The sequence below is a fragment of the Daucus carota genome, chromosome 9 (assembly GCF_001625215.2).
Source record: "Daucus carota subsp. sativus chromosome 9, DH1 v3.0, whole genome shotgun sequence".
In the NCBI taxonomy this organism is placed as follows: Eukaryota; Viridiplantae; Streptophyta; class Magnoliopsida; order Apiales; family Apiaceae; genus Daucus; species Daucus carota.
The window spans coordinates 5,601,909-5,712,357 of record NC_030389.2 but is presented as its reverse complement, the minus strand read 5'-3'; the positions used below and the strand labels follow the sequence as shown (position 1 = coordinate 5,712,357).

The following is a 110,449-nucleotide window of genomic DNA, read 5'->3' as shown; positions in this document are numbered from 1 at the left end:
GCATTGGAATAGTATGTGGCTGAGGTGGTGAAGAAATAGACATATCTGCAGTTGTCTCAGGTTCTATTCTCCTTTCTTGACTAGGAGACAGAGCTGCAGTTTCAGAAACAATCTCCTTATGTGGTGCACTTAAGGCACTTTCTCCCTCTCTCTCAGAAATATGAAGTGGTTGGCTGAGGGGTTGAGAAGTTTCTGCTACAATTGTTTGTGAAGGGGTGCCTTGGTTATGAATTTGGGGGATTTCAAATTCAATGGCACTTGTGATAGTAGGTGAAAGCTGATTGGAATCCAAAAGATTCTGAACCCAATCAGGTGCATCGAAGGACAAGTTGTCAGAGTCAGAAGGAATACCTGACTGTAGCAGTGGATTGTAAGTGTTAGAGAAAAGTTCATCAACGTCCACCATTACATCAGCTGCAGTGGTTTGAACAGGAGTATTCACTTCATCTTCAGAATCTGTGGAGTTGTCTTGCAGTGAATCCTCTCCTTCAGATTGAGCATTGTCATCTGAGGATGTCTGTGCATCTTCCACTATCACCTCTTCTTCCATTTGTGAAGTTTGAGTCTCAGGGATATCAGCTTGATGAGATGACTCAGGGACTTCAGTACTTTGAGTTGCAGGGGCCTCCACTTCCTGAACCACTGGATCAGCAATATTTTGAATGTGGGGTGGAGGCACATTTGGATTGTTCAGGAATTCTAGCATTGCCTCCGGAAGAACCACATCTTCATTGTTGGTGTAGTTCTGATGGTTTTCCAGCATAGAGATGACCCGGGTAGTCATGAAAGAGCAGATAACATTGTCTATATTGGGATAGACAGCTCTTTCAGCAGGAGTCAGTAGTTGATTCAGCACAATCTGGAAAAACCTAGGATAGAGGAGTATGTTTCTGTTTTTCCTTAGGGAGTCCTGAAAAGCTCCCATGATCATGTGTCCCAGATTTATCCTTGTATTCTGAGCTATTGCAATTCCAATCTCCTGGTTGAAGGTTGTGATGCCATGGAACCCTCCAGTCTTTGGTGCAAATACATGAGAAATGGAATTAAAGAAGAAATTCCATTCTCGAGGTAAATGCTTGACGTACATTTTGCTTGGAAGATCACCATTCTCCCTCTGGCAATGAATAGCAAAGAAGAAATTTGTTCGTTCAGCCTTGTCTGGAACAGCCTCAAAGTTGTCAGTTGGCAATTGGAGTACAGTGTTCAGGGTTTGTTCAGTAATCATCAGTGTTCGTCCCTGAATGACACACTTGAGTCCAAATACCTGTCCTTCATTTACAACAGAAATAGAAGACAGAAAATCTCGAAGTAGAGATTTGTTGAGATAAACTGATTCTGTCATAGCAAATCTAGCAAATGAAAATTCTGACATGTAACGAACCCAGCGTCGATAATTCGCTTGCGTAATTAAATTATTATTTTCAACAATAGTGAAATTTGTTTTCGGAATATCAAAATTTGCAGCCATTTTTAATTAAAATTAAAAATGATTATAAATTTCGTTTCACGAATAAACACGAACAAATATTCACTTTATGTCACGAAAATAATTAATTAATAACTCTCCGAAAAACCCTAAATTCAAGAATTTCAGATTTTGATGAAATTACAGTATGTTATACTCCTTGAAATTCTAAGAATAATGGTATCGGTTTCGAAAATTATCGATGCTAAACTCACGTAAAAATCTGTCCTTGAAGATGAAAGGTCTCGAAAAACCCTTGCGAAAAACGGTTATGGATCGCAAAAAGGTTCGGTTCAAATCAAAGCTCTTGTCAATGGGATCACAAAACTGGTTTCAGAACTACAAATGGGCAAAGATTTGATAGAGTTTTGTGGCTTTGAAGGTGTTCGAGTTCGAGAGTTTTTAGAACAGAGAGGAGGTTTGTTTGCGTGTAAGTATGTGTGTATATCGACTGGAGATAATAAAAGAAAAAAGCACAAGTCGAGTACATATACCACAGGCAAAATCGAGGCGCAACTTGGTTAATTACCAAGTTGCCCTCCATACTACAGACAGTAAGGTGCGCTAGGCGCAACTAATGAAATGACTAATTTAACCCTTATACTGTAAGAACACAAAGGCTGTTGGCGCAACGTTTGACTAAAAAGTCAAATGTTGCGCCGAGTTCCTGACTTGGTGGAGAAAAATGCATATATATACATTCCTGAACAGAGGCGCAACGTTTGACTTGAAAAAGTCAAAAGTTGCGCTCTGTTACCACTTTGAACTTAAAGAATTTTAGAAAACAAAATTCTTTCAAATCCAAACGCCAATATATCAATTTAGTAAGTATTTTGAATAAATCAAAATGAATTAATAAATTGATAACAGAACTCACAATTTATTCAAATAACATTAAACCGAATTAACTTCAGTTAAATTATATTTAAATAATTATGCTACAATTAATTTAATTAAAATTTAATTAATGGTCAACTTGAAATAATTTGAATTGCTTCAAATCCATTAATCAAATATAATTAAAATATGAATTAAATAAACACTAATATTCATTAACTGAATATAAGCACTTTAAATAATTCAAGAAAATTAATTCTAAATATCTACCACTTTGCAATTAATCACATAATCATGCAAATCATATAAATCATGGCAAATAATTAAAACTAATTATCAGATAATTATGTAATATACTGGATGCACTTTGTAAATTCACAAGTCCTGAAAATATGTACATTTTAAAACTTGTGAACTTACGAACAAATTGCAGTTATTTCTTGTCTAATTAATTAGACATATTTAACATCCCAAGTTCACCAACCAGTCTAGAGAAAGTGGATTCGTCTAGTGGTTTAGTGAAGATGTCTGCAATTTGTTGATCAGTAGGTACGAAGTGTAACTCTACTGTTCCATTCATGACATGCTCGCGAAGGAAATGATACCTGATATCAATATGCTTTGTCCTGGAGTGTTGAACAGGATTGTTGGCAATGGCAATGGCACTCGTGTTATCACACAGAATCGGAATTTTATCCAACATGAGTCCATAATCTTGTAGTTGATTCCTCATCCACAAGATTTGAGCACAGCAACTTCCAGCAGCTATGTATTCAGCTTCCGCTGTAGACGTAGACACGGAGTGTTGCTTCTTGCTATACCATGACACCAACCTTCGTCCAAGAAACTGACAGCTTCCTGAAGTACTTTTCCTATCAATCTTACATCCTGCAAAGTCAGAATCTGTATAGCCAACCAGATTAAAACCTGTATCTTTAGGGTACCAAATCCCTAGATTGGGGGTTCCCTTAAGATACCTAAAAATACGCTTAACAGCTATAAGATGTGACTCTTTAGGATCAGCCTGGAATCTAGCACATAAACAAGTTGCGAACATGATATCTGGTCTACTAGCAGTTAAGTATAAGAGAGAGCCAATCATACCTCGATACTTCGTGATGTCAACTGACTTACCAGATTTGTCCTGATCAAGTTTGACAGCAGTTGGCATAGGGGTTTTGGCAGTAGATGCTTCTTCCATTCCATATTTCTTCAGAAGATCCTTGATGTATTTAGATTGGCAGATAAAAATACCGTCAGGCTTCTGAATGACTTGAAGTCCTAGGAAGAAGGACAATTCTCCCATCATGCTCATCTCATACTTGCTCTGCATTAACTTAGCAAATCTCTCGCACAAAAGATCATTAGTAGAACCAAATATAATGTCATCGACATATACTTGTACAAGAATTATATCATCCTTATGCTTTTTATGGAAAAGAGTTTTATCGATGATACCTCTGGTGAAACCATTTTCAAGTAAGAACTTGGAAAGAGTGTCATACCAGGTTCGAGGGGCTTGCTTCAGGCCATAGAGTGCTTTGAAGAGAAAGTATACAAAGTCTTCAAATTCTTTGTCTTCAAACCCAGGGGGTTGTTCAACATAGACTTCCTCTTCCAGATCACCATTCAGGAATGCACTTTTCACATCCATCTGATATACTTTGAAGTTGGAGTGTGCTGCAAATGCTAAGAACATCCTGATTGCTTCAAGCCTAGCAACTGGAGCGTAGGTTTCATCATAATCAATTCCTTCTTCTTGTGAATAACCCTTTGCAACCAGTCTTGCCTTATTCCTCGTAACAATACCATCTTCATCCAGTTTGTTTCTAAAAACCCATCTGGTGCCAACTATAGATTTTCCTTTAGGTCTTGGCACCAACTTCCAAACTTTCTGCCTTTCGAATTGATTGAGTTCTTCCTGCATTGCAGATACCCAATCAGGATCACTTAGAGCCTCTTCAACTTTCTTTGGTTCTATCTGAGACAAGAATCCAGCAAAGTTGCATTCATTCTGAGTTGCTCTTCTAGTCTGCACTCCTGTGTCTGGATCACCAATGATTTGTTCAACAGGATGGTCTCTACTCCATACCCTTTGTCTTGGCAGATTCAATCTTGATGATTCACCAAAATCATAGTTGTGTTGAGTGTGATGACTAGTGGATCCACTTTGACTTACTCCCCCTGAGCTGATGTAGATTCTATTTGATGATCCTCCACTTTGACCACTGTGATCATGATGATCATTTGTGTTGTTGCCAATACTTCCTCCAGATGGTTCAGGATCAGCATTTTCTTCATTTGCATTAGGATCTCTTATATCAGCTTCAGGTTCATCTTCTCCTAAGTAGATGTCTTCTAAATTCTCAAATTCCAGAGAATCAGATTCATTTTCCTTTTGAAGACTTGGGAGTCTGGTATCATCAAATCTTACATTGATGCTTTCAATCAGCTTGTCGTCATTGATCAGATAAACCCTGTAGGCCTTAGACTCCAAAGAATAGCCCAGAAAAATGCCTTCTTCAGCTTTGGCATCAAACTTTCCCAAATGCTCTTCTTTTAACACAAAGCATTTTGCACCAAACACATGAAAGTAACTCAGTGATGGTTTTCTGTTGGCCATTACTTCATAAGGAGTCTTATCCAAATCTTTGTTAATCAGGGTACGATTTTGAGTGTAGCAAGCAGTGCTTACAGCTTCAGCCCAGAAATAGATTGGAAGTCTTGATTGACTAATCATAGTCCTTGCTGCTTCAATCAAGGTTCTGTTCTTCCTTTCTACGACACCATTTTGTTGTGGAGTCCTTGGAGCTGAATACTGACGAGAGATGCCCTTATCAGTACAGAAGTCATTAAGAACAGTATTACGAAATTCTGTTCCATTATCTGATCTGATTGCCCTTACTGGCAGATCTGCTTCCTTTTCAATCTTCTTGATATGATCAATGATGACGAGTGCTGCTTCATCCTTTGAATGTAAGAATAATACCCATGTGTATTTTGAGTAGTCATCGACGATCACAAGAGCATATCTTTTTCTTGATATAGAAGGAATGTTGACTGGTCCAAACAGATCCATATGAATCAGTTGAAGGGGTGAACCAATATCAGTCATGCCTTTGCTCCTGTGTGATGCTTTCTTTGACTTCCCTTTTTCACATGCATCACAGAGTCCTTCTTGACAGAATTCTTTCTGTGGCAATCCTCTCACAAGTTCCCTTTTGACTAAAGAATTCATAGTCTTAAAGTTCAAGTGTGAGAGCTTCCGATGCCATAACCAACTATCATCAGCAGAGGCCTTGGTGTAGAAACACTTGACCTCCCCCTTACTTGCTGAGTCTATGTCGGCTATAAACAAACTTGACTTTCTTACACCACGGAGTGTAAGATCCTTGTTCTTCCGGTTCTGGATTAAGCAAACTTCCTTCTGAAAGATTACGTCGTATCCTTTGTCACAGAACTGACTGATACTTAGTAAATTATGCTTGAGTCCTTCCACTAGAGAGATGTCTTCAATTATGACATTTCCAACTTTCAGCTTACCATATCCCGTTGTAAAACCTTTGCTGTCATCTCCAAAGATTACAATTGGGCCGGTTCTCATCACCACATCTGTGAGCAGGGACTTTTCACCAGTCATGTGTCTTGAACAACCACTATCAAGGACCCACACAACTTTTCTTTTCTTTCCTGTGCCCTGCATTCACAAATGGATTAAACTTTCTTTGGTACCCAGACGTTCTTGGGTCCAGGTGATTTAGTAGAAACAGGATTATCAACAGGAATTTGTTTAACATGTGCTTGTTCAGGGGTGACTGGACTCTTCTCCTTTTTAGTCTTAGCAGAAGTGCTTTTAGACTTGGAGTTGGGAGTTTCCTTCTTCTTAGAAGGACTAGCAGTCTTTGCCACAGGGGCAACAGAAGGTGCAGGCATATTCATATTCATGGCAGATGGTGCAGAAAAAGATGCATTCAACATGGTAAAGCATGCAGACATCATATTCATAGCACATTGCATGCAACCTACTCTACCACATGGCAAATGAACAGCATTCATGTTAACAATGTTTGGCATGTTAGAAACAGAATTATCTACTTTAATCACTTTACATGCATGAGTAAGATGATTAGTAGAATTGCAGTTATTACAAACCTTTCTAGCATTCCTAGAATTGGTGTTCTTAGGATCTAACTTGCCATTCCTGTTATTCTTCTTTTTGTTGGAACTAGTACTTCCTAATCCAGTTTTATCTGAGTCATCTCTGACTTGGGAATTAGAAGGTACATCTTGTGATTCCTGTTTTACTTGAGGCTTAACAACTTCCTCATTTTTCAACTCTTCCTTGATTACAAGATCTTCTTCTATCAGAGGTTCTGTTTGTGCCATTCTAAAGATAGGGGTCTTGGTGTTCTTCAGAATTTTAGGTATATTTGTTCCTTCAGGAGCATTCTCAGTTCCTGCTGAAACAAATATGCCTTCATTTTCTTTTCTCTTCTTTCTTTTCGCTCTTTCCAAAGAACTATAGTCAAGGCCAATAGCAACCTTCTTATCAACCCTTTGACTATCCAAGATCTCTTTCTGTAGAAAGGCAGAATTCTGATAGGCCCTAAGCTTAGTTTCTAGGTCAGCAATCTGAGACCTAAGGGACTCCTCAATTTCTGCACTACACTTCTCCTTATTCTCTAGATATTCAATTCTATCTTTAAGGTTAGTGTTTATGAGTTTCTCTAAAGCTAATTCATCTACTCTTTCTTCAAGTTTAGATATCTTTAGAGAAAGACTACAGTTATCTGATTCTGAAGCTAATAAACTAGTGTGCAAGTTATACATCTCTTGACCTAGTTCATTTATAGTCTTTTTATAATCAGCAGTAGTCATGTCATCAACAGAAATTTCAGGAGATACCTGAGATGGAGATTCCTCGACAGTGTCAGCCATTAATGCAAATGCATAATTGCTCTGGACAGGTTCATCATCAGAATCTGTGTCATCCCAGCTTTTTCCCTCAGCAATGTAAGCCTTTCCTTTGTGCTTGGCCACCATTGCTTCCAACTTAGCTTTTAGCTTCTCATTCTCTTTCTTCAGATCCTCATAAGAATTCTTCTTATCATATGAGTTGCTTCTGACAGGAGCTGCTTTGGGTTTCCTGCACTCCGTTGCAAAGTGCCCTAAGTCATTGCAGTTGTAGCATCTGACCTTGCTCTTGTCATACATGTTTGGTTTGAAACTGCCAGTTGTCTTTGACCCTGAGCCTGAGTATCCTCCTTTACCCTGAAACTTGTTCCCTGAAGTTTTCTTGTACCGGGGGTTCTTCCTGAACTTGATATGCTTGAACCTTGCAGCCATATAAGCCATTGACTTATCTTCCAGCTGCTCCAGCTCTTCTTGAGTGTAGAACTCATCCTCCGGTTCTTCAGAAACTTCATCAACTTCAGCTTCTACAATCTCAGTAATGGTAGAAGGATAGTCAGCTTTGATGGATGAACAATCACTCTGAGCAACAGTGTGATCATTGATACCATATTCAACTAATTGTTGATAACCAAAGTATGGTTGATCAGCAATCAGTGCAGTGGTCTTCTGTAAGGCCATACTCTTGGATTCTGTTGATCCACCACCATATATGATCTTTCTCTGTTCAAGTTCCATCTCAAACGTCTTCAGTTTTCCAAACAGCTTTTCCAAAGTCATAGTCCTGAAGTCGCTTCTTTCCCGGATGGTCTCTGTCTTTACAACTAGATGGGGTGGCATCACAAATGAGAACTTTCTGTTAATCTCTTTCTGTGGATAAGTCTTTCCATGCAGGGTGAGTTCATTCAGTAACAACATGAACCTCTCGTAGATTTGAGAAATATTCTCTCCAGGTATTGCCTGAAATGCTTCATATCTGGCAATTAGCATATCGTATCTGTTTTCCCTGACTTCTTCAGATCCCTCCATCAATGCCTCAATAGTGTCCCACATCTGCTTTGAAGTTTTCAGACTTAGTATCAGATGTGTCATTGTCTTGGTCATTGATTCAACAATTATGAGTTGCAGATTATGATCTTGTGCAACATATTCCTTATCAGTGTCAGTGTATTCACTTTTCTCTTTAGGAACAGACTTCTGTGGAATACGAACACCATTTTCAACAGATTCAGGAATAACCTTCATAGGCACAAATGGACCATTTTCCAGAATCCCAATGAACATGGGATTAGCAACTCTGATGTACAGCAACATCTTCATCTTCCAGTTGTTGTAGTCATCCTTGTCAAATGGAGGTACTTTGATTCCTAACTTGTGTGTCGACATTGTTATCAGATAAAATTACGATTGTACGGACAGCTAGCTTTTCAGATTGGTTACGGATCTCAGATCTGTATATCGATCAGCTAAGCTCTGATACCAATTGTTAGGTCCAATCAGACGTAGAAGGGGGGGTTGAATACGTCGTACCAATTTTCTTCGATTTAATTTAATTGCGGATAATCTTTGTTTCAGTCCATGTTAAATCAATCGTAAATAAATAACTCCAGCAAGTCGGGGAATATTCTTGTATTAGAAATAATCCTCGGGTGCTACAAATTCCAACACAAGTGTCGGCTGCAGAGACTACAATCACTCTATTACAAACTCTCGATAAATACGATCTTCTAATTTAACTCTCGAGAACGTGTATAGTGTGTGCACTTACAAAGTGTGTAGTTGTTTTCAAATGAAAACATTAACCTCTATTTATAGGCTTTCCAACAACTAACCATGGTTAACGAGTTCGTCCTGGACGACTTGAGTTCGTCCTGGACGAATTCGTTTTGAAGAAATAAAACTAACTCCAAGTGAATATAGTAGATGGCGCCACTTTCATATACACATATATATATATAAGTATATGAATATGAAAGTTGCGCTCTATATTCATATTTTCTCCACTGTGGTCAAAGGTTGCGCTAGGGAGTCAAACTTGGCGCCTGTATTGAACTCCCAGTGAATGACTTAGCCATATTATGAAGTTGCGCTTGGATATGAATGAGAGTCGCAACCTTTGACTTGGTCAAAGGTTGCGCTCCACTACTGGAAACTTCACTGTAGGCAGTACTTAGAGAAATTCAGAGATGGACTTGCGCTTCCCTCAGTATCAAGTGGTGATCTCTTAGCGCAGGTTTTGACTAAGTCAAACCTTGCGCTAAGAACCCTCCTTCAGTGTTCACAGCCAAAGACACTTAGAAATAATCTAAGTGTAGAAACCAACTTGCGCCATCCATCTATGATGTCCCTTGTTATCTCTCATAAGACTGAGAGTTGACCTGGAGATGTTTTTCATATATATATATGTATATTTATAAGTTTATTAATTGATTTTATAATTACTTGAATAAATTATTTCTTCAAGTAATAATCAAATTAATATCACATATAAATATATAAATATATAATTTAGTTTTAATTCCTTTGAGCCACTTTTAGGAATAGCTCATTTGACTTGGTCAAATAATCGTTGATCGAATCCACTGAATACTTTCGTACGTCCCGACGTCCTGTGCACTGGTCTGGTTCACGAACGACTCGAACTGAAATAATTCTTTGAATCCTTTGCTTGATAATATACTTGATCAGTCAATCCGGGTTAGATGTTGCTTCGATAAATTTGATTATAAATAATCAAATTAAATATACTGGAATCTTCTGGTCTTTGATACTTGATCTTCAGGCAATCTTAATAGCAGAAACACATAGAACTTTATTCTTCACTGAGGCTTGAACATATTAATGAACTTCTTCCAGTGGACGGATGCTTGTCTCAGATATCTTGATTGTCTTTGTCTGTTCGTATCGAATCTCCAACCTGTAGATTCCTGTATTATACTTACGTATTGTTTCCTGTCTTTCGTTGTGTTGAGTTATCGTAATTACAGTTACGTTACATTATGCTTTACAATTGTCATCTCATCTAAGTGAGACGCGTGTTTCTCTTAGCGACTGAAATCATATTGAGCTGCTTGTGCATTTAATAAAATCTATATGCCACAAGTGTAGCTTCTTCTACCCCTTCATCCCTATATTCGGAGAAGTCACATGTTACTTTAATTATCATATGCTCAAAGGTGTTTCTCATTCCTTTGTTGGCCTTTTTGTCTGTATTAAACGTTTAATATGTGTTTCAACTTTAATGAATATTATGGAGACATGACTATAATTTTAACTTGTCTATTTCTCATCATTCATCAAATTATTCAAGATTAACTACACCCTATTTCACCAATTTAAGATAGTTCAACTTAATAGTTAAGGATTACTTAACAACAAAAGCTCAACTTACAATTTTATAATAACATATTGGATTTTGTTGATGGTTCCTCGCCACCTAAGATGCATGTAACACCAATTTTAATATTCTTACTAGTCACCTAAGAAGGTATTAGATCATAGAGACAAGTCTCATTTCCTACTACAACTAATATTTTGATAATTTGATATAATCACGAAAAAAAAAAAAAAAACTCTATAAATTGGCGCTCATATCCATTCCTGACACGAAAACTGGTTTTGAGTATATCCATTCCTGACACGAAAACTGGTTTTGAGTATGGGAAGTACCAAGATATAATAATTAATATCATGGTCACTTAACACATTCTCACACCATTGTCTTAATCAATCAATAGTTCTTGGAATTTAATTTCACCCAATAAAGTTAATTGGTTATGTTTTAAATAATATCACCAACCAATCATTTGACATTAGGAGTTACTTAAATAATATTTTAATCAATGTCCAAGACAGTTGGTCATGTGTGATGGAAAAGGGAAATTATGTATGACAATTATGATGGTTAATTTTAAACCATATGTTTCATATAATTTTCTTTTGGTTATATAAAAATACGGGCATTGCTCTAATAGTGGATATTATTTTTTGATAAAAATTTAAAATTACAATAAGCATTTATAATAAAAGATCTTATCATAAATTTGGTTTTTGGCCCCTTTATGTATCAATAAAATAACTATTAAATACAAAGTATAAATAAATATTTTAATAATCTAAATTAGTTCCTAAATTTAAGAAATTTCTCAATATGAAATGATAAGTTATAGGCTGTTAATTGAGAGAAGCCAGTAAATTACATAAAAAATTTGGACTAACCAACCTTAAAAAATAGCAATACTATAACCTTCCTAGCTTACTCTCACAACCTTAATTAGTGATGCTAAGAAAGTACTTACGGAGATTAAGGGGTTCTAAAATAAGACAAACATAAATCGGGGACATAGTAACGGAGTAAAATATATTCACTTTTTCTTACTCTTACATAGTTCACCTTCAATTTTCTTTTTCAGATAAAGCAAATATTTTTAAATTAAATGACAAGTTAATATGTCAAAAGATTTTGAATTATAAATATAAAGCTTTACGTATTAATATTATTAATTTTTGGATATATTTTAGTATTATAAATAAGATTTTTCTTATTAAACTTACAATATTATTTAAGATTTTAATTATAAAAATTTATGTGAAATATATATAGACAATGAAAATGATTGTCTGAATTTAAGTTTAAATTAAAAAATTAATAGATTATATAAGTCAGTTATTTTTTTTGATAATATCCTTACAAAAAAATCAATTATAAATTTTAAATAATTACAGAAGAATATCTTTTTTGATATATATATATATATATATATATATATATATTAATATATTATACTATTCATCATTTATCTGAACTATAGTAAAAGACCTCATATCCAAATTAAGAACACCTCTTGTCCCTTTAATAATCATCCTTCCTCATTTTTCCTGTAGCCTCAGCGCTTCAACAATATGAAAGTAAAGCAACAACGACCTTGTAGGTATGTTGGGCCTAGTACTCCACAACCACTGCCACCGCCACCGCAAATGAAATCTCGTCCTCCACTTCCACCTCCATCTCCACCTCCACCCCCCATCATCAATGATTTCGATTGTGCTTTAATAGCATCCAAGGTAAGAGGTCTTATATATAGTTGAGGACACTAATATTCCATTTTAGCTTTATTTTTGAGATGTTGATTTTAATTTCCCTTAGTATTTGTAAATTCTTACCAACGGTATGGCATAGGCCCTCTAATTTGTACATATTTGTCTAGAATAATGATAAGGAAGTTCTTGATTAAGGTGTTTGATCTCGTTTTATATATCCAAACATCCAATTAGTGAAATCATGGGATTAGATTGTAACCCCAAATATATTTTTGAAAATTAGAAGTTCAAATTTTTTTTTTTTGTGTAATTGTTCTGAAGAGTAATATTTTCTCTTTTGTGATAACTATCTATGGATATAGCTAGTACCGGGTTTCCCCTCTCTCTTGTCTTGAATGGGACTACTTAAATTGCCATGTTAAAGTTTAATTTCTATAAAGAATGAAACTTAGGCTTCTATAATAATGGGTTCATAAAATTTCTTTGTGATTTTAAAAAATTACAAAGTAGAAGTATGATTAGATGTTGGTTCATGTATGAATGCATGATTCTATTTTTGAAATATTTATGTTACGGTGATTAAATTTCATTCTGTAAATGGAATTACTTTATTACCATCATACCTTTAATTCATTCTTAATATATATGCTTTATGGGTAACTTCAACGACATTGAATCAATGTATCAACACACTGCATATTCTACTTTACAAATTTTCTGTTTGTTGTTGTTATTAAATCTTCAGAAGGTTGAGGTCTCTTGTCACTTCTCTTGTTCCTCCGTGGGTGGTACCACTTCCTTCATTGCTTGCAGAAATAAGAAGAAAAAGGCGGATGATACCACTATATTCAACATCCCCAGATCATTATTGCATAAGATATTTCTTGGGATACCAGCCCTGACCCTTAGGAGTATGACCAAACGCGTTTGTAAAGAATGGAATGACATAATCTCGGACTCAGTCTTCGTCGGAGATCACTCTAAACTTAATCCAAGTGGAGGGTTTCTGGTTCAAAAGTTTGTACATGGTAAAACATATCCATCACAGTCCTATTTCGCTGAGATCGGTTATGACACTAATGCCGTAACCATCCATCCAGCAAACCTAGAATTCAAAACCGTTATTGCCAGTTCTGGAGGTTTTCTATATATTGAAGAATGTGCACCAACTCCAAAATTCTCAATTTTGGAACCTGTAAGTGGGAAAAAACTGAACCTACCCCCTTCACCAAAACCAGGTGCAAGTCTTATGTTTTCAGGATTTGCACAGGATCGTAATACTGGAATATACAAGCTTGTGCATTTTTATAGTGCCCCTGCCGGTGAAGGTTGTTTTGTCCTAACTCTTGGTGTCGAACGTCAGTGGAGACCTATAGATGATCAACATTTTAGATACTACTCCAACCTAAAAAAAAAGACAATCTCTGCTGGAAGATATGTTTATTGTGCAACTTTCTTATTTTGTTACTTTGATATCTTTACCTTCGACCTTGAAACTGAGGAAATATCTTATTTCCCTACTACATATGTAGGGAATGATATTAGCTACTATTTGCTTCCCATGGAAGATTCCCTGTCATTAGTGGTTGATTGCAGAAATTACATATGGGGAGTTTGGAAATTTAATAACTTTAACCGTCCTGTTTGGGAAAGGATCTTAGAGATCGATTTATCAGCGCTGAGACTTTTGATTGAGAGAGAACTTTCTAAAGGCCATGTTTCCATTGAACCAATAGCCTGGTTGAGGAATGGTGAGTTGATCCTTTTTCGCCTTACTTATCCATCCCAGTGCTGCATTGCTTATGATGTTAGGAAAGAGGATTCCTTTTGGTTTGAGTTCCCAGATGATGTGAATACTGGAATATCAGCATACTTCAATATCAATGGGATCTTTTCTCTTAACAAGCCTTAGTCCACCCCCCAGTCTAAATGGGATCATATTATCGGTGAAAAACATTTGTGTGTTGTTGATGCTGCTGTTAGAGGCCTAGCTAGCTAGCTCTTTTTACTCAATCAATTATGATGGCAGATGGAGCTACTTTTCAAAGTGTACTCTCTGTGTAATGTCTGGACTTTTACTATTGTGTGTACCCTACTATTGTTGTGAGGTTTTAAAATTTGTATTCGATATTCTATAGGATTGACATGGGAATTCTATAGGTTTTTTCATGTTTAATTACAATCATGAGACGACATTTAGATCTTTGTTCTGGTGTATGCTAGATTTTTACTCCTAAATATGGGTGAAAATATTAATAATTTTATATATTGTAATTTGAATCAGGCGGCTCGCGAGCTGGCCCAGCTCGAACTCGTTTAATTGGGCTCGACTCGACTCGTTAAACGAGCCAAATTCAGGCAAAGGTTCCGTCTCGTTTAATTCTCGACTCGTGAAATTAAACGAGCCGAGTTTTGGTAGAGGTTTAGGCTCAATTAAGTTTAAAATTATACGAGCTGACTCGTTCGACTCGTTAAAACCGGTTCGTTTAGTTAAACGAGCCGGATCGACTCGACTCGTGAAATTACACGAGTGAGATTTAGACTTGATTAGTTAAACGAGCCGGCTCGGCTCCAGATTACTGCAATCATCAATATCCGGTGTTTTCAGTGATCTCATGGTTCTCATGGTGTGTGGAAGAGTTTCAAGGTTCTTGTTATCGGTAAATCTCAGCTTAACAAGGTTAATGAGACATCCAATCGAATCCGGTAATTTTGAAACAATAACATCATGTACATTGAGCTCTTTCAGGGATTCAATTTCCCCAATTCTACTAGCAATGCTTCCAGACCTCTTGAATGGCCAACACTAAGAACTTCCAGTTCTCTTAAGTTGCAAACGGTGCCCGGAAGAGTTTTTAGAGTTTTATGCTTCTGATGGTCCTTATGATATATGGTCATAGGCTTCCTGTGACAAGTTAATATATATCAGCTTAGCAAGCTTACTAAGACGTCCTGTCGAGTCTGGTAATTTGAAAGAGCTACATTATGTGCATCGAGCTCTTTCAGGGATTCAATGTTCCTCAATTGTTCTGGCAATGCTTCGACCCTAAAACATCCACCAATATTTAAAACTTCCAATGCTCTCAAGTTGCAAATGGTGTCCGGAAGACTTCTTAGCTTTCTACAACCCCTCAATTTCAAAAAAAAAGCCTCCCTAAACTTCCAATTGATACGTCGAGCTCCACCAAGCTGTCACAGCCCTCGAAATTTCATACTTGCAAAAAAACATACTCATAGTACCAACATTGCCTGATTCCCACATCTGCATCATTCTGCTGCAAGCTAGGCAACTCAAGTAGAACCAGTTGTGCGGGTTAAATTCAAAAGGGAAACACTTTAAGGGACAATATTCCCAACAAAGCCAAATCTATTTATAAAGTGCGCCTTCAAAGCCTCCAATGAGATTTACACCCGTGAACTGAAGTAATCTTAACTTTCTCATCCTTCTGAATGCTTCTGCAGCAAATGCATGTTCTTTTCCTACAATGAGATGGAAGATATTGATGGTGGTAAAGGGCCTAGCTAGCTAGCTCTTTGTACTTAATCAATTATGATGGCAGATCGAGCTACTTTTCATAGTGTACTCTCTATTTAGGGTCCAGGTCCCAGCATATGATTGCTGGGGAACTGGTAACCAACACACACCTTTCCCACCATTGGATGAGTTCACGAACAACGGTGATTTAAAAATTCTAAGTCTTTAGTGAGTAGGAGATTGAGGACTCAAAATGTAGTATCTTTTCTCTGTCTCCGGGCCACACTCGAGAACCGTTCTTCGTGAACTGTTCAGAAATTTTATTAAGTTATGACCGATCCGTAAAACGTATATCATTTTCATTAATTTTCCATTTTTAAATAGCTATAATTATATAATCATGCGAACTTACGACAGAAACGAAAACTATTTTGTTTTCATTTATTTTTTGGGTTTTAATTAGGTAAATATGTTAACTTACGACGGAAAAATAAAACATATCATTCTCATTTATATTCCATTTTTAAATGGCTATAATTATATAATTATGTGAACTTACAACGGCGGCGTAGTTACGATGAAACCGGAAACTATTTTATTTTCATTTATTTTTTTAATTAGAGAAATATGTAAATGTACGACGGAAAAATTAAAAAAATCATTCTCATTTATTTCAAGTTTTTAAATATCTATAATTATATAATTATGTGTACTTACGACGGCGTAGATACGACGAAAACAAAAACTATTATATTTTCATTTATTTTTCTTTTTAATTAGCTAAGTATGTTAAATTACGACAGTTTAATTATGACGGAAAAATAAAACTTATCATTCTCATTTATTTTCCGTTACGACGGCGTAGTTACGACGGAATCGAAAACCATTTTCTTTTCGTTTATTTTTTGTCTTTAATTACCTAAATATGTTAACTTACGATGGTTCTTTTCATAGGAAAAGATTTCTTATATTTTATTAGTTTGGGCTGAATTCTAGCTAATAAACAGAATACATACGACGGAAGGTGGATATGTCGTAAGTACTAACGAGAACATACGACGGATATTTACCAGAGATATAGTAATAGAAAAAAGAGATATATTCAATAACAATATTTAAGAGTGTTACAATTAAATAGAGTGGCTTCGAAATCTATATTATTATACTATTAAAGCTGAAACATTAAAAGTTTGGTCGGTCGGTACTTGGGCCGAATTACGGGCCTTTTTATATAATCAGTTATCCTTTTAACTTAATGTTTGATCGTCGGTACTTGGGCCGAGTTATGAGCCTTTTTATATAATCCATTATCTTTTTTAACTAAAATTATTATTTTATTTATATTTTCTAACTAAAAAAATTCAATTTTCTAAAAATAATATTGGACAATAAACCTTTTTATTATTAATTAAATCAAATACTTTAAACATTGGACAGTATGATCGGTGTGTATTTCAATTAAATTAAAATACAGATAATAAAATGACAAATATTATAAATGGCCCGTGCATGGCACGGGTTATAAGCTAGTATAAGTTATAAGATAAAGAGTGTTACATGTTTGAATTCTATTAGTGTGTAGTATATATTTCGAAGGTGTGATTATTAAATAATATTTACAATACAAATTAATAGATCATAAGTAAGATTATAAAATTACATAAATATTACAAGTTAATAATTCAAAAAATTTGAATTATGATTATGTTGTTTTATATATTAATATTATTCAGTTTTGAACAAATTTGGTATTTGTAAGGATATATATTATTATTAACAATATAATATTATAAAGACTATTATTAGAGAGTTTTTCGTAAAATAAATGTAGACACCAACTAATGATCTCAATTTAAATTGAAATATAAAAAATATTTAATTATGTAACCTCGTTAGTTTTATGATAATGAATTAAGCATTATCAATTTTAAAAATTAAACATGAATCTATACAAATATGCCACATTAATATGCTATTGTCACTTACCCTGAGTAGAACTTTTAGTAGGCTTCATAAAACACCCAAATCGCAATCCAAACACCTCTTGTACCTTTCACAACAAACCCAGGTTCTTCCATACATTTCTATCATCCTTCAAATTCATTGTTTGTAGATTTCAAGCCCCACAACAACATGAAATTAAAACAAGAACGACCCTCTAGGTATGTTCCGTCTAGATCACCAACTCCATCTCCATCCCCATCGCCATCTCCATCTCCATCCCCACCTCCATCCCCAGTTAGGCATCCATCTAGGGTTTGGTCTCCACCTCCAGCTCCACCTCTACCACCAATTCTCAATGATACTGACCGCGCTTTAATAGCATCCAGGGTAAGAAGTCTTCCATATATTTTAGGTCTATAATGTTCAATTTAGCTCGATCTAGTTATGAGATGTGGATTTTAATTTCCCTTTAATTCATAGATTATCACCAACTGTATGTACATATGGCTATTATTCACTCAAATTTTCCTGAGTTATTGAAAAGGAAATCCTAGATTAAGGTGTTCAATCTTGTTTTCTATACCCTAACATTTGATTACTGAAATCAAGGCCTCGGATTTGTAAGCCCAAATATAATTTTGCAAATCTGTAGTTCAAAGTTTCTTATAGTGTAAAAAATGATTCAGACTGATATTATCTTTGTTATAGTAACCATACCAGGATTTAGTACGGCCTTGTCCCTCTCTCATGCCCTGCAACAAGTAATTGGACTACTAATATTATTGCCATGTTAGGGTTTCATTCTGTAAAGAATAAATTTAGGCGTCCATAATAATGTGTTCATCAAATTTCATTGTGATTTTGTTACAATTATAAAGTAGAAGTATGATTTGCTGTTATTAAATCTTCAGATGGTTGAAGTCTCTTGTCCCTTCTCTTGTTCCTCCCTGGGTGGTACCACTTCGGTCATTGCTAGCAGAAACAGGAAGAGAAAGGCTGATGATACCACTATATGCAATATCCCCACTTCATTATTGCATAATATATTTCTTTTGATACCAGCCCTGACCCTTCGGAGTATGACCAAACTTGTCTGTAAAGAATGGAATTACATAATCTCTAACTCAAACTTTGTCAAGGATCACTCTACTCGTAATGCAAGTGGAGGGTTTCTGGTTCAAAAGTGTGTACATGGTAAAACTTCACAGTCCTATTTGGTTGAGATCCGTGATGACACTAATGCGGTAACCATCCATCCAACAAACCTAGTGTTTGAAACCGTTATTGCCACTTCTGGAGGTTTTCTATATGTGAAAGAAAGTAGAGGAACTTCAAAATTGTCAATTATGGAAGCTGTAAGTGGAAAAAAGCTGAACCTACCACCTTCACCACAACCAAGAGCATGGCTTCTGTTTTCTGGTTTCGCACAGGATCGAAGTACTGGAATATACAAGGTTGTGCGCTTATATACTGTCGCTAGTGATAATTTTTGTTTTGTCTTATCACTTGGTGTCGAACATCAGTGGAGACCTATAGATGTTCGGTCTTTTTACTGCAAATCCTTCAAGACAATGACAATCTGTGCTGGAAGATATGTTTACTGCGCAACAAGGTCAGGCTCTTGTTACTTTGACATCATTACCTTCGACGCAGAAACTGAATCAATATATTACTTCCCTACAACATATGTAAAGATTGGTTATGACTACACTTTGCTTCGGATGGAAGATTCCCTGTCATTAATGTCTTGCAACAGAAATTACAAATGGAAAGTGTGGAGATTCAATATCTCTAATCCTCATGTTTGGGAAAGGATTTATAAGATTGATTTGTCAGAGCAAAGACTTTTGATTGAGAGAGAACTTTCAAAAGGCGATGTCTTCATTAAACCAATAGCCTGGTTGAGGAATGGTGAGTTGATCCTTTTTCGCCTGACTTATCCATCCCAGTGCTGCATCGCTTATGATGTGGGGAAAGGGGATTCATTTTGGTTTGAGTTTCCAGATGATGGGGATACCGGAAAAACGGTATACTTTAATATCAGTGAAATATTTTCCCTCAACAAGCCTTAAGTCTGTCCCCCCCATCTCACTTGATAGCCTCAATGAAATCATTTTATTGGTGAAAAACATTTGTGTACTATTGATGCTGGTAGTGTCCAAGCTAGTTATTGTTCCTTAATCTCTTAATCAAGTATGATAGGAGAGCTACTTTCCAAAGTGTGATTTCTATGTAATGCCTGGAGTTTTACTTTATTGTGTGTACCAAGCTTTTCTTTTTCCATGTTTTACAAGTTATGATTAGAGCTAAAGTATTGTCGTTTTAACTTTAGCTCTAATCATTGTTCCACTTCTTATGGTGATCGATAGGTTTAGTTTTTGCTATTCCTTATTAGCTTGGGCTTTGATGAAAAGAAATCTCTTGTTCCTCCATGGGTGGTACCACTTTGTTCATTGCTTGCAGAAATAAGAAGAAAAAAGGTGATGATACCAATATGCAATATCCCCCATATCATTATAGCATAATATATTTCTTGGGATACCAGCCCTGACCCTTAGGAGTATGAACAAACGTGTTTGTAAAGAATGGAAAATGACGATCTCGGACTCGGTCTTTGTCCGGGGACACTCTACTCTGAATGCAACTGTAGGGTTTCTGGTTCAAAAGTGTGTACATGGAACTCTCTTGACTTTTCATAAGTTCTCTCCTCGTGATTAAATTATATATAATGACTTTTATATATGGCAAAAAAAATAGGGTTAGATCCTAATTGTTTTTAATCAAAGGGAAGGCCAAGACTATTTTTAAATTTACTTATGTCAGGAGCCAACCTTTATTGTGAGTGCGGTCAAGATATTACAAAAGATGTCATCTAAATCCTTACTTTAGCACGTGTCCAAGGGTACTATAACTTGAAAAGTATATGAAGGCTCTACTTGCTCACAGCTGCACATGGAGTATGAAGATCAATGGACAAAAGGGAGGTGCTCATTTCCTTTTATATAGCATTAATGTAATGGTATTTAACCGCTTCATGTTTTTAATTATATGGGTAAAATTTGTTGATTTAATAGATATTGATTTTTTTTATTTGGATGGTGGCTCCTAACAAAGATTTTAATTAAATAAAGCTCACTTTTTTTTTATATATATTGATTTTGGTTTTGTCTTGTCCAAGTTATTATATTTGCAACTGAAAATAAATATATGCTCAAATACGAAAATAATAAATTTGGATGCACCATGATTACCCAAATAATTATAAAAGTGATCAATATCTATCTCATTTCAAGAACTAGTCATATGGCAATAATAAGTTCAAATTTCAATGCTTCAAACACATACATCGATTAGAATATATAGATATGGCTAGAGGCTGGGATTCAATCAATTTTATTGAAATTCTATAAATGATTTTATCGAAATTCAATGATCCTATAAAAATAAAAAGAAAAAACTCTATTAAAATTTATTTTTCACGGTAAACTAAGTAATAGCTATAAAAATCCTCCATTTAAATTTATTTGGGTTTTATAGTTCCGTCTACATTTGCTCCTCTTAGTGATGGAACTCATATTGATCCTTGCACATTGCTTAGTGCATCATTGTCATCGGTTCTAAGTCCGACACCTAGTTGATCATGGTGATTTTTGATGATGTCTGTTATGCAATCTACTACTATACCATTAGCGGCTTATACACTAACGAAACTTATTCCTATTCAAACAAGTTATATGCTAAAGAAGCTCTTAAATGACAAAGTATACTTGTCATCGAAATAGTTTTGAATTTTATTAGTGTAGTATGAATTTGAACCGGTGACTATAAAATAATATAAATAATACAAGTTAATAGGTCATAAGTAAGATTATAAATATATATAAACATTAAATTTAATTAGTCAAAAAAATTTAGAATGATAACTATCTTGCTTTATATATTAATATTAAAAGAAATTGCCCATTTAACTTTCTTTAGGTTCTGTATCCATGACTACATCGGGTTCTCTTAGTGATTGTAATCATATTGAGCCTTGCACACCGCTTCATGCATCATTGTCATCTCATCTAAGTGAGACGCGTGTTTCTCTTAGCGACTGAAATCATATTGAGCCGCTTGTGCAATTAATAAAATCTATATGCCACAAGTGTAGCTTCTTCTACCCCTTCATCCCTATATTGGGAGAAGTCACATGTTACTTTAATTATCATATGCTCAAAGGTGTTTCTCATTCCTTTGTTGGCCTTTTTGTCTGTATTAAACGTTTAATATGTGTTTCAACTTTAATGAATATTATGGAGACATGACTATAATTTTAACTTGTCTATTTCTCATCATTCATCAAATTATTCAAGATTAACTACACCCTATTTCACCAATTTAAGATAGTTCAATTTAATAGTTAAGGATTACTTAACAACAAAAGCTCAACTTACAATTTTATAATAACATATTGGATTTTGTTGATGGTTCCTCGCCACCTAAGATGCATGTAACACCAATTTTAATATTCTTACTAGTCACCTAAGAAGGTATTAGATCATAGAGACAAGTCTCATTTCCTACTACCGCTAATATTTTGATAATTTGATATAATCACGAAAGAAAAAAAAATAAACTCTATAAATTGGCGCTCATATCCATTCCTGACACGAAAACTGGTTTTGAGTATGGGAAGTACCAAGATATAATAATTAATATCATGGTCACTTAACACATTCTCACACCATTGTCTTAATCAATCAATAGTTCTTGGAATTTAATTTCACCCAATAAAGTTAATTGGTTATGTTTTAAATAATATCACCAACCAATCATTTGACATTAGGAGTTACTTAAATAATATTTTAATCAATGTCCAAGACAGTTGGTCATGTGTGATGGAAAAGGGAAATTATGTATGACAATTATGATGGTTAATTTTAAACCATATGTTTCATATAATTTTCTTTTGGTTATATAAAAATACGGGCATTGCTCTAATAGTGGATATTATTTTTTGATAAAAATTTAAAATTACAATAAGCATTTATAATAAAAGAGCTTATCATAAATTTGGTTTTTGGCCCCTTTATGTATCAATAAAATAACTATTAAATACAAAGTATAAATAAATATTTTAATAATCTAAATTAGTTCCTAAATTTAAGAAATTTCTCAATATGAAATGATAAGTTATAGGCTGTTAAATGAGAGAAGCCAGTAAATTACATAAAAAATTTGGACTAACCAACCTTAAAAAATAGCAATACTATAACCTTCCTAGCTTACTCTCACAACTTAATTAGTGATGCTAAGAAAGTACTTACGGAGATTAAGGGGTTCTAAAATAAGACAAACATAAATCGGGGACATAGTAACGGAGTAAAATATATTCACTTTTTCTTACTCTTACATAGTTCACCTTTAATTTTCTTTTTCAGATAAAGCAAATATTTTTAAATTAAATGACAAGTTAATATGTCAAAAGATTTTGAATTATAAATATAAAGCTTTACGTATTAATATTATTAATTTTTGGATATATTTTAGTATTATAAATAAGATTTTTCTTATTAAACTTACAATATTATTTAAGATTTTAATTATAGAAATTTATGTGAAATATATATAGACAATGAAAATGATTGTCTGAATTTAAGTTTAAATTAAAAAATTAATAGATTATATAAGTCAGTTATTTTTTTTGATAATATCCTTACAAAAAAATCAATTATAAATTTTAAATAATTACAGAAGAATATCTTTTTTGATATATATATATATATATATATATATATATATATATATATATATATATATATTAATATATTATACTATTCATCATTTATCTGAACTATAGTAAAAGACCTCATATCCAAATTAAGAACACCTCTTGTCCCTTTAATAATCATCCTTCCTCATTTGTCCTGTAGCCTCAGCGCTTCAACAATATGAAAGTAAAGCAACAACGACCTTGTAGGTATGTTGGGTCTAGTACTCCACAACCACTGCCACCGCCACCGCAAATGAAATCTCGTCCTCCACTTCCACCTCCATCTCCACCTCCACCCCCCATCATCAATGATTTCGATTGTGCTTTAATAGCATCCAAGGTAAGAGGTCTTATATATAGTTGAGGACACTAATATTCCATTTTAGCTTTATTTTTGAGATGTTGATTTTAATTTCCCTTAGTATTTGTAAATTCTTACCAACGGTATGGCATAGGCCCTCTAATTTGTACATATTTGTCTAGAATAATGATAAGGAAGTTCTTGATTAAGGTGTTTGATCTCGTTTTATATATCCAAACATCCAATTAGTGAAATCATGGGATTAGATTGTAACCGCAAATATATTTTTGAAAATTAGAAGTTCAAATTTTTTTTTTTTTGTGTAATTGTTCTGAAGAGTAATATTTTCTCTTTTGTGATAACTATCTATGGATATAGCTAGTACCGGGTTTCCCCTCTCTCTTGTCTTGAATGGGACTACTTAAATTGCCATGTTAAAGTTTAATTTCTATAAAGAATGAAACTTAGGCTTCTATAATAATGGGTTCATAAAATTTCTTTGTGATTTTAAAAAATTACAAAGTAGAAGTATGATTAGATGTTGGTTCATGTATGAATGCATGATTCTATTTTTGAAATATTTATGTTACGGTGATTAAATTTCATTCTGTAAATGGAATTACTTTATTACCATCATACCTTTAATTCATTCTTAATATATATGCTTTATGGGTAACTTCAACGACATTGAATCAATGTATCAACACACTGCATATTCTACTTTACAAATTTTCTGTTTGTTGTTGTTATTAAATCTTCAGAAGGTTGAGGTCTCTTGTCACTTCTCTTGTTCCTCCGTGGGTGGTACCACTTCCTTCATTGCTTGCAGAAATAAGAAGAAAAAGGCGGATGATACCACTATATTCAACATCCCCAGATCATTATTGCATAAGATATTTCTTGGGATACCAGCCCTGACCCTTAGGAGTATGACCAAACGCGTTTGTAAAGAATGGAATGACATAATCTCGGACTCAGTCTTCGTCGGAGATCACTCTAAACTTAATCCAAGTGGAGGGTTTCTGGTTCAAAAGTTTGTACATGGTAAAACATATCCATCACAGTCCTATTTCGCTGAGATCGGTTATGACACTAATGCCGTAACCATCCATCCAGCAAACCTAGAATTCAAAACCGTTATTGCCAGTTCTGGAGGTTTTCTATATATTGAAGAATGTGCACCAACTCCAAAATTCTCAATTTTGGAACCTGTAAGTGGGAAAAAACTGAACCTACCCCCTTCACCAAAACCAGGTGCAAGTCTTATGTTTTCAGGATTTGCACAGGATCGTAATACTGGAATATACAAGCTTGTGCATTTTTATAGTGCCCCTGCCGGTGAAGGTTGTTTTGTCCTAACTCTTGGTGTCGAACGTCAGTGGAGACCTATAGATGATCAACATTTTAGATACTACTCCAACCTAAAAAAAAAGACAATCTCTGCTGGAAGATATGTTTATTGTGCAACTTTCTTATTTTGTTACTTTGATATCTTTACCTTCGACCTTGAAACTGAGGAAATATCTTATTTCCCTACTACATATGTAGGGAATGATATTAGCTACTATTTGCTTCCCATGGAAGATTCCCTGTCATTAGTGGTTGATTGCAGAAATTACATATGGGGAGTTTGGAAATTTAATAACTTTAACCGTCCTGTTTGGGAAAGGATCTTAGAGATCGATTTATCAGCGCTGAGACTTTTGATTGAGAGAGAACTTTCACTACAACAAAAACGGGTAAATATGACCGCCAATTTCCGGTCATATTTAACTAAATTTGACTACCCGCTGTCAAATTTAGCTAAATTTGACCGGAATTTGTTGGTCTTAAATAGCTTAGTGGAATTTAACATTTTCGGTCATATTTAATTAAATGTGACTGCTTAAATATGACCGGTTAAATATGACTTCTTAAATTTGACCGCCTAATTTGACTTCAGTCGGTCATTTTTAGCTCTGATTTTTCACCTCCAATTTTTTCGTCAAATTCAAATTTCCCGCTTTTATACTTAAATTTGACTAACTAATCAGTCATATTTATAAATTTGACTATTTTATCAACAGTCATATATATAAATTTGACTAATATTCAGCGGTCACATTTATAAATTTGACTGCCGTTCTATGGTCACATTTATAATTTCGACTAATTTTAGTCAAATAAAATGAGCCAAATATGACTGAATTCAGTTACTTGCATAATATTATTAAAAAAAATTGGCATGACTTTTTTGTTCTTGTCATAATCCCACCTGTAATTTTTTTATCCAATTCACCAATCACTCCGCAATACCATAATTAATCAATCCGAAAACCATAATTTCATTAAATAACATTATAACAAATATTTATACACAAGCAAAAGGCTAAAATTATACAAACACTCAACACAACAGCATTCTATACATGCTAATTTACACATCAAACATTAAGCTTTACCACTTTTTATTTATGAACCAAGTCACAGCAACTGTACACAAATAACAAATTACAAAGGTTGTACTTGACAATCAAATCAGAATGAATTAATCAATTAAACAAAGAATTTACAAATATTCAATCCATTCTATACTCAGTTGGATCTTCATACATATGTAAACAAAGGATTCGTAACAAGGAATACAAGGGTGCTAGTTTTAACCAAAATACAAATCTTATCATTTTCAACAGACAATTATCTCCAAGTTCTCTTTGATATATCTGGGACCCTTTCTTAGAAACCATCTTTGCAAGCTGCTCTGTAATTATAATCTTTACACAAAGCTAATCATTACTGGAATCTAAAGAGAATATAACTAGTCTGGAACACAAATTTAGGATATGGCAAGAGTATAAGAATAATATAAAAATACAATACATTGTTTGTTCTTATCCTTGTGGCATCACAATATACGCCACAATAGTTTTTCCAGAACCAAACACCAAGTTCCCAACATTCAAATTCTATATGTCGTTTTACTATTTAAGACAGAATAGTTTTTTCACTATCGAGGAGTATAATAAGGGTAACATGGCAACATTGCAAGACTGGAAATAACCTGTAATTACTGATGGTTAAAGATATTATACTAATTAATAACTACTTGAAACCTATTCACAAGTAACCACTCCATTCGACAATGAATCGATATAATTAACAGTATCAAGCAAAAACAATCTTCAAATAGTCTTTACAAAAAGAACTTTATCACATTACCTAAAACCAGACTGATACATTTTATGGGTTAAAAAACAACGAGAGCTAAAGGGAAATCTAAGTTTAACAAGAGCTAACAAATTATATAAGTACCCGACTTAGTACTGAATTCCTGCATTCTGGAAGAGCTAACATGCAGTTTTTTCATGTACTTGCAGGCAGACCTGAGATTTTTGCTTGATATTGGGTGATCATCATATCAGAATTATCCTGACTGATAGAGAAAGAACATCAAGTGAAGAATTCATACATTTATAAAAATATAAAATAGCAGAGCAGATAGTAAGGGTTGAGGGTTTATACAAAATCATAGAAGAGGCCTGTTTATGGAACTTCTAATCTCTTGTTTTCTGTTTCCTGCTACTCTGCTGATCAGATACAGATAAACATATATTAAAATGTTTAAGACTTTCTCAATTTTGCAAGCAGAAACAATTGAACTTAAATGTGTAAAGTTGCTCGACCAAACCATTGACATGTACAGGAGACCACATCCATAATTTACAACCAACTACTCTGTCCATCATTTGGAACCAACTACTCTATCTTTAAACAACAATATTATGCCACATTTAATACTCCATAACGATTGACAAAAGGGAGGAAAGTGAAGTCGGAGTAATAACCTAGTAGTTCTTAATATGAGCGCACATTAAAGACTAGAGGAATTAATAGAGGGAGTGCTAATCTAGGCCTATTTCACACTATACTAGCACCAGGAGCCGTTTCATTGGGGGCACAAGTTGTCACTAACCTATTCCAGAACTTGTATCAATAAACAATAATATACCGAGCCAAACTAGTACATAGCTTTCTTTGTTACCTTCATCTTCGGCGTTCCGCACTGCTGAGGACACGGGGCTTGAAACAGATACCCCTGTAACTGATTCACTCAAACCCAATGAACTGCCTTCTGCTCTTGCTAAAAGCCCTAATTTCAAGCCCCTGCCAAAAACCCCAATTGAGAGCCGTAATCACCTGTATAATAGAAAAAATAGAAATCAGTAGCTGGTAGCCCAAATTTCATTTCACCGGAAGAAATTAATGGATATATTGCAGATTGAGGTTGAGTAGTGAGAGGATTTTGTAAGATTGAGGTTGAGTAGTTAGCATCGGATGTGTGTTTTGTGAGAGAGGGTCCGATGTGTTTGGATTTGGGGGGAACTTTACCGCTTTTTCTGCCTTTTTTCTAATCCCGCTCATTTTTCCCCCCTTCTATACAAAACAAGTATACAAAATTATAAATTAAAATATTTTTGATTGAAAATATTTTGACCGCATTTGATTAAAAAATCAACATACCAAATAAAAAATTATTTTTTCTGAAATTTTTTTAATCAATATTAATACGTTACAATAATATCCGTACGATTGGATCGTCCAAAATAATTCTTGAAAAAATAATTTCATGTTTTAGGTGAATATTTCCTTAAAGGCTAAATAATTTGACTGCATTTGAATACAAAATCCAAACACGAAATAAAAAGCTAGTTTTTTAAAAATATTAATCAATATTAACATATTACACTGACATTCATACGGTTGGATCGTCTAAAATGCTTTTTACAAAAAAAATAGTTTCATGTTTCGGGTATGTATTCATTAAAGGTTAAGTAATTTGACTGAATTTGACTACAAAATCCACACACCAAATAAAAGGCTAATTTTTTTTAAATTTTTTTATATTAATATTAAAAAGTTACAATAACATCTGTACGGTTGGATCGTCCAAAATAATTTTTTAAAAAATATTTTCATGTTTCGGATAAGTATTTCATTAAAGTTTGTGTAATTTGAGCGCATTTGACTACAATATTCACACACCAAATAAAAAAGCTAAATTTTTAAAAATATTTTTCAATCAATATTAACACGTTACAATAACATCTGTACGGTTGGATCGTCCAAAATGATTTTCTAAAAAATAGTTTCATGTTTCGAGTATGTATTTCACTAAAGGCTAAGTAATTTGACCGCATTCGACTACAAAATCCACACACCAAATAAAAAGCTAATTTTTTTAAAATTTTTTATATCAATATTAACATGTTGCAATAACATCCATACGGTTAGATCCCCAAAAATAATTTCTGAAAAAATAGTTTCATGTTTAAGGTAAGTATTTCATTAAAAACAAGGTAATTTGACCGCATTTGACTACAAAATACACACACCTTTAATGTATTTTAATCAATATTAACACCTTACAATCGCATCTGTACGGTTGGATCATCCAAAATGATTTTTTTTTGAAATAGTTTAATGTTTTTGATAAATATTCGATTTAAAGGCCAAGTAATTTGACCGCATTTGACTACAAAATCCACACACCAAATAAAAGACTGATTTTTTCAAAATTTATTTTAATCAATATTAATACGTTACAGTCACATCCGTACGGTTGGATCGCCCACAATGATTTTTTTTAAAAATAGTTTCATGTTTTTGTTAAGTATATATTCGATTAAAGGCTAAGTAATTTGACCGCGTTTGACTACAAAATCAATACACCAAATAGAAGGCTAATTTTTTTAAAAATTATTTTAGTCAATATTAACACATTACAATAACATCCGTACGGTTGGATTGTCCAAAAATGATTTTTACAAAATAGTTACTTGTTTCGGGTAAGTATTCAATTAAAGGCCAGGTAATTTGACTATAAAATCCATACACCAAATAAAACACCATCAAATGAGTCTTGATTTTTTTTAAAAAAAATCTCACATCCCTAAACTCACAGCATTTTACATCCGTACAGATGGATTGTTGAAAATGAATCTTAAAAAATATATAAACTTCATTTAGGACAAAACTAGTCCACCGAAGTAGGTGTTTTTACTAATTTGACTATTGTAAAATTTCATCAAATAAGTCTTGATTTTTTTTTTTTAAAAAAATTCTCACATTACTAAAATCACAAGAATATAATATTCGTACGGCTGGATCGTTAAATGAATTTAAAAAAAAAATACACGGACTTCATTTGGGACAAGACAAATAATTATGAAAACTAAAAACACAAAAGTAACACTTTGATACTTATTTTCGCGCTTATAAATATGACTGCGTTTGGTCATATTACCAATTACGACTAAAGTTGGTCGAATATAAAATATGACCGATTCTTGTCAAACTTGTATATATGACCACAGTCCGTCAAATTAATAAATATGACCGAAACCGGTCAAACCTAGCTTTCAAACATTCTGAAACTTTTTGCGGGAAATTTCCCGCTCAAAAAATAAATATGACCGGCTTTATTATTGACCGATTCCAGTCAAATTTAGTGACGTCATCATAAATTTTATTGGAGGGAAATTTGCCTTCTAAATTTTGTGGGTCCCACATTATAAATATGACTGGATAAATATGACTGTCATTTAATATGACCGCCATCAGTAATATTTAATGGCAGTCAAATTTATCCGGTCATATTTAGCTTTGACTTGTAAATTTCTTGATTTGACCTTAAATATGACCGCGCGCAGTCATATTTGTGGTCGGTCATATTTAGCCGGTCATTTTTACCCGTTTTTCTTGTAGTGTTTCTAAAGGCCATGTTTCCATTGAACCAATAGCCTGGTTGAGGAATGGTGAGTTGATCCTTTTTCGCCTTACTTATCCATCCCAGTGCTGCATTGCTTATGATGTTAGGAAAGAGGATTCCTTTTGGTTTGAGTTCCCAGATGATGTGAATACTGGAATATCAGCATACTTCAATATCAATGGGATCTTTTCTCTTAACAAGCCTTAGTCCACCCCCCAGTCTAAATGGGATCATATTATTGGTGAAAAACATTTGTGTGTTGTTGATGCTGCTGTTAGAGGCCTAGCTAGCTAGCTCTTTTTACTCAATCAATTATGATGGCAGATGGAGCTACTTTTCAAAGTGTACTCTCTGTGTAATGCCTGGACTTTTACTATTGTGTGTACCCTACTATTGTTGTGAGGTTTTAAAATTTGTATTCGATATTCTATAGGATTGACATGGGAATTCTATAGGTTTTTTCATGTTTAATTACAATCATGAGACGACATTTAGATCTTTGTTCTGGTGTATGCTAGATTTTTACTCCTAAATATGGGTGAAAATATTAATAATTTTATATATTGTAATTTGAATCAGGCGGCTCGCGAGCTGGCCCAGCTCGAACTCGTTTAATTGGGCTCGACTCGACTCGTTAAACGAGCCAAATTCAGGCAAAGGTTCCGTCTCGTTTAATTCTCGACTCGTGAAGTTAAACGAGCCGAGTTTTGGTAGAGGTTTAGGCTCAATTAAGTTTAAAATTATACGAGCTGACTCGTTCGACTCGTTAAAACCGGTTCGTTTAGTTAAACGAGCCGGATCGACTCGACTCGTGAAATTAAACGAGTGAGATTTAGACTTGATTAGTTAAACGAGCCGGCTCGGCTCCAGATTACTGCAATCATCAATATCCGGTGTTTTCAGTGATCTCATGGTTCTCATGGTGTGTGGAAGAGTTTCAAGGTTCTTGTTATCGGTAAATCTCAGCTTAACAAGGTTAATGAGACATCCAATCGAATCCGGTAATTTTGAAACAATAACATCATGTACATTGAGCTCTTTCAGGGATTCAATTTCCCCAATTCTACTAGCAATGCTTCCAGACCTCTTGAATGGCCAACACTAAGAACTTCCAGTTCTCTTAAGTTGCAAACGGTGCCCGGAAGAGTTTTTAGAGTTTTATGCTTCTGATGGTCCTTATGATATATGGTCATAGGCTTCCTGTGACAAGTTAATATATATCAGCTTAGCAAGCTTACTAAGACGTCCTGTCGAGTCTGGTAATTTGAAAGAGCTACATTATGTGCATCGAGCTCTTTCAGGGATTCAATGTTCCTCAATTGTTCTGGCAATGCTTCGACCCTAAAACATCCACCAATATTTAAAACTTCCAATGCTCTCAAGTTGCAAATGGTGTCCGGAAGACTTCTTAGCTTTCTACAACCCCTCAATTTCAAAAAAAAAGCCTCCCTAAACTTCCAATTGATACGTCGAGCTCCACCAAGCTGTCACAGCCCTCGAAATTTCATACTTGCAAAAAAACATACTCATAGTACCAACATTGCCTGATTCCCACATCTGCATCATTCTGCTGCAAGCTAGGCAACTCAAGTAGAACCAGTTGTGCGGGTTAAATTCAAAAGGGAAACACTTTAAGGGACAATATTCCCAACAAAGCCAAATCTATTTATAAAGTGTGCCTTCAAAGCCTCCAATGAGATTTACACCCGTGAACTGAAGTAATCTTAACTTTCTCATCCTTCTGAATGCTTCTGCAGCAAATGCATGTTCTTTTCCTACAATGAGATGGAAGATATTGATGGTGGTAAAGGGCCTAGCTAGCTAGCTCTTTGTACTTAATCAATTATGATGGCAGATCGAGCTACTTTTCATAGTGTACTCTCTATTTAGGGTCCAGGTCCCAGCATATGATTGCTGGGGAACTGGTAACCAACACACACCTTTCCCACCATTGGATGAGTTCACGAACAACGGTGATTTAAAAATTCTAAGTCTTTAGTGAGTAGGAGATTGAGGACTCAAAATGTAGTATCTTTTCTCTGTCTCCGGGCCACACTCGAGAACCGTTCTTCGTGAACTGTTCAGAAATTTTATTAAGTTATGACCGATCCGTAAAACGTATATCATTTTCATTAATTTTCCATTTTTAAATAGCTATAATTATATAATCATGCGAACTTACGACAGAAACGAAAACTATTTTGTTTTCATTTATTTTTTGGGTTTTAATTAGGTAAATATGTTAACTTACGACGGAAAAATAAAACATATCATTCTCATTTATATTCCATTTTTAAATGGCTATAATTATATAATTATGTGAACTTACAACGGCGGCGTAGTTACGATGAAAGCGGAAACTATTTTATTTTCATTTATTTTTTTAATTAGAGAAATATGTAAACGTACGACGGAAAAATTAAAAAAATCATTCTCATTTATTTCAAGTTTTTAAATATCTATAATTATATAATTATGTGTACTTACGACGGCGTAGATACGACGAAAACAAAAACTATTATATTTTCATTTATTTTTCTTTTTAATTAGCTAAGTATGTTAAATTACGACAGTTTAATTATGACGGAAAAATAAAACTTATCATTCTCATTTATTTTCCGTTACGACGGCGTAGTTACGACGGAATCGAAAACCATTTTCTTTTCGTTTATTTTTTGTCTTTAATTACCTAAATATGTTAACTTACGATGGTTCTTTTCATAGGAAAAGATTTCTTTTATTTTATTAGTTTGGGCTGAATTCTAGCTAATAAACAGAATACATACGACGGAAGGTGGATATGTCGTAAGTACTAACGAGAATATACGACGGATATTTACCAGAGATATAGTAATAGAAAAAAGAGATATATTCAATAACAATATTTAAGAGTGTTACAATTAAATAGAGTGGATTCGAAATCTATATTATTATACTATTAAAGCTGAAACATTAAAAGTTTGGTCGGTCGGTACTTGGGCCGAATTACGGGCCTTTTTATATAATCAGTTATCCTTTTAACTTAATGTTTGATCGTCGGTACTTGGGCCGAGTTATGAGCCTTTTTATATAATCCATTATCTTTTTTAACTAAAATTATTATTTTATTTATATTTTCTAACTAAAAAAATTCAATTTTCTAAAAATAACATTGGACAATAAACCTTTTTATTATTAATTAAATCAAATACTTTAAACATTGGACCGTATGATCGGTGTGTATTTCAATTAAATTAAAATACAGACAATAAAATTACAAATATTATAAATGGCCCGTGCATGGCACGGGTTATAAGCTAGTATAAGTTATAAGATAAAGAGTGTTACATGTTTGAATTCTATTAGTGTGTAGTATATATTTCGAAGGTGTGATTATTAAATAATATTTACAATACAAATTAATAGATCATAAGTAAGATTATAAAATTACATAAATATTACAAGTTAATAATTCAAAAAATTTGAATTATGATTATGTTGTTTTATATATTAATATTATTCAGTTTTGAACAAATTTAGTATTTGTAAGGATATATATTATTATTAACAATATAATATTATAAAGACTATTATTAGAGAGTTTTTCGTAAAATAAATGTAGACACCAACTAATGACCTCAATTTAAATTGAAATATAAAAAATATTTAATTATGTAATCTCGTTAGTTTTATGATAATGGATTAAGCATTATCAATTTCAAAAGTTAAACATGAATATATACAAATATACCACAATAATATGCTATTGTCACTTACCCTGAGTATAACTTTTAGTAGGCTTCATAAAACACCCAAATCGCAATCCAAACACCTCTTGTACCTTTCACAACAAACCCATGTTCTTCCATACATTTCTATCATCCTTCAAATTCATTGTTTGTAGATTTCAAGCCCCACAACAAGATGAAATTAAAACAAGAACGACCCTCTAGGTATGTTCCGTCTAGATCACCAACTCCATCTCCATCCCCATCGCCATCTCCATCTCCATCCCCACCTCCATCCCCAGTTAGGCATCCATCTAGGGTTTGGTCTCCACCTCCAGCTACTCATGCATCTCCATTGAAGCACTAACATACAAGACCTTGTTGCATTCAAACAATCATCACCATGTCGTCGGGTATGTATTCTACTTATCTGTGATGATCATACAGTTCAAGATCCGTGGATTCCTGTTACTGTTCCTGTTAGCGTTCTTTTACACTGTTCCTGATTATAACATATAGTGTTATTAAGACGTGGTTCTTTTATTGATTCTTACATGATTCCTTTTAATTATCTTACATGTGGTATCAGAGCCAACGGTTATAGAACGTATGATTGTTCCATCAATATAAGTAGCATCCATACATGAATATTATGATATCTGGAATTAAAATCATCATCAATTAGTATTCATCTGATTATTATGTGTTTGCTATATGTTGCTATATATGATATATGATGTGTTTGCCTGGAGATATTATGTTGACTCCAAATTATGATTATAATCTCACATGGTGATATTTGGCTATTATGTTTTGTCAAATTTTATGGGTTATTTTGAGTACTACCCACAGGAGTACTTGGAATATTATACTAATGAATAAATTTAAGTACTACCCACAGGAGTATTTAAATTTAATCTTATTGAAGGATTTAAATACTACCCACAGGAGTATTTGAATTCTGATCTTATGGAAGGTTTTGAGAACTACCCACAGGAGTGCTCAAAATCCTTGAACTGAAAGATTTATTTTATGTGTTACCTTAAGATTTGATTCTTGTATCTCTTTGCAGTCAATACAACTTCGGCTCTTAATTCCTACGCTACATCTATTGTTAAGCTCAATGGAACCAACTACTCAGAATGGAAAGAGCAAGTTGAGTTCTCATTGGGAGTTCTTGAATTGGACATGGCTCTCCTAAGAGATAAACCAAGTCCACTTACTGAGTCAAGTACTCCTGAAGAGAAAAAGTTCCATGATGATTGGGAAAGATCCAATAGATTGAGCATGATGTTTATGCGGATGGTGGTTGACACTAACATTAAGTCATCACTTCCTACCACTGATAATGCTAAGGAATACTTAAAGAATATTGAGGAAAGGTTCAAGACAGCAGATAAATCCCTTGCGGGGAAGCTGATGACGGATCTTTGTAACCATGAAGTTTGATGGTTCTCGCACCATGAATGCTCATGTCATTGAAATGATCAACCTTGCTGCCAAACTTAAGAATTTGGGATTGGCAATGGATGATGCTTTCCTTGTCCAATTTATTCTGACTAGTTTGCCTCCGCAATATGAACCATTCAAGATTCATTACAACACTATTACGGAAAAGTGGAGTTTGAATGAATTGACTAATAAATTGGTTCAGGAGGAATCTAGGCAAGGATCACAAGGTATTAAGGCAGCTCATTTCACTCAAGGAACTGCTAAGCAGGCTGGGAAAAAGAATAGTAAAAGAACACCATTTAAGTCTGATGAGTCTGATCAACCATTAAAGAAGAAAAGGAAGGATAATGTATGCAAATTCTGTAAGAAGCCTGGACATTTCCAGGTGGATTGCAATAAACGTAAAGCTTGGTTCGAAAAGAAAGGTAACCCAATGGGTTTGTAAGTTATTTCGAATCAAAGCTAACTGACGTTCCTTCCTCTACTTGGTGGATAGACACCGGTGCTAATGTTCATGTTTCGAATTCCATGCAGGGATTCAGTACGATCCAAATTACAAATCCAAGTGATCAGGATTTTATTTTTATGGGAAATAAAGACAAAGCTCCGGTGAAAGCTATTGGAACTTATCGTCTTAATTTAAATAGTGATTATGTATTGGACTTGTTCCAAACACTTTATGTACCGTCTGTTTCCCGTAATCTTATTTCTGTAAGTGCACTTGATAAGGCTGGATACTCTTTTGAGTTTGGCAATGGAAATTTTCAGCTTGTTTAAAGATTCCAGTTGTATTGGTTCTGGAATTTTGATTGATGGTTTTTACAAGCTAGAACTTAAGAATCCAAATGCTGAAATAAATTTTACCCTGCATGATAAAGAAACAAAGCCCAAGTCATCTAAAGATGACACGTACTTCGTGTGGCATAAAAAGCTGGGACATATATCCAGTGAAAGAATCAAACGATTAATTAAGGATGGTATTCTTCCACAAATGGATTTTAATAATGTTCCAGCATGTGTTGATTGTATTAAGGGAAAAACAACAAAGAACACAAAGAAAGGAGCCACAAGAAGTACCAAGCATCTTGAAATTGTACATACAGATATTTGCGGACCTTTTGATGTTCCGACTTTTGGAGGAGAAAAGTATTTTATCACATTTATCGACGATTATTCACGCTATTGTTATGTCTTTCTATTACATGAAAAATCTCAATCGGTGGATGCTGTACAAGTGTTCATTGCTGAGGCAGAAAGACAAATAAAAGAAAAGGTGAAAATCATTAGGTCGGATAGAGGTGGTGAATTCTATGGGCGGTATGATGAAACAGGGCAACACCCTGGACCTTTTGCTAAATTTCTCCAAAAGCTTGGTATTATAGCTCAGTACACAATGCCTGGTTCTCCATGGCAGAATGGTGTAGCTGAAAGAAGGAATCGTACATATATGGAGATGGTTAGATCCATGATGAGTCACGCTAATTTGCCAATGTTCTTGTGGATGGAAGCCTTACGTACAGTCGTTTATATCTTAAATAGGGTTCCAAGCAAAGCAGTTCCAAAAACACCTTTTGAACTGTGGAAAGGATGGAAACCTAGTTTAAGACATCTCCAAATTTGGGGTTGTCCGGCTGAGGCTAGAATATACAATTCACAAGAAAAGAAGTTGGATTTTAGAACAGTGAGTGGATACTTTATAGGATATCCAGAAAATACAAAGGGATATCGAATTTACTGTCCTAACCATAGTACGAGAATAGTTGAAATTGGTAATGCCAAGTTCTATGAGAATAATGAGATCAGTGGGAGCATAAAGCAAAATGATGTGATCATTCAAGAAGTAAGGGTACCAGTTCTGCTACCTATTATTTCGAAAGATGTTGGGAATACCTCTAGGAATGAACAAGAGAACACTGAGGAGATCCCAATGAATGATCAGCTCCCTGATGAGGTTCTCACAAATGAAAATAATAATGGAGATTCATCGGAAATAACATTAAGGAGATCTCAGAGACAAAAGAGATCAGCTATTTCTGATGATTTCTTGCTTTATCTCATAGAAGCTGATGAAAATAAGGATCCAGTTTCTTATGCTCAAGCCATTAAAGGCCCTGATTCTGACAAATGGGTTGATGCAATGAAGGATGAATTAAAATCTATGAGTGATAATCAAGTCTGGGAAATTGTTCAACTCCCGCCGGGTCGTAAAGCAATTGGTTGTAGATGGGTATACAAAACCAAACGTGATTCTAAAGGCGATGTTGAACGATATAAAGCTCGACTTGTGATTAAAGGTTTTAATCAGAAAGAAGGCATCGATTATTTCGAGACTTTTTCTCCAGTTTCCAGAAAAGATTCTTTTAGAATCATCATGGCATTAGTAGCTCATTATGATCTTGAGTTGCATCAAATGGATGTCAAAACGGCGTTCCTGAATGGAGACTTGGAAGAAGAAATATATATGTGTCAACCCGAAGGCTTCATAATTGAAGGGCAAGAGCATATGGTCTGTAAACTTAGAAAATCGATATATGGACTAAGGCAAGCTTCCAGAGATTGGTATTTAAAATTTCATGAAACCATTACAAGTTTCGGTTTCACTGAAAATGTTGTTGATACCTGCATATATCTTAAATTCAGTGGGAGCAAATTCATATTTTTGATTCTGTATGTTGATGACATATTATTGGCTTGTAGTGACCTTGGTTTGTTGCGAGAAACTAAAGATTATCTCTCAAAGAACTTTGAAATGAAAGATATGGGGGACGCTTCCTATGTTCTGGGCATAGAAATTTTTCGTGATAGAACACAAGGAATTTTGGGCTTGTCTCAAAAGGCCTATATCGATAAAGTTCTTAAGAGATTTAACATGGATTCTTGTTCCGCTAGTCCTGTTCCATTGCATAAAGGAGACAAACTTGTTCTTAAGCAATGTCCGAGGACACCTATGGAACGAGAAGAAATGCAGAAATATCCTTATGCATCTCTCGTGGGGAGCCTGATGTATGCACAGGTCTGTACCAGGCCTGACATTAGCCATGCTGTTGGCGTGTTGGGAAGGTTTCAGAGTGACCCAGGGATCGCTCATTGGAAAGCTGCAAAGAAAGTTCTGAGATACCTAAAGGGAACCAAAAATTACATGCTTACGTTCAGAAAATCAAATCATCCACAGATGATTGGTTATGCTGATTTGGATTTTGCTGGATGTCCTGATACTAGGCTCTGCACTCTTGGATATACATATCTTTTATGTGGAGGTGCCGTTTCATGGAAAAGTCAAAAATCTGAAATGATTTTCGGTTCCACCATGATGGCTGAATATGTGGCCTGTTATGAAGCTTCCACTCAAGGAACATGGCTGCGCAATTTTGTGTCACAGTTTGGAGACTTAAATTTTATCTCCAAACCATTATCGATCTGTTGTGACAATCAAGCTGCGACGTTCTTTTCTAAGCATGACAGGATTACTGATGGTTCCAAACACATGGACCTAAAATACCTGTTGCTAAAGCAAGATGTTAAACAAAAGAAAATTGTCATTGAGTCCATATGCACTGACTTGCAAGTGGCAGACATACTTACAAAAGGACTGCCAATTAAGACCTTTGAAAGGCATGCTGAAAGTTTAGGTCTCCTGGACAGTTCCTAAATTACTGATTATGTCACTTGTTTTTATGTATATGTGAAAGACAATTACTGAGCTCTTAATGTATATAACATCTGAAGTTTTCTAGTTTCTTCATCATAAAGGTGTACACACTTATGTTTAAGATGAATGAAACATTAGGTGACCATTAAGCCATTCTCATTATGACCTGGTTGTGAAAATTGCAGATGTGGTAGTACATGGAAGTAAGCGTGTTATACAATAACATGTGCACGCCATGACTCATGCATCTGTTAATCTATCAACTAGGAACTTGAAGAATAACTAATGTCTTTGTGCACATTCATGACATGTTTCCTATAAGACCAAGTGGGAGACTGTAAGAAATATTTATATTATTGTAAGGAATTTACATTTATTCCTATAAATATTCCTTCTCATAAAGTGGTCTATAGGAAACTCAAGAGTTGGATAACTTACCCGATTAATTCTGATGGACAATTAATCAATGGGTAAATAAATGAGGTGAGATGGATGGTCCTCTCTCTGTCTATATATATATCCACCTTTTTCCATCCAAAGGGTTGGACTTAAGAATAGTGTAAGGGTAACACATAATAGATGTATATAGAAAAGAGAGAGATACTCATGCATCTCCATTGAAGCCATTAAAGCACTAACATACAAGACCTTGTTGCATTCAAACAATCATCACCATGTCGTCGGGTATGTATTCTACTTATCTGTGATGATCATACAGTTCAAGATCCGTGGATTCCTGTTACTGTTCCTGTTAGCGTTCTTTTACACTGTTCCTGATTATAACATATAGTGTTATTAAGACGTGGTTCTTTTATTGATTCTTACATGATTCCTTTTAATTATCTTACAAGCTCTGCCACCAATTCTCAATGATACTGACCGCGCTTTAATAGCATCCAGGGTAAGAAGTCTTCCATATATTTTAGGTCTATAATGTTCAATTTAGCTCGATCTAGTTATGAGATGTGGATTTTAATTTCCCTTTAATTCATAGATTATTACCAACTGTATGTACATATGGCTATTATTCACTCAAATTTTCCTGAGTTATTGAAAAGGAAATCCTAGATTAAGGTGTTCAATCTTGTTTTCTATACCCTAACATTTGATTACTGAAATCAAGGCCTCGGATTTGTAAGCCCAAATATAATTTTGCAAATCTGTAGTTCAAAGTTTCTTATAGTGTAAAAAATGATTCAGACTGATATTATCTTTGTTATAGTAACCATACCAGGATTTAGTACGGCCTTGTCCCTCTCTCATGCCCTGCAACAAGTAATTGGACTACTAATATTATTGCCATGTTAGGGTTTCATTCTGTAAAGAATAAATTTAGGCGTCCATAATAATGTGCTCATCAAATTTCATTGTGATTTTGTTACAATTATAAAGTAGAAGTATGATTTGCTGTTATTAAATCTTCAGATGGTTGAAGTCTCTTGTCCCTTCTCTTGTTCCTCCCTGGGTGGTACCACTTCGGTCATTGCTAGCAGAAACAGGAAGAGAAAGGCCGATGATACCACTATATGCAATATCCCCACTTCATTATTGCATAATATATTTCTTTTGATACCAGCCCTGACCCTTCGGAGTATGACCAAACTTGTCTGTAAAGAATGGAATTACATAATCTCTAACTCAAACTTTGTCAAGGATCACTCTACTCGTAATGCAAGGGGAGGGTTTCTGGTTCAAAAGTGTGTACATGGTAAAACTTCACAGTCCTATTTGGTTGAGATCCGTGATGACACTAATGCGGTAACCATCCATCCAACAAACCTAGTGTTTGAAACCGTTATTGCCACTTCTGGAGGTTTTCTATATGTGAAAGAAAGTAGAGGAACTTCAAAATTGTCAATTATGGAAGCTGTAAGTGGAAAAAAGCTGAACCTACCACCTTCACCACAACCAAGAGCATGGCTTCTGTTTTCTGGTTTCGCACAGGATCGAAGTACTGGAATATACAAGGTTGTGCGCTTATATACTGTCGCTAGTGATAATTTTTGTTTTGTCTTATCACTTGGTGTCGAACATCAGTGGAGACCTATAGATGTTCGGTCTTTTTACTGCAAATCCTTCAAGACAATGACAATCTGTGCTGGAAGATATGTTTACTGCGCAACAAGGTCAGGCTCTTGTTACTTTGACATCATTACCTTCGACGCAGAAACTGAATCAATATATTACTTCCCTACAACATATGTAAAGATTGGTTATGACTACACTTTGCTTCGGATGGAAGATTCCCTGTCATTAATGTCTTGCAACAGAAATTACAAATGGAAAGTGTGGAGATTCAATATCTCTAATCCTCATGTTTGGGAAAGGATTTATAAGATTGATTTGTCAGAGCAAAGACTTTTTATTGAGAGAGAACTTTCAAAAGGCGATGTCTTCATTAAACCAATAGCCTGGTTGAGGAATGGTGAGTTGATCCTTTTTCGCCTGACTTATCCATCCCAGTGCTGCATCGCTTATGATGTGGGGAAAGGGGATTCATTTTGGTTTGAGTTTCCAGATGATGGGGATACCGGAAAAACGGTATACTTTAATATCAGTGAAATATTTTCCCTCAACAAGCCTTAAGTCTGTCCCCCCCATCTCACTTAATAGCCTTGGTGAAAAACATTTGTGTACTATTGATGCTGGTAGTGTCCAAGCTAGTTATTGTTCCTTAATCTCTTAATCAAGTATGATAGGAGAGCTACTTTCCAAAGTGTGATTTCTATGTAATGCCTGGAGTTTTACTTTATTGTGTGTACCAAGCTTTTCTTTTTCCATGTTTTACAAGTTATGATTAGAGCTAAAGTATTGTCGTTTTAACTTTAGCTCTAATCATTGTTCCACTTCTTATGGTGATCGATAGGTTTAGTTTTTGCTATTCCTTATTAGCTTGGGCTTTGATGAAAAGAAATCTCTTGTTCCTCCATGGGTGGTACCACTTTGTTCATTGCTTGCAGAAATAAGAAGAAAAAAGGTGATGATACCAATATGCAATATCCCCCATATCATTATAGCATAATATATTTCTTGGGATACCAGCCCTGACCCTTAGGAGTATGAACAAACGTGTTTGTAAAGAATGGAAAATGACGATCTCGGACTCGGTCTTTGTCGGGGGACACTCTACTCTGAATGCAACTGTAGGGTTTCTGGTTCAAAAGTGTGTACATGGAACTCTCTTGACTTTTCATAAGTTCTCTCCTAGTGATTAAATTATATATAATGACTTTTATATATGGTAAAAAAAATAGGGTTAGATCCTAATTGTTTTTAATCAAAGGGAAGGCCAAGACTATTTTTAAATTTACTTATGTCAGGAGCCAACCTTTATTGTGAGTGCGGTCAAGATATTACAAAAGATATCATCTAAATCCTTACTTTAACACGTGTCCAAGGGTACTATAACTTGAAAAGTATATGAAGGCTCTACTTGCTCACAGCTGCACATGGAATATGAAGATCAATGGACAAAAGGGAGGTGCTCATTTCCTTTTATATAGCATTAATGTAATGGTATTTAACCGCTTCATGTTTTTAATTATATGGGTAAAATTTGTTGATTTAATAGATATTGATTTTTTTTATTTGGATGGTGGCTCCTAACAAAGATTTTAATTAAATAAAGCTCACTTTTTTTATATATATTGATTTTGGTTTTGTCTTGTCCAAGTTATTATATTTGCAACTGAAAATAAATATATGCTCAAATACGAAAATAAAAAATTTGGATGCACCATGATTACCCAAATAATTATAAAAGTGATCAATATCTATCTCATTTCAAGAACTAGTCATATGGCAATAATAAGTTCAAATTTCAATGCTTCAAACACATACATCGATTAGAATATATAGATATGGCTAGAGGCTGGGATTCAATCAATTTTATTGAAATTCTATAAATGATTTTATCGAAATTCAATGATCCTATAAAAATAAAAAGAAAAAACTCTATTAAAATTTATTTTTCACGGTAAACTAAGTAATAGCTATAAAAATCCTCCATTTAAATTTATTTGGGTTTTATAGTTCCGTCTACATTTGCTCCTCTTAGTGATGGAACTCATATTGATCCTTGCACATTGCTTAGTGCATCATTGTCATCGGTTCTAAGTCCGACACCTAGTTGATCATGGTGATTTTTGATGATGTCTGTTATGCAATCTACTACTATACCATTAGCCGCTTATACATTAACGAAACTTATTCCTATTCAAACAAGTTATATGCTAAAGAAGCTCTTAAATGACAAAGTATACTTGTCATCGAAATAGTTTTGAATTCTATTAGTGTAGTATGAATTTGAACCGGTGACTATAAAATAATATAAATAATACAAGTTAATAGGTCATAAGTAAGATTATAAATATATATAAACATTAAATTTAATTAGTCAAAAAAATTTAGAATGATAACTATCTTGCTTTATATATTAATATTAAAAGAAATTGCCCATTTAACTTTCTTTAGGCTCTGTATCCATGACTACATCGGGTTCTCTTAGTGATTGTAATCATATTGAGCCTTGCACACCGCTTCATGCATCATTGTCATCTCATCTAAGTGAGACGCGTGTTTCTCTTAGCGACTGAAATCATATTGAGCCGCTTGTGCATTTAATAAAATCTATATGCCACAAGTGTAGCTTCTTCTACCCCTTCATCCCTATATTGGGAGAAGTCACATGTTACTTTAATTATCATATGCTCAAAGGTGTTTCTCATTCCTTTGTTGGCCTTTTTGTCTGTATTAAACGTTTAATATGTGTTTCAACTTTAATGAATATTATGGAGACATGACTATAATTTTAACTTGTCTATTTCTCATCATTCATCAAATTATTCAAGATTAACTACACCCTATTTCACCAATTTAAGATAGTTCAATTTAATAGTTAAGGATTACTTAACAACAAAAGCTCAACTTACAATTTTATAAAACTTGTCTATTTCTCATCATTCATCAAATTATTCAAGATTAACTACACCCTATTTCACCAATTTAAGATAGTTCAATTTAATAGTTAAGGATTACTTAACAACAAAAGCTCAACTTACAATTTTATAATAACATATTGGATTTTGTTGATGGTTCCTCGCCACCTAAGATGCATGTAAGACCAATTTTAATATTCTTACTAGTCACCTAAGAAGGTATTAGATCATAGAGACAAGTCTCATTTCCTACTACCGCTAATATTTTGATAATTTGATATAATCACGAAAGAAAAAAAAAACTCTAAAAATTGGCGCTCATATCCATTCCTGACACGAAAACTGGTTTTGAGTATGGGAAGTACCAAGATATAATAATTAATATCATGGTCACTTAACACATTCTCACACCATTGTCTTAATCAATCAATAGTTCTTGGAATTTAATTTCACCCAATAAAGTTAATTGGTTATGTTTTAAATAATATCACCAACCAATCATTTGACATTAGGAGTTACTTAAATAATATTTTAATCAATGTCCAAGACAGTTGGTCATGTGTGATGGAAAAGGGAAATTATGTATGACAATTATGATGGTTAATTTTAAACCATATGTTTCATATAATTTTCTTTTGGTTATATAAAAATACGGGCATTGCTCTAATAGTGGATATTATTTTTTGATAAAAATTTAAAATTACAATAAGCATTTATAATAAAAGAGCTTATCATAAATTTGATTTTTGGCCCCTTTATGTATCAATAAAATAACTATTAAATACAAAGTATAAATAAATATTTTAATAATCTAAATTAGTTCCTAAATTTAAGAAATTTCTCAATATGAAATGATAAGTTATAGGCTGTTAAATGAGAGAAGCCAGTAAATTACATAAAAAATTTGGACTAACCAACCTTAAAAAATAGCAATACTATAACCTTCCTAGCTTACTCTCACAACTTAATTAGTGATGCTAAGAAAGTACTTACGGAGATTAAGGGGTTCTAAAATAAGACAAACATAAATCGGGGACATAGTAACGGAGTAAAATATATTCACTTTTTCTTACTCTTACATAGTTCACCTTCAATTTTCTTTTTCAGATAAAGCAAATATTTTTAAATTAAATGACAAGTTAATATGTCAAAAGATTTTGAATTATAAATATAAAGCTTTACGTATTAATATTATTAATTTTTGGATATATTTTAGTATTATAAATAAGATTTTTCTTATTAAACTTACAATATTATTTAAGATTTTAATTATAGAAATTTATGTGAAATATATATAGACAATGAAAATGATTGTCTGAATTTAAGTTTAAATAAAAAAAATTAATAGATTATATAAGTCAGTTATTTTTTTTGATAATATCCTTACAAAAAAATCAATTATAAATTTTAAATAATTACAGAAGAATATCTTTTTTGATATATATATATATATATATATATATATATATATATATATATATATATATATTAATATATTATACTATTCATCATTTATCTGAACTATAGTAAAAGACCTCATATCCAAATTAAGAACACCTCTTGTCCCTTTAATAATCATCCTTCCTCATTTTTCCTGTAGCCTCAGCGCTTCAACAATATGAAAGTAAAGCAACAACGACCTTGTAGGTATGTTGGGCCTAGTACTCCACAACCACTGCCACCGCCACCGCAAATGAAATCTCGTCCTCCACTTCCACCTCCATCTCCACCTCCACCCCCCATCATCAATGATTTCGATTGTGCTTTAATAGCATCCAAGGTAAGAGGTCTTATATATAGTTGAGGACACTAATATTCCATTTTAGCTTTATTTTTGAGATGTTGATTTTAATTTCCCTTAGTATTTGTAAATTCTTACCAACGGTATGGTATAGGCCCTCTAATTTGTACATATTTGTCTAGAATAATGAAAAGGAAGTTCTTGATTAAGGTGTTTGATCTCGTTTTATATATCCAAACATCCAATTAGTGAAATCATGGGATTAGATTGTAACCCCAAATATATATATTTTTGAAAATTAGAAGTTCAAATTTTTTTTTTTTTGTGTAATTGTTCTGAAGAGTAATATTTTCTCTTTTGTGATAACTATCTATGGATATAGCTAGTACCGGGTTTCCCCTCTCTCTTGTCTTGAATGGGACTACTTAAATTGCCATGTTAAAGTTTAATTTCTATAAAGAATGAAACTTAGGCTTCTATAATAATGGGTTCATAAAATTTCTTTGTGATTTTAAAAAATTACAAAGTAGAAGTATGATTAGATGTTGGTTCATGTATGAATGCATGATTCTATTTTTGAAATATTTATGTTACGGTGATTAAATTTCATTCTGTAAATGGAATTACTTTATTACCATTATACCTTTAATTCATTCTTAATATATATGCTTTATGGGTAACTTCAACGACATTGAATCAATGTATCAACACTGCATATTCTACTTTACAAATTTTCTGTTTGTTGTTGTTATTAAATCTTCAGAAGGTTGAGGTCTCTTGTCACTTCTCTTGTTCCTCCGTGGGTGGTACCACTTCCTTCATTGCTTGCAGAAATAAGAAGAAAAAGGCGGATGACACCACTATATTCAACATCCCCAGATCATTATTGCATAAGATATTTCTTGGGATACCAGCCCTGACCCTTAGGAGTATGACCAAACGCGTTTGTAAAGAATGGAATGACATAATCTCGGACTCAGTCTTCGTCGGAGATCACTCTAAACTTAATCCAAGTGGAGGGTTTCTGGTTCAAAAGTTTGTACATGGTAAAACATATCCATCACAGTCCTATTTCGCTGAGATCGGTTATGACACTAATGCCGTAACCATCCATCCAGCAAACCTAGAATTCAAAACCGTTATTGCCAGTTCTGGAGGTTTTCTATATATTGAAGAATGTGCACCAACTCCAAAATTCTCAATTTTGGAACCTGTAAGTGGGAAAAAACTGAACCTACCCCCTTCACCAAAACCAGGTGCAAGTCTTATGTTTTCAGGATTTGCACAGGATCGTAATACTGGAATATACAAGCTTGTGCATTTTTATAGTGCCCCTGCCGGTGAAGGTTGTTTTGTCCTAACTCTTGGTGTCGAACGTCAGTGGAGACCTATAGATGATCAACATTTTAGATACTACTCCAACCTAAAAAAAAAGACAATCTCTGCTGGAAGATATGTTTATTGTGCAACTTTCTTATTTTGTTACTTTGATATCTTTACCTTCGACCTTGAAACTGAGGAAATATCTTATTTCCCTACTACATATGTAGGGAATGATATTAGCTACTATTTGCTTCCCATGGAAGATTCCCTGTCATTAGTGGTTGATTGCAGAAATTACATATGGGGAGTTTGGAAATTTAATAACTTTAACCGTCCTGTTTGGGAAAGGATCTTAGAGATCGATTTATCAGCGCTGAGACTTTTGATTGAGAGAGAACTTTCTAAAGGCCATGTTTCCATTGAACCAATAGCCTGGTTGAGGAATGGTGAGTTGATCCTTTTTCGCCTTACTTATCCATCCCAGTGCTGCATTGCTTATGATGTTAGGAAAGAGGATTCCTTTTGGTTTGAGTTCCCAGATGATGTGAATACTGGAATATCAGCATACTTCAATATCAATGGGATCTTTTCTCTTAACAAGCCTTAGTCCACCCCCCAGTCTAAATGGGATCATATTATTGGTGAAAAACATTTGTGTGTTGTTGATGCTGCTGTTAGAGGCCTAGCTAGCTAGCTCTTTTTACTCAATCAATTATGATGGCAGATGGAGCTACTTTTCAAAGTGTACTCTCTGTGTAATGCCTGGACTTTTACTATTGTGTGTACCCTACTATTGTTGTGAGGTTTTAAAATTTGTATTCGATATTCTATAGGATTGACATGGGAATTCTATAGGTTTTTTCATGTTTAATTACAATCATGAGACGACATTTAGATCTTTGTTCTGGTGTATGCTAGATTTTTACTCCTAAATATGGGTGAAAATATTAATAATTTTATATATTGTAATTTGAATCAGGCGGCTCGCGAGCTGGCCCAGCTCGAACTCGTTTAATTGGGCTCGACTCGACTCGTTAAACGAGCCAAATTCAGGCAAAGGTTCCGTCTCGTTTAATTCTCGACTCGTGAAGTTAAACGAGCCGAGTTTTTGTAGAGGTTTAGGCTCAATTAAGTTTAAAATTATACGAGCTGACTCGTTCGACTCGTTAAAACCGGTTCGTTTAGTTAAACGAGCCGGATCGACTCGACTCGTGAAATTAAACGAGTGAGATTTAGACTTGATTAGTTAAACGAGCCGGCTCGGCTCCAGATTACTGCAATCATCAATATCCGGTGTTTTCAGTGATCTCATGGTTCTCATGGTGTGTGGAAGAGTTTCAAGGTTCTTGTTATCGGTAAATCTCAGCTTAACAAGGTTAATGAGACATCCAATCGAATCCGGTAATTTTGAAACAATAACATCATGTACATTGAGCTCTTTCAGGGATTCAATGTTCCCCAATTCTACTAGCAATGCTTCCAGACCTCTTGAATGGCCAACACTAAGAACTTCCAGTTCTCTTAAGTTGCAAACGGTGCCCGGAAGAGTTTTTACAGTTTTATGCTTCTGATGGTCCTTATGATATATGGTCATAGGCTTCCTGTGACAAGTTAATATCAGCTTAGCAAGCTTACTAAGACGTCCTGTCGAGTCTGGTAATTTGAAAGAGCTACATTATGTGCATCGAGCTCTTTCAGGGATTCAATGTTCCTCAATTGTTCTGGCAATGCTTCGACCCTAAAACATCCACCAATATTTAAAACTTCCAATGCTCTCAAGTTGCAAATGGTGTCCGGAAGACTTCTTAGCTTTCTACAACCCCTCAATTTCAAAAAAAAAGCCTCCCTAAACTTCCAATTGATACGTCGAGCTCCACCAAGCTGTCACAGCCCTCGAAATTTCATACTTGCAAAAAAACATACTCATAGTACCAACATTGCCTGATTCCCACATCTGCATCATTCTGCTGCAAGCTAGGCAACTCAAGTAGAACCAGTTGTGCGGGTTAAATTCAAAAGGGAAACACTTTAAGGGACAATATTCCCAACAAAGCCAAATCTATTTATAAAGTGTGCCTTCAAAGCCTCCAATGAGATTTACACCCGTGAACTGAAGTAATCTTAACTTTCTCATCCTTCTGAATGCTTCTGCAGCAAATGCATGTTCTTTTCCTACAATGAGATGGAAGATATTGATGGTGGTAAAGGGCCTAGCTAGCTAGCTCTTTGTACTTAATCAATTATGATGGCAGATCGAGCTACTTTTCATAGTGTACTCTCTATTTAGGGTCCAGGTCCCAGCATATGATTGCTGGGGAACTGGTAACCAACACACACCTTTCCCACCATTGGATGAGTTCACGAACAACGGTGATTTAAAAATTCTAAGTCTTTAGTGAGTAGGAGATTGAGGACTCAAAATGTAGTATCTTTTCTCTGTCTCCGGGCCACACTCGAGAACCGTTCTTCGTGAACTGTTCAGAAATTTTATTAAGTTATGACCGATCCGTAAAACGTATATCATTTTCATTAATTTTCCATTTTTAAATAGCTATAATTATATAATCATGCGAACTTACGACAGAAACGAAAACTATTTTGTTTTCATTTATTTTTTGGGTTTTAATTAGGTAAATATGTTAACTTACGACGGAAAAATAAAACATATCATTCTCATTTATATTCCATTTTTAAATGGCTATAATTATATAATTATGTGAACTTACAACGGCGGCGTAGTTACGATGAAAGCGGAAACTATTTTATTTTCATTTATTTTTTTAATTAGAGAAATATGTAAACGTACGACGGAAAAATTAAAAAAATCATTCTCATTTATTTCAAGTTTTTAAATATCTATAATTATATAATTATGTGTACTTACGACGGCGTAGATACGACGAAAACAAAAACTATTATATTTTCATTTATTTTTCTTTTTAATTAGCTAAGTATGTTAAATTACGACAGTTTAATTATGACGGAAAAATAAAACTTATCATTCTCATTTATTTTCCGTTACGACGGCGTAGTTACGACGGAATCGAAAACCATTTTCTTTTCGTTTATTTTTTGTCTTTAATTACCTAAATATGTTAACTTACGATGGTTCTTTTCATAGGAAAAGATTTCTTATATTTTATTAGTTTGGGCCTGAATTCTAGCTAATAAACAGAATACATACGACGGAAGGTGGATATGTCGTAAGTACTAACGAGAACATACGACGGATATTTACCAGAGATATAGTAATAGAAAGAAGAGATATATTCAATAACAATATTTAAGAGTGTTACAATTAAATAGAGTGGCTCCGAAATCTATATTATACTATTAAAGCCGAAATATTAAAAGTTTGGTGGGTCGGTACTTGGGCCGAATTACGGGCCTTTTTATATAATCAGTTATCCTTTTAACTTAATGTTTGATCGTCGGTACTTGGGCCGAGTTATGAGCCTTTTTATATAATCCATTATCTTTTTTAACTAAAATTATTATTTTATTTATATTTTCTAACTAAAAAAATTCAATTTTCTAAAAATAACATTGGACAATAAACCTTTTTATTATTAATTAAATCAAATACTTTAAACATTGGACAGTATGATCGGTGTGTATTTCAATTAAATTAAAATACAGACAATAAAATTACAAATATTATAAATGGCCCGTGCATGGCACGGGTTATAAGCTAGTATAAGTTATAAGATAAAGAGTGTTACATGTTTGAATTCTATTAGTGTGTAGTATATATTTCGAAGGTGTGATTATTAAATAATATTTACAATACAAATCAATAGATCATAAGTAAGATTATAAAATTACATAAATATTACAAGTTAATAATTCAAAAAATTTGAATTATGATTATGTTGTTTTATATATTAATATTATTCAGTTTTGAACAAATTTAGTATTTGTAAGGATATATATTATTATTAACAATATAATATTATAAAGACTATTATTAGAGAGTTTTTCGTAAAATAAATGTAGACACCAACTAATGATCTCAATTTAAATTGAAATATAAAAAATATTTAATTATGTAACCTCGTTAGTTTTATGATAATGAATTAAACATTATCAATTTTAAAAATTAAACATGAATATATACACATATGCCACATTAATATGCTATTGTCACTTACCCTGAGTAGAACTTTTAGTAGGCTTCATAAAACACCCAAATCGCAATCCAAACACCTCTTGTACCTTTCACAACAAACCCAGGTTCTTCCATACATTTCTATCATCCTCAAATTCATTGTTTGTAGATTTCAAGCCCCACAACAACATGAAATTAAAACAAGAACGACCCTCTAGGTATATTCCGTCTAGATCACCAACTCCATCTCCATCCCCATCGCCATCTCCATCTCCATCCCCACCTCCATCCCCAGTTAGGCATCCATCTAGGGTTTGGTCTCCACCTCCAGCTCCACCTCTACCACCAATTCTCAATGATACTGACCGCGCTTTAATATTCATTGTGATTTTGTTACAATTATAAAGTAGAAGTATGATTTGCTGTTATTAAATCTTCAGATGGTTGAAGTCTCTTGTCCCTTCTCTTGTTCCTCCCTGGGTGGTACCACTTCGGTCATTGCTAGCAGAAACAGGAAGAGAAAGGCCGATGATACCACTATATGCAATATCCCCACTTCATTATTGCATAATATATTTCTTTTGATACCAGCCCTGACCCTTCGGAGTATGACCAAACTTGTCTGTAAAGAATGGAATTACATAATCTCTAACTCAAACTTTGTCAAGGATCACTCTACTCGTAATGCAAGTGGAGGGTTTCTGGTTCAAAAGTGTGTACATGGTAAAACTTCACAGTCCTATTTGGTTGAGATCCGTGATGACACTAATGCGGTAACCATCCATCCAACAAACCTAGTGTTTGAAACCGTTATTGCCACTTCTGGAGGTTTTCTATATGTGAAAGAAAGTAGAGAAACTTCAAAATTGTCAATTATGGAAGCTGTAAGTGGAAAAAAGCTGAACCTACCACCTTCACCACAACCAAGAGCATGGCTTCTGTTTTCTGGTTTCGCACAGGATCAAAGTACTGGAATATACAAGGTTGTGCGCTTATATACTGTCGCTAGTGATAATTTTTGTTTTGTCTTATCACTTGGTGTCGAACATCAGTGGAGACCTATAGATGTTCGGTCTTTTTACTGCAAATCCTTCAAGACAATGACAATCTGTGCTGGAAGATATGTTTACTGCGCAACAAGGTCAGGCTCTTGTTACTTTGACATCATTACCTTCGACGCAGAAACTGAATCAGTATATTACTTCCCTACAACATATGTAAAGATTGGTTATAACTACACTTTGCTTCGGATGGAAGATTCCCTGTCATTAATGTCTTGCAACAGAAATTACAAATGGAAAGTGTGGAGATTCAATATCTCTAATCCTCATGTTTGGGAAAGGATTTATAAGATTGATTTGTCAGAGCAAAGACTTTTGATTGAGAGAGAACTTTCTAAAGGCGATGTCTTCATTAAACCAATAGCCTGGTTGAGGAATGGTGAGTTGATCCTTTTTCGCTTCACTTATCCATCCCAGTGCTGCATCGCTTATGATGTCGGGAAAGGGGATTCATTTTGGTTTGAGTTTCCAGATGATGGGGATACCGGAAAAACGGTATACTTTAATATCAGTGGAATATTTTCCCTCAACAAGCCTTAGTCCACCCCCCCATCTCACTTAATTGCCTCAATGAAATCATTTTATTGGTGAAAAACATTTGTGTACTATTGATGCTGGTAGTGTCCAAGCTATTTATTGTTATTCTCTTAATCAAGTATGATAGGAGAGCTACTTTCTAAAGTGTGATTTCTATATATGTAATGCCTGGAGTTTTACTTTATTGTGTGTACCAAGCTTTTCTTTTTCCATGTATTAAAAGTTATGTTTGGTTCTTACTCCTAAATACTCATAAGAAAATTATTTAAGAATCAATTTGTCGTTTTAACTTTAGCTCTAATCGTTGTTCCACTTCTTATGGTGATCGATAGGTTTAGTTTTTGCTATTCCTTATATGCTTGGGCTTTGATGAAAAGAAATCTCTTGTTCCTCCATGGGTGGTACCACTTTGTTCATTGCTTGCAGAAATAAGAAGAAAAAAAGGTGATGATACCAATATGCAATATCCCCAGATCATTATAGCATGATATATTTCTTGGGATACCAGCCCTGACCTTTAGGAGTATGAACAAACGTGTTTGTAAAAAATGGAAAATGACGATCTCGGACTAGGTCTTTGCCCGGGAACACTCAACTCTTAATGCAACTGTAGGGTTTCTGGTTCAAAAGTGTGTATGGAACTCTCTTGAATTTTCATAAGTTTTTTCTTAGTGATTAAATTATAATGACTTTTATATATGGTAAAAAAAAAGGTTTAGATCTTAATTGTTTTTAGTCAAAGGGAAGGCCAAGACCATTTTTAAATGTACTTATGTCAGGAACCAACTTTTATTGTGAGTGCAATCAATTCACTACACCAAATACAGGTATTTCCAACCGCCATTTTAGCCTGCATTCTGTCAGAAGAATGCTTTCTTCTGACAGACTACCTCTTTCGGAAAACTTGTAGTCCAAAGTTCTGAATTGCATCCGAAGTTACAGTTTTGTTGGAAGGTAATGTGGGACCCACTACTTAGTTATTGTAATAATAAACCAGCCGATTTTATTAATAAACCGAACATCTGACAAATAGGTCTGTCGGAAATTTACAATTAGAAAATGAAAAAAAAAAATTATTTTCATACTAAAGTAATAATACAAACTTTCTGACAGATAAACTTAGTCATAAATTATATACTTCCAAGAGACACTAATATTTATCTACAATACCATATACTAGGCACGCAACTGAAAATGAAACTAAAGCAACTAAGTAAGAAATCTGGGAATTAGTCAGTCACATTGTAGAAAAAGGTGTTAATAGAATAAATCATAATCAAACTCACCTATAAGTTGCAATTTCATAACTGAACTCAAAAAGTTTGCAATCAACTCTTTTCTCTCTCTTTGACTTTGGGGGAGTGGCATAGCAAATTTCATCATCTGATTCCTCACTAGTATACTCATTTAAAAGGTCATTTTCATCTTCACTATAGTACGAATCTTTTGAGTCACTCCCCTCTTCATTATTGCATTTTTCGTTTTGAAGCTCATCTAATCTTTGTTCATCTTCCTTACCCTTTTTCTTAATTTGAACAAATTCCTCGTCACTACAGTCTTGGTCATTGAAATAGTCACATCATTATCACACTCAGGGAGGGGCACATGGTACACATATAAAGTAGCCAGATTATTACATGTTCTACTATATTCAATAACTTCAAATTTTGAAGCATTATTAAGCAACTCTAGCCTTCCGTTATCGATTCCAAAATATAAGCTATCAAACTCACCAACAATTTCGCCCAAAAATACCTTCAAGCCGTTTACAGTTATATTCTCCAAGTCAATATTTTTGTAGAGCTTGAACTGAGATGATGTGTAGGAGTAGGTAGGCACTTGTACAAAATGACCTCCATAATAAAGCTTTACGTCATACCTATACAATTGAAATCATTTAATCAAATAACCTGTAAATGCAAAAACCCCCAACTTGGAATTGGGTATATGAACCCTAGAAATTACCTCATCGATTCGCTAAAGGTTGTGTCCACTTCGTTTGAATCCCCTTTTGAATCTCTATTTCTTAACTCCTTCCGACATTCTGTCATCTTCGATCGAGCTTCTTCAAGTGAGTAGCCTTTCTTCCTCGCTTCTCTTTCTTCGTAATTCATTCGAGGCTAGCTATGGTTAGTATAAGTGGATCGGTATTATTTTTAATTAATTGGGTTTAGTTGTTGGGCTTTCGGGTTATAAAGTCTACGTGGAATGCAATTAAGAAATGTGGCACCCATTTAAAAAATTTAACGTCTCTCCGTTACAATTGAGTATAAGTTAACGGCTGTGCAACTTTTTTTCCGTTTAATTATCAAAATGCAACAAAATATTAGTTTAGTTAGTCGATTGCAAACTTTTTGAGTTCAGTTATGAAATTGCAACTTAGAGGTCAGTTTGATTATGATTTAGCCTATTAACCCGTAGAAAAAGCTGAGGTGTGTTAGTTGAGGCATCGCAGCAAACTTGGACCAATCTGGAGTTGCCAAGTAGTTTGACCCCAGGTCCAAGTACCATAACTTTTGAAGTTTACTGACTTGGTATGGAATGGTACCGTTGAGATTGTTGTCGTAAAAGCTAAGGTATCTGAGCTCTTTCAGATTTCCAATCTCTGGCGGTATGCCACCTTCAAAAGTATGGGCACTCAAGTCTAAGTAAGTGATTATAGAGAACCTCGTACCAACAGATGGCAGTGGACCATCAAAATGGTTGCTGCTGATATCAAGACGCGTGAGATCTGGAAATGAACTGAAACTGAATAGTGCAACAGTCCCGGTGATGTTGGCATCATGGAGATTTATCCTGGACACACTTCCTGCAGAGTTGCAGCTAATGCCAGTCCATTTACAGAAGTTTCTGAAGTTGGAGAGGGACCAAGAATCGAGTGAAGAGGACGAGAAGCTCTCCTTCCATTGCACAAGAGCTTGTGCTTCTGTTCTTGGTGATGCTGACACATTCAAGAAAAAAAGAGACAACGAAAGAATATGAGCTAGAACAAACATAGGTTTTTGAAATGCCCCATCTGTAGGTCGTATTACAACTTTTCTGATGCTTAAACCTTTTCTGCTAACTGATATACATGTTGTGTAACAGGAAAAGCAAAATGATTATTCAGAAGGTATAACTTAAAGTCGAAAATCACTTTAAGCCCCCGACTTGAAGTTCAAACAAACGGGCTCTAAAATTAAGATGAGGTCAGAGGAAAGGCAAGAATCTAGTCTTGTGAAAAATGATATGATCATAGGTGGGGGACAAATTTTTCTTTTTATTAAAATAACTTTGTAAAGATTCATACCTAATGCAATGCACTTTGACAACATTTTGATATAAACAAACCTAAAATTTGTGCATAACTTCTTACGGAACCCGTCAGAAAGTGTAATATTTGGAGGAAAAAATATATTATTCCCGCCAAAATTTATTAATAAAATAATCATTTTCTAACAATATTTTTAAAGTCTGTCGGATGTTAACATACATGTCTGTAAGAAATTATGGTTCGTCAGAAGTTAGAGGCCCAAAGGAGGTCCGCCAGAAGTTGACCGTCAGATGTTAGCACACTTTCCGTCAGATGCTAACCCCCGTCACAAATTATAGACCAAACAACGCTCTGTCCGAAAGTGGCTGTCAGAAAATCCTGTATTTGGTGTAGTGAATTCAAATTAACAAAGTTGAGGATTACTAATTTTTAATAACTTATTGGGTTTTATTGATGGTTCCTCCCCACTGTAGGTTTGATGGAGTCTTGATAGAGGTCAGAAAATAAATCCTAATTGTGATTGGATTTGTAAAAAGTGAAATTACACACCTAGAGGGGGGGTGAATAGGTGTTATGGCTAATATGACCGATTTTTAATTGTTACCGAATAGTTAAAATGTCACAGACAGCTTGCTGTTAAGTTTCAGAGTAAACAGTCAGCTAGCTAACAATGCAGATGAAATGCAAAGCAGATATAATCAATAAGCTAGCAACACAAATAATTTTAGCCAGGTTCGACCCCTAACCCTATTGGTCTACGTCCTGGTCCCCTACCAACTGGCAAGAGATTATATTATTAATCAATAATGTTGACGATTACAAGATTCAATAATATAACTCCCTTTAACCCTTGTTCCTGTTATCAGCTTGCTGAAACCCCTGAACCACGAACCAAAAGCTCTCCAAGACCTATACTTCCCAAGTATACTCTTCTAGCTAACTAGTCCCTTGTTCCCTTGTTTCACAAGCTGGATACACAACAACAAACCTTTACACTTTGAACAATACAATGTAGTGTAAAATACAACCGAAACTATGAACTCAATATAGATATATAATCAAATATAAGTACTAGAGCTCAAAGAAGATTTTGCAATGAAAGTGTTGTATTTCACAAAGCTTGAAGTGTGTTCTTGTCTATATATCAAAAACGGAAACCACACTCAAGTATTTATACACAAAGATCCAACAGTCAAATTGCTAACAAATTCTAACGTTCTTGTTCCAACCGAACTCACGTACAATTTGTTCCCAATATGAACGTTTAATCTTGTGAAGTTTACCGAGTAAAACAATTCTGAACGTTGTGAACATATATCAGTAAACGTTTATATTAAAACCACCTTTTAGAAATCAAATAGGAGTTTAAAGAGATAAGATCAAAGTAGAGATAAATACTCCTATAAGTTAGAAAATCATTTTTGTTTAAAACTCTTATTTAAAACTGAGCTCTAATATTTATATAAGTCATATATAAATATTAAAGTCCTTACAAATCGATTCCTAATACATCTCCATGATTTTAGGACTCCATCTTTATCCGCTTGTTGTTCTGTCAGTATGCTGTGAACCTGCTGATAGTCTGTGAACTTCCATGTACGCTTGCTGACAGTGAACTATCATCCTTTAATCCTGAAAACTGTTAGCACAGATATATTTCTTTGATAGCTCGCTAACAAGCATCAGTTTTATGCTATTAGCTTGCTGGCAGTGTGATCATCAAAACCTTGAGAGTATCAAAAAGCCCATAAAGAATGAATCCCAGTTAATAACGACCTAAAATATGATTTATATATTACTTAAATAAAATTATAGAATATTTACAATAAAAGATCTTATCATAAATTTGGTTTTTGGCTCCTCAGTGTATCAATAAAATAACTATATATTAAATAAAAATTATAAGTAAATATTTTAATAATTTAAATGAGCCGAATTTTCTAAATTTAATAAATTTCTCATTATGAAATGATAAGTTATCGGCAGTTAAATGGGAAAATCCACTAAATTAAATTAAAAATGGACTAACTAACCATAAAAAATAGCAATAATATGACCTGAAATAGCAATAAAATGACCTTAAAATAAAATTCTGGTCGAAGATGACTAATTTCGACCGTATACTCCTTAAAATATTCAAAAATCAATTTGCGGGAAAATTCCCGCCACATAGATATTTTCGACCGGCTATTATTTTCGACCAAGTCCATGGGCGGGAAAAAATTGGAGGGTTATTTTCGACCTATTGATTTCGACCAGTTTTCATTTCGACCGGGTGCGGTCGAAAATAATAATTTCGACCGGTTATTTTCGACCGCAGTTAATTTCGACCGTTAACAGTCGAAATTAACGTCCGGTCGAAAATAACCGGTCGAAATTAGCCGCTTTTCTTGTAGTGGTTGAAAATTCAACAAGAAGGTATGCTATATTTCTTGGCAATGATCTCAATTCCTGCCTAGCTCGGGAACAAGACACAGTTGCTTGTTTTAGTAACAAATCATTAGCCTACCATACCTCTGAATTTGTATGGATCAATCCTTATGAGAAGAGATAGGTATAATCCTTTCACACGCGCGAATTCTTTAGTGTCACAATGTTGGTGCCAAATACATGATAGCTAATACCGTTTTTCACGAGCAAAACAAAACCTATTGAAATAGATTTCTACTTTGTTCTGGGGAAAGTTGCTCGCAAGGACATGAAAGTTTGGTGCATTTACAGTAACTACCATATCAGAGGTGTGCTCTCAAGTTAAGTTAGTAACACGTACCGTTTATTAGGAAAAAATTGACATATTAGAAAACACCAAAAAAAATTGCACAGTTATTCAGACATCTTTAGAACACGTTGATGTCGCTAAAAGGTCCTCTGAATTCTGCAGCATTTAAGCCTTAAATACTTAATAAACTCGTGACTCAAACTAGATGATAGTGACAGTATGAGAACCTGCATAGTCACTTGTCTGGAAAAGGAGATTTTGTACAATTTGTAACACAACAATTTATGACCAATGACACATGCCTCGAAAAGGATCGAGTGATAAATTTTCACAATCATGAACTGGCAAGAGATCGACAGAAGCTGATGGGCCTGTTGATGGATATAACGGGATGGTTCCATTGTAAGACTGTAGGTCGACGCTAGCTCCTGAACGATAACCAAAATATCCATCTTCAATAATCATTGGACTTGCAACAATGCTGCTTTCTTTTGTGAGATTCCCTTCATCTAGGTCAAAAAATGAATGCAGTGAACTAACTCTTGCTAAGAGAGCGGCATCATCGGTCCCAACAACTTCAGAGTCACCAAGCAAATGTTGTTCAATTTCAGTAATTTGTATTCCACCAATTCCGAAAGCCATTCCTAGGTCCTCCCTATAAGCTCTGTGCTGACAATCTTGGTAGGTATAACCTGAGTATTGTAAATCCATAGTGTTGGATGATTGTCCTGGAGTAGAATAAACTGTCCCTTGATTTTTAAGCAGGGAGTTCCTTTCTGCCACATCCACGGGGAAATCCATAACTAAATGAACAAAATGATGAATAACATCATAGGAACAAAAATAAATCGCATTTGGACATCCATTTCTAAGTGATAAGAAGTCATAGGAGAAGATGGTTCTAATTACCTGATGTTGGTGAGGATGTATCCACAATACCAAAACCCGAAGTTTGTTCATAAATTTGATCGTGACACCTTGTTTGAAATTTTGTGAGGTCAGACTGCCGGTTGAGAGTTAATATACTGCTGCTAGGATAAGGTGTATAGCCAAGAATATTTGAGTGGAAGTATTGATTGTTCTGAGTTGGAAATGGTTTCTGGCTCAACTCGAACAAACGTTTGTCAAATTGCAGAAGTTTTTCATAATGTCGATCAAGAACCCCGGGAGGAAAGATAAGTAGGTGTCTCCTGAAAAAAATTATTGCACATTTTAGTCAAGGCAATCATTAGGTAAAGACAGTTTAGTGTTTGCATTGAAAAGTATAACAGAGTAAGACAGTTTACAGTTATTCAACAGGATTTAGAAGGAGATAACTAGTTTAGAACAGTTTCTTGTAATAAGAAGGCTGGCATAAAATAACAGAAAAACTGAACAGCCGGAGAAGTATGTAGGAGATTCAAGACGCGCACAAAAATTCACCTGTGCAAGGGAGCTTGTCCACCAGTAAAATCTGATGCCTGCTGCCAAACAGTATGCTTCCGTGGCATCGGATCAAATTCCCTGTAATATGCAGGTGGATGCCCTAACTGCAAGAATGAATGAATTAATATATAACTAAATTATTAGTTTTTTCAAGACAGACTAGAGTAATTAAGAAAAAACTAAGTACTGATCTTTCAAAAACTAATTCAATTAACCTCTATTAATAAGATTCCACATTCACCATCTTTGATCATAGCATTAATCCCGATGATGTCAGCCCAGTGTATCTCAATCTTCCTCTTCAATGCTCCCTCCAGAATTTCCCACACAATTTTCTTTTTCGCATAGTAGCATTTTGCTACTATATGACCTTCATGCCTCGCCGACATCTGATCAATATGATAACTTATATATAAATACTTATCTTGAAGAAACTACTTTCAGAATAAATACATATATGAATCTTGAAACTAGCATTTTAACGGACTTACCTCCCAATTTCCAATTTTTACAAATGTTGCAGACATATTTGAAGCCTTCAACTTCTCCGAATCCATCGACTTTCTCGTCTTAGAAAGCTTTGATTCAACTAAACTTATAAATGATTGTGTTTTGTCTAGTCTCAGCCCCAGAGGGCTGTTACTCCGACAGCTGTTAATATCTTCCTGAAAAAACAAAATTACAACAAGTTACAAATTTTACCAATGCATGCACAGGTCCATACTGTAAATTGATCAACAAAGTCTCAGAATTGAAGTTTTTTATCACATGCATGGATACATATATAAACTGTGCCGAACATTATTCATCACGTATTCTTACGCTAAAACAATCGATATCTCCATTACTATTTACCTGTAAAAGCCTGCCTTTCTTGGAGGAGAATTGTTGAGAACTTGAATCATCAGAATTCATAATGTTGCCAGATAAATGGTTAGAGCTTGTTTAACTCTTCACTCTTCAGACACCCTACTTAAAGATATTGTTGATACCACAAGAGTTGCTTCATTAAAATATATATATGACATCTATGTACATAGAAGCACGTGTTTAAATATGTAGAGAGACGGCTGATCTACAAGTATGTCCAATATTATAAATTTATAAATTTGATGGCCAACGTAAGCAGTGGGACGGCGAGAGATAAGTGATTGAAAGGGAGAGGACTGGGGGCTTGGATTATATGGATTACAATTCCTTGAGCACTATTCTTTATAAAATGGTTGGCTAAGAAATTTTGGGAGCCTGAGTGACGGGCCCTAGGGGCGGATCTAGAGACGGAATTTAGCGGGGCACTAAGCAAATTTTCGAAAAACACTTATATTTTTTTAAATTTTGGGGGGCATTTCTATAATTTTGTAAAATTTAAAATAATGAAATAATATAAAAAAAATAAAATTAGGGAGCACGTGTTCCCATGCCTCTTACTAGATCCGCCCTTGAGCCTGACTATTCCACAGTCAGTTATATTGCAAAAATTTACTATTATTATTATTATTAATTTGTACTATAGAAAACGAAGAGATATGAAACAAACCTAAAAATGATGATTACTAGTAAAAAGTATGAATCAGAATAATACAGTAGGTTGGAGTAGAGAGTTTTTTCTCTGCCAACTCGTGAACTTTAAATTGGTGATATATAAATATAAGTAACATTAAAAAGAAGCACGTTTAGATAATAGTGCAAAAAATGGTGGTAGGACAGGGGCAACCGAGATTACTGCTTTTCTCGTTGGTCAGTCGCCAGCTCATCAATTGGATATAGTTGTAGCCTGTAGGCGCCTTTTTATGTGTATATTATCGGCACACGTATGACGTATATAACTTTAAAGTTTTGTTTTTACATAGATACTTCTAGGAGGAAATTGAATTTCATTTAAAATTCTAAAATTAATTAAATAATTTGTTTGGAATTTGGATTTGATTTTATTTAGAAAAGGTGCTTACTTTGTTTCAAAAAAAAAAGGTGCTTACTTGACGAGAAAAAAGAGTAAAAGTTGCGTAATAAAATGTTAGAGATAAAAATATGATCTTCAAACTACCAATGCAAAGTGCATAAGAAAAAAATATGACGTGTTAAATCTATTTCCCAGCTTTTATTATTAATCAAAATTGTTATCAATAATATGATCAATTAAACTTGGATACTCAAGGCGTAACAATACTTACGTATCCGCTTTCAAGTGATATTTAACCCTAAATATTGAGCACATATGACAAACACAATATAACTATGCCTACACACATATAAATAGGTTATTGATCAAATAAAAACCTACTCTTAAATACAAACTAAAAATCTCTTATTTTATACTGCTTACTAACTCCATCTTCATCTTTTAACAACCCCACTTTCATCTCTTCACTTCCCGAAACACACTACACACCATCGCTGCCACCGACAACTTGCCATCATCACTATCCATCCATCTCTTGGTTTCACCATCATCGTCCCCAGCTCCGCCCTTCCTCTCCTTCGCCATCACATCATCATCCTTTTCCCGCCATCACCATCTCCAACCTTTCTCTGCCATCATCATCTCCGTCTTTTCCTACCCCTTCCCCAATCTTTTTTCGACGATCTCTCTCTCTCTCTCAATCTGACTAGAGCTTTGTCGTTGATTTTAATATTGGTACATCTAGATATAGCTGTTGATATAGTTATAGAAATCGATGATTTATGTTGTACAAATTAGTGATATTCGCTTTATAAATTAGTGATTTTTACTTTACAGATTAGTGATATTCGCTTTATGAATTAGTTCTATTGGTGAACTCAAGGGTAGAAACTCACATTTGTTGTGTTTAAAAACGGAAATCATCTGTAAACGAGAGTATCAGACTTCAAAGAGATAAATTTTGCTCAAAACACTAATAACATGCTGTAATAGCACCTTGAAATCGAAGAAGATGAAGAATTGAGATAAAGTAGATTTGTGTTAATATGTAAGAGTTTTGTATGTATAGTTCGGGTATAATTCAGGTTTTATGTTATAGTAGTGGGCACCAATTTTAATAGTAATGGGCTAGGCTGATAAATGTGTGGGTTGGACTGTAGTTTTTAGTTTGTAGATTAAGATGGTTTGTAGTAGAATAAGACTATATATATACATATGCATATATATATATATATAGGGGTGGGTTCTGGTACAAACTTACAAACTTTATGCGTTCAACACATATATAATTTGTGTTCAACATTTTTTTAATATATTTTGTTGAACATCGATTAAAATTGTGTTGGAGAAGTAAAATAAACTAATATTTCAATGTAAGAACTAAGTTAAACGTATTATATAATAATATTTATGTTTCTAGACCCTACCCAAACCCTAGAGGTATAGTTTAAGCATCTTTATAGATATATTCAACACAATGATAATTAGTGTTCTACACCCGATGTTGAACCCCAGTTACAAATGTGTTGAATGCACGATTTATTTATGCGTTATTTTTTAAAAAGTATGATGTTCTTTCCAAAAAATTTCAACATGGATACATTCTATAACTAAAGATTAACACGATGGGGAAATAAAATAAATTCAAAAAAAAAGTTTGTAAGTTTGTAACTTAAAAAAGTTTTTATTTGATCCAATCTCTATATATATACATGCATATATATACATATAATTATATATATATATACATACATATACATATACAAACACACACACACACACACACACACACATATATATATATATATATCAAACTTAAATGAATTTGAATCTGATTCTGAAATAAGTAACTCCACCAATTATGAAATCTCTAACTCAAATCAAAATTCAATTCGTACTGCGTTGATACCCAGCAATCCTTCTCATATTTTATAACCAATACATACTTTTTATAAAAATTGTCTAAACATACAATTATTATCCATATACGTTTGGGATCACCCAAGCACAAACTACCATTGTAATGGCATGATACCTAGCAAACCTCCTCTTCAACCTAATACAATTCCGTAACCAAATCATCATTCACCACCAAGACATGGACACCCATCCGCCAATGCCTCCCCTCGAACAAGAAACTCTGTTTCTCGTTCTTCCGAACATAGAGTGTCTCTAAATTTCACTTAGTGACCTCCAAAACACCTTCTTATCATAACAGTATATACATCTATAAAATCACGTGCATCAACCACGCGATCCTTTCTATCTGATGAGTCACTCGATCCTTGTTTTCATAATCCTCTGACTTTTAGAAAAACATCATTGGTATCATCCAAATAATTCACCTGGTTGATCCAACTATTAGAACAATTGCGATGATCCCTTCCATCTTCTTTTATCTCAACTCTATCATGATTGATCCACGGTGCAAGCCAACCGTCATTATCGTACGCAACTTTGTCTCTTCCCACTTTCATACGTAGCTTCTTGCTCGAAACCTCATCCTGCTCTGCATTCTTAATTGAATACCGAAATTTTCTTCAACGTCATCAATCACGATTCTGATCTTTGCTCTTGATTCACTTGTATAAATAAAAAACGATATTCACCTTTTATGCAAAGCAAAAAAAAAAATTACGTGGAAAATCTACATCCCAACTTGTATCATTAATCAAAACTGTTATCACTAATATAATCAACCAAACTTGGATATTTAAGCATAACAATACTCAGGTATCCGTTCTGAAGAGCACACATGACAAACACAATATGACTCTGTGTTTATAGTCATCTCAAACTTAGTTAAATCGCAATCTAATTATGAAATACCTCACTCCAATTAGAATCTAATTTTGAAATCTCTAACTCAAATGAGAATCCAATTCATACATGGTTAATACCTAACGATCCTTTGCATATTTTATGACCAAGACATAAATTTTATAATAATTGTATAAATATATAATTATTATTCATATATGTTTTGGATCACGCACAAGCTATCATAAACCCCAATTATTCATTTTTAAAAATTAAGAGATATATTTGAGTATAATTAATGAAACTCTTTTTTTCTTAAGACTGCGATAATTGGCTGATGCGTGACATAAAATTAAGTCAGCCATCGTCACTCATGCATATTATAGATCACCTTATAAGTAGAACAATTGTTAGGCACCCTTTAATTATATAGTAAAAGTTTGCAAGACCTCCAGTCAAGTGATGAGAAAGCGGTCTTTCTTTACAATTCGATAATTTGAGTGCCCACAAAAAGTCTTGATTGCAAATTTTATCCACGTTGAGTTTTCGTGACAAGGTGTGCATCATAACTTCTCAATGGATCGTATGTACTCACTTTCTAGTTTTTTCTACTTTTTGTGTGTTATCGAGTGCTGATGATTTGTTAGGAGAATTTCAAAGATCAAACTCAGAATCAAATTGGATCTTTCTTTCCTTTTCAGATTCTATTAATTAGCTAGCTCGAGATTTTTTTAAGAAATCTGACGCATGATCAAATCTGTTTGCGAGACCACTAGTCAAGCAATCAAATCACTCGATATTTAAGTGACCACAAAAAGTCCTGATTACAAAGTTATCAACGTTAAGATTTTGTGATGAGGCGTGCATCATTTCTTCAAATGGGTCGTCTAAGTACTACTGTACAGGGATGAAAAGTGTTAGATCAATCACTTTCTAGTTATTTCCCTTTTTGTGCGTTATGGAGTGATGATGAGTTGGCAGAATTTTAAAGATCAAACTTTGAATCAAATTGGATCTTTCTTTCTAATTCCAGATTGTGTTAGCTTGCCTTTGCTGAGATTTTATTAGGTGTACATACATATTTCTAAAATGATCGGAACATATCCATGCTATGGATAACATATATCAAGCACCGTTTGAGCGCGCTTAAAATAAATGATTCTTGATTAGAGTAAAGAAGTGAAGTAGATCCAAGTTAAGTGGGTGTTTGGGAACACCCGCTTCTCACTTTTTTTCTCAATAAAAGTTGACTTTAGCTTATTTGTGTGTGTTTGGATACAGAAGTTAAAAGCACTTTTCAGCTTCTTTGGAGCCGGAAATTGAAAATTAGAAATGCTAGTTTTTTTTAGAGAATTGCATTTTTATGAAGTTTTTAAAATTTTAATATGTAAGAAATTTTATTTATTAATAATGTTTCTTGTATTTTTGCAATTTGAATTTTTTCAATTTATAAATTTAAATTACCAAACACTTGATTGATTTATAATTGAAGTTATCCAAACATTTTTAGTTACTTATAAGTTAAGTTTACTTATCACTTATAATCATCTTCTTTACTTTAAAAAAGAAGTCACTTCTTTTAATTTAAGTCAAACGGCCTCTAAAATTTATAAGTGTTTAAAAACTTACAAACTGTATGAATAAGTGCTTTTAAGTTATAAATCCAGAAGTCAGACATTAAAGCTCGACCAAACACGCTCCATCTTTTCTCTTAGTTTTTTTCCAAATGGTGGGGTAGATTTATTAGGTACTCGATCTCTATCCCGTACATGCTGACACGCACACACACTCCTAGCCAGTACTAGTTTGTGTTGGTTGTTGATTATCTAGGAGCCATGCAATTAGAAGAGAGTGTGTTCTCGAAAGTAACTTCCAATAGCTCCTCACCAAGACACCAACCCACTTATAACCGCCCCAAGAGGATGAAAACGCAGCAGCCATTCCCATTGATTCATGCATGTATATGAGAAGAAGAGTCTGAATATAATAAATCCACTAGGCACTTGCGAAAGCAATGATCACCTTGAAAAAGTTCATATCCATCATTTGCAAATTTGCTCCATGACTAGATTTAGAGGTTGATCCGCTCATTATGTGACCAAGACCCTACCATATTCAGATCTATATGATGGCATGCGCTATCTATCCCAAATCACACACTTATCAAGCCTAATATCATGATGATTTTTATATGTCAACTTGAAGCTATAATACTCCCTCTGTTCCATTTTAGTTGTCACATTTGGTTTTGTGCCGGTCAAATTGATCAAGATTTGATTGAAATTTATTAATATTTTATTGATTGAAAAAATAAAGAAAATATGTCACCGAAAATAACTTTTAATCTACTTTAAAATGTAATTTTCAGTTTTTTAAAATAATGAAAGAGTGACTTATAATCTTTGGTCAAAAGTTAGTCAATTTGACCAACAAAAATAGAAATGTGACAATTAAGATGGGACGGAGAGAGTAACTGGCCAACGTTTTGTTTGAAGTAATTACAAGATTCCCATATAATCAGAAACGATTTACATAGATTGTTACGACTAATTGCAATATTCTTATCTTCAAAATTTTGTTGTGAGTTGATTAAATAGATTGATTTAAGGTTTACTAGATGAGTAAATTTAATTTTTTGTCAAAAAAGAATGTAAATTTAATTTAAGAATAACATATATGTGGATGTCGTAGCTTCCACACGTCACCACACAGACTTATTTGAAAGAGCAATTATTTTAGGAAGCCCTTCTCAATTAATCGCTTCTAACAATTTTCTTTTACAGAGGGCATGAATGTGATCAACTTTCTATACGGTCCCAATTTTTCAAATTAGGGAACAAATCTTGGAAAATTCAATTCAAGGGTGTTGTAAAATCCATGAATATTCGCAAAAAAAGAAATCAATTCTTGCTGTTTATTTCGGGTTACATCGTCCTCAGCATCACAGGTATATATATATACACAAATGTGCCTGTTATTATGTTATGTGTGTATAAATCCATGCATTGTTCATCCGAATCCCGTATAATTATTATAAGAATTTCGTAAATTTTTGTTGCTCTTTTGGGTTCCCACGTTTCCAAAAAAAATGCAAATATATTAATTTTTCTTTGTGATATAAGGTTGCAACCTGCTTAGATCTTTCGCTACGTACATGTGTGAAATGAAGTATTGCCTAGAGGCTGTTGATTTATTGTCTATTTCTTTGTTATTGAGTAATTAAGTATCTTCCTCTTGTAAAGATTACAAGAGTGTGATTGTCCTTCGGCGCCCCTGAGTTTGGTGGATAGTGTCTGCAAATCAATTAGGCAATTAGGTAATAACAATAAAAATCTATCTCACAACTGTTGAAAACAAAACACAATAAAACATGATACTTTGATATCATATGTACTTAATTGGAGCTCTGCTTTTAAGTTTCTTTATTTTGTTTTCTTCTCCTGACTAAATGTTTGCATAAAAGAAATGGGCTAGGGCCACAATTTATCCTGGGCTAATCGACTTTCAAAAATATGGACTGAATAATAGAAAATTTTGAAAAAAACCTTTTTTTATCCTAGCTGCAACCCACCACAGCCTTTGTTGTGGCTCCGCCCATGGCCGTAAGTTGAGGGTGTTCGTCATTAAGAACTATGTGTATCATGTCTCTTTTGATCTCTAGTGTGCTATTCTCATCGACTTGAAAGCTTTTAGTTTTTTGGAATAATGAAAATAATTATGAATTTCCTGTGTTTCAGATTAATTTAAATATTAACCTGATCCATTATAGAACCAACTGAAACAATTTAAATCCAACTACGAAGGCAATACATATAAATCAAACATCCAAAGTTGTAGATTACACCATATATAGATGCAAGTAATAATTCGGCTGGACCATTAATAAGGGTGGGATGGAGAACTCTGAAGTCATTGAGCAAAGAGTTAGCTGAATTGCAATGGAGGTGATCAAGAGTATTAAAGTTGTGATCTTCTGTTGGTGGTTTATAAGTGATGATCAATATGATTGGTGCTCGTAGGCTTATTTAAGGTGTCAGAAAGGGTGTGAGCTTACATTTTTTCATTGTTCTGACTGAAAGGCGATATTCATACCAGTTTTAAGTTCTGATATGATTGTACAACTTATTAACTGGACTGTTTAGTCATATACTATTTCCTTCGAATGACAATATGGAGATTACTAGAAAACAGAACAGATTAATTTCTGCCAAAATGTCGATTTCTTAGTCCATATCATGTCAGCACTTAATTTCACCTTTCCTTCTATGATTTATTGTTTTATGTTGCTTGATACTGTGTTCTCTATGAGGAAAGGTTCTCACATTGTGTTTGTTGAAGCTAGAAGATGTCGGGAAATGGTTGGTGAAACAGCCAGATCCAAGACCGGCCACTTTACTCTGCTTGATTGTTTTGATTTGACCACGGGATCCGTTGCATGCACTGTGAAGGAGACTGTGAAGCTCTACTCTAATAGCATCAAAGGCACTCATGCGGAGCTCATCAGGCAGAAGTCAGTGAAGAACGCCTTAGCTGATGCAGCATCACAAGGATTATCTGAAAAAGAGGCAGAAAAGCATGCAAAGAAAGAAGGAACCAAAGCTGCAAAGCAAGCAGATCGGAAAGCTGACCGAGTTTTAGGGCCAATCACCTCGAGTCAATGGGATTTTTTCGAAGTAATGTACTATGGAGGAACAATAACTGAGGGGATCCTCAGGGCAGGGGGGACCTTGGTTGGTACTTACACTTTCGGCTTCCTTGCCAAGCAAAAGCTTGGAAATTTTGGTTATTTGTTAGGAAGTCAAGTGGGCAGTTGGATTGGTGGAAGGATTGGATTATTGGTATATGATGTAGTGAATGGGGTGCACTATCTCCTCAACTTTGCATAAATTGGAGAAACTAAAAACATTTCACATGAGTACGATCAGATAGCCCAAGTAGTGGGTTTATCTTCTGTTGTCCCGGGACACCGGGGTCGACTACATGTCTTCGGTTACCCATAGTGAGGTACTATATCATCGATTCGTTTTGAACAAAAGGGCAGTAAGAGGTCTGGTGTTTTCACCTTGTTGAATGCAGTGTTCCTGTTAAGTTTTTAAAGATAGTGTTTTAATGTTTATCTGAGCGTCATAGTATTCGAACTAATGTCGAGGATAACTAATTGAACTGATTTGAGATCGTATGATAAAATGATCGACTTTCTTAATTTTCTTCAATCAAATGCAGATGTTTGTTCAGAAAAATATTCTGCTGCACTTGAAATATTATGATTCTATGCAGGATTTACAATAAAAACTTGGTAAGATTTATCATCTTATTTGGGCCTAAAGATTTCTTTCTCATTGAAACATAACTGTACAACATTTGTCCATAGCATGGCCCAACTTGAAGGTCCATTTCATTACTTTAATTTCTCCATAGCATGGCCCAACTTGAAGTAAGTCATTCTTTTAAGACTTTAGCTAGTGTGCCATAAAACCATGAGAACATATTTGACTTTGTATTGTTTGGATAATTTAATTTATTTGTTCGGGTATTTTTATATTGTGGGTGATTTATAAGTTATGAAAAATATAATAATAAAAATCAATTTGATATACTATTTATTTGAGTGATAGAATTGACTTTTATTAAAACATTATATATAAATAATATAAGTCGTTCAAAAAAAGTACATCTAACCCATTTGTGAAAGTCGATTTTCTCCTTATTTTTGATTTTAAGACAGCTTGTTGCAGATAATTCTCGGTTTAACGAAGATGTTTAAAACCTACAACTTTGAGTCCCGCCAAACAGGCTTTAAGTAATTTATATTTACTTTTGTCGACTTATGTTCCACTCTAAGTGCTGCATATGATACGAGAAATCAGCGACACAACATGTATGGGACCCGGAAAAATTTGTGTGATGAGGATTTGGAAGAGGGGCTAGAACTCCAGCCGCAAAAGTCTAATCAAATATTTTGGAATAGCAGTGGAGATTGAAGGGAGGTTTTCCAAGATTGCAAATAAAAGATGAGGTCAAATGTATGCAATTGCAACACCATGCTTATCCAGAAATGGTGAGGCCAATATTATGTGTATCACTACTGATGGCGTACATATAGAAGCAAATTGTTAGATTCTTTCTTGTTTCTGTTTCACACAGATACTTGCTCCTTTCTTTCAACAGTTTCCGAGATTTTCTTCAATGATTCTAGGGTTGTTTTGTGAGTTTCTGCCGGTCAGAAAACAATATTCTCTGAATTCATAATGGTCTGTTAGGGAACTCGGATATCATTTGAAATTCTTGATTTGATTACATGACATGTTTAGATATAAAAGAAAAAGATTTGGATTTTATTTGAAATCCCGAACATACAATGCTAGTCTAAACTTGTGATTTTGAAAGAGTAAACTTCACAGTTGTGGCCAAAATTTACATCGATTTTCAAAATGTTGGCTAGAGTTCCAAATTCTCAAAAAGATGGCCAAACTTTGGCTTAGCTTTTTAAAAGTGTGGTTCTCGTTAAATGTCACTAACGGGAGCCTAACGGCCGGAGCCACATTTTTTAAAAGCGGACCAAAGTTTGGCCACTTTTGTTCATTTTTACCCTTTTGTTCATTCCAAATTCTCACAAAAAGTGGCTAAATTTTGGTCCGCTTTTCAAAAATGTGGCTCCCGTTAATACATTTAACGGGAGCCACACTTTAAAAAATCAGAGCCAAAGTTTGGCCATCTTTTTGAGAATTTGAAACTCTGACCAACTTTTTAAAAATCGGTATAATTAAACTTTGGCCACAACTTTAAAATTTACTCGATTTTGAAATAACAACTTAAATTATGTCATTTGAAATTCAATATTTAAAATGAAATACATGTTCTCGAAGACAATCTTAAGTTAAGACAAACGCCCTGACAATTCACAATGCTCTAGTCTATTTGTTAGCACATCATCTTTCATTTGCACTAAAATAAGAATACTCAGCAGACCAATGATATTGCAAAGCTTCTATGAGCAAAGTGGATCGAGTGCTTCCATCAAATGATAGTATTCGAATAAAATGGATTCAATCAAGCTATCTTATCGTTGCCAGGGTTGGCTCTACTGTACACCATAACCAACAACGTGGTTCATTGAAATCCATGAATATTTTAAAAACAATTTAACATATTCCAAGTACATATATATATTAACAATTTAGGAAAATTGTTCAAAGCCAAGTGCAAATGCCTTAAAAAATACAAAGTGCACGTTACTTCTAATTAATCATACCTACAAAACAGTATTTCTTAGGGGGTGTTTGGTTCATGGTTAATGAGCCCGGTTGACGGGAATCGGGACCTCAATCCCATGCATAGGTGTTTGGATTAGTAATTTGGTACTATGGAATGAGAACCCCAATCCTCTTAGGTGGTTAAATCATACCCCTCCCACCCCTTGGGTTTCCCTATCATTCCCATTCCCGTTAACCCCCATTCCCATACCCTCCGTTCCCATTTCCGATTCCCAATCCCAACCTTAATCCAAACAGCCCCTTAGTCTCTACTTAATAGGTGTTACGATAATCTTTTAGAGATTCCAGAGACAAGCTGAGAATGATAAAATGATGATGGCTAAATCATGATTCTTTTGCATTATACATTATACATAAAATTAGCCAAACAATCTTCCTTAATCTCTACTATAATGTGTGTTCCAATAATGTTACAGGAGTAATTAAAGAATCTACAGACAAGCTAAAAACAATGAAATGATATGGCATTCAATTTGTCTAACTACTTGATTTAAAGAGAACAATTATTTCGACATCGAGTCCTCGCATCACTCCAACAAGCCAACTATTAGCAGTAGGCTGAGAGTCTTGGATCGAAATATTTAAGTGTTTATATATATACAAAAGTAGGTTTATGATAACATGTGCACAGATTGTTTTTGACCCCTCAAAATGTCCTTGGATGTCAACATCTCCTTGAATTTGTACTCTTCGTAGTGGGACTAAAAGTTTTCTGAATTATTACTATCATAAGCAAAAGCAATGTCTCAGTTGCATATTCAACTTTGAGCCTTCAAAGTACTTGCTCTTGGTAATTCACTACAACTTTACGACGGATTCGCTGAATGCTTAAACTTACGACGGATATGTGATCTCCGTCGTATAAATTTACTACGGCAACATCTCCCGTCATAAATTCACATATATAATTTTTTTTTATTAAAAAGTAATCGAGAATATTCCATTGACACAAACGGCGCCGTTTTAGTACTGAAATTTACGACGGAAATTTCCGTCGCAAGAATAGAACCAAAAAATGAACATGTGGGTCCACAATTAATATACAACGGGCATTCCCGTCGTAAAATGACCAGCTTACGACGGACATTACGTCGTAAGTTTAACAATGAATTTGCTGAGATTGTGGGCCCCACCCGATTAACTTACAATGCTTGTTAATACTTGCGACGCTAGAATAAACTTACGATGCTAGTGGAAAATTGTGAAGGCTTTTCGAACTTACTACTTGAGCAAAAACGACGGATAATCGTAAATTGTGAACTTACGACGGATATTAGGCTTAATTTCCGTCGTAAATAGCCTAATTTGTTGTAGTGTTTATAGGTGAACCATATGTTGAATAATGTTTGTTGTAGCATAATAAGATCATGCTCGGGACTTTTTGTGACATCTTAAGGTTTTAGATAAGTTAGTTATTTAAGATACTAACAGAATTCGGTTTAAGTGGAGTTTCTGTCCCTCTTTTTTGATCTCGTTCCAGAAATAGAAGACTCAAAAAATAGTAATTTTTGGGGTTTTATATTTGACAAAAATATACAAAAAAAGAATGTGAACAGAGTGAGAGCTCGGAACAATTGTGCCCTTGGACTTCTGTAATGCACAGTCAATGTAAACAAAAATAATGGGAATCAATCCAAAGGGCATGTAGAACAGTACTAAAAGGATTCAAGTGTTTGATGATTTGTTGTGCACCATCGAAGTTGAAGACAAAAGGGGATCTTAAAGGTGGAATGAATACAAGATGAAGATATAAAGAACTACCACTAATGCACTATATATGAAATCTAGCTAGGGAAAGTAGCTGGCTAACTATTCCAATATTCTAATAATGAACTTTCATTACATAGAATGTCAACACTATCAATTAAACACAATTTCAAAAGCGGCCATTCAATCAATGTAATAGACACCCTTTTCAGCATTATCAAGCAATAAAAAACTACCCAAATCTTAGGGAAAAAATAGAAAAACACAGAGAAATTGAAAAATTGCTTCTCGAAACCTAGAACGTGACAAAAATAACGACGCATCTGTGTAACACAAACATATGTAAAATCTTGATGGGCATTAGGCCTGATATAATAAGATTTTATTAGGAATACTAATAAATTGATACACTATAAGAAAAGCGGCTTCTTTATCATAAATTGACATGAAATTGCGTAGAACTGGCAATTTGTGTGGCGTGTATTCGGTACACAAACAAGAACATGAAATGAATTCGTGTACCTGAAATCTAATCATGAACAGGACACGAAGGAAAATGAAATAAAACGACACGACGCGAAGTACACGAAATTTTTGTGTGCTTAAAGATACACGACACGAATTGAACACAAAAAGTACACGAAATGAAATATACATGAAAAGTACACAGCACTAAATGTACACGAAACTGAAAATTGGAATATTAAATTACATTTTAATATTTTAAAAATTGATATTAGAGGAAATTTATATATTATTTGATATTATATCTATTTTATTTATAAAAACTACTATTACAATTAAATTATAGTATATGATAAATCATGCTATTACTATTTATTGTTAATTATACATTATTATAATTAATTAATTATATCGTATACTTCGTGTCGTGTACTCAATGGGCCGGTAACCCCAGAACCGACATGAAATTAAGTCGTGTACTTTCGTGTTCATGTACTTTCGTGTCGACGTGTCCTAAAAACGTAAACATAAACACGCAATTTTTCTGTCATTTTCGTGTCGTGCACGAAATTGCCGGGTGGTCTACCGGAAAATGTCATAGGCAAGAAACTACAATGTGGGTCAGTTCTTGTGTATATTACCAAATCCCCAGTACTATCAACTAAAGAAATAATTTTTGATTATGCATTAATTTTTTCCGTAATTCCAGTTGAATACACGGCCTTAGCTAGAACCCTTTCAAATTGTTAAATTACTGCATGCAAAATTGTTTTAGGTAGCACGAAGGGTCCATTCTACTTATATATATAGTAGCCGAACAGGTTCGTGTCAAGCCTCCCTCCTGAGCAAATAAATTACCTAGCTCCGAACCTGAGCCTAACTCCGAACCTAACATCTTCTCATATATATATAAAAAAATGATGTTATTCATGAGGCTCGAACTCGGGATCTCTCCAATACAAATACATCACTCAAACCACTTGAGCTACACAAACAATTAGTTTATTACTCAAAAGCATTAATCACATACTTTAAAACTTTTGTATTTATATTCGTCTCAATATCTTATTTATTTGAGATGAGTTATTATTTCAGTTAAGTCTCATATATTATTTACATGATAGATTAATATCTATAAATTAATTATTTACATAAATAAATTTAAAATTAAAAAAATATGAATAATCGGGTTCGTGCCATGATTCGGATTTCAAAAAATAGATATAATTCGTATTCGAATTCAAATCTAACTTAATAGTTTAAACGAGCACCGATACAATATTATAGAAATTTTAAGTCATGAATGTGAGAAATAAGTACAAAAACTGAGGTTTAAGCGAGCATCTTTGAAAGTAAAAATTGATGGGCTTTCAACATGGGCTATGTCATATTAATTTCTTTTATTATAAAAGACAATTTGCAAAGAGTTTACAATATTTTGGAGAACACGAAATAAGGTGACTGAAAGAATATTCCTATGTAGAATATTTTTTTATTTTAAACTTATGAATTCAGAATTTGATGTGTAACTAAATCTTTTTTTAAAAAAATTATAGATATAAGGATAGTGACAATACATCAAATTTGGTGTCGGAAAATATATCTAAATGATATAATTTTGATGATATATGTATTTGAAATACTATAACTTGTGATATGAAGGTGAATTTAAGGAAATTTTATATTGTTAATCAAAAGTCAACCACATAATAATAAAACGCGTTTACGAGAACTACTAAAAAAATTTGAGTTATAAATTTTACTTTGTTAAATAAAATAACACAGAGAAATAAGTTATATATATTAAAGTCTTAAAACTATAATTTTTAATATGCCATCATCCAATATATAACATACCAGTTAAATAAAATGATTCAAACTACAGTTAAATTAATCATTTACAAATTAAACTAATAAAATATAATTAATTCTGAACCGGATAATCTGATGCGATACGGTGAAACTAATATCTGGTTAAACGGGACTAGAACAAGAATAGTTTTTTCATGATTCAAAATATCGAATATATAACTTGATCTTTAACAATTGAACATGATATGCCACATTGATCACTCCTAATAAATACGAGTATCAATATATTAAAAATGTGAGTTTGCACAAAGCTAAAAAAGTAACTACACGACTAATTGAACTAAATATTTTATGGTTTTATGAACTTCATGATGCCTAACTCATATCTACTCTCTTTTTGCTATTTGAAATTCCATAAAATCATTTGTTTGAGATCTGTTTTATAACGATTACATGAAAAATCATTAAAAGTCTTAATAGACAAGCTCAAAAAACTAATTATAGAAAATTAAAATTTTATAACGAGATAATGTTATAACATACTGTATCAAAGTAATATTCATCAAATATTTTTAAATTAACAATAAAAATATAATACATTGAAGTACTATATACTAATTGATATGAAAAATAAAAGGATAAGACACATCAAAGGTGTCAGAAATTTGTGGGGTGCAATTATATGGTTAGTAGTTCAATTGATACTTTTATAATAAAATAAGGTACGTGTCTTTTTACGTACAACACATGTTTCAATTTTTATTTATACAAAATGTGTGCAACATATGCTAAAAAGAATGTGTTGATGATCTGCTCCATCATGTATCACTTTAATAATTATGCAAACGTACGCTCAAAAAAGAAGAAATAAATGTAGGGCAACGCGGACCACACATCTTCATTTAATCATGATTTAGGATATCGTAATTCACATATCAAAAACAGGTTTTTATCAAAATCATGGTATATTAGTTGAAATAATTTAATAATTTCAACAATAAATTACAGATTCTTTTAATGAGGTATAATATATTTAAAATTTAAAATTTCAGTATTAATTTCGAATATAATTTTGAACATTGATAATATGATGATGGTCTCTATATCCTAACGAATTTGAATATAGAAATATCAGTTCAAATGTAGTTTTTGATCTATAATTTTTTTTAAAAATATACTCCTTTCGTCCTATTTTAGGTGACCTTATTTGACTTTCACGGAGATTAAGAAAAAAGTAGTAAAAAAGAGGAAATTTAGTTGGAAAGTGGGTAAAATGGTGGAATATATCAAAATTTAATAATAGATTTGAGATAGTGATGGTAAGTAGTGAGTGTAATAGTGTTTATTTAATATAAAAGAGTATAAAATAGAGAAGTAGTGTGTGTAATAGTGATAAGTAGTGTTTAAAAATAGTAAGTATAGTAAGTTCATTATTTTAGAGATGTCTCAAAAAAGAATAAGGGCCATATAAAATGGAATGGAGGGAATAGTACTTATTATTACTATTAATGCTATTAGCTTGCATATATTACATTTTTCATGTTTACATATTTTGTCAAAAAGTAAAACGTAATAGTTACGCTCGAAACAATATGATGACACACGGATATTATTTAAAACATAATACAAACTCAAGGTCCGTACAAGAACAATATAATGACATATGAATATTATTTAAAATACAGCAAAAACTAGAGCCCCGTGCCTCGCACGGGCTTTTATGCTAGTTAAAGCTTAAAGCTCAAATAGTGGAACATGCATGCGTAAAAGGTAGACAAATTAGAGATTGATGCGTTGGTGCATGGACACTTTTCATGTCTTCTGTATGTCGTGAGAGAGCTCGTGGTAGTTTAGCGAATGAAGGTGGCCTGCACACACCAGAGTGATGAATAGGTTTTACTATTCACTTTTGAAGAAATTGGTATCCATTAACTGGCATCTAAAGGACGAAAGAAATAACAGGAGAGCTAACTATAAAAAAACTATCCCTAAATTTTTGATATTCTTCTTTGAGAAACGCTACCTAGTTACTTAATATTACTCCATCAGTGCTCCGTCCCCCTAGGTTGTCCGTCACTGCAGGTACCTTGACGTTCTTTATAAATTATATTCCAAAAAAATTTAATTGTGAAATTAAAAATTTTACTGAAATACATACCTTCTTTTAATAAGTAAGTTTTTCAATAAACAACATTTTTTTTTCCAATATAATAATGAAAAGGCGGCCATTTTCGACAGTTAGAAATGTTGAAATGTGTAATTTCGACTTGTTCGAAATAAATTGTTTTTGACTAAAACTGATTTGGTTGAGAATACAACTGAGTCGAATATGTAAGAAAGAATGAAATTAAATAAATTTGAGTGAATTTCTCGACAGGACTTTTTCAACTAAAACTGGTCGAAATTATTGTGTATATCTTTTTGATCAAAATTTCAAAACTTGGCCCAAAAAATTGAAAATTTAAATTGCCGCTTAACATTTCTTAAAAATTGAATTTCCTCCCAAATTTAGTCGTAATTATATTTACGATCTGACAATCAAATTTCAGATTTTCCGTGGTTAAATATCACTACAAGAAAGGTGGCTTTTTTCGACCGCCAAAATCTGGTCGAAAATGTCGACCATTTCTGGTTGAAATTAGGTATTTTCGACCGCAAAATTGCGGTCGAAAATAAGTTGGTCTAAATTACCATTCCGGTCGAAATAATTATTTTCGACCGTTTTTGACCGCCCAAAATTTCATCCTCTCCCTTGAAAAATTTTGAAGTTTTTCATTTCCCGCTCAAAATTTTGAAAATTTGGTCGAAAATATAAGTTCAACCGCAATTTAAAACTCCCGCCAATTGTGCTAACTTCGACCAAATCTTGTCGAATTAATTTCGACCAAAAACGGTCGAATATAATTGTACCTGTAGTTTTAATCTGGTCGAAATAATTTTCGACAGTTTTTGGGAAAATATATCTTCGACTAGATAAGGTCAAAATTCTGAAAGGTTCAAAATTATCATGGAAATGTTCAATTGAAAAATACGACAAACTTCCTGTCACATAATTGTTTTTGACCGGATTTATTTTCGATCAAATCAATGGGCGGGAAAAATTAAAGAAAATAAATTCGACCATTTTTTTTCGAATGCTGTTATATTCAACCCGTTTTATCCATTTTTTATTAATTCAACAAACTTATTTTAACCGTTTTTATTTTCGATCATAAATAATCAAAAATAGTGTTTAATAATTTAACTGCTTTTTTTACAGTGTTCCAAAAAAAACCGAGGGAGTATTAATGTTTCAACAACTGAAAGTTGATGGTTATATATATAACTGAAAATTCCATGTCCATATACTCATGTGAATCACACAGTACGTGTTATTTTGACTTCTATAGATGATTTAAAATATAAAAAAATTAAATATTGTTTTTCAATTTTCTCAGCATAAAAATTATATGTAAAAAATAAAATCGCACTTTTTTTAAAAGAACGATGTTAATCTAATAATAAAAAGTAATACGTACACCAATGATCGAGTCAAACAAATAATAAATTGTAATCGTCTGTTCTGAGATTGTTAAACGATATTATGAAAATAAAATATATACAAATACAAGTACTCACTGCATGCATTCTCGTTGGATTACTGGTGCCTTCTTAATCATGTTCTCGTAGAGCTATCGTTTGAGATATTGACCAGAACTGTGATTGCGTACGAAATTTCATCATCAAATCAAGACTATCACTACAAGAAAAACAACTATCAGCGACCAAAATTATCAGCGACCGACAATCTGTCGCTATTGTTTTCGATCAGCGACCGTTTAGGTTTATAGCGACAGAGATGACACTTAATACTTTTTAGCGACCAAAAACAATAGCTAATCGGTCGCTATAACCTTTTCCCCTCCCAAAAATGAGCACCAAAAATTGCCGCCACATGCTTTTGCGGCTGATTTTTTAATAGCGACCGCCGGCAGTAGCTAAAATTGTCATGTCAGCTCTTCTTTAGCGACCGCATTCGGTAGCTAGGAGAGAAAACAAACCTCAAAATCCAAGCCAAAAACCGAAATAAAAACAAACAGAAAACAAAATAAAATAAAAAAATTAGATTTGATAATCGAAATCACAATACAGGCGATTAACTCTCAAATCTGATAAACTTCGGTTTAATCGAAGAAAAAAATAAGCCGAAAACTCTGATGATTTAAAACTAGAAAAACAAACCAAACCTAATCGAAAGGATAAAAGGCCTTCTCCAAAAAAGAAGATTAAAACAAATCGAATAAACAAATATAAGAGTTTGACCTTTTTCGCGGTGAAAACCGACCCTCATATAATAGTGACGGTTCCTCTGAGATCGAGAGAATTTTAGATTTTTTCTAGAGAAAGGTTTAATAACTATAAAAATCACACTTATTTCGAAAGAGCAGGGTATCGATTAATTAATAACATTATCATAGGAGACTTTGTTAGTGCAGAATAAGTTCCTACTCTGATAGCAAAGGTATCTGAAAAGGCTAATTTTTATTTATTTTCGATTTCTCCTCTCCCGGCCATTCGCTGCAAAAATAATATAAATTAGTTTCACTGAAATATTGGTGGAGCCAATGGTTGCTTGCAAGTATCCAATACCGGTACAATATGCAGAACAATAACAAGTAGGATGATTAAGACAAGTTTGAATCATAAAATATCAATACAACAGAAAGTTCCTGTACGTGATATATAACGGATTTCTGAATGCAGACTCTTGCAAGAAACTTACAAATAACGTGTAATATTGGTGCACATAACTAGCTAAAGTGTTGACACGTCATAAATATAAATATATATTAAGGTTGGATTGAACGCTCTGACAAAGATGCATCATCTGTTTGTAACGCACAAGACAGCCATCGCATTCCTCTCGTCTAAAAATTTTGTCTTGCATTTCGTTTGTTGTTTGTTCCATTCGAACTCTCTTTTTTGCGGATATGAAAAGGGCTGATACTACGATTGACTTAAATGCATTAAAAAACACAGATAAACCGTCGTACAACCTAATGTCCAAACCCTAATTTAAAAATAGGCTTTATAATACCTACATAAAACTGGCCTATTTAAGACGGAAATTAAGGTTCATATCCGTCGTAAGTTCTTAATTTACGACGGACTAGCTATTTTTGTTGTTTTTGTCAAGTAATAAGTTCTAAAAAACGTCAATATCCAACATACGTCGTAAGTATTCTAAAGTGTCGCAAGTTAGACCTGGTGGGATTCATAATTTCGATAGTAAGTTAGATACCCCGCATGTCCGTCGTAAGTTATCTGTCGTAAATGACCCGGTCTCTTTAAATAAACATTTTTCACCGTAAATATTAAACAAAAATTTAAAATGACGTTAAACAAGTTGCTGGAGGAATGTAAAAGAAATGTTGGAATGGGGACCCAGTGAAGGTGGGGCAGGCTAACTTGGACCCACAGGAGTCGTCCATAAATAGCGACGCTTGTAAGACTAGTAGAATTGTTTCTAACTAACAAGAAACAAGAAATTCTCATCCATTACATAGAAACTGTCATCTTCTTGGTCGAATTATATTCCCTCGAAAGCTGTTAAAATATTTGTAATTTGGTTCATAGCCTCATAGTGTCGACATGGTTTGCCAAGATTTGCCTTTAGTCCAAAAAGTTTGCGAAATCTATGACAAACTCTCCAAGCTAAACAGTCTGAAGCCTTCCAAGGATGTCAACACTCTCTTCACTGATCTTGTTCTCACGTGCATCCCACCTGCAGCCATCGATGTTACCAAGCTCTGCAAGAATGTTCAAGAAATCAGGTCTAGGCTCATTAAAATCTGTGGCGAGGCGGAGGGGCTTCTTGAATCTCACTATTCCTCCATTCTAGGGTCTTTTGATGACAACCCTTTGGACCATTTGTCCATTTTTCCTTACTATAACAACTACATCAAGCTTAGCCTCCTTGAGTTCACTATCTTAACTCAGTTTGGTCCCCTGGATGAGCCGAAACGCGTGGCGTTTCTAGGATCCGGGCCCCTGCCTCTCAGCTCTATTGTGTTAGCAACCTACCACTTGACAAACACTTGTTTTCACAACTATGACATTGACAGCTCTGCCAATCACTTGGCTTCCCGTTTGGTTTCCAAGGATCCGGACTTGTCAGAACGGATGTTTTTCCACACGGTGGATGTCATGGATGTGACGAGTGCTCTGAAAGAATATGAGGTTGTGTTTCTGGCTGCCCTTGTGGGGATGGACAAGACGGAGAAAGTCCGTGTCATTGATCACTTGGCCAAGTACATGGCTCCGGGGGCTATACTGATGCTGAGGAGTGCTCATGGAGCACGCGCCTTCCTCTACCCTGTGATTGATCCTTGTGATCTGCTAGGCTTCGAGGTTCTCTCTGTGTTCCATCCTACTGATGATGTGATCAACTCCGTTGTGATTGCTCGTAAGTTGCCACTGCCTTTTCACTCAACAAATGCAGATCAGCAAGGGAAACTCGAAGGTACTATTGTTCTTCCTATCAAGTGTTCTGAGATTGACTCATTCATTTACCCTCTCAACCAAATTGGATTGATCGAGGATCTGGCACTCGAGGAGCAGGTGTAATGAATTCTACAAATTTAATTACCCACTTCTTAATTTATCTTATTTCCACAGTTCTCTCAACAATTTATCTATAGCTACTTGTATATGGTGGCCTTATGGAGTTAGAGGTGTGGTTTCATATGTTTGTCAAAGTTTATTTCTGCATTCCTAGCTGCAATGTTTCAATGTTGTGTCCTTTCATCTTATTTTTAATAAAAGATGACTCCCGTTTTACCTCTATGTATGCTTAATAATATTATGTATTATCCTTGCCGTATGTGATTTTCCTTATTATCCGTGTTTGACTGGATGTATCCAACAATATGTGATTTTCCTTATTATCCGTGCTTGACTGGACGTATCCAACATGAATAAGTGTTCAAATACACCATTTTTGAAACTTTTACTTTTACATGTTGTAATGAAATTAAATTCAAGTGTCTACCGGTGTTATGTATTTAAAACGTATTCTCGAGATAAATGAATAGTCCGGATAACTGAGGACTGGTAGCCTTAGTTCATTCTTCTCTTTTTCCTTCTATGATGTAAGTGTAACATATATTCGAGGTATTGCCTAGACGTTGAGTGATGCAGGGGGCACACCTTCCAATACAAAATCGGTTTAGTAAGTTTTGTTACCCTACAAGGAATTTGGTACATGAGCTACAAGATGATGCCTCATTTGAAACAGACTATTTCACAGCCTTGCACTTTCCATGTTCTTGTGTCCAGGGAAGTTGCTAGCTGAGATCATGACTTTTGCACTTTTCCTCCTATATACTGTTTCCTTTTATTTCATATTTGCAATTGGGATAACAAGTTGACAATTATATGAACTTTCCCTAGAGGTCAAGTTTCCAAACCTGAGTACTCCATGAGTCTCAGTAGTCTAGCCTAGTCTTCTGTTCTTGCTATGTTGTAATGTACTATATCATAAAACCTAAAGTAAGTATTACCTGCATATTATCTCCCCGACCCTGCTGTAAGCGAGATATATCGAATACATCTGAATGAAATTACTGCACTAGGATATGGTTTGTCCGTTCTGTAAATTTCAAGGTAAAATAAGTACTGTATAATTGGCGAATTTTGTGTGATGATCTTTTAATATGAAGTAGCCACACAAATTACAAAGGTCAAAATAGTCCATTAAATAATCTATGACGATATCACAATTATTACAGGACTTCCAAAATATATACACGCTTTATCATCTCCAATCCTTGAATGAGATAGCATTTGAATTGAAAAACATGTAGAAGCATTTTTCGTCGGAAAAATTGCATTTGGAGCATTACTCGTCCATATAACAACATAAGTGGCAAGTTTAGGATCAACACCATGATTTACTAAAGACCAAGAACAGCAAAATAATCAGCCAAGATAGAACAATAAAGCGGTAGCCTACCTTTCTCATGGTATCCCTAAACAGACCAAGAATAGTGCCACACGAAATGTTGATTTCAACTTGCTCAAAACTTCGGTATTCACACACATCAAGGATTAATTCTATTTTTGAAGCTACTTTATATATGTATTAGGAACTCTCTTTAAATCAAAAGATTGCTCTTTGTGAAGATCTAGACACCCCAAAACCTTGTCATAAGATTGATACTGGCAAAATCTCTGAAGGGGGGAAACAACAGCAGCAGGCCTTTCAGTGTAAACAGTTTACATTTTAGTTGCATGTGCTTGTGCTCGGGAATACATATAAACTTCATGGCTCCAGCTTCACTGATAGGGGCAGTATTTAGGTCGAAGATTTCTTAGCACCCCTGCATACTCTGCTGAAGTCCCATCCTTTAAAAATACGTGGTCCCACATCTTCACGAGATCTGTTATAGAAGCCATATATATGTCACTCAGAAAAGTGAAATGTGGTGGAAATACAAATATATATGTGAAGAGTGAATTTACAGAAGAGACAGAAAAGTTGGTCACTTTTTCTTCACAAAATCATTTTCTCAAATAGAGATTCTATAATGGAATTCTACGAGAATAAATAGATGGAAGTCAATTTTAATTTTATGAATATCACGCATAAATGGAAGTTGACTAAGCAAAATGACCTTAAGCAAAAAATTTGGTATCATATAGGACAATCTCACACTAAAACCAAAGTAAATGATTAATCTTTCTGTGTGAGAAACCCATGCGACATTAGAAATCAAAGATGTTATCCTCTTAGACGATGTTATGGTATCACTGTTGGATTCCATAGTTAGGTTCTTACCTTTTTTTACCCATAGAAGATGAAATATGAAAATTAGACGATTGTACATAAATTAACAGAAAGAGATTTCATCTCCTTAACCAACTAGCAGTGAGAATCCAGAACATCACAAATTTATGAGTACCGCCACAGTGTACTTATTACAGGTAACAAGTCACATTTTTCGCAGTATATGAAATGCCATTTAATTAGGAAAGTACATTGGTCACTCAAAAATAGGACATTACATGTAATTCAACTTAAAAATTTATGTGAGTTTTCACTTCTACACTTCTACGGGTGTATAAACCTTAGCCATGCAAAATGTGCCGCAACTGTACTTGGGTTTTGGATAAATACCATCCATTATTTTAAGAAAAGAAGCTTAAAAAGATCAATGTTTATATGCATACCCGCTTTATCTGTTGAAGGAAGGCACATGATGATAATGTCAAACCTTGAGACCTTGGTTAGACTTTCTAGATATTTGACTGACATAGCAGGTTCTTCACTGCCACAAAAAATGGAAAGTAATATGATAGTATCTAACAATAATAAATTGAATATGAAAGAAGAAATTTGCAAAATGTCCTTGGTAGAGGTTTGCTTACTTAAATATTGTGGCAATGCACCTGACTATGTCAATCAATATTGGAGCTGATAATGAATTCTTAAATATCCGAGGTAACGCGACTGGAGAGGTTACCTAATTGACAGAAAATAACCATTACGTATATACAATGAACCAACTAGTACAAAAAATACCAAAAATAAGGAAAGAAATAATTTCTCTCTGGTCGATCCCACATTAGACATATGACTTGGAATATGTATTGATAAAAATATATACTTCCATTAAGATCTTATATATATATAAAGGTTAATAGACTGCAATACCAAGAGGTGAAGGGTACTAGTTACTATAAAACCACAAGAACCAGATTTTAAGTTACAGATGAGTTTGGATATGAGCGGTCTTAGCTATTCAAGAGAAGCATGAAGAAAGGGATGGAGCCAAAATCAAGTTTGATTTGTAAATAAGTGAACATGATAGCTACATGAAATGTAACCAGTTTTTTAAACTCTAAACAACTTAAATATAAAGGAAGGAAATCCTCAGAGCAATGTGTCAAAAAAGGTAAAGTTACACACATTTTGTAGAATAGAGTTTGTAAAATTAATGACAGGTCATTTAGCAAAAAGAAAAAATTAATGACTGGCACTAAAAAAGGTAAAGCTATTGACAGTGCCTGTCCAGTTGCATCTGTTAGTGTTATGGAAGTAAGAGAGGGAAAAAATTATATATACCTTCAATAATCGTGCCTGTAAACTACGATCACCAGAGAATCCTCGCCAGGAAACCTCAAACTGATAAGCAGAAGTTGGAGGGGTTATGTTTTTGGCAGCTTCAGCTGTTGCAAGTGCAGCAGCACGAGCAGCAAGCTCTTGAACTGAAGCCTTCAGCTCTTCCTGGCCAGTTTTGTGATTTCTCTGTTAAACATAAATCCCAAAAGTGTTAGGGAAAGAAGAGAAAGAAATGTGTATGGACAAAGCATTTATAGATTAAAAATTTAACTCCGCTGAATTAATACAAGTCAAGGTATTAAAGGTAATTCTTTTATAAAAAATGTACTAACTTATACAAAACTAGCATAGTTCATACAGAACCAAATGAATGATTATGATCAGGAACTGTTACATAATTTTAGCAACATTTGTTTTAGTGTCAGTTGCTTCGTTGATGACTACAAGAGCAAGGTGCTTTGTGCATAAGAGAGTGTTTAGTTAAGTGTATAGTTGGTACATTCTCATCAGTAGCTATAGTGTTTAAAACAGATCACTAAGATATCATCCTCTAATATTCTGCACAATTACTTTCCAAACTTCACGAAAATCTTCTATAAGTGTTTTGGATTTGATGTCTCTTAGATATTTTGCGCACAATGAAGCATTGTAGATAGCATGAAATGAACCATGGCTTGTCCTATTTTCCTAAAATATCAGCTCCATTTGGGTCTTAGAACATAGTTAAAATGAAAAACTAATGGTCCATGGCTTGTCCTGTTTTCCTAAAATGAACAATTATAATATGATAATCACATGATTAATTCAGAACTATGCTGAGAAGTGAAAACAGATAAAACTGAATAAGCAGAAGTTTTCACAGATTTTATTTTATGGAAAGTTCGACACTCCAGACAAGAGATGACTTTTGTACGATTTATGAGATACATGAACAGGTCTGGGTGTCACTATCACATCCATGAGCTCACATGCTGCACTAAGATTCAAAATCATCATGTGTGCACTGAATCTGCCGTGTGCCTGAAGGTCATCTAAAAAGACTGGCATAAGTGTGTATGAGTTGCACCCTGAAGTGCACAATGGAATTTCAGGCACTGAGTTGTGTTTAGAAATGCTTATATCTCGTATTTGAAAATGGGTAATGACAAATTGAGCGACTTCTGATGTCACTGGTTCAGTCAACAAGACAAAAAAGAAACTTTAAAAAAAATCAAAATAACAAGATAAACAAAGATAGGTGCACCCCCAAAAGGATGCAAAACTTCATGATTTCACCCAAAATTTTGCCTTAACCATGGAGTAAGCCACCAAAGAGAACATGCCAGTTAAACAAGAAGGGCTAAAGCAGCTAGACCCTAGCACAAGCTACAATTTGTATATCCTAACATTTCCTGATATTGAATTGTGTGCACCAGCTATCAAGGTTTTAAAAATCATATTGCACTATCTGACTCTATGCCTATGGCCACAATCTATAGAAATCAAAAGTTCTCATCAATTGAAATAATTTACTCCTTTTAGTATCGCCCTTCCCTTTACATGATTCAACAACTTAATGCACCTAAAAAAGTTAAATGATAACCTCTTGTCTCAGAATTTTGTTAGAAGTATTTCAACAAATAACATCAAGTTCTTAGAGGCAACTTCAAAATTCATAATTCTAACAGAAAGCTTTTGGCAAAATCATTAGTGAATAATATATTTTTCAGGGCTACATTTTCTTCACCAGTTAACATAAAAACCACATGATACCATGTTGATATGGCATAATCAATTGTTATACCTTTTTACTATCTACATTCATTGCAGCCACACCCATGTTTTCAGAACCACTTGAAACAGTTTGGACGCCATTGTTCTGAGAACTCATTTCTATCACAGGCTTCGCTACCCTTTGGACTCCCTTCTCTGCGCTTTTCAATGACGCAGCTGCTTTTTTAAGGATCTCCTGGAAATATTGTCAAAATTAAGACATAACTGAAGTCAACCTCATCATTTCTTCTATAATTATCATTTATCATACTAACAATTATTTTCAATATACTTTCTGTAATTGATAAGACGCCGGCTTTTCTCTTCCAAAATCAGTATCTCTATAATACTAGGTTAAGTCACAGTTCCACCCTCTGCTAAATGACATAGGCTTCATTTTCATAGTATCTCTTTTTTTTCATGATTTTACCATTCCAAAATTACTTCTGCATTGACAATTAACACAACCCCGGCTCCTACTGAATATAAATACGCAGCAGAGGCAAGTACAGCAACTAATACAAGTACTCTGCCAGGAAGACAACAGTCAGCAAGTCTGAGTACTAGTGTACTACAATTAATTATTGGTGTTTGAGTCAATTTATATATCAGAGTGGAGTCTATAAGTAGCAAAGGACTGTGTATAATTTCATCAGGTTGGTTTAACATAAATTGGAATACATGCTACCAATATTCTCCGTCTCTTTCTATAACAAACTCTCTCTCAAGCTCTCTTCTTCTACAATCAATCTAATCTCAGATTTCTCTATGCTCTGTCTCTCGAATCTCTATCTCATATCTCTGTTTCTCATTGAAACTTAGTTCCTCTCATAATCCTAGCTTAATATATTATGAAGTTCTAGCAAAATAATACTATTCAAAATGATTACTTTAAGAAACTCAAGATTTTACCAATATCAGTGCTATTTAGCAGAAAGTGTTCTCTTTTCTGTAAAACTTATTCTATCTAAAATAAAGCCTAAATCTGGTACCGATGATACCTTCTCATACAAAGCCTTAGATTCAGTATGCTGCCTTTTGATCTCTTGATTGTGAGGCTCCAACCTTAAGGCAAACTCAGCATCTGCATATAAAAAACACTTAACAATTGCCTAGAAAGCTAGATATGAATTCACATAACCAAAGTCAACCTACCTTCAACTGATTCCTTAAGTTTATGAAGTTCTTTTCTGGCGGTTGATCTGCGTGAGTAAGCTTTAATATATCTATCATCTAAATTTAAAGCTTCGGTACAGTCATCTTCAGCCTCCTGGAATCTAATGAATATAGACAACTTGTTATTCGGAGAAAATTATAATTGGTGTTCAAAGCATTAGGCCGAGTATACGAAAACAGTAAACTTCCATAACAATAAAGTTTACATAGTCTTTGCAAATTAATAATTATAAATAATCAGTTATTCCAAGCTCTCAAGTATGAATTTTAGTCACATCAACACACAAGGAGATAGATGCCAGAAGATACAACAAAATAGTGGGACCTATTGACTTCATCTTAACTCCATAACAAAACCCAGATGCTTTTATATTTACATTAACTCAATGACTGAGAGTACAAAAGTTGGAACATGTTGAATTGATCAAAAAGCTAATTTGGTTTTCTATCAATGCATCAAGTATGCTCATAAATCCATTTCCACTGAAACTTAGTCAGAATAATCTTCTTCCTCTTTTTGACACTTCAGCAAAGGAATGTCATATCTTTTGTTACAAAAATAATATAAAAACACATGAACAGTCAACAACGAACAAAAAAGGCATAGAAGCAAAAAAATTATAAGAAACTTGCCTCCTGAGTTTTAGATAAGCCATTGCTCTGTTTGCATAAGCTACTGCAGTAGGCAAGAATGCAATGCTCCTAGAATAGCAGTCGATTGCCTCTTGATATTTCTTCTGCTTGAAATTCTCATTACCCTGAGCAGCACATTGAAATATATATATACAAAATTATGTTTTTGCTCTTACTAAATGAATTGGCATAATACTTTTCGTTAAGTATTCACAATACCAACTCTTTTTCTGAATTAGCATCGACAGCACTCCCTTCTGTCATCACAGCACTTGATAAGTTGTCCATTGCATTAAAACTTCTCAAGTAATCAAACTGAGCAGTCGAACTGTTATTTGATGCTGGTTTTCCCCTTTGTTTTCTATCTTCGCCAACTATTCCAATCTTCTGCGGAAGAAAATGAAAGTATTACAACTAAATATGCAAAATCTGGAATCATGAGATACTAGAGCAATAATTACCACCAAGACCCTGTTAGCATTTTCCCATCTCAGGAAAAAAATATAAATTGAAAAAGCAAATGTAATTTCCTTGCCCGAAACTTTTTATTCGCCTGTTCTACAGATTAAATTCGCCTATCATTAGGTCCCAAAATAGTTCAAAACTCACTATTATCTACCAGATGTACGGCAAAAGCTCATATAATAGTATTGCAGATAACTAGATAAAATTTAGTTTCATAAAATAGCTAAACAATTTGAGCAGACAAGCACTGATAGAAATCGAAACCAAATACAAAGCTTTATACTCATCGGATTACCGTTTTTTCCTTGCTTAAAGATTGGGACTTCAATTTCTTCTCCTTGTCTTTGAGTGACGATTCCCAATCCTGCAAATTATTTAAGAACCCCTGGAAATCCTGTTATTTAAATATATAAAAATCCAATTATAAGAAATCTTTTGCAAGAATTTTGACATGGGCCAAACTAGAAACCCAAGTAATCCATGTGAGAAGAAATATGTTAGTGTTTCTATTGACTAGACTTCACTACAGCTAACCTAGTAGCTTAATTAATTGGTGTTTAGTGAAGTATGTACACACATATATACAGAGAGGGGGGATTAGCAGGGAGAGAGAGAGAGAGAGAGAGAGAGAGAGAGAGAGGGAGGGAGGGAGAGAGATGGGGGTTAACCTGGTTTTGATCACGGGCGTGCTTGGGTGGAACTTTGGCCATTGCTGAAGGCTTTTCGGTCGCAGAAACAAAAACGGGGGTTTAGTTCAATTCACAGAAGTAAACGAGAACTCGTGTTTTTATTTCTGACCGTGTTTCGATTAGATTTCAATCCTCGCTTCTCCCTTATATAAGTATACTGATTGTTGATATGATTGTTGTTTTTTTCATTTTCTTTCATAATAGGAAAAATTGGATCCATGATTATACTTTGCATCTTTTTTTACTTAATTCGGAACTTGCTTTCAATTTTGTCTTTATTTTGATCTTTATTTTAGGCACGAAAGTAAAAGATTATATGTCAAAAACATTGTTATGTGTCAAAAACATTAATCATCCCGCCCACAAACTAAAAATCCATGAGTACTTGTCAAAATCAGACTTGTATAAAAACTAGTATCAACTCTTGATATGAAATCTATCAAGTTTAAAAAGATTAAAAATAAATCTCTCTTAATGATTTCAACATGAAATTCGTCATACTTGTTTTAGCAACACTTATCATTTGTTCGATGATGATGAACGGGATCACATAGGCATAAACAATAGAGAAATGCTAGAGACCCCAAAAAAAATTCCCAAAAATCTTTACCAAATGATGTAGCAAACAAGTGGCTAGTTATGATTGGGTGATTAATGAATCTGCAGGGGGGGTCTCATTATTATGAGAGTGAATTCAGCCAATCAGATTTAGACACATCATTTGGGACAATTTTTTGGGACAATTTTTTGGAGTCTCTAGCATTTTCCTAAACAATAAATCACATTATACTAGGAAAGCCCCGACCAAAGATGAAAGATCAAAGATGAAAGATCTTCCCCACTTTATCTGAGAGAGATAATTTAGGTTGTAGTCCTTATCAAAGATATTGAAGTAATAAAGAAGTTCATTGTTATCGAGAGCAACATGAAAAAATCAAATGGTGTCACAAAATAAAAAACAATTGCGAAGAATGTGTTTTATTAATTTGAGGATATAAATACTTTCTAGTAAAAATAAATTTTAAGGAAGATTTATAAATTACAAAGATGTTTGCATAAAAAATTGTGCAGAATGTGTTTTGTTAATTTGAAAAGCAGCTTTTTTTTAGTAATGTAATTAAGATGACGTGCTTTCTCTAAAAACACAACTTTACTTTGAAAACTACTATCTCGAAAAACGGATTTTACATTTAACAAGACAAAAAAAATTACATTTAACAAGCAATTTTTTTATCGGCTTCTCAATAAAAAAGTAACAATAAAATCATATATGGTTTAGGCTATTTAAAGTCGACTCATTTTCGACACTAGTTAATGCCCGTGTACGGGCTAAACTTATAGCCAAATAAGGACATGCATGCAGATAAGGCGAATGTAATTACCAAACAACGGACAGAATTTGGGGTCGTTTGGATAAACTTAAAAAAAGTAGTTTCTACTTAAAGTAAAGACGTGGTCTAAAAGTGAGAAGTAAACTAATTAAGACTTATAAACGATAAAACTATTTGGGAAAGAAGTAAGATTCTAAAATAAAAGCTAGCATTTTACAAAACTTCTGTCTTTTTACACAAACGGATCAAGAAAAATAGAAATCGGCTTCATCGAAAATTCTAGAAGTGGTGACAGCCAATAAGCCAAACATGAAAACGGATCAAGAAAAATAGAAATCGGCTTCATCGAAAATTCTAGAAGTGGTGACAGCCAATAAGCCAAACATGGCCCTTATGTTCTTATGTGGTAAACTATAATACCAGAATTCCACAAATACTTTGCTAATTTAGTCTAACTGTTTTCAAAACAAACATTTTAGTCTATCATCTAAATCAGGCATGGTATCAAAGGCCTATATCCAAACAATATAAGCCATTACCTAAATGATCTGTTTAAAATGTGTGAATCGAAATAAACCAAAGAAAAAGCGCCAGAAACAGAACTGTCTGTGCCAAAAATAGCACCACCTCTGGCTATAAAACGAATTAAGTTCCGAACACAAGAATCGATCTCTTCCAATGGCTGCAGCACGAAAACTCCTTGTATTCGCTCTAGCAGCACTTCTGGTTTGTTCAATGATGAGTACCTCAGAAGCCACAAAGACGATAGACTACAGTCCACTGGAGAAAGGGCACAAAAAACACGATCCTCCTAAAGCTGGTCCAGGGGAGGCAAACCCATACAATCGAGGTTGTAGTCCTAACCAAAGATGCCGCAGTTAAATTCATGGCAATGGAGAGATTCCACAGGCAGGGACTGCATTATGACAGCACTTCATACTGTTCCAAAGATCAAATATTGTAAACAAATTTCACAAGTTTGTGGACTAAAGCATATATAAAAAAAATTCTGCTATGATATAATATCTGGCAGATTTATATTAGATGTAGATGTTTGAGCATCTGAAATTTATTTTGCTATTTATATACACATGAAGAACTTTATATCTGTTGCATGATAAAATCTAGGAGATCTCTAGCCATCACATATATACGGCCATTCAATATCCATCGCATGTTTAATTCTATAATCCCCTCTCATACAAGCTATATGGTCAACAAGTTCTGAAAATTGGATAGTCAATACCCCTCACGCAAAGCTATAGGGACCCCGAGTCATTCAAGAGCTGCCAGGGTATGACTGCTGTTTTAATCTGCTGAAAAATATTTATACAGCCACAAAGTTCTAGTAAATCTAGAGCCTATCTTGTTCTTGTGGTTCTAGTTCTGCCACTGTGTTCCTGCTTAACCTGGAGAGTTCTTGAAACATTTTTTGCCAAAGGAATTTGTTCCAGTTTAGCTACAACTTCTAACATTGATGGCCTTAATTTGGGATCAAAATCGAGACATTGTAATGCAAGGGATGCCACAGCTTGTGCTTCCTTCTTAGGGTACTGACCCCCCATTCGTGTGTCCATGATTCTCAAAACTCGCTTGTCTGCAAGTAGCGGCTTTGCCCAATCAACCAAAGTCTCTTCATCTACTCCTCCAGCCCTCTCATCACCTAATGCTCGCCTTCCAGAAAGCAACTCTAGCAAGACTACACCGAAACTATATACGTCACTCTTTATAGTCAGCCGACCTGCTTGTTTGTCAATGTAGGAGGAAGATACCAAAAACCAAGTTAATTATGGATGCGAAGAATCACAGTTGAAATTTTAATTATTTTTTTTTTTTTACGAAAACAGTGGAACTTCTATATATTATCTGCCATACTTGATTTCACAAAACTTCTCTAGAAATTAAAAATCAATATGGTATTAACTTCTTGCTCTGCTTTTCCTTTTATTTGTTGATTGTCTGTTTATTATTTTTAGAGCTAATGTCTTCTGTTAAGAGTTCTGGAAGTACGCGACAATTCCTATTTACCTAATACAATAACCAATTTAGGAAATTGAAGTTGTTGCAATTTCTCCTACACAGTCATATACTTAATGGGGTGACGAAGAATAAACAAGATAGATGTATTGACCTGTAGCAACATATTCTGGTGCTGCATAACCCTTGGTACCAACAACTCTTGTTGACACATGAGTTCTATCTCCAGTAGGACCTGCCCTTGCATAGCCGAAATCCGAAAGCTTTGCATTGAAGTCCTGAAGAAATTAAGAGAAAACGTTCTATGAGATAATATAATCAATCAACTATTACTCAGGGGAATGGAATCTTGAATTTTGTATATTAGAAGAACTTTAAATTTGTCAGCATACCGAATCAAGTAGAATGTTTGATGCCTTCAAGTCCCTGTAAATTACGTTGGAGTCCAAGTTGTGTAAGAAGGATATGCCTCGTGCAACATCAGTTGCGATATGAATCCTTGTAGACCATGGAATAGGTTGAACTCCTCCTAAATAAAAAAATAGATGGGTCAGGACTCAAAATTACTGGATGACTGCATATTTTTGCAACCAGTCACATATAGCATCTACCGATGAAGGATTTGTAGTTTGAAACCTTATTTGTTTTTGTAATCGGAGATCATTATGAAATAGGAATATAAACACAAGACCATTAAGAGATTTAGAATATGAAGTGTCTGTAAACAAGCACATTTTAAGATGCTTAATGAAGATACAAAATAGCGAGTATGGGGCAGGGCACTGAAGAAATATGAAAATAATGAATCGAAGCCTGCAACGTATCAGGCTAACAATACTCAATTCTGTTCCAACACAAACTTTCAAGCTCACATCTCAATTATATCTTAACATTCACAAAGGGAACTTAAATTCCAGTGTGCACTGTGCACATTGATGAAATATTGAAAATACTCAGAAACACTACACGTTTTTGGGAAGGAAGAATGCTATGCCAATCATTATAATGCAAAGTACCTTTATTAACATACTTATGCAAGGAGTAAGATATAGTAGTGAAAAATCTGCAAATAAAAGAACTTACTTCTAAATAAGTGGTTCTCCAAACTTCCCTTGGACATGAATTCGTAAACTAACAAGCGGTTGTCAGATTCAACACAATACCCAATGAGTTTCACAAGGTTTTCGTGGTGTAGCTGCCCTAAATAGTTAACTTCAGTCTGCAGCACAAGAAAATTGGAAGTAAAGATAAGTTGGGCATATACCGAAAAAATACATAAAAGATAGTCTAAAGGTATCGAGTAAACATACAAGCCATTCTCTGTGACCTTGACAGCTTCCTGTTTTGAGCTTTTTAATGGCAACTGAAATTCCAGATCCAGATTTGCTTGCAGCAAAACTGTTTTCATCTAACCATGCTTTATAAACCCAACCAAACCCTCCCTCACCAAGAAGACTGTCAGAGCGGAAGTTTTTTGTAGCGTTCTTAAGATCATGGTAACTGAAGGCTCTGAGACTGTTGGAGACAGAAATTTCCCCTTCTGGTGCCACAACTGTTTTATTGAAACTTAATGAAACTGATTTCTTGTTGGTAGAGAATGATTCTTGTTGTTTATCGCTAGATGAACTTGTAGTTTCTACAAAAAATAATGGAATTCATGAGGGAAAATTCAATCCACTGAAATTCCAATAAACGCAGAATGCAGAAAGGATAAAAAAGAATCCTTTAACATATATATGCAGGAATTCGTTCAAATAATGGTATGTTCTTTTTTAGTCTCTTTAAATTTCGTATATGAAGTTAATTCAGATAAATTTATCCACTCTATCACTAGTAAGAGTTGCTCTGCAACAGCCAACTCAAGTTCTCCTCACCCAATAACTTCGCGCAGCTAATTAAGTGACAGAATTCTCTAAAGATAGCTACTAAACAATCTGGAGAGCATAATTAGAAGTAAAAAAAAAAAAAAAAATCCTCTTCCCTGTAGTTAAGTCAATTTTGTGAACTACTGGTCATCAACATAAGAACATAGATGAAGATATGTTCGTCGAAAGATAAATCTAATGATATCAATAACACTCAGCCTTTTTAAACAGAGTTCTACTGATATCCATTTTCTGCAGACTACTCAAGTTCAAGGCCTCAAGTGAAGCTCAATTAAGAATCCCACATGCAGACAGCATGTTTATAATGCTTTCACTTATCATCACAATTTTTTAATAATCAAAGAAAAGGATAAACAACTAATTAGCAAAACATACATCACAATATCTTACTAAGAATAACCTTTAACATCTACCTGGTTCTAATGTATCATATCATATTGTTCATGTAAGAAATAACAAAAAATCAAGAAGAGAAATACCCATGAACTGATTAGAAGAAGCATGAGCACATTTTGCAGATTTTCCCATGCATATTCCCATTTTCTCTTCACCACCAAACTCTCAGAAGCAAGCAAATTTATGTCAACAAAAATTGGAAAAGACAGAGTAAAGGGCTGCTCTTAAAACAGTAGAATTCTTACTAAATAATCATATGCATAAAAAAAATATTATATATAGTGGAAAGATATAAGTTTGGTTTTGAAACAAGTAGTCAGTGTTATATTGTCTTCCTGAAGCTTTGAAATTTTCAACCATGACCCCACATCTTTCCTTTTCAAGCTTGTTAATATTCAAAGTCACGTTTATTAGTCAATGTACTACTACATGATAGAGAGACAAATTAAATTCTTACCAGATCATTTAAATTGCAATATTATTTTATATAATTCATGCAATGTTTGACTTTCAAAATAGCAGCCACTTTATTTGTCAGTGGAATAATTATTTACGAGTGGCTTGCAGCTTGCTTCTCAAGTATTTGTTCGCTTGGGCTGACTTATAATTTAAAATTAAAACTCCTATAAATCAGAGGAAAGTAAAATATTTTTAAAAAGTTTAATATTTGTAAAATGGAACAACATTAAAAAAAATTCGAACTTTTTCTGGAAGAAATATTTATTGAATATTATATTTTGCAGCAATAATAATTAGATAAAAGGTGGAATAATATGATTTTATTAGTAATGCCGTGATGCCTCTTTGTTTGAAAAGTCAGTTTTGTTGCCGGTCGTGTATCTAAGAGCTTTGGGTAGTAAATTCACGGACGCAGTGTCACATCATCAGTTACGTGCGTATCCCTCCTTTCAAAATAATAACTCATTCTCGAAATAAATTAATAATAAAATTAATTATCAAAATCATCACCGTGGACAAATAATATAAACTTCATCACTGATCTCCCGGGTACTCACTAAATTCGCTTAATGGTAACAAACTCATCACTTCTGTTAGAAAAAATAACGAAAGTTTAGACAGAATGACATATTGGCGGTAGGGTTTTACATGTGGCAGGCCACGTAATTTGAAGTTTATATGGAAATAAAGTATACAATCTTTTTATTAAATTAATTTTAGGATATAATTATCTAAATAAATGAATGGGACTAAATTTTAAGATATAATTAACTAAACTTCCAAGATTAACTTTTATGTTTTTATTAGATTATAATTATTTTTGAATAATATTGAAATATTTTCTCTTTTAATAAATTTTATTTATGTGAATATTATTGTTGGCAAAAAAATATTTTTAAATAGAAGTGTTAAAAATTCAAAAGAATTTCTTTCTGTTCAATCTAGATCTTTCTTAAAATTTTAAAGAAGTTGGTGATATAAAAAAAGTTTAAAAATATTTTTTTGCCAACAATAATATTCACATAAATAAAATTTATTAAAAGAGAAAACATTTCACTATTATTCGAAAATAATTATAATCTAATAAAAACATAAAAGTTAATCTTCGAAGTTTAGTTAATTATATCTTAAAATTTAGTCCCATTCATTTATTTAGATAATTATATTCTAAAATTAATTTAATAAAAAGATTGTATACTTTATTTCCATATAAAATTCAAATTACGTGGCCTGTAAAACCCTACCGTCAATCTGTCATTCCCTCTAAACTTCCGGTACTTTTTTTAACGGCAGTGATGAGTTTGATACCATTAAGCGAGTTTAGTGAACCACTCGAGACCCTGTGGAGATCAGTGATGAAGTTGATACCATTTGTTCACTTCAGTGATGAGTTTGATAATTAACTCATTGATAATATAACCCTAAAATATATATCTTAAAATATATACCTTCAATATATATATATGAATCTTAAAATATATACCTTCAAAATATATATATATATATCTTAAAATAGATTATATATATTTTTAACTATATGAATTATATATTTTATTAATATATTGGAAGTATTGATTACAATTTATTAACTTAATTACAGAACCAAACAAGTCAAGGGCTATGGAAGTTGTTTATTGTTAGTTCAATTATGTGTTTTTATGATATCTTGTGCTTTGTTAGTTTAATTATGAGTGAGTAGATTTATACCTCGTGTTAAGTTGAACCCTAGTTATGATAGATGCATGATTCCCTCAATCCCAGTTTGATTAGTTATTGACGGTTACTTATTGACTTGTGCTAATTAACAATTACATATCACACATAATTACGTATATTAATGTCTGAACCGATATTTACTTATCAACAGAAGTTGGATTTAGATGGTTGTGATTTGTCCAATATATAAGGGCGTGAACTGTTTCATGGAAATAAGTAAAAGGGATTGTTAGCAAGTCTAGAAGCTGTGTTTAATTTCTCTAAATTGCATGATACCATGGAAATAGTCTTGATTGTATTTTTAGAGAAGTCATTCATACTCGGAAGAGGTTATTGATATTTTATAGGGCGCATCTTTTCTGTGAGTAACATGTTTGATTAATTGGGGTAGGAAATCGTAATTTCATTGATTGATGCTAAGGGAGTATTAAGGTTATAATGTGAAGGTATACCAAGATTTAGGTAGAGGGCATACAAGTGGGGTTGATGAATTAATTTCATTATCTAATTTAGTAGAGCAACTAAGTGAAATAAAGTTGCAAAGCAAGGAATGTGGTTTAATTAACTAATAAGAGAGAGTTCAAGGTACAAATTTTCTGTTTAGGAATATATAACTGTGATTGAGGTATAATCAAGTAAGAGAGTTGGGTGTTGAGCATGATATAGTAAAGCAAAAAAATTCACGTTCACCATTTGTTTGAATTCAGAATACTTGGCATTTGATAGAATTCTAAATTTGGGAATTTTAATAAACAGACTTGTAAATATGAAAACAAAGAACCAAGACATTATAATAAGGCCTTTAAAGCACGTTAGTTGGATAATATACTTTCCTTGCTGGGGAATAAGATGGATAGCTGATTAAGAAGGGTCCATACACGGCTCTTTGCCTGGTCGCCTACTCAGAACTATAATAGATAACACTTGTGTCACTATTCATACTTACTACTCCCCCTAATTAATCACTATTATAATCCAACTACTAATTTAAGCATTTCAGCTTCTTAGCTACGTTCATATCACATAAGCACTCAATCTGAATCAAAATCTCTATACTTAAGTATAGTAATCACAGGGCATAACACATGATTAAGCATACTTTCACTACAAATCACAGATTCTAGTTATCTGTTAGTCCCAAGTAGACGTGGAGGGGGGGGGGGGGGAGGGTTTAAAAATCGACTTTATGTTGTATGTTGTTCGTACAAAACTTTGCTATTATTGGTTTTGATTTGTGTAAGTATGTTTACTTCAGCTCCTTACTTTCTAGTATTGTAAATTAATAGCTTTAGTTTCAATTTAGTTGTGTTGATGGTTTAATGGTTTTATAGAGACTATTTTATTATACAGGGGATATGTTAAAATGTTCTGAAGCCTATTTATGTTAAAATGTTCTGAAGCCTATTTGGTATTGCTGTTGATTGGAAGCCAATTTGGCTGAAAAATTAAAAAAATAAGTCAAGCATGTCTATGGTGAGATGAACTTCCAACAACAAACCTATCAAAAATTCACACAAAAAAAAGTTTCAACATCCATCAAAAATATGTAATTACATTTTGACAATACAGAATCTACCAAAAGATCATACATGTGACAACCAAATCGTCGGAATAACATACTTTTGACAGCATGGAAGTCACACAATATTTGTTGGAAATTAATTCTTCTTACATACCAATTTTTTAAGAAGCTAAAATTTCTAACAAACGACTGTAGGAAGTTGAGAACTTATGACAAGTTTTATTTATCAAAAGGTTTGTGTTATTGTATTAATATAAAAAATAGTATATTTATTTTCCCTTTTTATTTAATTGTGAATTTCTTGCAGATAGTTTGTCAGAATTATTTGGTTTTTTTTTTTATTATCATTTCATAAAAGTTCATTTAATAATTACTAAATTATGTTTCTAACTACAAAGTCCTTCGATGTTAAGTTTAATACTATATAATTGCCAAGAAGTAGGTCCCATATTTATCTTCCAACAAATTTGAAACTTCTAATGGTTTCAGAACTTTTGACTACAAGTTTTTCAACAAAGACAGTCTTTCGGAAGAAAGGCATTTTTCTGACAAAAAATAGGCTCAAATGGCCGCCAAATTTACATGTATTTGGTGTAGTGATTATCATTCCTCGAACAAATCAACCTCAATATATATATATATTCTACATCAAAATTGGGATGACAACTAAAGATCAAAATTTTACCTAAACCTCTGAGAATCAGGCATGATATAAGTGCTATCTATAAAGCCGTAATCTGAAGTGTTGTAGAAATTTTCGGTGTTTAATAATAAATTTATTATAATTATGACAACAAAGTCCGTCAAATATTCAGTTTAATGATATAATAGTTAAGAAGTAGGTCCCATATTTATCTTTCAACAAAACTGAAACTTTCAACGTATTTCAGAATGTTTAACGTCAATTTTTTTGACAAAGATAGTCCATCACGAGGCATTATTCTGATACAAAATATGCTAAAATGACCGTCAGAAATACCTTTATTTGAGCATGCAGTGTATGTAAAGAGGCAATGAAGTGAAGTTTTGATCATTGGTGTATACGCAGACGGCCTTTGGTGACAGGTACCAATGTTGGGGTTATTAACGAGTTCAAACAAGGAATGAACGATCAGTTTGAAATGAACAACCTGGGAAAGCTTTTGTATTATTTGGGAATTGAAGTAGAGCAAGGAAGGAGTTATATAGAGTTGAAACAGACAAGATATGCTAGAAAAATATTGGAGAAGGCAAGGATGAGTGAGTGCAATCCCACTAAATATCCCATGGACCCAAAAGAGCATATTACCAAAGATGAAGGTGGAAGGCAATTGGACAAAACAAAATACAGAAGCATGGTGGGTGGACTGCGCTATCTTGTGCATACGTGTCCAAATATAGCTTATGTTGTAGGGGTTGTGAGTCGCTTCAGGGAGAATCCTACCATTTTGCACAAGAATGTTGTGAAACGCATACTGAGATATGTGAAAGGGACGTTACAGTTCGGTCTGGTATAATCGAGAAAAGAAAGCAATAATATGCTGATGGGCTATCTTGATAGTGACTTAGGAGGACAGATTGATGACAAAAAAAGTACGGGGGAAATGGTGTTCTACTTGAATGAAAGCTTGATCACTTGGGTGTCCCAAAAACAAGGTGCGTAGACTTATCTTCGTGCGAGGTGGAATTCATGACGGCTACTGCTGCTGCTTGTCAGGAAATTTGGCTAAAGAATCTTCTTGGTAAGTTAACTAATGAAGACACTGGTCCGGTTTATACTGCACATCGACAACAAGTCAGCTATTGACCTAGCAAAGAACCCCGATTTTCATGGAAGGAGCAAACACATAGACATAAGGTATCATTCTATACGTGAATATGTCGAGCGGAAGGAGATAGTTATCAAACATGTCAGTTCAGATATGTAGCGAGCAGACGTGCTTACCAAGGCCCTTACCACCGTTAAATTTGAGAAAATGAGACGCCTGCTGGGAGTGAAGGAATTGTCACGACAAGCTTCATATTAAAGAGGTGATTGTTGGATTTTATTTTAATCTGAATCTTGTATTTTATTCATTAGTTAGCTAATTAGTATTTGCATGGTTGCATAATTTAGTAATTGTTGGTTTAGTCATCTGGGACATGGAGTATTTGTAGATACTGCATGCTCATAGACGTTAGAGGTTTAACTGCATTAGGATAGTTGATTTGAAAGTGGACCGAGTTTTTAGCCACTATTCTTATCTCTACTATTTAAGTTGTACTGTATTGCATTAATAAAAAATCAAGGCTTTCATGCCAGAGTTTGTTTTTCTAGTTTTCATACTTAAACATATACTACCCTAAACCTTAAACCATAAACTACTAGTATCGTAAATGATATTAGATTTGAGAAAACACATAAAACTACTAGTATTGTAGATAATATTATGAAACGGTAAAAAAGTGTTAGTGAAACGATAAATAAATATTTTGAACGGTAAAGATTTAAATTGTCTGAATATTAAAATTTTGTTTTCAATGTTATAATTTTGGTATTGAACATTCTAATCAAGTTGGACATGACTTTTTTATTAGTAAAAGATTTAGATATTAAAAAAATATAAACCGGACTAACATTTAATGAAATCAGTCAAACTATCGTATAAAAAAAATTAAATAAATGAAGATCGAACTTTGAAAAATAGACTAATTCAAGTGAAAAATTGAAAAAAGTAAATATATAATAAACGATTTTACAGTTGATTTTAACATAATCAGTTCAACGAGTTAACGTAAACTGATTGATCGCCGTAACAAAATGTTATGTATGACATTCCTAACTTTCGGAACTGGATCCGCCACTGGACGATATATATGTTACTGTTCTTCGTTGGAAGGATTTTTCACTATAGTATCTTATAAATAATCTATTTGAGCATGGGTTTAAGAAGATTTGGTGGCCATTATTTTAAAAGATACATTCAAGGCAATAAAATTTGTACACGAAAAGGAAGGTAAATATAATTATGTTCTTAATGTCGATAACACTTACTTTAACCAGATAAATTTTTCAAGATCAGGTATCTTATTGTGCTATGATTACCTCTCGAAACCCCACCCTAGGGCCATAGTTAACGATCGTTTGCTCAGTAAAATATGTGAGTAGGGTAGAGCTCCCGAAGTTACACCTTGGTTTGGACATTATTCGAAAAAGTCAGAGACATGGCTTGTAGACGTTATTGGTTTAGATCTTTTCTTGGGCGGATTCAGAGTAAACAACAGAGCATATATGATGGTTAATCTGAAGTAGGTAGAAGCGAAAATGGATTGAACTTGACAGTCATAATTTATTACAAACATTCCTAGATATTGAAACCAAGCGCTTAAAAATAAATGCTGATGAGAGATCCGGGGCGGGGACTTGTTAAGTCATCAAAACCTTGAAAGATTTTACGTTCGTTAAAGAATCAGTGCAGAAAGGAGCAGCTTAGAGGAAGGCAAATCGGGCCGATACAACTAGCACCACTTAATTGAGATGAATCCACAAAGTCTATATATCAGTTATTTATACCATTGTATTAGTATGTGGTTATTATTTCTTTTTCGAAAAAGATTTCCTTGCTTAAACTTGAGTCTTGTTGTCGATTATATGTAATATAGTGGCAAGTTGACGCCCTACTTAGTATATATATCTTTGTTAGGTATATCAATTTGATCCTACATTTTTTTAATAAATTTTGAGATTTATATATTGACGGTTTAACGTTGTATTTAGTTTCCAGTAATTTTCAAAACATAATTTTGTTATTTTTGTTTGTTTTATATTACTTCTATTTCTGATATGTGCCATGGAAAAGTTTTCCATCACATCATTTGATAAGGTTATGCATGAAAAATTTCTTTAAGGTTCACCTAGGACATCAAGAGCCATCCGAAACCAATTCTTGGTTGCCTGTCAATTGCCTTACATGTTAATTTTGTTCACTGCGCAAATCCAAAGCCTTGAAAGTCCAATCAGTACCAGAATTGGTAAATTAAAGGGCAGGAACCATCTATATGATCGGTGCATTCTGGCATAATAAATTCGTCAAACTTTTAAGCAGTACCTCTTTGCTGACCTACAAACAAATATATGTTGATGAATTACAAACCTCTAGGCAGTACCTTCAAACAAATAGCACGATGAAATTTTGACATTATATATCCTGTGTGCATACCTCTTTGCTGACCTACAACATAGCCCTGTAATTCATAAAACCAATTTTTAACATAACGCCCTTAACTATTTGCATTATGTAATATTAAGTAAACATTTATGCATTATGACTAAGTTAGAAATTGCATACCTATTTTATGTATACCTATTTTAGAAATTGCATTTTACTAATCTAAAATGTTATGAATAGCTCCTCTTATACATCTTTCCCTTCAATTGAGATCAAGTAAGACATTTAAAATTTTTGAAAGTGTATTATTGATATAATCAATTCTAACAATATTATGATCTTCTAAACAATCAGATTCAACTTAAAATCTTAGTTTCTTGAAAAATCTCTATATATAATAGTATAATTAGAATATCTTTTAATAATACTTTTTTCTAACCTCGGTCTCCAAATATATTAATCAAACCGGTTTTCATTTCATGCCATGGTTCCGAATAGATTTAATTTTCAAAAATTAGGACAGAAATCAAAATAGAAGTATGTCCAACTGAACTAAAACTAAATATTCTGGATATTCTAGATGCAACATAGAAGTATGCCGATCACTTAAATAGCTTCTCATGTGTCGTGAAGTATGTAGAGTCCGTTTAGCTGAGTTTTTGATTTATGATTTAACGTGACTTACGTGATAAATTGAGAGTTTAAAATGTCTATTTGACTAACTTTGACTTATTATTGACTTAGAGGTTATTAAAATATAAAAATAATAAAAATAAAATGATTTATAAATAATTTATGATTTAGGGGTAATTTTTATCAAAAAAAAAAGTTCAAAAAATTAAGTCACTGAAAAAATTATCTCAAACTAACTTTTGACTTTTAAAATATACTTCTGATTTATTTCTGACTTTAAACTGACTTAAAACTTATTACACAAAAAAACATTTTTTTTTGCCAGACAAATAAACATTTTTTAGCTTAGAGTTCGATACAGTTTTAAATCCCACTTAAAGCCGGGACAGGCTCAAATTTGGATTAGAACCGAAAGGTTGGACAGATAAACGACAATACTTGTTGGGCTGGACGGGCTGGTTGGGATTTCAGATTTGTAACATAAAAATATAGTAGAGTTTAACCCTTCCCCTTCTCATTGTATTCAAATTTTAAAGGATATTGTACAGAAAAGTGAGCTTTTTCCTGTGATAACTTCTCGTCAATTAATATATCTTAATTAATGATTATTATATTCCGACAACATCACATTCGTCTGATGTTCTATTTTCTCATAAACTTTTTTTTCTTGGCATTTTGGAAATAATATCTTCACTGGATTTCTATATGAGTTCAAATATGTTCTCAGCAAACTTATACATGTGAGACGGAAATACATTATTTTGAAAGAATAATAAGATTCGGGAACGAGCGTTCTGTGCCAAAAATATTGTTATGCAAGTTTTTCAATTTAAGAACATTAATCTACAATTGTTGAAATTAACGCGGACCATAAAATCAGAAAAACTGAAACAAGAGCAATTATAAATCTATTTGTGGCAAGGCCCCAAACTCCAGAATTGGCAACATTATAGAATGTTTACCTCTTCTAAGCAATACTGAGTCAGTGAATGATCGACCGGCGCTGAAAATGGGACAACTACGGTGATATATAACTTGATTTCGCAGAAGGAATGTAGAAAGAGACCATATTGGATACAAGTCTAGTAAGACGGATTAGAAACATATTTACATTTGTGGCAATAATAAAACCAGCTCGTCACATTGGATACAAGCGTAGTAATACAGATTGAGAAATATATTTACATTTGTGGCAATAATAAAACCAGCTTGTCACATTGGATACAAGCGTAGTAAGACGGATGAGAAACAAACATAGTTGCATTTGTGGCAATAATACAACCAGCTTGTAAGAATATATTTCTAGCATATTTAGCAGAATCGCTTAATATAGCGATGAATGTCAGGAATAGAGTAGACGAGAGTGAACGTGTGATGGTGATAAGTAGGATCTGGAATAATGGCGGGGGCATATGCACAGCTCTTGTGGATCCAAAAATCACAGGCTGTACAAGCATTAGGAAGAATCTTTAGCTTCCTCATAACAGCCGTCACACTTCGAAAATACGAGACGAGGGTCACTGTTGTGCTTATGGTGATTTATGTGTGTAGATGATACCGCACAAATCTTGTGCAAGTAGAAACCTACTAATGCACAAATATGTTGGAGATCCTGCCATTCGTTCTTTTGTTTTTCTTTGCAAATATATTGCAGCATCCTCTCCCGAACCAGCATCCTCTTTCAAATATAATGGGTGCTCAAAGAAATGCACTGAAACTCAGAATATGTCTTGTGCATGTAAGAACTTTGAATCCTATTTTATCTGCAAGAGAGCTTTTAACTTGGTAAAATTTTGTGTACTGAACTCAGCTTTGGGTTAGGGAAGACATTTAAAGATGAGGTTCAAGATTCTTCCCAACTTAAAGCTAAAGGGTTAGGGTCCAGCATATTTGAAAGACGATAATATAATAATAAAAAAGTGGTGTCCAGCGGAGTGAACTACGGAGTAAATTCAGGATCAAGGCATGTTAAGTAACGTTAGAGCAACTCCAATGGGTTGTCAAAAAGAGTGCTAAAGTGCCATGTGTCATGACATGACACTCTTGTTGGCTCTCCATTGTAGTACTGGAAGGAATACGAAGCAAAGTTGCCAACTTTTGACACTCTCCTAAAATAAAAAAAAAGTGCACCTTAAAGTCATTTAGTTTCCTATCTTGTTATAATTATACTGTTGTACAAATATGTGGCAACTTTGGGTGGCAACCATTGGAGCAAATTTTTATGTAAAAGTTGCCGAAAGAGAGAGAAAATAAAATAGTAGTAATTGTTTTAATGATTTGTCATTTTAAGCAACTTTAGTTAGCACCCTCTTGGAGATGCCCTTGTAACAGAAAAAGCCATTGCAGATCGCACTCAGCATTAATATGCTCTTCCCATTTTCCAAGTAAGCTTCAGTGGCTCAGTCCTTGACCAGAACCCAGCTAAACTAGTTTATATTTAACTATTACTCCTTTAATTGTATTATATCGTATTCTACTTTTGTAAAAGCAAATCTTGTATTCTATTTTCATAAGAGCAAATCTTGTTAGGTACCGTGTGTAATGACAAGCTCCATATAAATAATAGTCCCTCTTCTTCTTTTTTTTTTTCAAATATAAGTGATTTGATTTAGCACAAATTTTTAAGTTTTTTAATTGAATTATTATAATTATTATTTTTGAAATTTTTATTTTTTAAATTATAATATTAATCATATATTTTTTATTCAGAAAAAAGAATATTGAAAATAATATTTTTAACTATATTATCAAAAGACTTAGAAGTGTCTGTCACAAAAATTCAAACGATCTATATTCAGAGGAAATATCTATATCGCTAAAAAAATATTACACTTTCCGTCGTTTTTATTTTTTTATATTACACTACTTGACATACATTTAAGGTTTATATAAATATAAACCTTTAGAGACAACTTAAAGCCAAAACAATTTTCAACGAGTGGAGAGGCAGAGGTTGGTACATCTTAAATTGCTTTTTGAATGTTACAACCAATTTGCCATTTCAATTTATAGTAACTGATCTATGATGATGAAATCATTTTCTCTATAGCTAAAGTTCAATCTATCTATGGCATGAGAGTTCCTCTGACATAGAGGGTGTTTGTATTCAAAAAGTAGAAACTGCTTCTAAGTTCTGCTTTTTTTATCCGTTTGTGTAATTAAGTAGAAATATTTTTAAAAAGCTGCTAACTTCTCCCTCAGACCTTCTGCTTCTTCTCTAAACACTTTATTAACTTATTTACTTCTGACTTATAAACCACTTCTTTACTTTAAACATAAAATCACTTTTTTAAAGTTTGTCCAAATAGCCGCATAATCTAGAGGAATCCAGTGACCAGCAGTTTAGTGAATATAACAATATATTTATAGATATTTTTTACTGACTCAGGGTTTTAAATTTCTAATTCTTTTAATTTGTAAACATTATGCCTGATACCATATCAAAGTGTACTATTGGAATATCTAACTCTGTAGGTGGACTCCTAGATCACATACATGCCATATTACCCAATGTACATTCTAAGTTAAACAATATCGCTTAAAATGGCTAATCACTCTAAATTCTGCTTCTGGTATCTGCAATAGTTCTTGACAGACTTATCCTGCAGTCTTCTACTTGCATTGAAAAAGATACTATATAGATAACAGTTGTAGATTGTCAAACATGCCTGTCTTGCATCATTTTTTCTGTGAAAACAATTATGCTTAACTGCACAATCCTGAACTTTTTGACAACTTAAAAAAAAAAATCATCGGTCAATGAGAAAAAGCGTTATCTGGGAAGCAAAAAATGTGGGAAACAGTGTTATGCAAGTTTTTAAGTTGATAAAAATAGAGTTTTTTAGTTTAGAATGTTATTACTTATTAGTATTGTTGAAAAACAAAGAAACCATTCAATTTTTATACATACACACTTTTTCATATCTTAAACCAATGGGAGCTAGGGACGAGGGTATATATTAAAGAACCAATACCTGAACAAGCGAGGGGTATGTATTAGCATTTCAAAAACAATATATTTTAAAGTGAAATAAACTGATCTGATTAATAATATAAGGGTTGAGCACCACCATTGATCTTGTTTAGATCCCAGCGCGTACAACGAATATCAATATGGATATAACAACTATGGTAATGATCGTAAAATCTATTTAGGCCACAAACTCCAGGATTGGCAACATTGCAAAATTTATACCTCGTGTAAACAATACTTATTCGGTGAATGACCGACCCGCGCTGAAACTGGGGCAACCTCTGTGATAAATAACTTTATTCCGTAAAAGGAATGTAGAAAGAAACCACACTCGATACAAGTCTAGTAAGACGGATTAGAAAGATATTTACATTTGTGGCAATAATAAAACCAGCTCTGGATACAAGCGTAGTAATACAAATGAGAAATATACTTACATTTATGGCAATAATATAACTAGCTTATCACATTGGATACAAGCGTAGTAAGACGGATGAGAAACAAACATAGTTGCATTTGTGGCAATAATACAACCAGCTTGTATGAACATATTTCTCACATATAGGACAAAATAGCTTAATATAGTGGTGTATGTCCGGAATATAATAGACGAGAGTGCAATGGTGATAAGTAGGATCTGGAATCATGGCGGCGGCGATGCACAACTCTTGTGGATCCAAAAATCACAGGCTGCACTTATGGTGATTTATGTGTGTAGACGATGCCGCACAAATCTTGTGGAATTAGAAATCCTGTAATGCACAATATGTTTGAGGACCTGCCATTCGTTTTTCCTTTTTTTTTTTTTGCAAATAAATTGCAGCATCCTCTCCCGAACTAGCATCCTCTTTTAAACATTGTAGTGATCAAGGAAATGCACTGAAACTCGAATATGTCTTGTGCATGTAAGAACTTTGAACCCTATTTTATCTACAAAAGAGCTTTTAACTTGGTAAAGTTTTGTGTACTGAATTCAGGGAAGACATTTAAAGATGAGGTTCAAGATTCTTTCAATCTTACAGCTAAAGGGTTAGGGTCCAACATATTTAAAAGACGATACTAATAATAATAATAAAGTGGTGTCAGTCAATGTTTAAGAGTGAACTGCGGAGTAAATTCCGGATCATGGCATGTTATAACAGATGCCATTGCAGATCGCACTCAGCATTAACATAATATGCTCTTCCCATTTCCCAAGTAAACCTCAGTGACTCAGTCCTTGACCAGAACCTAGCTAAACTAGTTTATATTTAACTATAACATTAATTTTTTATATTTTACTCTTCTTTTCTGAAAGCAAATCTTG

General features: G+C 33.8%; 10 protein-coding genes and 1 long non-coding RNA gene across 20 annotated transcripts; 7 read left to right on the top strand and 4 right to left on the bottom strand.

Moving 5' to 3' along the window:
- The first annotated feature begins 12,082 nt into the window (after positions 1–12,082).
- On the top strand, positions 12,083–14,458 carry LOC135149307 (uncharacterized). Its single transcript, XM_064084722.1, has 2 exons — positions 12,083–12,277; positions 12,999–14,458. Exons 1-2 carry the CDS (start codon positions 12,116–12,118, stop codon positions 14,163–14,165), a joined length of 1,329 nt encoding a protein of 442 aa, XP_063940792.1. The 5' UTR covers positions 12,083–12,115; the 3' UTR covers positions 14,166–14,458.
- A 3,297-nt stretch (positions 14,459–17,755) lies between these two features.
- Positions 17,756–20,096, top strand: LOC108201139 (putative F-box protein At4g17780). The gene is made up of 2 exons (XM_064084960.1): positions 17,756–18,059; positions 18,584–20,096. The coding sequence occupies exons 1-2, from the start codon at positions 17,862–17,864 to the stop codon at positions 19,742–19,744; spliced, it is 1,359 nt and encodes a 452-aa protein (XP_063941030.1). The 5' UTR covers positions 17,756–17,861; the 3' UTR covers positions 19,745–20,096.
- A 3,509-nt stretch (positions 20,097–23,605) lies between these two features.
- LOC135149393 (uncharacterized) lies at positions 23,606–25,599 on the top strand. The gene is made up of 2 exons (XM_064085093.1): positions 23,606–23,767; positions 24,490–25,599. Exons 1-2 carry the CDS (start codon positions 23,606–23,608, stop codon positions 25,597–25,599), a joined length of 1,272 nt encoding a protein of 423 aa, XP_063941163.1.
- A 646-nt stretch (positions 25,600–26,245) lies between these two features.
- Positions 26,246–28,097, bottom strand: LOC108202328 (uncharacterized). 2 transcript variants are annotated; one of them, XR_010287450.1, is made up of 2 exons: positions 27,750–28,097; positions 26,246–27,294 (listed from the first exon to the last, which is right to left on the bottom strand). It is a non-coding gene; the product is annotated as an uncharacterized LOC108202328 (long non-coding RNA). The 2 variants fall into 2 exon arrangements; XR_010287449.1 differs by having other exon boundaries at positions 26,246–27,291.
- Positions 28,098–34,586: 6,489 nt separating this feature from the next.
- Positions 34,587–35,632, top strand: LOC135149392 (uncharacterized). Its single transcript, XM_064085092.1, has 2 exons — positions 34,587–34,596; positions 35,256–35,632. The coding sequence occupies exons 1-2, from the start codon at positions 34,587–34,589 to the stop codon at positions 35,630–35,632; spliced, it is 387 nt and encodes a 128-aa protein (XP_063941162.1).
- A 10,174-nt stretch (positions 35,633–45,806) lies between these two features.
- Positions 45,807–48,185, top strand: LOC135149329 (uncharacterized). The gene is made up of 2 exons (XM_064084817.1): positions 45,807–46,001; positions 46,726–48,185. The coding sequence occupies exons 1-2, from the start codon at positions 45,840–45,842 to the stop codon at positions 47,890–47,892; spliced, it is 1,329 nt and encodes a 442-aa protein (XP_063940887.1). The 5' UTR covers positions 45,807–45,839; the 3' UTR covers positions 47,893–48,185.
- Positions 48,186–59,181: 10,996 nt separating this feature from the next.
- LOC108202228 (uncharacterized) lies at positions 59,182–61,381 on the bottom strand. Of its 2 annotated transcripts, none has more exons than XM_017370624.2 (6): positions 61,244–61,381; positions 60,880–61,053; positions 60,604–60,777; positions 60,386–60,492; positions 59,873–60,153; positions 59,182–59,766 (listed from the first exon to the last, which is right to left on the bottom strand). In XM_017370624.2, the coding sequence occupies exons 1-6, from the start codon at positions 61,301–61,303 to the stop codon at positions 59,246–59,248; spliced, it is 1,317 nt and encodes a 438-aa protein (XP_017226113.1). In that variant the 5' UTR covers positions 61,304–61,381; the 3' UTR covers positions 59,182–59,245. The 2 variants fall into 2 exon arrangements, with proteins under 2 accessions (XP_017226113.1, XP_017226114.1); XM_017370625.2 differs by having other exon boundaries at positions 59,182–59,739; positions 61,244–61,380.
- A 6,445-nt stretch (positions 61,382–67,826) lies between these two features.
- Positions 67,827–70,172, top strand: LOC108201138 (uncharacterized). Its single transcript, XM_017369440.2, has 2 exons — positions 67,827–67,995; positions 69,387–70,172. The coding sequence occupies exons 1-2, from the start codon at positions 67,926–67,928 to the stop codon at positions 69,932–69,934; spliced, it is 618 nt and encodes a 205-aa protein (XP_017224929.2). The 5' UTR covers positions 67,827–67,925; the 3' UTR covers positions 69,935–70,172.
- An 11,639-nt stretch (positions 70,173–81,811) lies between these two features.
- Positions 81,812–83,129, top strand: LOC108200806 (nicotianamine synthase). Its single transcript, XM_017369059.2, has one exon. It carries the CDS (start codon positions 81,938–81,940, stop codon positions 82,910–82,912), a length of 975 nt encoding a protein of 324 aa, XP_017224548.1. The 5' UTR covers positions 81,812–81,937; the 3' UTR covers positions 82,913–83,129.
- A 1,085-nt stretch (positions 83,130–84,214) lies between these two features.
- Positions 84,215–91,294, bottom strand: LOC108200412 (uncharacterized). Of its 8 annotated transcripts, none has more exons than XM_017368544.2 (11): positions 91,103–91,294; positions 90,730–90,828; positions 90,189–90,356; positions 89,970–90,094; positions 89,316–89,437; positions 89,162–89,244; positions 88,192–88,356; positions 86,412–86,594; positions 85,715–85,809; positions 85,517–85,614; positions 84,215–84,726 (listed from the first exon to the last, which is right to left on the bottom strand). In XM_017368544.2, exons 1-11 carry the CDS (start codon positions 91,142–91,144, stop codon positions 84,623–84,625), a joined length of 1,284 nt encoding a protein of 427 aa, XP_017224033.1. In that variant the 5' UTR covers positions 91,145–91,294; the 3' UTR covers positions 84,215–84,622. The 8 variants fall into 8 exon arrangements, with proteins under 8 accessions (XP_017224033.1, XP_017224036.1, XP_063940603.1 ...); XM_017368547.2 differs by having other exon boundaries at positions 90,730–90,798; positions 91,103–91,250; XM_064084533.1 differs by having other exon boundaries at positions 84,278–84,726; positions 85,517–85,609; positions 90,730–90,819; positions 91,103–91,242.
- Positions 91,295–93,450: 2,156 nt separating this feature from the next.
- On the bottom strand, positions 93,451–97,012 carry LOC108200493 (probable serine/threonine-protein kinase PBL3). The gene is made up of 6 exons (XM_017368666.2): positions 96,797–97,012; positions 95,742–96,067; positions 95,515–95,650; positions 94,824–94,960; positions 94,586–94,709; positions 93,451–94,195 (listed from the first exon to the last, which is right to left on the bottom strand). The coding sequence occupies exons 1-6, from the start codon at positions 96,855–96,857 to the stop codon at positions 93,816–93,818; spliced, it is 1,164 nt and encodes a 387-aa protein (XP_017224155.1). The 5' UTR covers positions 96,858–97,012; the 3' UTR covers positions 93,451–93,815.
- Between the last annotated feature and the right edge of the window lie 13,437 nt (positions 97,013–110,449).

Coding starts and splice junctions, on each gene's coding strand:
- LOC135149307 (XM_064084722.1), top strand. CDS start 12,116: ATGAAAGTAAAGCAACAACGACCTTGTAGGTATGTTGGGCCTAGTACT. Junction 12,278..12,998: donor GTGCTTTAATAGCATCCAAG/GTAAGAGGTCTT, acceptor TTAAATCTTCAG/AAGGTTGAGGTCTCTTGTCA.
- LOC108201139 (XM_064084960.1), top strand. CDS start 17,862: ATGAAATTAAAACAAGAACGACCCTCTAGGTATGTTCCGTCTAGATCA. Junction 18,060..18,583: donor GCGCTTTAATAGCATCCAGG/GTAAGAAGTCTT, acceptor TTAAATCTTCAG/ATGGTTGAAGTCTCTTGTCC.
- LOC135149393 (XM_064085093.1), top strand. CDS start 23,606: ATGAAAGTAAAGCAACAACGACCTTGTAGGTATGTTGGGTCTAGTACT. Junction 23,768..24,489: donor GTGCTTTAATAGCATCCAAG/GTAAGAGGTCTT, acceptor TTAAATCTTCAG/AAGGTTGAGGTCTCTTGTCA.
- LOC135149329 (XM_064084817.1), top strand. CDS start 45,840: ATGAAAGTAAAGCAACAACGACCTTGTAGGTATGTTGGGCCTAGTACT. Junction 46,002..46,725: donor GTGCTTTAATAGCATCCAAG/GTAAGAGGTCTT, acceptor TTAAATCTTCAG/AAGGTTGAGGTCTCTTGTCA.
- LOC108202228 (XM_017370624.2), bottom strand. CDS start 61,303: ATGAATTCTGATGATTCAAGTTCTCAACAATTCTCCTCCAAGAAAGGC. Junction 60,778..60,879: donor TAAAAATTGGAAATTGGGAG/GTAAGTCCGTTA, acceptor CATATTGATCAG/ATGTCGGCGAGGCATGAAGG. Junction 59,767..59,872: donor TACATCCTCACCAACATCAG/GTAATTAGAACC, acceptor TTGTTCATTTAG/TTATGGATTTCCCCGTGGAT.
- LOC108201138 (XM_017369440.2), top strand. CDS start 67,926: ATGAATATTCGCAAAAAAAGAAATCAATTCTTGCTGTTTATTTCGGGT. Junction 67,996..69,386: donor CATCGTCCTCAGCATCACAG/GTATATATATAT, acceptor TGTTTGTTGAAG/CTAGAAGATGTCGGGAAATG.
- LOC108200806 (XM_017369059.2), top strand. CDS start 81,938: ATGGTTTGCCAAGATTTGCCTTTAGTCCAAAAAGTTTGCGAAATCTAT.
- LOC108200412 (XM_017368544.2), bottom strand. CDS start 91,144: ATGGCCAAAGTTCCACCCAAGCACGCCCGTGATCAAAACCAG. Junction 86,595..88,191: donor TGAATGTAGATAGTAAAAAG/GTATAACAATTG, acceptor TATGTTTAACAG/AGAAATCACAAAACTGGCCA. Junction 85,615..85,714: donor TGCATTGCCACAATATTTAA/GTAAGCAAACCT, acceptor TTTTTGTGGCAG/TGAAGAACCTGCTATGTCAG.
- LOC108200493 (XM_017368666.2), bottom strand. CDS start 96,857: ATGGGAATATGCATGGGAAAATCTGCAAAATGTGCTCATGCTTCTTCT. Junction 95,651..95,741: donor AAGGTCACAGAGAATGGCTT/GTATGTTTACTC, acceptor CTTGTGCTGCAG/ACTGAAGTTAACTATTTAGG. Junction 94,196..94,585: donor ACCAGAATATGTTGCTACAG/GTCAATACATCT, acceptor ACAAACAAGCAG/GTCGGCTGACTATAAAGAGT.